At 40.1% G+C, this 141474-nt stretch overlaps 6 protein-coding genes and 1 non-coding gene across 9 annotated transcripts in view; 3 read left to right on the top strand and 4 right to left on the bottom strand.

Moving 5' to 3' along the window:
• Positions 1-7343, bottom strand: part of PGK1 (phosphoglycerate kinase 1) — an 11528-nt gene extending 4185 nt beyond the window's left edge. Inside the window, exons 1-6 of the mRNA XM_088527526.1 lie at positions 7200-7343; positions 5596-5646; positions 4554-4709; positions 4300-4444; positions 1951-2054; positions 1398-1517 (exon numbers count right to left, since the gene is read on the bottom strand). Of these exons, the coding sequence (XP_088383652.1) occupies positions 1398-1517; positions 1951-2054; positions 4300-4444; positions 4554-4709; positions 5596-5646; positions 7200-7264 (641 nt within the window). The 5' untranslated portion in view covers positions 7265-7343. The remainder of the gene's footprint in view (positions 1-1397; positions 1518-1950; positions 2055-4299; positions 4445-4553; positions 4710-5595; positions 5647-7199) is intronic.
• Positions 7344-14110: 6767 nt separating this feature from the next.
• On the bottom strand, positions 14111-37353 carry ATP7A (ATPase copper transporting alpha). The gene is made up of 23 exons (XM_010222745.2): positions 37334-37353; positions 31270-31406; positions 28948-29425; positions 27749-28465; positions 26354-26560; positions 25102-25265; positions 24740-24901; positions 24248-24324; positions 23842-24067; positions 23221-23454; positions 22683-22774; positions 22153-22280; positions 21805-21959; positions 21355-21489; positions 20342-20536; positions 19967-20149; positions 19428-19641; positions 18628-18774; positions 18049-18191; positions 17505-17708; positions 16752-16869; positions 16139-16241; positions 14111-15300 (listed from the first exon to the last, which is right to left on the bottom strand). The coding sequence occupies exons 2-23, from the start codon at positions 31375-31377 to the stop codon at positions 15024-15026; spliced, it is 4467 nt and encodes a 1488-aa protein (XP_010221047.2). The 5' UTR covers positions 31378-31406; positions 37334-37353; the 3' UTR covers positions 14111-15023.
• An 831-nt stretch (positions 37354-38184) lies between these two features.
• Positions 38185-39822, bottom strand: COX7B (cytochrome c oxidase subunit 7B). Its single transcript, XM_088527537.1, has 3 exons — positions 39713-39822; positions 38771-38895; positions 38185-38392 (listed from the first exon to the last, which is right to left on the bottom strand). The coding sequence occupies exons 1-3, from the start codon at positions 39747-39749 to the stop codon at positions 38318-38320; spliced, it is 237 nt and encodes a 78-aa protein (XP_088383663.1). The 5' UTR covers positions 39750-39822; the 3' UTR covers positions 38185-38317.
• Positions 39823-40038: 216 nt separating this feature from the next.
• On the top strand, positions 40039-40154 carry TRNAL-CAA (transfer RNA leucine (anticodon CAA)). The gene is made up of 2 exons: positions 40039-40076; positions 40109-40154. It is a non-coding gene; the product is annotated as a tRNA-Leu (tRNA).
• Positions 40155-40831: 677 nt separating this feature from the next.
• MAGT1 (magnesium transporter 1) lies at positions 40832-50834 on the top strand. Its single transcript, XM_010222738.2, has 10 exons — positions 40832-40915; positions 41944-42113; positions 42885-43002; positions 44281-44421; positions 44886-45026; positions 45867-45956; positions 47295-47358; positions 48625-48699; positions 49932-50022; positions 50627-50834. The coding sequence occupies exons 1-10, from the start codon at positions 40835-40837 to the stop codon at positions 50640-50642; spliced, it is 987 nt and encodes a 328-aa protein (XP_010221040.2). The 5' UTR covers positions 40832-40834; the 3' UTR covers positions 50643-50834.
• Positions 50835-55274: 4440 nt separating this feature from the next.
• ATRX (ATRX chromatin remodeler) lies at positions 55275-123879 on the top strand. 3 transcript variants are annotated; one of them, XM_088527506.1, is made up of 35 exons: positions 55275-55433; positions 64625-64737; positions 67714-67769; positions 68942-68994; positions 69321-69445; positions 70662-70781; positions 71512-71621; positions 73515-73582; positions 73913-76833; positions 79438-79516; positions 85792-85922; positions 86518-86703; positions 88088-88181; positions 88313-88421; positions 88934-89113; positions 89462-89603; positions 90228-90337; positions 94886-95032; positions 95243-95420; positions 97867-98004; positions 98383-98558; positions 99624-99741; positions 102508-102638; positions 102938-103026; positions 103194-103366; positions 105673-105826; positions 106106-106209; positions 107593-107701; positions 111062-111239; positions 112275-112469; positions 118790-118939; positions 120532-120657; positions 121604-121699; positions 121970-122098; positions 122888-123879. In XM_088527506.1, exons 1-35 carry the CDS (start codon positions 55414-55416, stop codon positions 123164-123166), a joined length of 7287 nt encoding a protein of 2428 aa, XP_088383632.1. In that variant the 5' UTR covers positions 55275-55413; the 3' UTR covers positions 123167-123879. The 3 variants fall into 3 exon arrangements, with proteins under 3 accessions (XP_088383632.1, XP_088383631.1, XP_088383633.1); XM_088527505.1 differs by having other exon boundaries at positions 86515-86703; XM_088527507.1 differs by lacking the exon at positions 70662-70781 and having other exon boundaries at positions 86515-86703.
• A 4537-nt stretch (positions 123880-128416) lies between these two features.
• On the bottom strand, positions 128417-133241 carry FGF16 (fibroblast growth factor 16). Its single transcript, XM_088527649.1, has 3 exons — positions 132965-133241; positions 129350-129453; positions 128417-128703 (listed from the first exon to the last, which is right to left on the bottom strand). The coding sequence occupies exons 1-3, from the start codon at positions 133239-133241 to the stop codon at positions 128458-128460; spliced, it is 627 nt and encodes a 208-aa protein (XP_088383775.1). The 3' UTR covers positions 128417-128457.
• Positions 133242-141474: the final 8233 nt, after the last annotated feature.

Below are 141474 nucleotides of genomic sequence, written 5' to 3'. Positions count from 1 at the left end.
GGAAGGCGAGTGGGACTTCTGCCTCCTTCACTTGCACATACTCTGCTCCTAACACTGAATTGCTTTCTTGCACATAGTTTTCCTTTGCCAGTACATTTATTTGCATTTCACTTGTTAAAACAATTCTTCCCACTTAAACTTCTGAGTCCAGTTTTGCTATACAGCCAACCTGCAGCTTTCAAGTTGAGACTTCCTCCTGGGCTACTGTAGGAGGAGACCATGGAGCAAAACTTGCTAAGATGCTATCATCTCACCTGGGAGCAGCTGCAGCACCACTAGAACGGTGCTGTTTTCAAACAGTTATTCTGTGGCGCTCAACTGCTCTCAGATCTCCTACCGTGTTTCACTATATTGCACAGTTGGTATTAATCAGTCCTTGGCCCCACAGCAAGTTTTATATCCAGCCCCAGGCTTTGAAATGCTGCCCATCTCTTCGCACCCCTCTAATATAAGGTTATTTTGTTCCCATGGGATTTACAACACTTCCAGACTTTACTAATAGGCCTGATATTTTAATAACGCCATTGAAGTGCAACCTGAACTCTAATATCTGATGGGGTGATAAAGTAACTAACTTTCCCTTGATTCTACCAAGGTCAATGAGGAATACATAGCGATGGCTACCCACTTTATGATGCGTAGCCTGCAAACTCTAAAATTTGGAAGATGTTCATGTGTGAAAACAGCAGGAATAAGCCAGATACTTTAACTGAGAACATGGGAATGTTAGGGTGTTGAAGCTTTGCATTAATTAGCAAACTCTGTGATAAAACTCCTGTTATTAAACTGAGCATGCATATACTACAAGAATCAGCAGCGGTGGGAAATTATTTCTAGACCCAAGTAGTCTTCCAGTTTCGCACCTTCAAGACTTCTCGTATATGAGCTGTTGCTAAAGAGCAGGGGCTCACCCAGCTACAGTAGGTCACCATTGCATAATGACAGCCTGTGTCAACTTAGAAGGTGCTGAGCTTGCAGGATGCTTGTACCCTGAACCGCAGAGGAAAGGTCACTGACAATGTTTCAGGGCCATCATGTGTATCCAATAGCTCTCCTGGTTTGCCTGTTCAACAAGCTGCCATGGACTAACTCAAGGTGGTGGGGAAAGATGGTTCAAGCTGCCATGGACTAACTGAAGCTGGGGAGAATAAGATGGTTAAGAGATATATGAGGGATGTTATCAGGGATAACATTATTACAGGAGTGGATAGGGTCAGTTAGCTCCTCTATAATCCATATCCTACAGATATCTCAGCATGTATCTACAAGTCTGAATGGCAAGTATAGTTCCAAGAAAAGCACTTGTTTGAAACAAACCAAGAAAACTTCTCATTTCTTACAGTGAGAAAACTGGGTTTTAAAGAGAAATAAAAAATGGGTTCATTCTTTCGTCTTACCCTCCGAGAATTGCTAAGAAGGGTCTCTCTGGACTCTCTAGGGCCTTAGCAAAATAATCCAGTTCTTTCTTCATCAGGAAGCCAGCAGCCTTCTGAGGCAGATGCACACCTACCATGGAGCTATAGGAAGAAAAAAAAAAAAAAAAAGTGAAGAAAGGAAAAACATTTGCATCAGTACAGGTCCAAACAACCTCGTGTCTCACAGCATTACCAAGGCAATCCTTTAGTCAGCTGCAGCAGTGAGAATATCGACTATCTGTATGAAGACAAACATAAGATTTTTCTTTTCCTGGTTTCCCAAGCCAGCTGCATTTGTTTACTGCTCTGAGGTTGTTTTTTCATGAACTATTTTGATTTGGAAGACATTAGATCCAAAATGCTGAGAAGCAAATAGTGATAGTAAAAGAAGAGATTCCTTCCTCCAGGAACACTGGATTATAAAATAAAGATGCATACATATTTGACCACACACTCCATGAGAATAATTAGTATTGTGTTTTCACAGTAGACAACATTTTGCAGTTGGGCCTGTGGCAGAAAGATGAATTCATACCTGTGAGCTCGGTGGGCAGTTCCAAAAGCATCATTGACATAAACATCTCCCAGTTTAGAAAGAGAAGCTCTGAAAGCCTCCACCTTGGCTGGGTCAGCCTTGATCTAAAAAGATAGAAGAATGACAAGTTTGTGCTATTCAGTTACAAACACAGAGCTGGTTTTGACATTAGAATAAAATTCTACCATTTGGCTGGTAAACCCAAAGAAAAGGCCGCTGTGGAAACTCACGAGCTTATCTTGTAGCTCACCGCATTTCAAGCTTCAAGCTTACCTCAAGCATCAAATTCTTAAGGAAATAGTAAGGCAGGAATAAATTGCAGCTTTATCAATCTTTGGGCCTCTCTCGAACAAATTTTTCAATTATGTGCAGTGAATCCTATCAAAGAAAGGGTGCACTGTGCCAAGACAGTGCTAAGACGAGAGCAAATACATTCATGCTCAGCTGCTATGCAGGCAAGTTTGGTTCCTGTCACCACAGGTAAAGGATGAGTTCTGGAAGAATTCACTTGGCAACCACATTAAGGTGAGGACTAATTTATAAATATCCTGTGCACTAACACAGACCATGGTGACACCAACAAATTCAGGAATACTGGAAATAAGCTAAGTGTGTAGCAGGTGTGAACAGACACATTCCTGTTAACAGGCTTTTTCTCCATCCTCCGGCATCCTACCAGATCCTTCAAGTTGTTCAGTTTTCTTTCCCACCACCAGAAAGACAGCAGAGCTCTCCTGAGAGTAAAGGGACTTTTTGGATCTAGTTTGTAGCCATGTGCTGTTGAAGAGCCCCAAGTAGCAGTCAGGCAAACACCTCTCTAAGGGCCTTCCCACCTATCAGCTCACCATCACAAGTGAGGCTTCTTCTCCGACTGCTTCTGCTCATACTCGGATGCAGTATCACAGAGGTGACAACAGGAAACACTCTAATATACAGCAGGTGTGTTCAGCAAGGCTTTGGATGCCCTGCTTACTCATGCAGCCTTAGCAGAAAAAGACAAGCCAAGGGCCTACAAGATTGTAGAACACTGCTGTCAACTGCTCCTTACTTGCTAAAATGCCTGGCTCTACACAGCAAAGTTAAGTGCTGCTTTGGGGAATCACATTTTCCAATTGCCAGTTCAGTCTGTGTCTTTGAATAGCACCTCTATTTCCACAGCACTGGCTTTCATTTCTATTAGGACAAGAAATTGGTCTGTCAACAGCACCTCTGATTTTGTGCTCAGCTGCACTGCATGCCTCCATATACCTACAGCCAGCTAAATAATGCGCCAATTACACAAGGACACAAAATCAAGGGAATGTTTCCCAAAGCAAATTAAAGTCTTGTCTCATTCTTCTCCCTGCCACATACTGGCTTTCAGTGGCACAAGGTGGTGGGGAGTAACTCCAGACTTGTTCAACTTCTCATTGCTCCCTGCAAAAACTTCCTGGTTCTCTGGCCATTTTTTCAAGCTACAGAGTCCTGTGTCAACCCATAAAGGGCACCACACGATGTCGGCATTCCTCTCCATGCAGTGCAGCTGAAAGGAGCCAAGGCCTCAGGAAAGTTAATGGGGTCACCATCGCTAAGAAAAGCAGCTGTCTGGAGCAAGCATTCTTCCTGACCTTCAGGAAAATGTCAGAGGTGCACCGAGCTGGCTACTCCAGGAGAAAGCAGCTTTACACAGGGGGTTGAAAATCCCTCCACAGCACAACACTTAGACCTTGTATTACAACATTAAGCAGAAAACAATGAAGGAAATGTGTTTTTTATGGTCTCAATGACATAAGGTATCTCTGACAGACTTTGTTTTCTGCTCTGGAGATTCTCAGATAGAAGTGTAAGCGGCAGCAACCAGCAATTGCCTGCACAGCCCTTCTCAGCCTTTCTCTCAGATTATGCCACCTGTGACATAGCCATCTTAAAGACTTTAATTTTGGAAGTCTTCCTGTTGCTCAAAATACTCAGTGCTTACCTATAGCCAGCACATGTTGTGACTTCTCAAGGATGTTTTACAGTCCCCCCAAAAAACTGAGATGTGAAGAAGATACACATAGTGCTTCCCCTTTCTTTTTTAGATCAATGAGCTTAGTTTAGCACTAAACGAGGTTCCACAAAGATAATGTCCACGGAGAGCTCCTAAGGCTCCAAGGCCCTTTTGTATGTCAGATTTGCCATCATATATTCAATGCATTGACTCAACCTCTAGGGAAGAGCACAACAGAGGTGATCGGACACACTACACAGCAGCACCCTGACACCCTTCTGAAAATAGCCAGAACACAAGCTCCTTGTTGGTCTAGAGCAAACGAGGTACAAAGTGCAGGCCAGTGCAGGTACCCACACAGCCTAGACCACGAGCATCACCTTGTTCCCTGAAGCATCCTTCCCCTTCCCTTCTTCTTCTACATGGAACCGGAGGTTCTCCAGGAGGATGATGGAGCCATTTGCAGGATTGGCACAGGCTTTTTCCACCTCAGGACCAACACAGTTCTTCAGAAATAAGACTTCCCTGGAGACACAAGATATACCTTGTCAGCACTCTTCCTTTCAGAGCAGGAAGCATCCGGCTCAACCAAAAGAGAGGGCCTGAGGGATGCTGAACAGCTCTTCTACTTCACCTGCCCATGAGCGCTTTAAGTTCCACGGCCACTGGAGCCAAGGAGAACTTATCAGGCATGGGAACACCATCTGGGCGGCCCAGGTGACTCATCAAAACCACTGACTTTGCTCCATGATCCAAGCAGTGCTTGATGGTAGGAACAGCTGCCTTGATTCTGTAACAGCAGAGAAGAACAAGTGAAATTAAGAGTTACTGACCACTTAGCTGAGAGCCATGGGAGTCACCCCTCAAAAGAGACAGAAGAAAGCCAGCACAAGAGCAGGATTGTTATTTAAGAAGTCCATCCTACCTTGGGTGTTGGCATGATTCAACATACTACATGAAAACAGCATGGGATCACCAGTAGTATTCCCCCAAAAGGAACGCTGGGCTTCTCAGGAACCCTGTGCGTGCTGATACTTAGGTCCACAAGACTAACCGCATGTCACAGAATACAGCTTCCCTAGGGGATCTTATCCAACCTAGTCCTCTCCCAGGGAAGGCAGGCAGGCAGGAAATGTTACAGTTATACATCTCAACACATTTTCAGATGTTTCACTGTAATATTCTGTGAGATGTAGAGCACAAGAGTTAAATGAACTTTGCTGTCCACATTCTGCTCACTGCTTGTAGCTAAGAAATGCCAAGAAACTGGAACATCAGTGTTCCTGGAGCAGTCCCAGTAAAGTTGGGGATGTTGAACAGTGAGCTTACACAACAAAATCTCACATTCAGCCAGAGAGGTGCTTGTGAAACAGCCTTGACACTGCAACCAGTTAAATCAAAATCAAGTTTAAGATCTGTGCTATTAGAGACATCTTCTATATACTTTCCACAGCAGCTATGATGAGAAGCCTTGTTATAAGCATAGTTTGCTAACAGCTGCAGGTTTTGTTTTTGTTTGTTTTTGAATAAGAATTGTCAGATTTTCTCTGGAGATACCTTTAATTGCTTGGCAGCTGCAACTGACAGCTTGACCACAAGCACCTGACAATACTGGGCTGAAACCGGGGAGAAAATGGACTTTGGGGCTTCTATCGGTGATGGGAAATGGGGCTTACCTTTGATTGTTGGTTATTTTGTGATCCTTCATCGGAACATTGAAGTCAACCCTAAAAAACAGTAAGAATTGAATATGCAACAAATGCAACAAACAATATTCTTTTACAAAGAATAATGAAGCCTGCTGGTAAAGGGAGCTGCTAGAAAAGCAGTTACAATTAGAGTAAGATTTTCAGTTCTGCCATGCACAAGTCCTATTATGAAGTTAACATTTTATTAGCCTATATTGTGACAATAAAATTTAAACAGAGAATAAACATTAAAGTTATGCCACTAACATATCCCAACAGTTAGGACCATAGTAGCAGTGATGCTGAAGCAGAAAAAGAAAACTGGGACTGGAAACTGCTATTCCTTTAGAAAACCATGCTCTCAGATCACCTACTTGGGGGTTTCTCAGGGAAAGGAAGTGGATAATATATAGTAATATCGTGTTCTCCTATTTCTGCCTTTTTGTGAGCTTTTCAAAGCAGAGCTCTTATTTGGAGACACGGCTGTTGTACTGGACCATGTGCTTTAATTATTTAACTTTAACTTCTCCGCATCTAACTGCTGCGGCTCAGAACATCCCCGGAGGAGATCTCGCGTGGACGCGGCGCTAACCTCGCCGCGCTCCGCAGCCGGATGCAGCCGGAAGGGAGGAGTCTCACCAGCCATCGCTGACCGCCGCGTGCCCATGGCACAGCAACAGGAAGCCGAGTTGCATAACGGCTCCAAGCTGAACTTACTCATCGGACACCAAAATGACGGATCTTTTCTCCTATCCGACCCATTCACGGAAAACATGGCCAAAATGGGATCACTAAGAAGCAGAATCGCTTTCTTTTGAGGAGGAAGAAAACACCTAACCGCATATCAGAATAAGAAATGCTACATTACACTTTATCAACCGTTCAGTATTAAAGAGCACCAAAATTCAATAGGCTGCTTGGATTTTTTCTGTAGTATGTTCAGCACAAGAAAACATAGAGAGAGCTTCAGGAACTGATGGCTAAAGAGGCATCCGAGCAGAAGGAATTCAGCTGGCAGCCCACAGCACAGTGGGCTAATCCTGGAAAGAAGCTGGGGGGAAGCACCGCTCTTGTGCTGTTGTTCAAAACAAGGAACATAAGAATGGCTTGCACTGCACAGCAGGGCTACCAAAGGCAGGCCCCATCCCGCTGCACGGTGCCCTGAAACCTGAGCTCTCCTTGAATCCTTCCTCCTCCCGCGCCCCCGTTTGGCTGGCAGGAGCAAGCTGCAATTACCATGGATCGGAGGGAGGAAAGGCCCTGGCTTTAGCGGCACGGGGAGCACATGGCGGAGCTTTTCAGGGAAACCAGGCGCCGGCGGGAAGCGCGTAGGCAGCACGTACCCTGCTGCTTCAGTGTGTTCTCGAAGCCAGGCCGAGAATTGCAAGGAGGGAAGTGGCCATTACCTGCTGGGGACTGGCTCTGTGAGCGAGATTGCTCCGCAGCACATGTCTGCTCAGAGGGCCAGAAATGCCACTGCTCAGGCAATAAGTTTTTCCTCGCATCCCTTCAGGGGAGACGCGCAACCCCGAGCGAGCTGCTCCTAAGGGCAAACGCCAAGTGTCCCGCACGTCCACAGGCCCCAGCCTCACCTCATGACGACGCGCTTGCCCTTCACGTCCACCTTGTCCAGGGTGAGCTTGTTGGAGAGCGACATCTTGCCCGCGTGTGCTGCCCGTCCTGCGCCGCCGCGCGCTCTGCCGCAGCGCCCGCCGCCGCCCGCGCCGCGCCGCCGCCGCCCGCCCCCGCGCCGCGCCCATTGGTCCTCCCCGCGCCGCCGCGCGCCGCCATTGGTCAGGCTGCCTGCCCGTCGACGGCTGTCGGCGCCCCGCCCCCGCGGGGCGCTGCGCCGCGCGCCAGGGCCCGTCACGTCGCGCACGGAGCCGCCGCGCCGCGAGCGGCCTCGCTGAGCGGGGCGGCCCCGGCGAGCGGGCGAGGAGCCCCGGGCGGGCCCGGCCGAGCCGCGCTCCCATTCTGCCACACACTAACACACACACCCGGCTGCCCGGCACAAGATGGAGGCTGCAGCGGGCTGGCCCGTGAGGCGCCTGCCTCACCTAAGCAAGGAGTGGGGCAGCGGCCCCGCCACGAATGAAAAATGCACCCACGTGCGAGGGGGTCTATACACGTGCGCCGCGGCCAGCGCGTGGTGTGGAAAAGGAGCGCGGGCGTAGCCCAGAGGTCGCTGGGCCTTCCTGGTTGCGGTGGGGTTTCCTTCAGCCATATTCACTCTTTAGACCGTTCTTTGAGAGAAAATTCCGAGCATGGGCCCAGGGCGGGGGAAGCAGCAGAAAGGAGCACCCGCGGGAGCAGTGCCAGGGCGTGCTCGTGCATCCCCTCCGCACGCCGTGTTAATTAGTGTAATTCTTTGTTGAAACATGGACACACTCGAAAGGTGATGGCTCAGATCAGCAAAGAGGCAGACGTAAGCAAAGCCATCCACGTTTTGTGTTGTGCACAGACCAAACCACCCAATTTGTGCAGCAGCAAACGGGATCCATGCCGGCATACGGGACTTTTTTTAAGCAGCTTTCGTGGCATCTGCTTGCAGTAAAAATGCACAGAGGAGAAATGTCACAGTGCACGGCCTGAGCGCCGCAACTTGAGCAGTCTGGTAACATAAGCTGCGAGGTAACATATGAGCTGCTAAGTGCAGCGAGAAGAGGGGACTCCCCTTAAAGGACAACAGTGGTGGCTTTGGGGAATTTTACTGCCTTTGGGGGGTCCCTTGCTGCAAGCCTTTGTCTGCAGAATCAAACAGTAAAAGAGGAATGATTCCTGACAAAGCAAGGCACAGAAAGCTGCAGGCTACTTCCAGCACAGTAAGGGTTGATGTAATAAAAATACCACATAAAGAGATTTAAAAAAAGCAACCAGAACACTTTTACTAAATACTACTGCACTGCTAACGTATATATACATATATATATATATATACACGTGCTTATATTTACAGAATGTTGTATAGTAAATCCTTATTTATCTGTAACTTAGTGCAGCTATAAAGATCTGGTGCTTTGGGGTAGAACTGCAGCTGCAGTTGATAAGGTTGACCTTGGTTTCAGGCTTGCTTGTTTTGTCTCTGTATTTTAAAAGAATGTGGGAGGAAGGTGCAGGACGGCTGGCAGTAGCAGGACATAATGCCAGCTAAAGCACAGCCTGGTCACCAGATTTCAGTGTGTTATGAAGACATTGTAAAGATAGAAAGCCATCAGAAAAGGGGAAGTATCACAGACACATGCTCAAAGTGATAGCATAGTCCCATGCTTGAGTCACCTTTCTGCCCTTCCCTCCTCTTGTGAAATATTTAGAAAATTCTACAAATATTTAAAGAAAAGTCTATGCCAACAGTTCAAGATTTGTACTCTGAAGTTAACCAGTACAAAGAAGGGCAAAGGACAGGTGCCAAAAAAATAAATAAAAACCAGCCGAGGCGCTGGCCTTGGGACCGTGCCGATGCCAGGAGCCGGGAGCGCAGCCCGTGCTCCGTGCGGCAGAGCTGGCGGCGGCAGCGTGGGCCCAGCTGCTGCTTTCAGGCAGAAGGAGTGAAGTTGTGGCAAGTCCGGGCAGGTCAGATGCTGGAGCTCTGGCCTAGACATTTACATGAGAGCAACTGAACTGCTACAGCTTGGAGACCAGTAACCTGCATTTTCGTCTGTGCCGCATGATCCAGTCTCCCTGCTTTTATAACAACCATGTGCATTTTATGTTTCTACTTAAAACCAGGCTTCAGCATAATTTAATTTTTTTTCCCCCCTCCCACCGGTACTACAATATTCAAGCACATGTATCTACAAGATATGAGGTTATTCTTTCCCTCCTTCAGAGGAAGAACATCAGGCTGGAGGAACCGTTTTTCTTTTCTCTAAACTGAGCCTTGCAAGCTTATATGCCTACATTTCAGGAACGGTGCACTGTGAATTGAGTCTGAAGGAGGTACATTTAAAAGAGGTGGCTTTTATACATTCATTTCATGAGGTAGTTTTAACCTCCTAAACCATGTCCTAGTAACATATATATACTTATATATATAAAATTAAATTTAGGAACTATTGAATTGATTTAAAACACACAAGATTTTCTTGGGCTCTCAAAGCTGATGGTGTCAGGGCCTTTCCCTATTCAGTGTGAACATAACGAGCAGGCTCCTCTCACCCGTTTCAGGGGCAGGTGCTTGTTTTAACATAACTGGCTCCTGTTCTTTGGGCCTGGCCCCAGCCCTGTCCCCACATCCCCGCTGTGCCGGAAGGGGATGTGATTCCTGGACTTCTTAAGATGCAGGGCCCTCTAGGGGAGATGGGTGATAATTCCATGGAAAACGTTGAAGTTCAGCCTCTGGTTGTGCGCAGGGTCGCTGTTTCTGCAAGGAGCCGTGGAAAGGGCTTCCCCAGCCCCCTGCCTTGAGGAAACGCCTCCCTGAAGCAGAACGTGCCTCAAAGCGAGTGCGTTTCACCAAGGAGCTTCCTCCATCTCCGTAGGGCAGCAGCTGGCCGTGCTGCGGGAATGGAAGGCAAGGGAATGAGGGAAAGTGCTGGGATTTGTCACAGGCCGGTTGCACAAGGCTCACCTCCCCATATTTAATCCTTCTAACGAGGCGGAGTTGGTGGTTGGGACACTTCCCTGCCCCTCAGGGCAAGGCTGGGCCAACATCTTCCTAGGACTGGTGAAGCAGTCGCTGCTCGTGGGTGTTACCAGCTGGGACTAGTGGGATTACTAGGCAAAAATAGTATTAGATTTATACCTGCAAGCTGATTACTGCTTTGAAGACTAAGTGTATCGTATATTAATTATATATATACACACACAAAAAAGAGCAAAATTACTAAATAATAATTGCCAAGGAGCTAATGAACGCAAGCCTGTAGACCCTGTCTGCTTTCTGCTGTAGCTGAGCATGCTCGTGCACCACCCCCCAGTTCTGCTTCTAACCTGCTAAAAAGTTTTAGACACACATTGCATAGAATAGAATGAAGTATGTGGGATACAGAAATCTCACCTCTTCGGCAGCTTTTGTTCGTGACCTCCGAGGCAGGTGAAAATTCGAAGCTACCTAAATTATCCAGAAATGTGGAAGGAAATAAATGGCTGTGAGTAGCAAGCTGTGAGAGGGCTTCCTGGGAAGGGGGCAGGAAAGGAGAGCTGCTTTCATCACGCTGTGGCCAAGCAAAGCCTCTCCTTACCAAACATCCCCAACTCCTCACATTACAGGAGAGGAGAAACTTTTCCAAAGGCTACAAGGATCTTAATAATTTCTGCCTTTGATGTCATCTATTAAACTTGTGGCTATTTACATTTATCACAGAAAGTGTATAGTGGCAAGATTATACCCATTTTCAAAGCGCATTTGGCGCAAGATTGAGGGAGTCCCAGCTGGGCAATGTCACATCAGGGTGACTTGTTTCTTGGAGGTATTTCTCTTGCAGAATGCCAGGACAAGGAGGGGCAGTTTAAAGGAAAGGCTCATGTTAGATAAGGGAGCTCCAGGGAAGAAAGGTGCTTAGCACTGTTAGGGACAGCTGGGATAGGGCACGGGGAGGCAGGAGCAGAGCCAGGTTTGTCTGATCCTGCCGCAATGTGGCGGCCAGGCCTGGGAGGCTGGAGCGAGTCTTGTGACAGGCCTGTTCTCTGAGACATTCAAGAGATAAGATTTTCCATTTCCTCCAAGTGCGTTCTTACTGATACAAACCCATTACATTCCAGCTCCGCCTTCGGTCTGCAAAATGGATGAGTGACAAAAGGTGTCAGAAACCCAACGTCCAAGTTTATACCAAGTGAGGCTGAAACAGAGCATCTCATCCACCCCACGTGCTGTAACAGAAGCCTGAGGCTTCAGACCGAGCTGCTTTTCCTCTGCTTCACCGAAGAGGTTGCTGCAAAACCCTGACTGGATACCAACGGAAAGGAAGAGCATTCTAGTGAATTAAAAAAAAAAGTAAGTAAGTAAATACAACCAGATATTCCCAAGCTAACGCAGGGCTGGATTTCAGCACTCGGGTGGTTATACCAGGCCTGGGCGGGAAGCTGGCGCTCCCCAGGACAGGTGGGTTGGTTGACACCTTGTGCCGTGGGTTGCCGCCACCTTCCCCGCTCCGCAGGGATCCCTACCCCGTGCGGGGGGAGCCCGCGTGGCAGCCCCTTCCCTGGCTGCGGATCTCGCCCTCATCTGCCCATCAGCTCGGCAGGCTGGGCAGCAAGAGAAGCACTAAAAAGCCATCAAAGACCACAGCTGCAGAAGGAGGGTTTGGATGCTGCATCTTTATTATAGAGTTTGTAGTGACCATTATAGCTACGGAGGCACCGACTTAGACTAGGAAGTGCGAGACTACGCGGGTCTCTATGCGGAGAAATGTAACAGCACTCAACACTAACTGCCCCTAGTAGCACTCATTTCTCTCCTCCATATCAAATCACAACAAAACAAGACAGACTTACAGCTTTAAAAAATTTGGTCAGAACTTCCATTTTGAGTAGTGAAATGAACACTGTTATTTGCATTGTAAATAAATAAAATTACTTAATGTGTTTCACAGGCTTCACTTTTTTATATAAAATCCCAAGTGCCTATGCTTTTAAATGGCTATTAAAATTCAAAAAGTGATTTTTAAAGCTTTAAGCATATGCACTTTGTTTCATTTTTAAATAAAGGCATTTTTTATAAATAGCTAGTCATAGAAAATAATAAAATAGACACACTAGTAATACATAAATTCATTTGTAACTGCATACTTCCAAGTTTTTAAAGACACTTTAAATTCCTGATTGCAAGTTGCCTCCAACAGGAATAAAATATTTACATATTAGAACATGCACATTTGGGGAAACATTTGCCTCACATTTCACTTGCACTCTACATTCAGACTGAAAAGTGTTTTGGTTCTTTTGACTTAAAGCACCTTATAAAATATTTTCATCTCAGAGTAACATTCGGTAAGTCAGTGTTACGCTCTCACCGAGGGCAGGGGATGACAGGCAGTTTTCAGAGCTCTGCACTCGGGCTGTTCTCTTGCTCTTCCCAAGTTCTCTTGTTCTCTTCCCAAGTTTGCTCCTGTGCCCAGGCCTGGGAGCTCTCCTGTTATCCCTACATTCCCTCTCAGCCACATTGTTCCCTACCACCATCTCTGCACCCAACCAGGGTGCCCAGCGCTGCTTCAAAAGCGGCTCTTATTCTGCTATACCTGGATCAAATGTTGAGTTTCATATTCACACAGAGAAAACCTTTGAAAGAGGCTTTTATATTGGCAAAGCGTTGGAGATAGAACCATCATTCCTACTGTAAGCATCCAACCTACACACAATTAAGGCTTCTAAGTACCATAAAAATAATATACGAAAAGAATTTAACAAGTTCTTCTCACTGCCGCAGGCACCAAGCAGGAATTTAAGACCAGGACATCATTTGCCCGCCACGTTCCCCATAACCAGCACCTGCAACAGGGCCACCTTCCTCCATAAGCAGTTAGTATCTGCTCTGCATCTTCATGATATAATTAAGACAAGAAGTTGTCAGAAGAATCCAGATGGAAACACAGAGTATTTCCTGCTGCACCCGGCCAAGAACAGCACAGGGCATGTGGGGATGAAGAGGAAAGCTAGAGCCTTCTGGAAAGAGCTTGCACGGCCTCAGAGCAATCGCTGCACTATATTCTAGCAGGTAGGTAGGTATCTGCTTTGTAAGAAACAGCTTTTTGCTGAACGTTGACAGCAACACCTTAAGAAATGGCTTGTGTATCTCAGCTTTTCTTATCACCACAAGAGATACATGTAGCAATAATCAGAAGATTTTAAAATGTATATTTGCTTAACACTATTACCAGAAACACATTTCCTAAACTAGTGGCAGCAACATTTACAACTTGTCACCCTCCTCACTGCACTATGACAAGTGCACTGGATTACTAACACCATGTTTCATAGCACAACTCCACTACTTTCAGATACTGCATCCTCCCAAGGAGCTCTCTAACAAAACACAAGAGCTATCTACTTGTAAGTTTTTACATATGTGATCTATGCATTGACATCACTCTCCAAGGTAAAACACAGAACATTACAGAGATCTCTTAATTACATTCAGATTTGGATATTTCTTCTCTAAAATAGGAAACAAATAAGAACTACCTGTTCATACCATAGATGCTATTTCATTATGCAGTTTTTCAACATTACTAAACCTACTAACTGCTATAGGTAACTCTCTCAGCAAAGGACATACAGAACTAGGTTTTCAAAATAGCTACAGGGTGGATGAACCACCTTTATTTCTCATGGAGAACATTTAACATTCATGATTTAATGATAAAAACCTGGGTTTTGAGAAGTCAGTTCTACAACACAAAAGCCTAGACCTGAGCATCCCAAGCTAAGGAGGTTTAGATTTATGGAGTGGATTACGGAGCATTCCTGGTACAGAGGCACAGCACATCTTTACAGGCAACTCATCTCTTGGATACAACACAGACATAGTGGATCCTTTGATGTTGTCAGGTATCTGCAAATACCCAACTGCAGAGGTTTCACAGGTAGCTTGTGTGACCCTGATCCAAACTATTTTGATTCCTTTAAGGAATGCTTTTAGAAACTGGTAGCCAGTGCTAACTACTTTAAGCATTTTTAGTTTTCAAAAAGCCCAACATTTCAGCTAATAGCATATCATATTCTTAGCATACTCAGATGCGGCAGGAATTTTCAGCTTAGGAGAGGTTAGGAAAGAAGAGACCTCCCTGCCCATTCCACCTTCAGCAGCAGGAGTGTACAAGGATGCATGGAGCTAAATGGGAATATGGCGTTACGAGGCAAATCCAGACCAACTCAGCCATTTCTGCCTAGCAGGAATCCCGATGAGAGCTTTGGAAGTGAGGAGTGTGGAAGGCTGGAACCAGATGATTACAGAATGAGAGAGGAGCCATTTCTGGTAAAAGGGTCTGAAAATAACAATGATCCTGGAAGTTTTCAAGTAAGGCACATCTACCTGCAGACACAGAACTTTCAGTATTTTACGAATACAGCAATGTATAAATTTTAAACCTGACTGTGCAAAGAATCCCAGTACAAGCCTGGGAAATGAGTTTCTGGTTCCTTAGTTTCCTTAATTGCATTTTGGTATTTTGCCAAAAAATGCAGTACTACAAGCTCCATGGAGTGGTAACACAGCTTTGCTTGCAAGCATTAGCAGCCATTGCCCCTTTTTCTTTAAGCCTAGTTTAAAAAAAATACTGGAAGGTCACTGCAAATAAACTCATCTTTGACATTAAAAATGAAACATCTGTACAGATGAGAGATTAAACCCCAGAAAGGCAGAAAAAAATCTGTAAATCCAGACCTCCAAAAATGATCAGTGCCCGTGCAGACTTCCAGACAGCTGTTCATTTTTTCCCCCCTGTTTCTTTCCCTTTCCTTTTTTTCCCCTCCCAAGTCTCTCACAACGCTGTGTCATCATCTTCTCCAAAATCTCCCACCAGAAGTGAGTGTTTGTCTGGTTCATTAAGAACGATGCTGTTCACTGAACGCTTGTCTGAGAAGAGAGAATTTATAGAGGCTCTGCTGTAGTTGATGATTCGATCCATTAAGCTCAGTTTAGGAGAGCCTGATCCAGTTTCATCTATTCCAATGTGGACACTAATTTGTGATGGACTCTTGTGTCTTATTTGCCCACGGGCCTGGAACTCAAGTTTCTCAGAACTTGGCTTCTTGTACCTAGGGAAGGAAAAATAAGAACACAATACAGCTCAGGAAGAGTTCCTGAAACATGGGAAGAAACTGTCTTCCAAGCACTATAATTGTGCACAATCAGCAGAGTTATAAATGACCCATGATGGAGTGTTGAAAGTTGCATCTTGCTCAAGACTACTGTATAATCAGAAGCTAATTCTGTGCTTTTTGGCCAGGACACAGAACAAGCAAAGCGAAGCAGACAGGTATCCTTCAGGATTTAACTGCTCCAGCAGTTGCTGCACGTCTCCAGAGCACCCTGGCCAGACACAGCTGCAGAGCAGCCGGCGTGTCGCCAGTTCCACCCAGCGTCCTGCAAAACCTGCAGCGCGTCAGTTCGGCAGCGAAACACCTCGCCCGGCCCCGCACTACCCTGCTCCCCACGGCGGGCTGGGGATCAGCGGCAGGACAAATGCAGCAGCTTCCTTGTTGCAATAATCCTAAGTGCCAGACGGGGGGTGTTTGCCGCTGCCTTGCCTCAGAGGTCAGCAATGCTCTGGACAGACTTCACAGAAATACACCCCAGGCATTAAGGACTTCGGCATTCCGAACACCTTCCCATTTTGTGTATTTCTCTTCATGTTAGAAACTACACTTTTAAAATAGCACTGTCCAAATTGTCTTAGACCATCTCACTACTCCCTCTCATGCAAAACCAAAACCAAAAGCAAGTATCATCCCGTCTTAAAACAAGGACTCACCCAAGCGGCTTTTCCAAAAGCTGCAAAATCTGGTACAGCCCTACCCTCCTTTTCTGCTATTTAAAGGCAGAGATCTGAGCTTCAAAAGCAAACAGCAGCCATACAGAACTGCTCATACTCACGTCTTCAACAGCAGAGAAGAGAGCACAACAGAAACAGAGGAGGCAGCCATCGCTGCAGATCCCATCCAGGGCTGCAAAACCAAACCGATGGGCAGAAAGACCCCTTGAAAGAGAGAAGGGCCCTGGGTTCAGAGCAGGAACACAGCACGCCTCCCAAACAAACCCGGGGGCTTGTGGAGAAACACATGCTATCTAACATTTAGACAATTCATGTGATCTCATTAATATACTTTTAATTTACTATTAAATAAAAAATAATTAATACATAAACCTTTATCTATCTCAGCTAAAACGTGCAGAGGAATACAATATGTAATTTATTATACAGTTATGAGATAGATGTGCCTTGCAAGAAACCATTTATTCACAGCATCTAGGCTATGCGTTTTCTGGCTCATTCAGTAAACAAGCTATCCCCAAGTTATGAGGACATGATAAACACATCCCTCATAACTGCACTGTGGGGAGAAGACAGCTCACAGCTACACCATGGCACTCTGCATGCACTGTCCAACAGAAATACAGAAAATACATATTATTCCATACAATAGTAAACCACTGCAATCTTTTACTCAAGGCATAATCTTGTTATCATGGAGAAATATTCACATACCCGCAGCTATGGGAATTCCAATAAGGTTATAAATTAGAGCAAAGACAAAGTTGATGCGGATCCTTTTGACAGTCTTCCTGGATAAATCTATACTTGCCACAACATCCATCAAATCGTCCTGCAAGTTAGTACATTTATGGGAGAAATCAAACAGAAATAAAGGCATCCATGCATGCAGTGTCATCCTATTCCTGTTTTAAAGCCAACTGCCATACATTGGACTTAACGTAGGAAGTATACTGTAGGCTGCTCTACTTTGCCTGTAATACAGCCCCAAAACAAGCTTCAACTTTACATTACAGATTGCACATGTCACCATAATACCCTAAGAAAATACACAGCTCCACCTGGTACAGCTCTAGAAAATTTACTACGACTTTTTTGTTGGGGTATTCTTGCAATGTATAACTGAGGAAGCAATCCAATATACTGCTGTAAAATAACTTGCATTTGCCAAAGGTCAGGTTGCTTATTCCCCCTCTTCTGCCCATTCTCAAAAATTTATTTCCAAACTATCTGAACAATATAGTTGGAGCTATATTCCAAACAGTCAGAAAGAGGTGGGCAAGGTTGTCTTCATAAAGCAGTGTTTGTCTTCATATTTAGCAGTAGTAACTATGTCTTCCCTGCTCCAGTTTTCCTGGTCCATGGAGGCAGTGGCCATCACTCCAGCACTGGCCTGAATCACTAAGGACACCCTTAGCTGCCTACTGCCCTGCCATTTCCCTTTGACCAAGCATCCTTATTTCTTACCTTAATCAGAACCACATCAGCTGCCTCAATGGCTACATCAGTGCCTTTACCAATAGCAATTCCCACGTTGGCCATAGCAAGAGCTGGGGAGTCATTGATGCCATCTCCAACCATGGCCACTCGTTTTCCTTCATCTTGCAGTTGCTTCACTTTGGCTACTTTGTGGGATGGAAGAACCTCTGCAAACACTTTGGTGATGCCAACCTAGGGATAGAGAAAGCACAAAACAAGCTATCAAAGCTTCTGCGTCTTAATTTGCTTAGAGCAAACACCTTCAAGTGTTATTGGATAATAATATGACTCAAAGTTGAAACCCATGATGTCACTCATGAACCAAAGACTAAACTCAATGGAAAACAAAATAGCTCTCGATTCAAAGTTGATGCTGCTTCCAAACAAAAAGGCTTAGGCTCTTATTCCAAGTTCGTTGCCATTAGCATGCCAGCTTGGCATCAGCCACAAGGCACTTCAACAGGACAGTGTCCGTCTTCTTGAAAATTGACTGCAGCAACATCCAGACCCAAAAACATTCAAAACAGCTTACCTGAGAGGCAATAGATCTTGCTGTTTTGCTGTTATCACCAGTCATTAGGACAACTTCTAATCCCATGTTCTTCAAAGTGTACACAGCCAGCTCAGCTTCTGGTTTCACGGTATCCGCAATAGCTACCAAGCCACAAAGCACTCCTAAAGGAACAAAACACGTGCAAGACCTTTTATCATTCTAAGGGGAAAAACAAACTTTATTTTCAGCAAGACCAATTCCAGAAACAATAACATGGACACAATTTTGTGGGGCAATGAAATACAGAATGGGTACTGTCATCAGGGCATGTTTAGTTCAAGGCAACACCAAGAGTGGATTATCTAACAATAAATCCTCATTTTCCTTTCTTTTTACACTTCTTGAAGTCTTTGCATTAAGTCCAACCCTCCTAACAACTGAGCAAAGCAGGAAGAAGCCTTCCTCATTTGGGAGCGTTACAAAACTTCAACTAATGGTCTCTGTTATTCCACCTCAGGTTTAACTACTAAGGCATCAAATGTCTCATAGCTTTCTGTTTAAAATGGCACAAATTGGCCTCTGATTGGCCTCTGATTGGGAGGACAGCAAAGAACTCACCATCAATAGCTGCCAGGACTGCTGTGCGACCTCTCCGCTCATGCTCGATCATGGCTTTATCTATTTCGCTTTTAACAAGAAGGCCATTTCTGGTCATCCATTCCCGGTTCCCAATGAGAACAGAGTATTTCTGAGCTGTTGAAGTAGCTGCAAGAAAATACAATTCTACCATCATACGGATAACCAGAAAGCTTCCTCCAGCTAATCCTAGTCTGGTTCTCCCAGGGGAATACCCCTATACAAAATCTAAACAATAAAGGTTCACTATCTTTCTGTCCCACCTCTTCAGGCAACAGAAAAGTCATTGATAATTCTTCAATAATAGAGGGTTTCCACTTCAATTAACCAAGAACCACTAGAATAGGGAAAGCACAGGACAAAGCCCCTTTCGCAGTGGCTCAGAAATACCTTTTAAAGGAGTTAAAGAGAGCTAATAAAGAGCTGCTCTTTGACTGAAAACCAGTCAGTTCTGCAAACACACATGGTCATTTTTGTTCCATAAATGGTAACTTGGGCCAAAGCAAATGTAAAGAGAGCAGTGAGAGATGATACCTAGGTGATTTTTATAGCTTGATATTTAATGTGTATGTGCACCAATGGAATGCTTTTGTCCTTACATCCCAAGCAATGTAAGAGCATGAAATAAACTAAAGAGCAACTGTATTTTATGGGGGCCTTGATGTAAGCTCTGTTTCCCAGGAAGGAAAATATCAACCTCATTGTTAAGGGTCCTGAATAAGACACACAAATCAACATTTGTGTTGCTATCCACGTTGTTCTATAAGCCCGGGTTGGCTTACTTGTTAGGTCAGCATCAATGATCAAAGCAGGCTGTGTTGATTCTTTGGGGCTTTCCTCAATTTTCACAAGTATCACATTTTTAATATTATTTTCTTCTATCATTTTTTTCTTCCGGTAGAGTAATGGTTCAATATTGGTGACTTTACAGCTAATGCCACAGCCTGGAACTACCTGGAAATCTGTACATGTCCCAAGAGTTTCTGAGTCCAATTCCTGAAGACAAAGGAAGCCAATTCAGATAATTTTTAAACGTATACAGGCATGCTGGATTTACAAAACACACTCAATAAATGGTTGTCAAAACAAGCCTCTAAGAGTAACAGAAGAAATATCCACTCATCAAAACATAAGTTTAAGCAACCAATGCAGCTAATACGATATCAAATAATCTATATAGTTTCCTACTTTTCAGCTTTCTGAGCAAGTATTTCAATTGCTTTCTAAGTGATCCAGGATTATTCACAAATAATACAAAAGCACAGAAGGAGAGGGTTCTTCCTTAATACAAATTCTTTTTTCTGGTTAAGAAGTACTTTACCTTTTTGCAGTATTTTGTTATTGCCACGCCAAGAGGGTGTTCGCTGCTACTTTCGGCAGTCCCCAAAACTGCCAGCATTTTATTACGTGGTATTCGGTTACTCTCCACCAGGAACTTCACCTGCATGACTTCTGGCGTCCCGTGAGTAATCGTCCCCGTTTTGTCAAATACAACCACCTTGACCTGCAGCACAACAGGAGGACTTCAGTCAGTGACCACAGTTTTAACACATAGTTTTGAAGAAAGCTCCACTTTTAACCAAACTTTCTACCATTCCGCTTGCAAACAGCCAGCGACCTTCTGAGGCAGGAGCTAGCAAGCTGCCCCTGGCAGCAGCCTGCAGAGGTCTTGTGCAGAACCCACCATGTCTCTCACCTTGTGGGCCATCTCCAGCGGCTCCCCGCCTTTGATGAGGATGCCGTTCTGAGCTCCTACTCCAGTGCCCACCATCACCGCCGTGGGGGTGGCCAGCCCCAGCGAGCAGGGACACGCGATGCACAGCACGGTGATGGAGGCCTGGAACGCGAAGCGGATCACCACCTCCGCCGTGGAAATACTCTGGTTGTAGCCCTGGCGGCAGAAACCCCTGCTAGTTAGAGATACCCAGCAACGACAGCAGCCCTGTGACCACGGCTGTATTTCATGTGAAGACTCTCAAACACTCAAGGTAAGTCTTAACATATTGAAAAATAAAGCAAAAGAAAGTTATGCCAAAAACTAATCTCCATGATGAAATAACCAATTCTAGAAATTCTGAACAGCCTATACTCACAGTTTATTTTACTTATAGCATCTTTTCTTAAAGACAACAAGCTATAATTCTTTTAAGTTGTAGCGTAATAAAAGATACTCTAACAACAATATATGCAATAAAAATGACAGGCAATACAAAAACCTTAAAAATAACAGATTGTAGCCAGTAGAGCAGCCCACTAAGAAACCTACAATTTAAACAACCCCAGGACACAAGTCAAGATCTGCCTCTGCTCTTGAGATCTGAAAAGAAGGGGAATTCCATTAATTTTAAAGGTGAATTTAAACAGGGCTCTGTACTCCACTAACAAAACTAGATGCAAAACTGAGGCTTGTAGCACAAGGGACTGCTTTACCCCAAGAGGAAGCAATGAGAATTGGGAAGTTTCAAGGTTGACAATCTAAACTGCATTTCAACTAATTTCAGGAGCTATGATTAATTACTGCAGATTTCTTTACATAAAAAGGTCAAAAGAGCACTATAGCATAAATATAGATAAATACATATATATGATATGCATATATATTCATCAACTGCCTGCAAGAACAATCCAGAAATAGAACTGTTGCAGTCTATTAGACTCCTAGGCTAATTACTTTTGAAATATTTGAGTTGTTTAAGGGGACATACTTACCAGGAAGTATTTTTCTACTATTTCAAAATCAATGAATCCAATAATAATCCAGGCAAAAAGAGTAACCACAGAGACAACCACAATAAAAGGAACAAAATAGCCACTAAGCTTGTCCGCAAATTTCTGGATAGGAGCCTAGGAAGAAGAAACAGATGTCGGCTTTAGCAATATTATACTTATTCCTTTCCAGGCCTTTGGACACAGATACTATCACAGTTTCTGTTTTTCAGGACATTTGGCATACTGTACTTTCTGATTATAATCAGGTATTTCTAGTAAGACAGTGAGATTTGGAGCAGCGAAGCACAACAAAAATCCTCACTGAGCCAGATGCTTTGCTATGTAACTGCAATTCAATCTAAGCAACTGAGAAGCCCTTCCAGGTGTGTTGGTGCACTGAGGTCTACGTGGCAAGACAAACCCCAACTGCTTAAACGGAACCTACTCTACCTTTGATGTTTGGGCCTCCTCCACAAGCTTGACAATTTGGGATAGAGTTGTATCAGCTCCCACGTGGGTTGCCGAGATCAGCAGTGACCCATTCTGATTAATGGAACCTGCAATTACTGTATTGCCAGGCTTCTTAGTCACAGGCATCGCTTCACCTGAAAAAGATCAGCAACAGACACTGAAGAATGTTTCTGGCAACTTCTTTTTTTTCCCCTAATATTTGTCAACTCCAATTCAATCCAACGCAATTCAAAGAGTAGGAGAATATCAAACAATTTCAACTTCTCTTCCTCAAATTCATTTAATTGCAAAAAAACATTTTTCAACTTATAAAAAGTAAATGCTCACCTGTGATGAGGGATTCATCTACCATAGAGTGCCCTTCAATGACACGGCCATCCACAGGGAACTTGCCTCCTGGAGTCACTTTGACAACATCACCCCGCTGAACCAGTTCAACATCAACTTGCTCTTCACTAGAACGATGGAGAATCTTTTTACTAAGACACTATGAACTAAGTTTACCCAGGCAAAAAGCAGTTGTTGATATTACACAAAGCAGAAACATTAGTTCAGGCCGTTAAAGTATTCAAGTATACAGAAATTAATGGGGGAAAAAAAAGTTGTTTTTAGAGCACTAGTTTTTATCTGTTTTACTTTCTGAGAAAATTCATTATTTTTAATCACAGGAAGAGATAGTAAGGTGTCAATAAAATCTGAATAGTTATTTTGTTTTTAACACTGACAATTAGTAAACTTGCAAGCAGCTTTGGAGCAATTTTGAAGTTTACTTCGCAACTCTATAGAATGGTAAAATAAATCTGAACTGAGCATATCAAAAAGAAACAACAGAAGAAACAAATGACGAAGTAAGATACCTTAAGAGAATGTTATCAGGGCCCAAGGTAACAATAGTTGCTTCGGTAGCTTGTAATGAAATAAGTCTTGCGAGTGCCTCTGATGTTTTACCCTAGAATAATAATTTTCATATTTTTCTAATGATCCTATTAAAAATTGTTTGTAAATGCCAGCTGTATATTTTATGATTTACTCTTTTAATAAATGCTTCCTGCAATCAGACTTAGTCATTTCATATTATTTGAGTTTTAATAGATATTTTAACAAAAATGATTAGAAAAAAATGATAAAAGTTCCTCGAATTATTTTAAGGTAAGCAACATTCTGAAGTGATACTCAAAGAGAAACTTGCAACTTGTAGATACGATGTTTTCCATCCAGTAAAGATGTCAAAACAACATGTGTTTCCTGAGAGGATTTGGTTTTACTGCACCTGTTGAACTGCTAAAAAAAAACTTCAGCCCTTCATGATAACTTGGGCGACCTGTCTGAAACACCAATCACCCCACCATGCTCTTCCTCTCCTGCCCAACACACGAGTCCTTTTATTTTCCTTACCTTTGCAACATGCTCTAGCCACCGGCCCAAGGAGATGAACACGAAGAGCATGGGAGGTGTGTCAAAGAAAGTCACAGGGTTTACTTTGGCTTTCTCGGCCATCGCAACTAGAAGGATAACGAACGAGTAGACGAAGGCAATGGAAGTTGCCAAAACAATGAGCACGTCCATGTTTGCAGTTTTGTGCTTCACTGCTTTGTACGCTTGAATATAGAAGTGCCAGCCTCCAAACATCTGCAACAACAGCAGCACCAGTTCCATTTTACACGTGTGCTTGTAACGCATGGAGACGACACTTCCATAAGGTGCCAACACCCGTTCCTGGTGGTTGACATCTCCACCACTTCCTGATGAGAGTCCCAGCTCTCTCCTTGGCTACACTCCCCATCGCTGTGTCCCCCTCCACTCATCCCACCCTGCGCTGCCAGCTCCTTCCAGTGCCCAACCAGGAAAGCTGCCTCTGGCCATGCAGCGCCCACACACTGACTGATCTGCTCCAACAACCTCAAATGCATTTTCTATCAGCATAATTAAAGTTTCGTGTCAAATTCCATTTCCTCATTGCCCTTCACTTTGAATGTCCAACCCCAGCACACCAGAGGTTGTCATATGGCTGCTTACCTGTACAGGGACACAGAGCAAAAACGACAGAAAATTCATAACAGATAATCCTGGTAGGAGCTGACGTTCCAGGAACATGGAGGAATGAAGGGTTTCCATTTCCTCAGCGCTCATGTTGTGATGTGTGTGAGCATCTGCAAGCTGACTGTCCATAATCATCATGTAAATCATCAGCCCCATGACAGGGATACAGAAAAACAGACTCACAAGGAACGACCTCCTCCACCTGGGGATTAAGGGTGAAAAAAAAAAAAAAATTCTTTTTGCAGTCAAATGATGGATAACACTAACTAACAAACTCTACAACAGCTTTGCTGGTTTGCACAAAATTCATCATTGATTAAAAAGAAAAATATCAAGAAGGGGAATGTCTATATAGAATTTAAATATGTTCAGAAATACTTACTGTCTTATTTCCTGTTTGTGGTCTAAATGACTAGCAGATCTATCTTTTTTGACTAAGGATGTAGTGAAACCCAAATCCTAGGGAAAAAAAGCAGAGTAAGAAGAAACAGTCAATTTTCAAAGACACTTTGTACTCTTCTGTAGTTATGCACAGATTACTGGGGGATTATCCATGCATTTGCTTTATTTCATTAACTTTTCTAAGATGATTGCCTTTCTTGCTCTGCAAAAGATGAGCAAAAAGGGAGCTTTTCAATAAGCTTTTCCAGAACAACAAAATGCTATTCTAAAATGTGTTTCTTGAAATGGTTCTTCCAGAGGCACAGAGCTATACAGACTGATGGATAACACCAAGCAACTTATTGAGATGAGAGATGGACTTTTCTTTTGATAGTCTTCCCTTGTATAACTGGCTCAAATTCAGGGCTTTTCAGTTCTGGGATACGTAACTTCTAGAAGCACGATGAGACTTTTGTGTCCTCATGAAACTTACCTTTATCATTTGTATGATATCTCGAGGACCTACAAGTTCAGGATCATATTTAATGTGTGCTTTATTAGTTGCAAGAGCCACCGAGCAGTATAACACTCCATTAGTCTTCATGAGGGTGGATTCTATTTTATGCACACAAGAAGCACAAGTCATTCCTCTCACCTGTAAAATAAAGGTTTTCTCCTGTTATCAAACCCACAAATTACTCAGTGAGTACACTGATTAAGAGGAAAGAATGCTTTTGACTGTCCTGAGTTACTGACTCCCCATGGTAGACATTTTGGGAAGGGCACATTTATACAAGCATGTTCAGTAGATAAGTAGTAAAGAGAGCGGGGGCTGTTTTTAAATCAGCAGCTTACCACAAGTTCCAGAATTCCATCCCCTTCATCACAATTTTCCATAACTGTAGCTCCAAATCCCAGCTCCCGAATAAGCTCCGCAATAGTGGAGGGGTGTATGATAGCAGGATTATACCTCACTTCTGCCTTCCCTGCCATTAGGGCCACAAGTATTGAATGTATTCCTAGAAGACAAAATATGCAAGTATTTCTGCTCAGTCTAAGAAAAACACCATCTCTATGGTAAGAAATAAATTGTGCCATTGCATTGCAATTGAAAAACCTATCATATTGTGCACAGAAAGAGAAACTTAGACTTATTTGGGGAAGAAATACCAAAAACATCATAACAGTGCAGGTGAGAGAGACACCAGACTGAAGAAAAAGCACTTGGCATAACTGGACCAAGAGAATTTAAGTGTTTGTGTGAAGATAACAGAAACCAAAGTATTACTCCACAGAGGCAAAATGAGCTGCATGCTTTTAACTGTCTAATTGCAAACAAAATAGAGATTTTCTTAAAAGGAACTCTAAAGCACATAAACATATTGTTAATCCACATATAGCATTTCTAAAAAGCTTTCCTTCAAGAAAGAACTTGAATGAACATGTATGAGAAAGGGTAACCAAATGTGCAATCCTACCATATACATTAAGCAAAAGAGAAAGAATGAAAAGCTTTTAACAGGAAAGAAACTACCATTTCAGCTTAACTTTAGAATATATCCCTCCTCGTTACAGTAATTAAACACAGTCTATATTAACCACTCTTCATTACATCACAGCCATGCAACAATTTGTTTCTGCAAATATAACCATTATGCCAACAACAGATAGACATAATTGTCCTGACTTGTAGAGCTAATTTAACTTATATGTCTCAAATCCATGCTAACACTGCCCTTCTCTAACTGCTTTCTAACCCAGACAGAGACACTTCTGTCTTTAAGGCAGACCTGGACATGTCACTCATATAATGAAAGTTCACTTCAGTTTCAAGATGACCCGGACTCAGTATCTACCTTCTCTTCAAAAGTGTCCCAATTCCAGCTTTTGCAAGGGCAGTCTCCAGCCAGCAAGTCATCAAAGCAGCAAGAACCATGTTCCCTTTTCATGCTATGACCCAACTAGGAGCAGACTATGTTCAAATCACCCCGCAATGGCACTCCTCCTTTTGGCTAACCTACCATTTTAAAATACTGTACCAAAACTGGATGGCTTCTTTAAAAACAATGCTGAAAACTTTAACAGATCCTGCTGACATATATCTTACCATCTTCCCGTCTCAAATTCCTCTCAATGTTTGCTACGCACGAAGCACATGTCATGCCTGTGACTTGGACATAGCACTTGGACACAGCCTTCGTCTCTCGTTCAGCACCATGGAGCGCAGACACTTTGGAAACAGCCTCTGCTTTGTGAGGTTCCAGCTTCACTTCAGGCAAAGGCCGAGTTCTGACCACGGGGAGTTCTGTCTTTGCTGGAGAAAAGATGACACTATAAGGAGCTGTTGCAATGAGCTACCAACTGGTATTATAAAAGACAGAAGTGCATGTTGGTGTAGCTTTTCAGACCAAAGCATGGTAATTGTACGTGCCCTGTCAAGCAGATTCATCCACATTTGTAGGTCGTCTTTTCTTTTGCTTACTCTTAATAAGGGTTAGGCCACTAATAAACCTTCTACCCAAGTGTACTGTTACTATTTTGAATTCTGCCCCTCCGCCCCACTGTATCTCTGTCATGTTGTACTACCCCTGTCCTGCAAGACATGAGGCTGCAGACTAAACCTTGGCACTGCAAACTTAGTTTCACACACACAGTTTTCTTGACTTTACCTGATGCAAACAGTATCAAATTCATGGCTTGCCAGCAAATTCAATGTTTGCAACTTTAGAAAAGGGCTCTTAAGCCAGACAGCTGCTTCTTACAGCAATTCAGGAGAAGCTATGTTTATGCAGGGGATGCATGAAAGGAATGCAATGAGATTTGACTTTAGTCAAAACAGGTGAGCTCATTCATTCCTTTAGTGATTGACCCAAAATAGCTCTCGTACTCTATTTTTCCAAAATTAATTGGACTCTCAAGGCTGCTTTGGGAAGCTTCACTTACAAGTGAAAATACAGAACAAAAAGATATTTGTTTGTATTTTCTTCCTAAGTCTACTTTTCTTCTGTTTAGTCAGGTATTTCCACTATGTTAATTCCTCATACTGTACCAGTCATCACGGCAAGCATTAGGCTTAAGTGATGCTCACACTCCTCAAATTGCTGCTGCTCTTTGTTCATGCCTGTGTCTGCTTAAACACCACTTTACCATTTACTCCACAAAAACAGTGTCTTTAATAAAAAAGAAGAAATTTTAGCAGAATAATCTGCAGTATTCTCAGCAAAGCTCTACCTATTACCCGTATTCATTCTGTGAATATCAGAAAACGGCAAAATATTTGCCAAGTGGAACACCATTTGAACATCAGTAGAGCAACATATTTATATTGCCAGGCATTTCAACCATCTTTAATGTAATGTATTACATTATGTAAAGTGACCACTGCACTGCTAGTGAAGATAAACTTCTCTTGGCTAGCATGAAGTTCTACACATGAACTTCAAAGTTTCATTAAACTTAAAAGGATGTCACTGTTTGATTTAAAGAGTTTATCAGTCGTTACCTGATAAAGATGCATCAAACCCCATATCCTCTATCGAGGATCGCAAGTCTTCTGGGCTTGTTTGTAGAGGGTCATATTCTATAGTCCCATTACGATTTGAGAGAGACACATGTATCGATTTGACACCTGCCTTTTGGGATATGACTCCTTCAATGGACTGCGCACAGGAGTTACAAGTCATTCCTTCAATGTTGATCACAACAACTTGAGTAAGGGGCTGGCTCGCATCCTTCACAGCACCCGGGAGCGATCTGGCTGGAGACGCCCCCGCGGCCTCATCAGGAAGGCTGACTTTAAAAGTCTCTGGAGACACTGCCTCTATGGCCTTTCGCAGTACACCTACACTAACCAAGTTTGGGTTGTAGTTTATAATAGCAGATTTCTTCTCTAATGAAACAACTATATTTGTTACTGACGGGAGTGCTGATATAGTGCTCTGAATATTGAGGACACATGAATTGCAGTGCATGCCATCGATTCGGAAGACAACGGTCTTTGTATCATTCTCATTTTTGGAGTTTTCTCTCAGTGTTGCTTTGGAGTCTTTGGTTTGAGCGTTCTTCAAACTTTCCACGTTAAGAGCACTGAGCTTGAGAGGTCTGGGCTGCTTTTTGAAAGATGCTGTGAAACCCACTGCTTCAATTTGGTGTTTTATTTCTTCTGCTGTAATGACATGAGGCTGATACACGATAACAGCTTCCTGATTGTCCAGAGACACTAAGGAGGAAACAATAAAAGTAAGTGCACATTATTGCCCAGCACCCTAAGAACAATGCATCTTGTCAAAACTTTCCAAGAATGCTTTAGACGTTCAGAAAATTAACTCCAGCCCTCCAAAAGAAGTTTAAGTAGTTTTACAAATCGCAACAATATAGGGTTTTTTTTTTTTTGTCTAGAGCTACAACAATTTTCAATCCCTTTACCACAATTTTCAATCCCACCACCAAGTCTTTCACTAAATTTATTTTTTTCTTTTTTTCCCAAAGGTCTGTGGCATTATGTTCGTTAAAGTTATTTGTACAGGCAATTTTATCCAGACCTTTTAGACAAAAGGAAATATATGTCAATATTAACAGTTTTTAACTGAACAGAAAATATTAGTATTTAGCACAGTCCAGAGGAAAGACATCTGGTGACACAGAGCTGTCCGGGGACAGCAGAGTCAACTCTAAGTGATGTGACAATAAGCTGAGTCCTACCTTTAATGCGCTGGATTCCTTGCACCTTGCCGACCTTGCCCTCGATGGTGCTGGTGCAGGAGTGGCAGGTCATGCCCTCCACCCTGAGGCGCAGCACCGCGCTGCTCGCGGCAGCGTCGCCCGTGCCAGGAGCCACCTCCGGTGCCGAAATTCCTAAATCTACCCCTGGGACCATTTGGATAATCTGCTTACTATTTATCACGGAGGAAATGAAAGTCACCACAGCAGTTTTTTGGTCAGAGGACACTTTGACATCCACAACACCTTTGTTTGTCAGGAGTGTACTACGGATCTGTTTAGATGTTAGGGGCGACTCAGGAGGAATAGTAAGAAAAATTGTGTCAAGTAAAACAGGTTGAGGGGTTGAATCGGCTAATGTAGCATCAAATCCCATGTCTTTTATTGCCTCCTGGAGAGTTCCTGGAGTTTGTAGTTTGGAGTCATAAATAATGGCTGCGTTCTTTTCCTCTAGAGATACCTTGAAAGATTAAAAAGAAAAAAAATATATCAGAAAGTTTAGTTAGCAAACTCAGCATTAAGAGATGGGAACCTGATAAAAGATCCATTTTTCTGTGCAACAACATGGCTAGACAGAGGAGACTGTAAAGGATTCTGAAACCGTTTCTAAAAACAAGTGGTCCTGCCACTTACTTTCGACATCCTGACAGCAGCTAATGAAATTCATAGCAAATAATGAAACTTCCAAAGCTGAACACTCCTAAATTGGCTTAGTCAGTGTAATTCAATTTCAAAAGGGAAACAACCCACAAGGAAGGAAGAAAATAAAACAAAAAACACGAATCCTTTGTACAGTTTGACCATCATTATTAGCTTTCTTGGGCTACCAGAATGGAGGAAAAAGTTCTCTGAAAAATCCCCCAGGTTGGATCGCTAATGACACAAGTCCAACCGTTCCAGAGACCTCAGGGTCTGGGGAGGTGGGGGAGAAGAGCTCACATGGCAGTAAACCGAGGCGCTCTTGGTGCGGAACGGACAGAGCAGAAGGCTACAGCGTGCTGCAGCAGCAAGGACAATATCACAGGCTGCTGTCCTGCTACGAGGAATAAAGCGCACGAAAACGCACAAAATAAAAAACACTTTTAAAATTAGATACATGACAAACATTAAAAAAGTTATTTCTCTCTGTACATTTTGGTGATCCACAGCATTCCTGATTTGACACTAACCTTTCACATCAGATGGAAAATAAATTGAGGATATTTGTACCAACTGATGATATAATTAAACATAATTATTGCAATTTCCAAAAGGGAGAATCAATGCCTGCCAGAGGGCCAACACATTATCATTCAATTTTATCTTTCCCGTGGGCAAAGATACAATCCAGAGACCACAGTCATGATTCAATTACATCAGCTAAATAATTTTAAGAACCACCTTTCTTCCCTTTAGTGCCAATTAGGTGCCCTTGCAGAATCAGTAACACAGACATTTATTGGTTTCATTGCAGTTGGAGGCAAATAACCTACATGCAGCTCTGTGTCTGCATTAGGCAGCCAAAGCTTGCCTCTGAGTCATCTAATTCAAATAAATAAATAAATAAATAAATCACCAAACAAAAACTTGTTTTAATATCCTCAAAGATGATTCCTGAAAACAAATCGTTTGGTTAAATTGAAGCTCTAATGGTATAATGATGATTACCAAATATGATCTCTTGAAGCTTATTATACTCCTGTTTTACTTAGGCTGTTTTTGTAGTATATTTGCTTGCCAAAAGCAGTTCTACAAATATTATTCAGCTTTGAAATAAAGTACTTACTCTAAAACCTGTATGCAAGATACTTGGCACTTCCCACAGACAAACAAAGAAAACCTCATCCTGTCGCATGAGACTGACACATGTCAGGAACACAAATGCTATTGAGTGTGCAAGTAACATCCGTGCTGTCAGTCTGAAAGAAAAGGCTTGGGGGGCTGTACGAGGCCAAAATTCTGACATTTATTGAGTTTAATTCATGAGGACCAATTGCTTTCTTCATTGGTGTAAATCTTAGGAGTTCTGCTTCTCCCCCCTTCTTTTTTTAACCTTTTCCCCTCTCCCCCCTCATAATTAATTCAGTATTGTGAAATAATAAACCAAAAATAATCCAAGAAGAATAACTACAATAACCTAGCTCCCACTTCAGTAAAAGAAACATTTGTGGGGTTTTTTTCCTGCTTATAAGCATTAGAAAGACACCAACGTACCTCTAACATCAGTGTTCCGGGAAGATACGGAATATATTCCTTCCATTTATTTCCCTCCCTTGGCTTCTCACATATGAGCAATGCTTGGTAAGAAATGGTCATGTCACTTACTTGGATGCTGTGGACACCACTGATTTTCCCGACGTGTTGTTCGATGGTCTCGACGCAGGAATTGCATGTCATTCCCTCCACAATGAGGGCAACCGATCTGGCCTCCATTGTCAAATCCTACTCAGGTCTTCACATCACTGAGGGGCAAAAAAAGAATTCATTAAGACTTTCCCCTTTAGATATAGGCATCAAAAATCTGATCAAGGCCTCACATTGGGCAAAGGTAAGATGGGAGAGGACTTCAGCTACTTACTTCTAGCTATTTTCATAGAAAAATAATATTCAGACATTTATAATTTGTGCTTAACACAAGCAAGATAATTTAATTGCACATAGCAAGCCCACTGGTGACTGGTGAGCGTGACCTCAAGCTACAGGGAGAAAAGAGCAAAGAAGTAAGACAACCCCATTGTGGGACTGCTCATGATACAGGATGACACAAAGTACAGGAACCTAAAAGGTGATCGTGTTTTTTCCACATTTGTATCTCTTATTTATTATCCTTATGTATTAAGGAGCGATAGTGACATTAATCCTAAGAAATATATCAAGCTTCTTCTGTACCCCATTCAGAAAATTCTAACTTCTGTTCTGCTAAAGACTGGCACATTTACTGCTGCTTGTAAAAGCAAACCTAGAAAAAATTGCTGAACCTAAAGTGAAATTAATTTGCAGAAAGAATGGCTAATGCAAAGGTTTGGTGGGGAGAAGGCGGAAAGGGGGGGATACAAAGCTTAAATTGTTAGATAATAGAAGGACTAAAAATGTAAAAGAAGAAACATCCAGGTGTTTTTTCAGTCTTCAAAAATTTGTATTCCTTTTCCAAAGGATGAGAAGTTACTGAACAGGGAAGAAGAAAAAGAAGTCACAGTAACCTATCTAATGTTTGACTGCAGAGAAAGCAGCAAAAAATACAGATGACCAAGTGAGCAACTAAATTTAAGCATGCGCTTAACTGGTTTGTTACCCTGGGGATTTATTTAGAGAAAATTAAATTACAGTAAGCATTAGCAATGTTTAATAATATCAGTTTGCTCTTCTCAGATTTCAGAACTGCTTCCAGTTACAGATGTTCTGAAAGTTTCATTTCTCGGCACTGAAACATGCTAGAAAACCACAGAAGTTTGTGAATACTGGAATTACATTCCATCTTCAGGTTTACCTCACTTATAAAAAAATTATAAAAATTATAAACATTAAACTTATAAGAATTAAACACTGATGCTTAAAAAGAAGTAAGGGCAGTAAAACCCTTTGACTTACAGTGAAAACCTCACCAAAAACCGACGCTAAGTGAGCTGCTGTGTAAAATAACGAGCTGCCCGGGACGCCGGCGGCTGCGGCGGCAGCAGGGCCAGCCCAGCCGCGACCGTGGCACAACCAGAGCCACTAGCTAAAACCAGCGAGGATACAGCTTTGAAACTGCCTTTTCTGCAGGCCACGCACCAAGCCAACAGCAGCACCGTGTGTATTACGGTACATCAGCATCACAACGTTGTAATAGCCAGCAACACGGTTGCTGAATGTCTACCTGCCCATCGAAAAAGCAGACGTGATGATATATGTATAAATAACAGTGTAAACACTCTGTTTCTCCCCCATCTGATGTTATTACAGCTTGATGTCACAGTGAAAAACATTTCCTCCACTATTCAACTTGTTTCTTTGCCTGCTTGCTGCTCATTTTACATATGATCAGTTCCTTCTTTTTTTAAAAAATATCACTTCAAGTTTTCCCACTGAAAAGGAAAGAGAAAAGCACTCAGAGCTATTCCTTTTTAGTGGCCTAACAAAACTACATAAGGTTTGTAAAGTGACTTCAGTTATGATGGATGGTATTTGCAGAAGTGGAAGAAAGAATAATTTAATAGCCATAATTGAGAATCCCTTAAGTCATGTTAAAATCTCATTATTTCATGCTTGATAGCAGATGCTATTTCAAGTGCATCTGACCTTTAAAGAATACACCATCAAGGATTTGTTTGATGTAAATAATAAATCAAAAGCAAGCAAGCATCAATTGTTCCACTGCCAAAACCAAGGGGGTTTTGTTTGTTTAGGTAATTCAAAGACTGTTCTCTCAGGACTGACTGATGAGGATCCTGTGGCTTTGGGCCCTGAGAACACAGTAAAGAAAATCCTTTCCTGGAAGGGCTTGCAAATCAGCAAAACAAAGAGGCATAAGAGAAAAAGAAATTGTGTATGTGTGTGTATATTTTCCCCCGCCTTGCAAAGTCTCAAAGCACCATAACTGACTTCTGAACTTCTGTCTCAGAACTTCTGTGGAAGAAAACTCTCTTCTTTTTGTTCTTGAGCTTTTCATTGGGGAAAAAAAATATTGGACATAGAAGATTTATTCATCATTATCACCCTCTACAGGAAAGAGGCAACCCAGCAAAACAAGGATTTCATTTGCAGTTTCACAAGTTAAAATTTTGTATTACACTTCTAAGTTTTTTTTAAAAGAGGTGCACCATTTGTAAGCAGCACTGACTCTTCAAGGCAGCTACATCATGTTATTGACATTGAACAGTTACATTCATAATCTATTTAAGTTTTCCTGTAAACTTTTGAGCAGGCTTGCTGAGATTTCTGAATGCAAGTTTTCTGCATTTCCTGCGTTCTTGGTACTTTGAGATCTTGTTTTCTGAGAGTACAAGGTTAATGTATAGAGAGAATAATAATAGACGTACCCTTTCCAATCCACTCAATTACCAGAATAGTGATTCAGGTTTAACTTAAAAGCTTATATCTGTAATAGCATTCCACTGTTCTATATTGTGGGTTGTTTATAATATTCTACCTATAATAAAAAAAATACTGTCCTGTAGAAATATCCTGCCTGAAACTACAAGACAAATATTTTTGTTCAAGATATCCCCCAACATCATTAACAACAAAAGAAATCACCAGTGAAGTCTGAGAAAACACTTGTTATACCAATAAATTATCACTAGACACACAAAAGTGATGTACAGTATTGACAATATAACCCCAGTTCTCCTATATGTGTTAATATTTTACCAAGTTTACAAGAAGGAGGCCCAGATGCAGAAGTCAAATGATCCACCTGAGGCTGTGCAGCAGTCTGGGAATGCTGGAGCAATGGTCTGAACTTAGAACTTCCTGTTCCTGTGCTCCTGCCACCCATAACAAATTACATATATACATATACACACACAGATACCTAGTGACAGGCGTTAGCTCTGAAGGTGACCTCGCAGTTAAGGCTCTGGCAGGATACAGCTGAAACAATAAATAAACAAAAGTCTTCTGTAACATCTGAAAAACTCTCCAGAGAAATAGATTTTATATGCAAACTCTGTAGATCCTTATCATCAACAATAAAAAGACTGCTAATAAATAATATACAGTTCAAAGTTATTTAAAATAATTTGCTAACTAAATTATAGATCATGCATTGCTTCAGAGAATAATAATAATTTTCAAAATCAAAATATAGCTCCATATACAAAACCTCACTGCTACTTGTCCATTTCACCATAACCAGAATTTTGAAGACAGAAATGGCTGGATGTTTTGCAGAAGTGGGTAGATCATCAGTACGTAAACAACTTCAGGACTTGTGGAGCTATTCCCCCATCCTGTTTAACAGCTCTGTATTTAGAGCACAAGAAGCCAAAAAGCTTAGGGCTATTACTGTTATCTTGCAGTAACATTAGAGCAGCTTCATGTCAGGGAGAACAGTGACTCTGAGCAAACTCCAGAAGAGCACATTAGCTCCTCTTTGTCTTCTCTAGAAACTCCCATTTCATTTCTTACCCTGCCATTATCCTTTCACCTGTGTTTTGCAGAACACAAACCAGCAATACTTCCTTCTTTGTACATTGACACCATCAATGGAAGCAGCAGAGCCCTCCAAAGGATCAGCCTCTGCAGTAGCAGAGATAGTGTCTGGAGCAGCAGCACTGAGCGAGCAGCGATGACGCATACGAGCGCATTACAAGAGAATCAAAATCCAGAGTTCATTTCTAAATAGACTAAATCTTCATACGGTCTTGCAAGCACAGTTTGAGGCTTAATGCTTGGGCTGTGTACAAGTCAAAATTCAATATGTTACCTGCTTTAGAAAGTCAGGGCTTCTAAACGAATGAGATAGCACAAAGAATTTCTACTTTCAACAATAATTTCTACATGAGGAAAAAGTAAACAGTCATCAAGGACAGCATGACAGAGAAACCCAGATTCACATCTCTAAACCAGTTTTTTGGGTGTGCTAACAACAGTCTCTGCAAGTAAAAACATCTGAAGCAAGATAACTAAGGTTTGATGAAGTCAAAATTAAGTCACTCAATCTCAAACCATGAGAAGAAATGGGTCATGTGAAACGGAAGCTATGGCACTTGTACAACCATCGATTTCTGTGTTATTCCAGAGGGGAAAAAAAAAAAAAAAAAAAGATGTTTTAGTGCTTCTAGTGCCTGCACTAATCCAAGCACCTCTGCATGACAAACATACACCATAAAACTGCCCAGCATCTGTTCGGGGATCACTAAGAATACGTAACAGACACAAACATCGTGTGCTTCTCAAAGCGGGGACTTACCAGTTTTCAATGAAGATTTCTATACATAGCATCTTGAAACTGCAAACTAGCAAGCCTAGCCAAAAACCACACAGATCCAGATTCAACTCCAGTCTTTATATCTGCAGACTTGATTAAATTTCTAAATGGCAGAGTCCTGCTTCATAACTTTATTTACTTAATGGCAGCAGAAAGACAAGTCACTAATTATATTAAGCGGAAAAATGGTACCTGTCCTTAAAAGCATGCAGAGACACATGAAAAAAATCAAAGGGTAGCGTAAAAAGACAAAGGTGGATTATCTCACTGATGGCTTGGAGCACTACTGAAGAAGGGGTTACAGGAGATCTGCCCTGATATAAGAAAACAGGGTTTCATTATCTTCAACTACGAAAAAAAAAAAAAAAAAAAGTATTTGAAAAATATGACCAGACAAAGGAGGCCTAATCTTGGGGGGAAACTGCAGGCCTGTATCAGATGGACAGCGCCGCGAGGCTGGGCCGCAACTCACGTTGCTCAAGAGTTTAAGGAGTCCTGCTTGGTCAGCAGCTTATAGAAACTGCTTGGAGGGATTTCAGTTCTGGTAAAGCTGGATGAGGAGAGAGAGAGGGAAAAAAAAAAAAAAAAGTACAGACTGAAAACATTCTGCTTCGGTCCTAGCAAGTGCCGGATAATACTTGGAAAAAAAATCCTATCAAATCCTCAATCCTATCCTTAGGGCAACTCTTTGGAGAACATGCACCCCGCAAACAATTGCGGCAAGCATTGGGAATGGCGTGTAATTTAGACGCCTCTCTGTCATCCGAGTGCACTGAGGTCCTTGGGGCTCCCCACTCTCCAGCTTAGGCTCAAAACACAGGGCAGGACAACTCCTGGCACATTCTCCATAGGACACGAGAATAAAACCTGTAAACGACACCTTACGCTAACCCAGGCTTCCCCACCTGGCAAGGGGGAAGAAAGGTTCATTTCTTTCCCTACAATTAAACACAATCAGCCGTAATTACTGCCCCCTGACCAAGGCGCGCTTTGCTCACACAGCATCTCCCTCAGACGCCTCCCTGGCTTCTCACGGCCAAACACAGGATCGCCTCCTGGCCCGTTTGCCTTCGCGGCTGCGGCGCGGCGAGTTTCAGCCTAGAAGCGCAGACTGTGGCGACCGCGCGGAAGGATTCCGGGGGCTTCGGTGAAGAAACGCGAGTTACGCACAGTGCCCGCAGCGCGGACGCGCGGCTGCCGCGGGGCAGCAGAGCTTCCCCCGCGCCTCTCCGCGAGGCTTTACCTCAAGGCGGCGGGCACCGAAACTTGCCCCTTTCCGAGAGTTTTGGAGGAAGCCCAGGACAAGCCTGTCCCCCGCCCGCTGCCCCGCCGCACTTTTGGTGGCAGAGTCTCGTTCTCAAGGGCCACTTCGCTCCGTGAGAAGCCGCCAGGAGGGCGGGGGCGCTCCCCCACCTCGCTGCCGCCCCGAGAGCCGCCCGGGCCCTCCCCGCCGCCCCGCACCAGCCGCCTCGTACCCACCGCAGGGCCCGGCGGCCGCATCCGCTGCAGGCGCCATCCCAAGGCCCCGCCCCGCAGCTCCGCCCCGCTCACGTGACGTGGCTGGCGCGCACGTGACCGAGAGCGCCGCGACGGTCATGTGACAGCCCCCCCCGCGCTGTGGTCCGCAGGGGAGCGGTGCTAATTGCTGCTAATGAGCTAACGAGTCTTTGCGATGAGGCGGCGGCAACGCGGCTCTTACCAACACAGCGGCTCCATAGCCAGCTCTTCAAGGACTCTCAGTGACCCACGGCTTTGAAGTCTGCGCAGGAGACACGTCCAGCTCCTACTGCCGTGTACGTCAGCGCTTTAATTAGGGAACGCAGGTTTCTCTGGACTGTGGGGAAGGGCCCTGCTGAGAAACAGCCTCTTTCTTTGAGGCATCTAAGAATTGGGGGGATTCAGATTTTAATCAGCATCTGGTAATGGAAAGATACAGGTCTATGCAATTCTCAAGAGCTCAGAGAGAAATCATGCTAATCATAGCATGACTTAGAAGGAAAAAAATATCATTCTGGAATAAACTGACACCTCAAGCTAAATCATGCACTTTGTAATTTGAAAAGCAGCAGCAACCAGAGGTATTTATAGTGAACTGAACTCTGCAGTGCAGGCATACCTGAAATTATTTATATATATACACACACACACACAAACCGAGTGGACATGTTGAGAACGACACAATATTTTGGACTTGCACCTCACAGTTTGTCCAGTATCTATTAGTAGCCTTAAAAGAAACAACAGGTACTGTGCAAAATACCAGATGATTATTTTGAGCTTTCATACACTTTTGCAGGACACCGAACACAAAGCTTTGGAGAGGCAGGCAGGTTTCCAGATACATTTATTACATCAAGGAATGCCACAATACAAGTGGTTATCAGGAAACAAATGCCACTACATTAATGGCATGAGCACTGTCTTCAGTGAAATCTTAGACCAGTTCATAACATATGTTGACAATTACTCCTTCCATTCTTTTGGGGTGACTCTGCCAACAGGTGACAAGCCCCACTCTATACCAGCTTGTGTTAACACCTGTGAAAGGAGAAAAAAAAAAGATTACTAACTTCAAAGGCCTTATGATAAAAGCTATATTTTATTATTCTCATTTATATTTCTTATACTGGAATGATATCTCATTCACCTTTTCATAAAACAGAAGAAATACTTATACTGAGTAATACTGAAATACTTTGGTTTTCTAGTCCAAAATATCTGCTTTCAAAACAATGCACTTGGGATGTACAAGAATATCAATAGAATTGAGTTCTTTTATATCATCCATAAATATTCATAATCACTTATATTTTTTTTTTGCTTTTTTAATATATATTTAAATATTTAGCAAGATCTAGTACAATTACAGCTACAATTACAGAAGAGTTGTTAAGATGAAAAAAAGGGAAAACTTACATATGCCCAAACAGCAGTAAAGACTACAGCTCCACCGACGAGGACCATGTTGCCATATTTATCATGGAAGTTTGGTTCATATTTGCGATGAGCTTGTCTTACTGCAGTGTGCTGAATGCCACGAGCTTATTAAAGCAGAAGTTTATAAGTTAACTAAAAATACATTCAGAACCCTCCTCTTCCATCACCAGAAAAACAAGCACCAGCAATCAGGACTTACCTTCCTTTTAAGAGCTTAAAATGAAAATCTCTTTTGGATTTACAGCCTTGGAAGGATTCTGAAATATGGGATGATACAGAAAGCCTTGACATTTATATGTCAGCTTTTCCAATTTCTCTCTACAAAGCTATTTCTGAAATCTATTCCACTAATGAAATCCTCTAAATTGCCTTTTTTAGTTGGTATGTTTTCTTTGTTCCCTTGGCATAAAAGTTCAAGCAGTTTGTGTGCTTGTGTGTATTGAAATTAAGTATTTACTGGCATTTATAAGCCTTTTTTTTTTTTACACAATGAAGTCCAGCATCAAATAAATTCGTTGAAGACAGTTGATACTAATAACACTTTTTTCATCTATTCAGGGTATTTTTGAACAGAGGGGAAGGAGGTGGAAAAAGAAGAAAGGAAGTGAAGTAACACAGGGCCTTTGCATGAGGTAAACTATGCACCACAAATACAGGAGGGTATCTGTAGGTCACAGGAGACATGCTGCACATAAATTATATTCGTACACCCCAAGGTATTTAGGAGAAAATACAGACTAAAGAATCAAAGCATGAGGCAGAAGAGGAAGGAAAAGCCGGGGGGGGGGGTCGCAGCCCCTCGCGTCCTCTCAAGCCCCGGGCCCGAGCGGGTCCCGCACAGGGGCAGCCCTGACAGGAACAGGGGGCAGCTCCCGCCCCAGCCCGCAGCGCCCCCGACCTCCAGAGACCCCCCCCGCTCACCGGCAAGCCTGAGGGCGGCCCTGGCCACGGGCACCATGGTCACCGGCGGAGCAGCGCGTACCCTTGGCGAGCCGTGAAAAACAAAATGGCCGCGCCGGAGGCGGCGCGCGCGGGGCACTTCGGGAGGCGCAGTCCGGGCGGCGCGGCGCTGCGGCGGCGGGAGCGGGCGGGAGCGGCCCGCGCCTCGCGGCTGGGGGGCGGCCCGCGGGCCCCGCTCCGGTTCAGCAGCGCGGGGAGCCGCTCGGCGAGCGGCCGGAGTAGATAGGGCAGCTGCACGGCGGTCCTGGAAGCACCAAGGGCTTCCCCGCGGCACTCGCAACCGTGGTGTCAGGATGGCCGAGTGGTCTAAGGCGCCAGACTCAAGGCGTGACGCGCCTTCCCGCGCAGGGCTGGGTATTCTGGTCTCCGTATGGAGGCGTGGGTTCGAATCCCACTTCTGACACATTGTTTTCTTTTTCATTTTTTTCCCTCTTGTCCTAATCTTACTTAAAGAGATGAAAGTTTTTTCTACCTGAGGGAGCCTCGCTGCTCCACAAAGAGTTTACATAGCATACGCATCTTCAAACAACGATCTGCATTAAAAAAAAATCCTGCAAGGTTTTTTTTTTTTTTTTTTTTTTGGTGGAAGGAACTACGCTGAAGATTCCACTATCTATATACTGGCTATTTTCCAAGAACGCAAGTGAATTCAGCTCCTGATTTTGGGTGACTTTAGTGATTTTAATATACGGTTCTCGCAATAGCTGCTGGTGACCGCCGGGAAGGCGGGCACGCATCGCAATAGCGCGGCACTCCGCTGCACATACCGCGCTGCCAGCGCTGCAGGAGAGCGCTTGCCGCAGGCCTGGCTTGGCCTGGCCAGGCCCGCAGACGGGCGCAGGGGCTGCCTCCGCCGCACCTCATCCAGCGCCGCCATAACGCGGCCCACCAACCGCCTCCTTCCCCACAGCTAATCACCCACGTCCAGCTTGCCTCGTTTCTATTGGCTAACGAGAATCAGGGGGCGGGGATTATCCATACGATTAGCGAATAGGAAGGCGCCAGCGGTTTTATTGGGCCAGTGGGTCAGCGGCGCCCTCGGCTCTCAGCCAATAGGCGCGCGGTCGGGGGGAAGGGGCCGTTATGGCGGCGCTGCCGGTGCTGGCGCTGCTGCTGCTGGCGGCGAGCGGCGGCCCGGGCGCCGCGGGGCAGAAGCGCAAGGAGGTGAGAGCAGCGGCCGGGCCGCGGCCGGCGAGGTCTGCGCCTGCACTCCTGCCTGGCCGCGTCTAAGTGTGCGCATATATACATATATATGTGTATATTCTTTTTGTCTGCTTTAAGTTTTTTTTGTTGTTGTTTGTTTGTTTGTTTTTCTGGGGGGCAGAGGGGAGGGAGAGAGATGAGGGTGTTTCGGTTTTTTAATGTTCTTGTCTTCCTGATGGGGTGTGGGTAGGGTGGAAACTTAGCCTGGTTTGGTGTGAATCGCAGCCATGCCTTTTGCCCCCACCTGCTGACTTGTTTGTTTGTTTTTTTTTCCCCTAGGCTTTAAAAAGATTCCTTCTTCATTTTTTTTTTAAACTTTTTTTAAAGGTAGCTGACTGCTTACTGCAAACAGTTTTTTTTTTCCCTCCCCAAAGAGGAGTGTGTTTGCAATGGTAGGATTAGGTAAATGTTATCATACAGTGCACCTTATCTAGTGCTATTTCAAGTAAAGTTGTGGAAGTGATGTATTTCTATCTGCTCTTTTTAAAAGAAAAATTTAGTGTTGCGCACTCCCGAGTTCTCTGAAACGTTTACTGAGGGAAGCTTTTCAGCAATCCTGAAGCTGAGGTTCTGAACTCCTCTCCAGGTGCCCTCTGCTGAGCACTGAGTTCTGGAGCCTTCTGGGACAGAATGTGCTGCCTGGTAGGGTGTAAAAGTTGGGGGGCTGATTGGCTTGGGGTGATGCACCTGAAATGGGACTCCCAATAGCAGCAAGAGGAAGTGCTCATGAACTGATAGTCTTCATCAGGTTATGTAATACTAAGTATTTCTATAATGGCTTAAAACTACTATTTTCAGGATGGCTTTCAAAAGGCTGTGAATGTCTTTAATAATACTAATAGAGTGTCAATGTTCTTATGAAATACTGTGCAGTAGTTTCTTGTGTCATATATAAAGACCTTCAAGATTGTGGTGTTATAGATTTAAAAAAAAAAAAGGCAACAACAAATATACTAATCCTTCTTTGATTCCCTCCCTGCCACTTTCAGATGGTGTTGTCGGAGAAAGTGAGCCAGTTAATGGAGTGGGCCAGTAAGAGATCCGTTATCCGAATGAACGGAGATAAGTTTCGACGCCTTGTGAAGGCACCACCGAGAAACTATTCAGTGATTGTGATGTTTACTGCTCTGCAGCCTCACAGGCAGTGTGTTGTTTGCAAGTATGGACTTAAATTAAACTTTAAAGTCTTCATATGCCTTGTAGGATATTCGTCCAGGAAAAGGATTTTTTTTTTCTATTTTCACATAGAAAAATACTATAGCAAAATTTTAAGCATGTGGGAATAGTGTGTAATACATAAGTGAAAAAATAATGTAATCCTTAATGATTGCTCTTATGAAGTCATTATTACTATTCAGACAGAATATTCCTTCTAAAAGGCTTCTGGAAAAGCATAAGATGAATATTCAGCTTTCCTGGCATAAACTGCTGAGAAATACTTGCAGAGTTACTGTGGGCCTTGCAGTTGGAAAAGTTGCTGTTAATTAGTACTTTCTGTGATTAATATGGATCCTTAAACATATTTTGCTATTTATATATTAGTTCAGGGGAAGCACAGCTCTGTAAAGATGAATTTTGTACCTAGTTAGCTAAAGCTAATTGTTTTTCTGCTGACACAGAGAGGACACACTTGGGTTCACTTTGGTTCTCCGCAGGCTAGCAGGACATGAGCTGCTCTGTTCCACTTCAAGCATCTCTAAACACGCCCTGGAGGTGACCGTTGCTTGTGGTCACAGGTTGCATTGACCTTGCATTTCAAAAATGATGGTACCAAATGCTGAATGTGGTTGTTAAATCTATCCTTAAACTTTTTAAAATCAGAACTTTGGAATATTAACATAGAAAATGTTAGAGGAGGGTTAGGGTGTGTAACTTGCATTTGGACAATCGTGTCATAGCATTTCATTTTTGTGTGTTTTTTTTTTTTCAGACAAGCCGATGAAGAATACCAGATTCTAGCAAACTCGTGGCGGTACTCCAGTGCATTTACCAATAAGATATTTTTTGCTATGGTAGATTTTGATGAAGGCTCAGATGTATTTCAAATGGTAATACCCTTCTCTTTCTCTTCAGACATTATTTTTAACTTGGATTTTGAAGAATGAGAACAAGAAAGTCAAGAGATATGTAAGATGTAGTGTTGCAATAACTATAGAAATTAAAAGTTACCACTCTAATTCAGAAGAAATGAGGAGACTGGATGGCAGTATCATCTTGACATTAATTTTAATAACACTGACAATCCTGGAATAGGTGCTAGGAGTGGCCTGGGTTGTTCGTTTCTGCTAGGTCTGTCATACAGCTTATTTTTTTAAGTGAATTTCTTAACACAGGAAGAGACAAAATGTCCTGAAAAGAAACAGCAATGTCCTAAGGAACAACTATGAAAATTTTAAATTACAAGAAAACAGTGCAACTTTCAGTGTTGGTTAATGTATTGCTTTTCGAAGTACCCAGTGATTTTGCTCTTCCAGCAATATTATGTAACCAGATTTTTTTTAGTGTATAAGAATGTCCCACATAGACATTCCAGAACAAATTAAGAGCTTATTACAGTTTTACAAAAAGATACTCATCTCAACATTTAAAAGCGACATAAATTAAGGAGCAGTATGTTAATAAACAAACTTCTGGACTGGAGAAGTAGAAAGGGATGTCTTTATGGAGAAAAAAAAATGTGTTATATCAAAAGCTCATTTGTTAAGCTATAGTTTGTTTATATTATGCATATTCCTACTGGGGCTTTTCAGATTTCTCTGAGGAATATAACATTTGTAGAACAAACAGATTCCAAAAGACTGAAGTGGTATGGGGGGAAAAATGGTCTTCAATTTTGTAAAGACTATTTTCTTATCTATTATAAATTTCCTACGAACTGGACCAAATATTTTGAATTGCTGGTTAGCTGTAGACATAGTTGTTAAGGAAATCATATCTATTCCATTAAAAAGCGCTCTTTGTTGTGGAAACAAATATATTGAGAAATAGCCTTTTTATTCCTTAAGAGATAGGGTTCAAAATATATCTGATTACTAAAAATAGTATGGAATGTTCAAGGAAAATATGCAGAATTTTTGTCATGTGTATGGATTTCTGCCTTAGACCAGGTGGGCATTTAGGTGGTTTTATAAGATAACAGAAGCTTGAACTTCTGTCTGTCTTTCGTTTCCCTGCCATTGTCTATTTAATTAATAGTTCTTTCTGTGATCAAGTTGACAAGTATACTATGCTGCAAAATGCAAATGAAGCATGTACAGAAACGAGAGCGTGTGTTAAGAGGCTTCTCAGTAGTGTTATTTTTGTTTGTTTGTTTGTTTTTAATACAGCTAAACATGAATTCTGCTCCAACTTTCATTAACTTTCCTGCCAAAGGGAAGCCTAAGCGGGGTGACACATATGAACTTCAGGTGCGAGGCTTTGCAGCAGAGCAGCTGGCTCGCTGGGTGGCTGACAGGACTGATGTCAGTGTAAGTGTAGATAATTTCTCCTTCACAAGCACTTTGTTATTACATGAAATAATTACCTAGGAAATACCCATCAATTTTTACATAAGAAAGTCTACTCTCAACTACTCTTAAGTAGTCCTAACTACAAAATCTAGATTGGGCCCCCAAAATTTTTTTTAAAAAAGTCATTATGTCGTTAAGGATTCTTGGATTATTTTCTGTGCAAAATTTTGTGTTCTCTGATAAGGTGGTAAGACTCATCTCCTTCATAACACTCTGAATTATTTGGTCAAGTGTGCAGAAGGGTTGAATGACTAAATAAAGCGTGAAGAAGCATTAACAACTTCACTAGAATCAGGTTTATTATGTATTAAACATATTTGTTTTTTCATTGTTTTTCCAGTCTGGTATATTGCGTACTTATTAGGAATGAGAATATGATGGATGTTTCTGGGGAAGATAATTTAAATATCTTTTATCCATAGATTCGTGTGATAAGGCCACCAAATTATGCTGGACCGTTGATGTTAGGACTACTGCTAGCTGTCATTGGAGGCCTTGTGTATCTGCGTGGAAGCAATCTGGATTTTCTTTATAACAAAACTGGTTGGGCATTTGCTGCTTTGGTGAGTAACTGTAACTCTTGTCTCCTGTTTTCCTGAGGCTTGTAACAGTTAAATCTTAAAGATCCATTCTTTTAAAGAAGTTCAAATTTGGTAGAGGAAGTTGAGATGCATTTAGATTTTCTTCTTGGTAGTGTAGTAATTTTTAAACTTTTTTCCAGTTTAGTTAATGCTGGATTAGAGGCCTTATGCTAATAAAAGAATAAAAGAAATAAATCTGGAGTACATCTGGAGTACTGTGTCCAGTTCTGGGCTCCACAGTACAAGAGGGATGTGGAGCTGCTGGAGAGAGTCCAGCGCAGGGCTACAAGGATGATCAGGGGCCTGGAACATCTGCCCTATGAGGAGAGGCTGAGGGAGCTGGGCCTGTTCAGCCTGGAGAAGAGAAGGCTGAGAGGGGACCTGAGCAGTGTCTAGAAGTACCTCAAGGGAGGCAGTGAGGAGGATGGTGCTGGCCTCTTTTCACTGGTGGCCTCCAACAGAACTAGAGGTAATGGCCACAAACGGAAACACCAGAAGGAACTTAAGAAAAAATTTCTTAACAGTGAGGGTGCCAGAGCTCTGGAACAGGCTGCCCAGAGAGGTTGTGGAGTCTCCTTCTCTGAAGATCTTCCAAACCCACTTGGACGCAGTCCTGTGCCACGTGCTCTAGGTGTCCCTGCGTGTGCAGGGGGGTTGGACTAGATGATCTCTAGAGGTCCCTTCCAACCTTGAGCGTTCTATGATTCTGTGAAAGGACAGTGCAAAGCCTGAGGATGAATTCCAAGCCAGTATTTGGTATGAAGTGAAAATAAATTGGTGAAACAAGATAATCCTTATCGATTAGTGTTCTTTTCTTTTCAGTGTTTTGTATTAGCAATGACATCAGGCCAGATGTGGAACCACATTAGAGGGCCACCATATGCTCATAAGAATCCCCATACGGGACAAGTGGTAAGCCAACATTTTTGTTTGTTTACTTATTATTGTGTAGAAATACAATAGAAACACGGAATAGGCCAACACTAAAAGAGAAAAGTCAGAGTGCAAATTCTGTTCTTGGCTGCTTAGTAAGTCAGTGAGGCTAACCTATCTTGCAGTCAACAGGACAAATTGTAGCTCTGTCTACAAAAGATGGTAAACACCTTAGTAGGCTTTTTTTTTTTTTTTTTAATAGGTGCATTCCTGTACAGTGTAATAAGCTCCTCTACCTATCTAATAACTCCCATAGAAATATATTCTGATGTTCTTGAGATAAGTCAGAGTTGAGTAGTGATTTTAAACTTGTGAAATCCCACTCCTGGGAAAGCTTAGTTTGAGTGGCTTGAAAGGTGCTGCATTATATTGCATGAGTTTCACAGTAATAGTCTTTATCTACTGGGGATACTGCATCTCTTGAGATACCTATATATACTGGCTGTTCTTATGTAATTTTTCTCAAAGAAATTAATCTTATTGCATCCTTTCATACCCAGTTAGATGGGTTCTGGCCCTCTATATTTTTTATTGAAAAGCTGATTTGTTCATTAAACATGCTTTTCTACTTAGGTATTACATCACGTCATGGGATGTCAAACTTCCCGTAAGGGATTCAGTAACAGTGGGCTTAACTTTTGAATTCAAACTTTTGTTAACCCACTTAAGTTCTTTGTGTGTGTTAGTTCGCAAACATTTACTAATTGAGTCAACTTGTACCAATGTGGAGGTTCTTACTTGGCATGATCTCAGAAACATTTCATTTTACTTCATAATATTTCTTCCATTCGATGTGTTTGGAGGCCCTTTTTGATCTTCACATGGAGATTAAAAAATAAAGCTTCAACTCTGTTAGCAATGACTTTGGTTTTCCTGGTATGCCCTGGGAAGATATCAGATGCTCGTGCATAGGGGCTGCGTGCAGCTGGAAGAGCAGCAGAGCAGTGCATGCAGCATAGCAGTCTAGCATGAGGATGAATCTGATAGCAGAGGGTGTGAGAGGATGTTGCTGTGGTCTTTTGCACAATACAAGGAATTTGGGTCATGAGGGCCATAGCTGAACTTATTGTAGTCTGAACGCTGTTTTGGGCTGATAGCACTCGATGCTAGAGGGGAGAGATTTGATGTTGCTGTTGCACCCTTCCTCTATCACCTGCCCAAATCAGTGGTCAGCGATTGAAATTGTTCTCTCTGGGCTACGACTTCTGTGTGTGCTGTGAGACACAGTGCAAAAACAGTTCCAAGTTTTACAGCTGTTAATTATTTTAAAGTTGACTCCAGTCTTTCTTAACTTCAGTTGCTTTTTGTTTCTTACAGAACTATATCCATGGAAGCAGCCAAGCCCAATTTGTGGCAGAAACGCACATTGTTCTTCTGTTTAGTATCCTCCTTAGATTAATCCAGTTGGTGACAGTTTTTCTGCTAACTTATGCTAATGCCTTTTCTTTGAGTACTTTGTCAAGTCTCTTATCTGTCACCTAATACTGATGCAGAAACTTATAGAGCTTTTCTGTGTTGACAACTATGCTCTTCTTATGCCAAAGATCATTAATTTGAAGAGAACTGTTTACTGATCTTTCCTGTCTCCTGCCTTGACATATTACTGAACCAAATACAATGTTAAAGATGTGGATTCTTGTGGAACTACCAAGTTTATTAGGATTACCCCTGTTCTTCTGTATGTCGTATCTTTTTGATGTCTCTTACTTAATTCTTGCTTCATTTTCTCCTCTTTTTTCTTCTGTTACTTTTTTTCTTCTCTTTGCTTTTAATCTTATCTCTCATTCATGATAGTGATTCAGATTTTTCCATGCAAATATGATGCCATCAAGCAAGGTGAGCATAAACTTGCATGTTGAAACCTCTTGCCTTTCCCATTTGAGTAAAAATGCTGAATACTCTGAAATTCAGTACTCTTTCTCAGCTTATGGGTTTGTGACCCATCATTTATAACTGTAGTTGTGTGACCCAAACTTTTATTTCTTGTCTTCTCACCTGAAACAGCCTTTATTTTGCATTATTTTTCTTCATTCAGGAATTCTTCATGTTTCTTTCTTTCTTTCTTTTTTTTTTCCCCCCATTTTTTTTTCATTTTTGCAATCTCTAGTTGTCAACATTTTCGTAGTATGAAAGTGCACAGACAGATCACACAAGCACATCAGGTTCTCAGTTACCAGTATATCTTCAGTATTTAATTTGGAGCTCCGGTCTCCTCCTATACTGTTTGACCATGATTTATAAGTTATCTTATTTTATTTTATTTTATTTTTATTTTTTTTCCCCTCTTAAATAGTAAAATACCAAGTACTCTTTATTTTTAAGCTGATTAGAATGCACACATATTGTTAAATACCTCTTGAGATTTTTTCCAATGGTATAGAACAGTATTAGGAGCAGATCTGCCTCTCTTTAGGAAGGAGTGCTCTCCTTACAAGCTGAAATAGCAAAGGCAGTTTTTTAAACTTATATAAGAGACTCCTATATGTTTTATTTTTTAAACTAAATTGTATGAGTGGCTTTGTTTTTTTCTATAGTTGCTTGTTGCAGTGAGTTTTGATGCCTCAGATGCTGGGTTAGAGCAGGGTTTATGAATTTAGGAATGAGTGTGTTGTATATTTGTGGATCTGGCCTTAAACAGCATTCACAGATGGTGGTGTTACTTTAGGAATGGTTCTCCTCCATGAAGCAGCTACTTCTGACATGGATGTGGGAAAACGAAAAAGTAAGTATTTCTGTGTCTATCAAGGGAAAATATTCAGTAAAGATTTCTGATACAGAAACTAGTAAAATGTTTCTTCATGTTGGATTTTCTTTTTATTCTGTGTATTTGTTGAATTTTTTTCCCTGTGAGTAGTTTCTGGCAAACAATGGCATTCAGAGTTCCCATGGACTCTGCCCTTCAGGCCTGCAGTTGCTGGGACAGACACGAGTTATAGAGTATTTCACAATTTGATCATCCTTCTTTGTGGAGGAAAAAAATATGAAACAGACTTAAACTTCAGTGTTCTGACAATTGGAAGTAGAGTATTTCACATGGTCTTGCTTAATATCCAGGTAATCTGATGAGAATAGAAATAGGGTTTACTTATTTGCTACAGCAAGAGTCTTAAGATGCCCTAAGAAAAAATCAAGTAAGAAAATACTTTAGAAAGCATCAGGCACTAACTTACCAAGGGTTTCATTATTTTAGCTGGCCCGGAAGAGGGAGGTAAGTTTTCCTTTTCTGGCTTTATTCTCATTTTACAGCCATGTTCATAGTCATGTTTCAGTCCTCCATGTGTTAGGCAATATTTCTATTTTGGAATATGTGGATCTCTGTCATTTTATTTCTGCAGTATTCATGAAGGCTGTTTCATTATAAAAGTGCATGCAGATCCTATACCAGTCTTTTATAAAATGCGTAAGATCTTTTTTGCATATGTGTTAAATTCTCACTATTTGTTCACATATATCAGAAGAGTAGTTATTCCTGCTCAGATTTCCCTAAAACAATTGAGTGTTCGCTGGGAACAAAGTAAAACAGATTTCTGCTTTACTCTGGGAGCACATGCATGTGTACTTACTGATTTCCTTTCTGTACTTATTTTATATTTTGCACCCTTAAACAGAAATGAATCCCTGGGTTTTTCCAGAAGCATTAGGAGTTGCTTAGCAAACTACAATATAAGCTCAAAGACCTTTTGGATGAAAGGAAGATAGACAGCTGCTTTGCAGCCTTTTTTTTTTTTTTTTTTTTTTAAAGGGAGAAGAAATAAAGGACTGCAATTTGTATGAAATGGACTTATAGTGGGAATTGGAAAGAGAACTAATGTTAACCTAATTCTCAGTGACTATAATAAAACTCTTACCTGACCAAATAAATCTGCAGATATTGCAGAATGCTTTTGAAAACCCAGTTACAGGGGTATTTTTCAGAGAGGACTGTCATTTTACCCTAATCTTTTTCTCTTACAGTCATGTGTATTGCTGGTATTGGCTTGGTGGTGTTGTTCTTCAGTTGGTTGCTCTCTGTCTTCAGATCTAAATACCATGGCTACCCATACAGGTTTGTGGTTTTTTTTTTTCTGCTGCTCTAGTTAATATTTTGCTCTATATTACAGTCCAGCTGTACTGCCACCAGCTTTTTTGGAGTGATTCGGAAAATTACAAATCAGGGCTTAAAGACTGAAAGTAATGACCGATGGTAAATTTTGGCTGCCTGCTTATGAATGGATGTGTTTCTACTGACCAATGTTTTCCTCTGTAGTAATGTTAATATAAATCAGGATGGTGAGTTAGACAAAGAGCTTGGTTTCTAAAATTTAGTTTGGCGGGAAATGCTTTTTTTTAACTCATTTCTTGGTGGTTAGTAGTTTTGTCTCATATGATGATATGATAACTGAAAATATCATTATTCTGTGGATAATGCTATTTCCATCTGGCCAAAGCAAAGATTGCAGTCTTCCTTTTCATGTTCTTACATAAAATATTCTTCCATTGGTACCTTGCCCAACATACTATGAAAAACAAGTGCACCTCTCCCATTTTCTACCCTATTTTATGCACTTGGATTATTAATCCCTATTTGTGAGAATATCTGATCCTCTGGAAGAGGATTGCACATCTTTATTTCTTCTAAGATTAATAAAAATGTTCTTTTGTTTCTGCAGCTTCCTAATGAGCTGAAGGATTCCAGAATCTGTAACATCGGAAGGGTGGCAACTCTGAAATTGTGTGTAATGGAATGGAAGAACTAAATGTGTATGGTTCATGCTACCTCTCTTTATGTTGAATGAGATAGTTAAACACTGAACCAAAGACAATGTGTAGTGCCTTAAATATAACATGCAATTTGCTGAAGGACACTGAGTATTAAGATGCAATCTCTTTTTGTAAGCTTTACATCTTCTTCAACAATTTCCTCTTATATCTACTACTCTGTTTCTGTAGACTAACTATAAACTATTTTAAATTCAGTTGGATAATGTTTTCTGTATTTTTCTCTTCAAATATTTATCAAATATTAATGTGTAGCTGATTGTTTCTCTGGATCATGCTTTTACATTCCTGAGGAAAATTCATCTTGTACTTGGAAACCTCTTCCTTCAAATCTGTATATGACCTTTGGAGTATATTCCACAGTGCAGTGGGAAATGGGCATATTTTAGAGCTCTTTTAATTTTGTGTAGGATACTTAACTGCAGTATGATGCAAGAGATTGTACACATAGGAAAAGGAAGTTTTTAACAGGTAGAAATTTCTTATTAAAATAGCTTCACTATTTTTATGTTGTGACCTACTAATTAGTTTTCTACTTGGTATTCAAGATTCAAAAACAGACAGGCACATTTCTTGTCCTTTCTCCAATTTCTCCATAACCAGTAACTCCTATCCTAACTTCAGTTGAAGTTCTCATTTGTTAGAGCAGGTTGCTCAATCATTCATTGAGTACTTTGTTTGCTAAATGTTGAAACTACCATGTAAGTTGTACATGTTTGAGACATTGGCTCAAAGTCAGAAATATTCTTAGCCTGTTCTACACTCCTCTCCTGAAAATTTGAAAACCGGAACTGCAAGGGAACTCTGTGGCATGAGTGGCAAGATGTTAACTGCCTTCTAAATTCCTGCTCAGTGCCCCGACAAACCAGCAGATAACTCTGTGTGTGTGTGTGTAAGTTCTCGTTATGTTTTCTGTTAATTTCTCTAAGCCTTTTTCAACCTTTATTTTGGGGGAGGACAAGGCAGTGGGAAGAGACATCTAAGGATAAATTTTATTGCCCTATGGAAGATTTGTTAGCCTTAAATTGAGTGTGAATGTCCTTTTTCTTCCCTTGCAAAGACAACTTCGCTGTCAGAATTCTTGGGAAGACCTTGTGCCTCAGTCCAAACTTGTGTATCATGGTGTCTGTACCAGAGGAAATCTTCACAGCCTGCTTCAGTAAATGCTCCCTCAGGCGGTGGTAGCCTTGGAGTTTACTAGTCAGAGGCAAATATGAGACTTCTGCCTCTCCCCTGTCTCAAGGGGTTAAAGAATTTGGAAACCTTGAAGCTCAAAAAGGACTATATCATTCAAAGTACAATATTATTCTTATGTAAGCGTGTTGAATTAACATACATTTCAAGTGCCTTAACTCCACTAATTTCGTATTTGGTTTCAACATGCTGGGATGCGTTGCTATGCCATACAGAATGGCAAACCTTAGTGGAATGGTTAAATTGTGTATTTGACTAGATTTTGGACAACAGTTTTATTTTAAATAAATTTTTTTAGTCTTCCATGTTCTTTTGTCTTTCAAACTTTGTTAATAGTTAAAAACACAGAAGAATCTGTTTTCTTCTACTGTTGCCCCAACATGTTAATACAAGTTACTGGATGTGATTATCATTAATGTATGTGCATTTATGGAGAATTTATAGCCCCAAATGTCAATGCTAGCAATCTTTTCATGTAGCCAGTTAAAATCCAAGGATCTCATGTTTTGTTTCCTTTGTCTTTGACAGCTGTCCTGAGGTAAAAATCTTTACTTCCTGGAGTCATAGACAGATCACTATAGTATTTACAGAGGTGGAATACAGTTATGACTATATATTTGCCTGTAAAATTTTGGATTATTGTAGCTGTCACTTCACACCCCTTTGGTACTTCCAAGGTGCTTCCTTTGGGTTGCAGTCAGCTTGTAAGTCGATTCTCCTTAGCAGTGCGGGCCAGAGTGAGTTAAAATGCTGTTCTGAAGTAGTACAGTGTTTTTTCTTAAACTTTTGGTTTTGTTTGCTTTTTGCTGACTTAATGTCTTCTGAAAAGCGTAATTATATATTGATTAACTTGAGGCGTGTATATCATGCTGATGGTTGGAGAGGAAGTACTGTAAAAGCTTACCTTAGAGAACATTTACTGTAATAATAGGAGCAAATAGTGTATAGTGGATTAGGTTACTTTGCTGTAGTTGAAAATAGACTGTGGTTTCCCTAATGTCACTGGCCATGGACTGCTACTCTTTTGCTTATGAGAAGAAGCTGTAGTATGTTTGGATATTGTTTAGAAATAATACCAGGTTAGAAGTAGAGTTCTCCGAGCTAAACCTAGGGCAAGTGAGTAACTCAAGCTGGATTAATCTAGGCAAAGATTTGTGTTAATGTAAAGGGATAAGGTTGCTGAAAGCTTCTCTCTTCACATCATGCTAGTGTGTCAAACCTGGCAGGCAGTGGGATAGCCATCTGTGTCTGGGAATACGATGAGGAGATGTTTCCTTGGGAGCTTTAGACACAAAATGTAAATGCTTTGTAATTACAACTGTAGCACACTTAAAAGTGCATGAAAGCTAATTCTGAGCCTTGTTAAGAATTGTAGCAAACTTGGCAAATCAAATTAGATTTTTTTAAAGTACTGAAGAAAGTTAATTGCTTAATTTTCCATATGCTTGGGAACATCCAGAGAAAAATAGGTGCCAAGGCTACTTCTGTTTTTTTTTTGGATATGCTGCCCACAGTAAAACATTATGCTAGATAGTGGCGTCTTTTATACAAACTTCTGTGGGGTCCATAGTGTCCATTATATTTTGTAGCAGTAATTTCTGATAGTGTATTAAGAGTCATTGAATAATTTGCAGATCACTTACACTCATTTTTTAAAGCAGGTTTGAATTACTGAATGTTTTCATCTGCTATAAGAAGTGAATTTTTTTGTAAAGAACTTGGAAGAGTACTGGCATTTTGTTCCTTTAAGGGTCATCTGGATGCTCACTGCTTTTACTGAAAAGCTGTGATTGAATATAACTAGGTTGATTCCACGGTATCACTTTGAGTGTTTTTAATAACAGCAAAACATGAGGAACAAAGTCTAGCTCCCGAGTAAGCAATCATCTGCTTTCAGTACTTACATTATTCTCCATTCAAAGAATAAATGTATTTTGCATATAATCCATTCTAAAAACTTAAAATGTCACCTTTAAAAGCTTGATCTTGACTATAAAGTAGATATAAAGTAGATTTAAATGTAGTATTGTGTTGTTCTGGGTTAATTATGCTACTTAGACTAAGTGCGATGGAGGTGTAGTCTGTCTCTCTAGGTCTGGAGCATGGACAAGTATTAAAATACTCTTTTGTCAATTGATAATGGCTACACCTGTCCTTCGGCCTTTTTTTATAAAAAGAATTAATTATCATTATGAAAAAAAAAATCAGGCAGTGATGAGACCCAACAGTGACCCTCCCGAGGGTCACGGTAAGCTGAACCCAGCAGTGTGTTGGAATAGCATTGGGAAGAGTGGTCCTGCATGCCAGAGAAACCGAACTGCCCGCAGCTTACACATGCAGAACGCATTTCTGGAGACGCCTTCAATATCCAGACTCCGGTATGTTCTTACCGCCTCTGTTTTTGACAGCCTGACAGTTAATAGCATTTGGTTTTGTCTTTTGGAGGAGTAGTTGGGAGATGGAAACATTTCCATTCTTAAGTTGATCTTGCCTTTCCCTCACTATAGGATTTTAAGTGCATTTTTACATGTAAGTTCTTAAATCTGCTGTTTGGCTTTAAGATTGAGTAATGCCAGATGTGATTCTTGATAAAATTCGAGTTATGAAGCAAGTTATGTTTAGACTGATTTGTAGAATTTTTGTTCTCGTGAGTTCTGACTTCTGACAGGAATATAGAAGCTGCTCATAAAGCAGGGAAAATGATCTTGACATACTTTGGTCTTGCATGACATCAGTGTGCCTCCTTACCTTGTGGAATGTGGTTCAAGGTGAGCCCTGACCTGCTATCTTTGTAGCTTGCTATCTTTCCAATCCCTGTTTTCAAAGTCTTTTCTGTGTTGGTGTCTTAGTCTGTTTGGAGTTCAGGGGCTGATCCTTGTAGAAGACTGGGGTCATTCCAGGCTGTCTTTGGAGGTGGGCAGGGTCATGGTGCCCTTTCCAGGGCTGGGTGTCTGTTTAAAACACTATGGTCAACTTGCTTAAGGCCCCTCACTGTGGCCTCTGCCCTGAGCTGGGCAGGGGCTGAGAAGGCCCCACTATTAGGTGTCTGGCTGTGCATCTGTAACGGGGCTGCCACTGCAATGGCCGAGAGGAACTGGGCACCTCAGGCCTGGAGCCCCCTGCTGGCCAAAACGGCCACTACACTTCTGGTCAGAAGTGATGTCATGGGGTTGGGTGCATGACGTCAGGACCCCGCCGTGATGTAACCCCGCCTCCAGCCAATCAGAGAGGGAGCGGTGGGACGGTGACGTGAGCGACCCTAGTAACAGGCCCCTTTGCAGCGGCCCAATTAAAAAATCGCTGGGGGCGGAAGGCAGCCAATGGGAGGAGGCCGAGGAGGAAGGCGGCAGGAGGCCGGTCTCCTTCATCCTCCCTCCGACAAGATGGCGGCGCTGGCGATGGTTGCACTAACCGCTTTGTCTCCCTTCGGCGCCTAAGCCCCGTCCCGGCCCGACCCGCCGCTCCGAGCAGCGGCAGCGGAGACATGACCGCAGAGCCCATGAGGTAGGGCGCGGGGCCCGCGCCGCCGCGAGCCGAGCGGGGCGGAGCAGGGCGGGCCGAGCGCCGCCGAGGCGAGGAGGCGGCCGGGGCCGCAACCCGCCGCGGCCTGGCGGGGGGGCGGGCAGGGGGAGGCGGCGGCGACGGCAGGGCCGGGCCCGCAGTGCGGAGGCCGGGCCGCTTTGCGCCGGCGGGAAGGCGCGGGGAAGCCCGGCCCGCCGGGGCGGGGCCCGGCCCGTCCGCCGTTGTAAGGGTCGTGGGGCTCCGGCAGCCCCCGCCCCACGTGTCGCTCGGCGGGGGAGCGATTCCTCCCGCGCCGCCCCCCGGGGGCCCGGGCCGGTACCAGCGCCCCCGGCACTTCGGACCGGTGCTCGGCAGCGCTGCGGAAAGTAAACACGGTGCCGGGAGGCAGGTTCGGCGTGCGCCAAGGGAGAGGCGCCATGTTAAACTGTGGATAAACAGTTGGGTTGGGATGTGCCCTGCGCTTAGGGATCTGCAGGGGTCTGGCGGATCAGCGCCGTCCATCCTCGCAAATATTCACGGGGCCCGAGGCGCTGTTAAAACCATGTACTGTCACGCAGCCTGTGCAAAGGCATCTACCTTCAGCGTCAAAACCAAGCGTCAAGAAAAGGAGACATCGCGTCGCCTTAACCCACAAACCTTAGCTAAAAGTTTTTTGGGTGGTCATGTTTGTTCAACTTCACCTTCTAGCTTCAGGCATCTGTCTTTTGAAGAGTTGCTCGTAACTGCAAGTTAGCTGCAACCAAAAGTTAAAGGAAGGGTAATTTTCTTGTATGTATCTTGATTTCAAAGCCTTCATGTTTTTGAAGAAGTAACACATGAATAATTCTAACAAAAAATGATTTGAAAAAGTTTGTTAGCATTATGTTATTAATGTTGATTGGGTGTAGGAAATAAGTTGTGAGTGTTACAAATAACTGTTATTTCGCATATAACTTCTCAGTAGTACTATTTCTTCTGCATGTTTTGTCTCCCTCATTTTGCAAAACAGAGTTTCTCTCACTTGCTCTTTCTCTTTCTTTTTTTTTCTTCCTCTTTCTCTCTCTTCCACTTCCTTCCCCTTTGTGTTCTTGAAGTACTTTGACAGCCCAAACCAATTTTATGTTTGATTGATTTCTATTTTGTGTGTTTCATTGAATACTGATTTAGGAGGCATTCTTTTTCATACCCAACCTTTTAACATCAAAGGTAGAATAGGGTTTTGTATAGCAAAAAGATTTTGGTTACTATAATTTATTGGCTGGTTTATAGTTATGACTGATGTTCCCAACTCTAATAGTGCTCTTTCATTTGGACCATACAGCCTTTTTTTTTTTTTTTTATGCTATCGCTGCTGTGTTTTATGCCTTGTTTTCCTGTTTCCGCTGTTTGTTTTTTTCTTCCCTTGATGGTCTGTTTTACAGGTCTTCTTCTAAACTCTTTTCATCTTCTTAAGTTGTCATTAGTGTACCAGTTAATGTTAAGTGGTTAGGTTAGTTGATGCTTCAAGGGGAATTAATAGAAAATACAGAAATTCGTAAGTTTTCTATCCTCCCCCCCGTTACTTGCGGACAGTAACGTTAAATCAGATTATTTTATGTATATTTCATGAAAAGATATATACAAAATATATTTGAGAGTGTGCAGTTTTTAGGCTGGATCTGGACCACATACTAAGTGTACCAAATAACAAAATATTTCTTTAAAAATATTTGTGGGGATAAGCATATTTTTTTTTGAAAGCTTGAAGCTTTCTGCCATTCATGAACTCAGTTCTTAGTCAGCCTGAATGGTTTAGATAATTCTCATCTCACATAGGGCTCATTTGAACAGTTTGTTTTTACTTTACAAGAACAGTTACACACCAGGAGCTACACGTAAAGTTACAGGGTGCCATGAAAAAAGTTGGGAAGCTACTGAATATATTTCATGGGCTCTTTCTTATTTTCTGTTAGCTCAGGTTCTACATAAAAATTGTATTGACAGGGAATAAGATGGAAAAGAAAATCCTTTTAGAGGAGTTTGATGCAGTGATGTCTTGGTATAGAAGTGAAGGTATCTTTCTCCCTGTGTTCTTCGGAGACTGGCACACTCACTCTGTGTTCTTTGCCCCCGTTTTTCACTAGACCTCCTGCTGCCTGTCAGCTGCCTGCGTTTCTTTGACCCTACAAGTTCCTCTGCAGATCTTCTCCCTATAATATTTCCCCTTAAAGAAATGTACAGGTAAACAGCTAGAAGATAGGAATAGAATTGTTTGGAGTATGTACACACAATACAGTTCTCACAATAATATTTTGCCAGCCCTTTTGGCTGACCTGAAGGCATGTAGTGTTAAAAAAATATATGAATGATCAATATTAGTCTGCTGACTTTAAAGTTTATGACAAATAGGAAGCATTTTTCTTTTGATGTTAAGAATCAGAGCGTTTTCAATGCCCAGGATAAGAAGTTTGGATTGCTGAGAAACATGGTCAATAGTGGAATAACTTCCACTAAGTTCCACTAATAACTAGGTTGGTAAGCTTCATGTATTTTTAAGATGAATACTTCATCCTTTTTCAACTTGCGGTATATAGTTTTGAGGATTTAGGGGTTTTTTTGTTGTCTGCTTTTTGTATCAGGATTTCTTTGTTCTGAATGAGTGATGCTATAGGAGACATATTATTTCCAATTAGGTTATTGTGGAATTAAACAAGCCATCTTCCTTGTTCCCTGAAAACACAGGGTAAGCTCATGTCTTTCACACAATTGTGTGGAATGAACATGAGCAGATTGTTTGACTCTCTTCCCATGAAGAGCAAAACTTTGGGCCGTCTGTCATCTCCTGTGCCAGATGTATTCCAGGGCCAATGTGTTGGCACTATTAAAGTGAAATTCTCTAAGGGGGGAACTTGCCGCAGTGACTACGTTACTTCTGTTTTAGTATAGTGTCTCTGATGGGCTTTTTTTTAAACTTTGTGACAGGGTCTCTAGAGGACTTGCTGAAGGTGTCTTTACCGTCTGTGAAATAATTTAGCGTGACAAAGACACATAATACAAATTCTGCAATGGGATAGCCTTATCATTACTGAAGCTTCAAACTCCTCAACTCGTTACAGATATCTGCAAGGTTTCATGACCACTTGCATCCTCAGCTTGAAGGCAGAAAAAGGCAATGTCTTGTGTATTTTTACTTGGATATACCTCATCGAAAGAAAACCTCAGAACAGAAAATAATGCTAAAACACACCATTTTCGACGTAGAAACAAATGCCTACAGCCTATGACAAAGTATGTTTCTAGACGAGATCACTAAATATGTCCTTTATAATTAGGAAAACCAAAGGATAATGTTGAACCTCATGAAGTCAGATTTTGTATCACTGGAGCTCAGGCTGTGCCTGCAGGTGATTTGCAAACATGAATCAGTTCACGGGTAGGTCAGTGGGAAGTTGCTCCTTGGTGACTCAGGATGGGGAGAATAGAAGTAGCAAAAATTCAGTGGCAAATATAATGGAAGGTTTTTAGGTGGTAGGTAGTGTGCTCTGATTTACTGAATGAAGTGTACTAGGCTTTTTTTTTTTTCTTATTTCAACAACAAGTCACCAAGCTGTTGCTGATCAAGATGAATGATAGACTAATCAGTTAGTTGCTTTTTTAGAAATGGAGTGAAACCTTGAAAGAACAAGACCTTGATTACACAGGATTTTCAACAGTGTCAGATTTAGTGCTATTTACACAGTTTAGTTGTCAAGTCTGAAAGCTGTGCAGTTGTAGAAGTTTCTGTCCTAATATATCTACCTGTTGAACTTAATAGGCCCAACTGTAGAAATCTTTTGGGGCAGATATATTGGACATCTGAGGCAGAGTTTGTATTGAGTGATGCCTCACTGATAGTCTGTAATAAGCTCCAAGAAGGCGGCAAATGAAGGAAAAGAGAAGATAATTTTAGAATTAGAGGCGTGATGCTATTGGGTACAAACCTTGTTTCCCTTTGAACAAAGCATGTTTAAGGTTTTTGTAATACTACTTTCTGTCTTTAAAAATATGCTAGATTGAGCTTTCCTGAATTAACATGTTAAGATGCTCAGTTTGCCATTATTTCTTCTTTCTTTTATCATAGAAGTGAAAAATTAAAATACTTAAATACCTTTCTTTTTTAAGCCAGAAATTTTCAAATGGTTGACTTCAGTCAGTATTTTTTAAGCCTTTTCATTTTGCAGATTAACTGTTTTGCAAATGAAGTTATGGACTTGTGCACAGCATTCAAGCCTACTTGCCTTTTTTTTTTTTTCTCCCCTTAAAGTTCCTGTGAAAGAAGCAGATTAAAAACAAGTATTTTTTTCACCCTTTGGTCAAGCACGTTGTACTCTACCTGAACGTGCTTTACTGTTCTTATGCTCCAAAGACATTTCCTCAATATCAACATGTGACTTAGACCTTACTAGTTATCTCTTGATTAAGCCCCTGTGAATTTAAAGTCAGTTCTAACCAAAATAAATGAGTGAATCTGTCTATGTGAGGCTGTAAGCATTGAGTGAGGTGCTAGGTGCCTGCATCTCTTCTGAAACAGAGCTTCAGTAGTTAGGTATTTTCTAGCTTGTATTTGGTTTTGATAAGTTTAATGTGCTACAATTTATAATGTCACTTACCTCAAAAATAAAACATAGATTTTTTTGCTGTTGTATGAGTAGTTCAAGCTCACACAGACTATTGCTGCCACTGAAGTTACTGCCACATCCCATCCTGCCACAGAACTCAAACCCCATTGTCACCTCTCCATGCTTGCAGAAATGTTCATAGCAAGGAGCAGTGAGGTGGATCGGGGAACTGATCTAGGGTCAGCAGCTACTTTTAATCTGCGTCAGCTTCTACGTATAGTTGAAAACAAACCCTTCTGCAGTGAGTGGAGGAGAAAGGAGAGAACTGTAAACATGGGACCAGCTGTATGTGTGTTTGGAGGTATTGAGGGCCTGCATTCTTTAGCAGTAGAGCTTGTTCTTGCTAACTTAGCTGATTATGTGAGTCCTGATTATTCATATAAGTAAGAATAGGTTACAAAATATTAATCTGATTTAGCCTATAAAATACCATGTTGCTTTGTCTTTTGAGAACTGTTGATGAGTTAAAAACAACTACTAAAAAAGGTAGCAGTGGTCTGTTTTGACACATTTATATAAACTTATTTACTGATAGCATAGGCTGTAGTAGCCTGCTTTCACTTTCTGGTTATGTATTCTTTCTGATAGAAGTAGGCTGCTTACAATATTGCAGACTTGTTCACTCCTTTTCTCATTGGATATCAGAAGGTAAACAACTTTTATTTCAGGTTTTACTATCTTTTATTCTCTCTTCCATAGTCTTCAGCCATTTCTTTTTTGTAAGTTCAGCCACAATATTTGCACAGTTTATAGGAAAAGGACATGTAGTCTGCCATTTTAACAGAAATCTTTGAATTGGGTAAATCGCTAATGCTTTTCCTTTCTTAAGGAAAATCTTGCCTGAGGATTTGCAAATGATGGAATACTGATCGGACTATATCGAGACTTAGGCAGTATGAAATGAATTTCCAAATTTTTGAGAGGAAAAAAAAGTGCTTGCTACTGGTTTTGGAATTGTATTTTTAATGAAATTGCATCAATCTTAGCTTTATTTTACAACAGCATTTTGGAAAACTAATTGAAATAGATAAGCTGACAGAAACTCCTGCATCTCTGACTTTCAGGAGGTATTTGAAATTGAAACGAGGGGTAATTGTTCACTCTAAAAGCTGATGGGAGTCAGTAAAGGAATGGGAAACTCACCTTTTTGGGAACAAAAAAAGTTTAAAAACCATTCTTCCAGTTGCTGACAGTAGGTGAAACATTCCCCACCTTTACATTCAAAGTGTATGGAGAAAGTAGATAGAAACTGAATGCAATAAAGCATTTCTTCCGGGAAATATAATCAAATATGGCCTGTGTTTGCTCCCAGAATGGACAGTCCTCCTCTCTTCCTTGCCCTGGCTATGAATTTCACTTGCCATCAGATCAAAGAGTTATACAAATGTGTGGCGAGTTGATTTAACTCATTACAGAGAGGCCTGCTCATTAGGTTACACAGGTGATGAGCTAGACATGTGAGTTAGGGGAGCTGTGGTCAGCAGTTTGATTGAATTAAGTGTCTTGTGAGCCTGCTCATTTATATACTTACCTTATTCAGGGGCTTTAGCAGTATTTAGAATATGTCTAGATTAGGACAAAAAAGCCCACATGTTTTTCTCTTACTATATTCTCTATGTCTGTAGGGTCATTTAGCCTATGCATATTTTTGGGTTTTAGCCCATATTAGGTTTGCCTAGTACATGTTGTGATTACTCACATGTTAGGCCAGGCCTTTAGTGGTTAATACTATAGGGCTGCTCTGAAATTGTATTCTTATGTGATATGGAGCTAATCATAACAGTAACTAGCTCCCAAGGTCATAAATCGGGTTCATGGCCAAAACAGTAATAATAGGCCACCTCTCTTTGCATTCCTAGTCTAATTAGGCTAAAGAGTGGTAAAAGAGCTGCTGACTGATAGTGAAGCAGGTTGCTCGGAAATAGGCAGGCCTGGAATCACTGGTAAATAATGTAGGGACTCTTGCTAAATGGCAGAGAAAAACAGTGCTTCTGATTTGTCTAAATTTTTAGGCTCTGGTGATTTTGAGAATAGTACATATTTTATATTTTATGATCAATTTAATAGTGGGAGAGACAATATAAAGAATTCGCAGTAGAATCTTTAAAAGGATTACAGACGATATATTCGCAGCTACCAATGCATCATATTAAAAAAAATGCATGTGCAAAAATCAGATAAAGGACTCCTTAAATTAAAATTTCTTTGTGATGAAGTATATTGAATGTAAGACCTTTGCTTACATTTGACCTTGGTATTATTTAGTATGGGATTGTGATATAAAATGCTGAATAAGCAAGAGGAAAAGCAAATTGAGGATACTACTTAGTATTAATTTGTAAATTTGTCCACATGAACATTTTACTCTGAAAATGGTTAAGACCAGAATAGTTAGCATAAGAGGTAGTAAATGGTAGCAGCTGATGTTCTGAATTCTTAGTCACAGTGCGCATGTACATTAGAACGCATGCACACTGTTCTGGATTTCTGTTGTATGCTGAGAACAATAGTGTCATAACTCATTTATAGTTCCCAGTTTCTTTTCTAAAAGTTTATTACCAAGATATGCTGTTTATGTACTAAATCAGCAGAATTTCCACTGCCTTTTTTTCTTTTCTTTTTTTTCTTTTTTTTTAGGGTACTTTTTGTTGCCTTTCTAAATATACATTAGTTCTTTACACTGTCTGGAAAGGAAATAAAAACTCTGTATATTTTTACTGTCAAACAATTTGGAACAGCTATTTATTTTTTTAACTTGATATAAATAAATTGTCATTAAATCTGCCTTTAAAGTAGAGAATGTAGTCTGTTGAAAACTGAAAGGCGTCATTATCATCTTTTGTATCGTTTTCCAGACATGCCCTCCATTCATTAGCAGAAGGGAAGCATAAGTTTAGGAACTGGCAGTTGTGTAGCAGCATGAGTCCAGTTGGAGGCAAAGACTCTTTGATTGAGAGGAACATTCCTAAGATAAAATTGAGAGTAAAACAGGCTTTGTTACTGTGTTTCAGAGCTGCTGTAGCGATTAATGGTATATCTGTAGTCTCCAATAAAACCTCTGATTTTCTCATCTAGAAAATATTTTCATGACAAAATGTTCTTTTGTTTTATTTTTATTTCAGATAACCTCAAAAGATTTTTTTTTTAATATTTAGCACTGTTGCCTATATAGTTGTGTTCACTGTTTTAAGTAGTCATTTGCATTAATGCTGTTCCATGTATGATTCTGGGGTGAGCTCAGCTGCATGTCTTGTGAAACAGGTGATTTTTCCACAGCAGTAATAGTTAAAGTCAGCAGTTAATAAATTAGTTGGTATATTCGGAAAAACAGGAGAGAGAGTAAAGGCAATGAATCATGCTGATAAATATTCAAAAGACCCTTCAATTCTAAAATGAGACCCTGAGAATTTTTTCTTGTTATTAGAAGACTGTTTTGGAAGTAATGGGGAGGTAAAGAGTAAAAAAGAGAAAAGCTTTTATCTTTTAATGGGGTATTGTAAAGTTAACTTGGGAAGAAGATAGTTTATTTCAGTTTGAAAAACTGTGCCTAATAGTAGGGTTAGTATGATGATTTAGATATTTCAGCTGGCAGGTTTTTGAGGATTCCTTGTATCCAGGAGGTAAGCAGTGACAAGCAGCTGAGTGATAACTTATGATACAGGTAGATCAGAAAGAGGATGACTTGTGTTGGCCACAGTCAATATGTTTGTTCTTAAATCATGCATGTTGGCTCAGGAAGCAGTAGAAGCTTTGGGTGAATAAAAAGGGTCTAAAGTAATAAGCATAAAGTGAGAGGGAGTAACAGGTTATGGGGAGGTATATAGTTTTTTAAAAGAAACACAGAAGTGTTGCTTTCTTACAGTAATGAGTATAGATAGAAGACTAATGTTTTAGAGTCTTTAAAATGTCTTACTGAAAACTTGGAGGGTAATACTGTGTATGAAGTGAACGGGAATACTAATGCAAAGAAATGAAGAAGAAATACTCTAATTCTACACTATTTTTTGACAAAATATAGTATATAAAGTATGCGTTTGGCTTATTTATCATAAGCTTTACACAATCATGGAGGTCTGTTGCACTGAGTATATGTTTCTTTTTTTTATGTTGTAGGTGAGCTTTGAGGTGAATTGTTTGTGTTTATATCGACAAGAGTTACGTGTTCTTTTGAGCTTCTGGCAAAGTCTAATCTTAAAAATTTATTTTTCGGTTTGCATGATAAAACTACTACTCAGAATTTTTTTTTTTGGAACACCATGTTAGAGCTAGTTAAGTATAGTAACAAAAAAAATTCTGACTCTCAATTAATACAATATTTATGGTGAAAACTCAATTATTACCTGAACATTTGTTTCCAAATGGGATATGAAATTAAATATAAAATTAACAATTTTATTAAATTCTGATTTAAATATAGGTGCAATTTTTGGGGCAAAATATGGAAGCATTGAGGGTACTGTAAAGTATTTAAAATGAGAGTCAGCATCACCTCTTTCAGGTTTGTTAAATTGGCATGAAATGTGTGGGTAACTTGAAGTTTTACTTGCATTTTAACAGTGAAAGCAAGTTGAGTACATTGGTACAGAAGCTTCATGATTTCTTGGCACACTCGTCGGAAGAATCTGAGGACGCAAACTCTCCTCCTGCATTTGCCAAAAAAAAAACCACAGGTAAAAAAGAAATTTCATATTTTTTTGTTGATGTATGCATTGTTCTTAAGTTGAACGACTTTTTTGTCTTTATTTCACTATGTTGTACTTAAGTAAGTCAATTATGTATATTCTAATGCTATTCTAATTCTAAGAATTCTATTCTAATTAAGTGGTCATATCTAAATAGATATACGGTATTTTTTGCTTTTAGTTATGACTGTTTTCTAAATTTGGAAAAAACAAATCCTACTTGTGATTCACTGTCTGTAAAATATGAGATATGAGATAAGATATGAGCAGCATGCATGCATTTGCTTCAGTAGCAGTTCCTTGGAGAGGTTGTTGTTAATTTTTGAAAGTTACTTTGTGTAAGTGAAGAATCCTTTTTATTTTTTTAAAAGCTTTTCTGGTTATTGTAAAATGGCAGAAATTTTGGAGATTTAGCTTTCTTAGGAATTTGGAAAGAATATATACGTTTGGAAAGATCTGAAAACAAAATGGTGCTTCTGAAAAACTTGAAGTGTTTTGCTAGATTAAATTGATACTAGTAACTTTTACTTACCATTTAGAAACTTGAACTTTAAATATTTTAATTTTGATTAGAGCATTAAAAATGAAATTATTTTAAAATTGTATTAAGTAAAATCTGTTTGCACTTGAGTTTAATTTGGACTGGGTTCAGGCATGCAACTTCTCAGGCTATACTATTTCATAGCAGTGAATTAAAATTATGATGAAATGATAGACTACAGGAGATGGAGAGTTTGTTGGGTGTTATATGGAGTTCATTTGCAACCTCTCATTGTCTTCAGTAATAGACTTGTGTGTATTTTCAAGTGTATGCTTTTTACCTTTTCATGCTTTATCCTGAAGAGAGGATAAAACTGCAGTGGGCTGCTAACTTCCTTGTGTCAGCATCCAGGTCAAGTGTTAACATATGGGAAAGAAATCATGCATGCAGTAGTTCAGCAGAATAATACATTTGATTATTATGTAGATACATATGTCTCAGAGTGAGATTTTTCTGAGAAGCATGCTGTTTTGAAACAAGTCTTTTTCTTTTATCCTGTGTAATTACAAAGTAGAATTAGGCTCTTTGCCCCAAAATACAGATTTACTTTGTAATGGTAGCACAGTGACCAACAACAGAAGTTTTGCAGTATTTTATGTGAGAGCCCAGCTTTTTTTAAGAGCATATTGAAGTTGAAAAGTCAAGAATTAAGCACTTGAATATTAGGAAATGCCAGAATTAACTGTGCAGGTTTGCTGTTTCTCCCAGCTTTTTGTGCTTTCCAATACAGTCTTCATGGTACGTCAATCAATAAACAGAACAGTCGCTTGCTGAGTGCTTCATCTTGTACACTGCTATGCAGGTGAACTGTACCATAATGCTAAGAGTACTAAGTAAAGTAAAATTGTGCTGATAACCTTGATTCTGGCTCTTCTTCATTTTTGAGGCGTTGTTTTTACAGCCTTAATGTTTCTTTGTCCTGTCTGCATTCGATTTGGATGACTCCCTCTTCTGCCTTGCGTGGGTGCCAGCAGGGGAGTCGCAGAGAGCAGAGGAGAAACTCCCTTCCTGCTCTTGTTTTAAGTGACCGGCCCCTTCTTTGGAGCAGCAGTCACAGGGAAAACCCTGTGCTCTGGTAGCCCTGAAGTGGAGGGAGGAGGTGCTGCTTGGTCAGCACTAGGAGCTGGGGGGCTGTGCAGCCTGCTTAGTTATTCTGCAGTCCATGTCACTTGTAGAAGCCGGGGGATGATGGAGCATGTTCAGCATGTTCAGTGGGGGCTTGCACATGTGCAGACTGGGAGGGCAGAATCTGCAGAAATTCTAGCTGCCAGAATCAAAGAAATGTCTACTGAGCGCATACACGTTGATATTCTCTGTAGAGTTATAATTTGGGCAAAATTGGGCAGACAGTCGTAGGCAGGCAGAATCTAGTCTCCAAAGGAGATGGCACCTTTCTGTCAAATTTTGAGTTCTTAGAGGCATTCCCTACTTCTAATATTCCCAAGAAATAATTTCAGCTATTAGAAAGGAGCCCAATCTTTGTTTTGATTTCTCCCTCTTCCCTGCACGTGTTCACATGCAGAAATAGGTGGATAATTTTGTCTAGAATTTTCCCAAACAACTCAGCCTTCGGTGTGTCCAGCATGAAGTTTTGTAGTCAAAATGATATGCATTTTTACAAGCATAGGATTTTTTTATTTTATTTTACGTTTTGGGTAAAGTGTCAGAATGTAGTAAGTTGCAATACTCAGTCTCGTGTTATAATCACAAATGGTAGAGATATTTCATTACTGCTTTACTTGCAAGTTTCCCAGTAGTCTGTTGAAGTAGTAGTTTCTGTCAGTAGTAGTAGTTTCTGTCAGTAGTTTCCCAGTGTCTGTTAAAATACTACTGCTATTATCTTACTATCTTAGACCTTTGAGCAACTACAGTTACTATTAATCACATGGAAACTTGTCCTTCTTCCATCATATGGAGTTGGTAGCCAGAGCAAGTACAACTAGGTTCTTGGTTACTTCTGTGTCTTTAAGGTTATGTATCCCACAGTTCCTAAAATCAAAGTCAAATTGTATTACATGTCAAATGGGACTTTGATATGTGGTTCTATCTTCCTGGATTCGACTTTGTGTTTTTAATGTCAGATATGTAGGAGAAAATATGTAAAGTAACTTCTCAAAAATTGAAAAGAAATATACTGTATACTCTGCATTTACAATTATATTCTTATTTCTGTAATATGATGTCTTCCTCAGTGAGGCTTGTCAACAAGCTACGTAACTGAAAGTAATTTCTAAATGATTTTTTTTTAGAATTTGTCACATGCATTGAACAGTGTTTTGTTGTTGTGCAGCAGGCTTGCTTGTAAAACCTGCAGTCATTCTGTTCCTCATTTATGTTGATAAAACATAAACAGTACTGTGAAATACAATTTAAAGAATTGCTAATAATTCTCACAATTCAATTGGATTGCTTTCTGTCTATAGGGAAGAATAGCGAACCTGAAAATAGTCCGACTACAATGGAGAACAACAGAGAAGAGGTAGGAATACTAACGCTTTTGAATTCTAGCTATACTGCTAGTGCAGAATGGCTAATATATGAAACTAAACTACCTTAGTTGCTTTTACAATAAATGCTTCAAGAATACTCTCAGAACCATATGTAGGAGATGTCACCATCCTATAGGCTGACGATAAACATTGGCTAAGATAGAGAAATGGGAATGTTGTTGAACTTCAGCAAAATTCTTCTGTATACTGTATTAACCAAAGACATTTTTGATGTGGTATGTCTTATTAATATCAAGCGTTCTATCCAATTGGAAACATTGTGTTTGACACTTTATACATCAAGAACATGCAAGTGCCATGTCCTATCTTAAGTTACCTTTATTGCAATAAATTCAGGTATGCGAAATCCTGTTAAAAATAATGTTTTCATGAAAAGCCGGCCCTGTGTGGGCAGACGCCAAGTGTTTGCATTCTGCTGGCAATTCTTCTGCCTTGTGATGTGGATACACGCTGCATCACTTGGGCAGCGATGACCCTCGAAGGACCAGCCTTGTAATACCCTCTATGTGTGTATGTCAGGAAAAATAGTAATTTCCTTTATGTAATGTGGAAAATATTTAGTGAGTTGCTTAAGCTATGCTAGCATGAAGTCCCGGTGACTTGTACAAAAGTCAAATATACAAAAATATGCAGCAATGTGGAGGAAGTGTATATTAAGCATGGCTTTTGCCTTGTGTTGTGGCTTTTGCCATTCTTCCATGTGCTAATCGTGCCAATTAATGTTGCAGTGAAAACAAACACTGGGAGACCTCAGACCCTTTCTGACTAGGGCTGACCATTGCTCTTAGTCTGTGCTCAGTCCACACTCTGGAAAGTTCATAGTTCTTTCAGCAGCAGTGGAAATTGAGAACTGGAAGGAGAGAACTTCCTCAATTTCAGGAAGACTTAATTTGTGTGAGGTGTATGCAGAGGTTTGAAATAATTCACTTCTCAGTTTAATAACACTTTCAAAGTACTTGTGACTTCTTGGAGTCTTACTACTTACCTAAAATGCCATATTTTAACTGATTCTAGTAGTTGAATTCAACTGCCTTGAGGAAATCTGGTGACTTCTGAGTTTTTTGTTTTGTTTTTAAGTTAATGTAAGAATCTATTTCAGTGGAAAAAAAATGGTGACTCTCTAATGTTTTCTTGGTTTTAGGGCAGTAGTTCTTCAGAAAGAAACAAAGCCTTAGGATCATCACGTTCTAAAAGGTTGGTTCAGAAAGCAAAAAGGAAAAAATAACTTCTTTTGTTATGTGATGCTATAGCATAAGTTCATGCATTTAATGCCAGATACTTCTGATGTAGATTGGTATAAATCCTTTGAGTTTCAGGTAGGAGGGTTGAGGGAGATAAACTCCTCCTTACAAAAACATTACCTTACAGTTTATTTGTTGTAATGACTTAGAGGATCCCACTTAATACTCTCTTAAATTCATTAAAAAATTTATTCAAATAGCATGGTGTTTTGCTTGCAAAGCGCCAGGCTAACTCATCTTGCAATATGTATATGTCACGAGATTTTTCTGTCTATGCAGAAAACCTACAGTTGTAACAAAATATGTCGGATCAGATGATGAACAAATCTTAGATGAAACTGTAAATGAAGATATTTCAAACGAAAACTCAGAAAATGATGTTGATATGAAAAGCTTACCTAAAGGTAGTGTATGTCTCTCTCTGTTTCTGAATTCAGCAGATTAGCCAACATTGTGATGCAGCAGAATTAGTTGACTAGAATGTACATGTATTAGTAAAATGCTTATCTTGGATTCTGTTGGTTTTCATATAGAAGCACACACGTGCACACACATTTAAGAGAAAAAAACATATCTTAAAGTATCTTTAAGTTGGACCAAGTATACTTTAACTTCCAGGTCTGCCAGGATATGTGGCTTAGCTTCGTTGGCATCTGTATTTTTTTCAGAAATAATATCTATATGAAAGAGGGAAAATAATTCTAGTGTTGTGTTAAAGCCTCAAAATCCCTATGTTGCTTCTAAATCTTATTTATTTGTGCTTATTTTTACTCTTCTATATTTGGAGGCTGTTAAAAAAAAATCAGATCACCAAAAGGAAAACTAAATCTTGACAGGGAGGAGAGGCAGGAGAAATGTCGTCAGTTAATTTATTTTTAAGCACAGCTTTTAAAAAGTTAACACTATAACCCTGTACCCTGCTGTTTATAAATGTAGCATGAGCTTGGTTAATTTCTTCCATTTTTTACCTTTGAAAAAGTGGCAGGAAGATTCGGAGGAACTGCTGCTGTTCACCTTATGAGTAGCAGTCCTTGTAGCAGTCCCCTTAAGGTTATTTTTTCAGAATGTTTGATTATTTCCAGCATCCTCACAACCAAAGTGTTAAAAGTGACCTCTAATTGTGAAAGATATTCACAATTCACATAATTCCGGTTAGTGCTGTTTTCTGTTTAAGTAGAACTGTGAGTTCTGGAATATTGTAAAAGGAAGGAACAGATGTTATTCTGTTATTTTCCTTTCTTACTGAAATCAATTAAGGTGAAGAAGGTTGGGTAGAAGAGGGAAAAGAGAGAGAAGAGTAGTTACTTAATAAGGTTTTTGAAAGATTGAAGTAACCAAAAGAAAGCCCAACAGTGAGACAGTCCTGTTATGGATGGACTACTTCTCGATACAGAGAGCAAAAATTGCTCCTCATAGCCCAGTCAGTCTTCAGCTCTCCAGCTGTGAGATGGAAATCAGCTTGAAGTGTGTGGTGTTTGCGTTTTGTCCTATGAACACCTTGCTTTTAGTCACAGGTTGCCTTTAAAAAAAAAAATACTGTGTTGGCTTTCATTTAAGCAAGACTCTTGCACTTCATTTGGATGTGTAATGGTTTCCAATTTTTAAATGAAATTATTCTAGGTACAGTGGTTGTACAGCCTGAGCCAGTCCTGAATGAAGACAAAGATGATTTTAAAGGGCCTGAATTTAGAAGCAGAAATACCGTTAAAATGAAACCTGAAGCTCCTAAAAAGCGTGGAGGTAAATACAATTTAAAACATTTGTTGGTGTTGATGCTTGTGTGTGTGTTGTGGTTTGATGTGTTTTTTGTTGTTTATGTAACCTGTGCTGAAGCCCTTACCCTGCCACGTTATTTTTCTTATTGTACTGCACATAAAAGCAAAGCAGGAGTAGTCCCGTGATCTCGTATCAAACCTCTAGCTGCTTGATCCCAAATTTAATTTGAGATGAGCTTCTCAGAATTTTTTCTTTTTTTCTTGGAAGTGTTGCTGCTTATGAAAGGGACACAGTGATATAATATTAAAGAATGAGTTAAACACTGTGGCAGGTGGCAAGCCTTCTAACCCCAAGCTCACCTCCTTCTGGAGTGAGCTGGGGGCCTGGCATCAAAGCAACACTTTCTTGACCAGAGTATTATTGTAGATACAGCATCCGAGAGCACTGCAAAAGCAGGTTCAGATGTGTTTTCAGGAAATGTCTGGTTAGTCCAGGATTATAGATTGCTCAAAGGAATAAAATTTTAGGTTGTCCTCAAGTGGAGTGCAGAAATCAGGGGAAAATTCTTTCAATCTTTAAATGGTGAGTGGTTATAGAAAGTGTTGCTGTTGCTGGGTGGTGAAAAGTAAAGGCATATTGCAAAGCCTTGCAAGCCAAAATGAAATGTAATAAAATGAATTAAATAATATAGATTTCTTTTAAAAAATGGAAATTAAAAAAAATAATAACGTATGGTTTATAATCCTCTCTATAGAGGAAGGACTGCATGGAATTGTAAGCTGTACAGCTTGTGGGCAACAGGTGAACCATTTTCAAAAGGATTCAATCTATAGACATCCTACACTGAAAGTTCTTATTTGTAAGGTATGTGGTAAACAGTTCTACACTTTGTACTGTGTGTGTTTCTATTTTTGTTTGAAATGTCATGGTAGTGGATTCGGGTGACCTTTTTTTGTGGGACTAGTTCTTTAGCCAAAAACTTTTTAGTCATTATTTGTTACAGTTAAGAAAATTAATAGCAGAAAAAAAGAAAAGGCTATTAAAGTAAAAACTTCAGAAGTTTATATACCCACTTTTGTACACCTCAGTTGTCCAATTCATTGCGGTTTCTCTTAAATTATTTTTAGAGTATTAAGAATAATCTTAGTGATTTTTTTTCTGTGAAATGAGCTTCAGTGAAATGGTTCTGCCTACTCAAATTAACAAAATCAAATTTTGGATGTCGTAGTGAAGAATCATGTAAAATGCTGGAATAAGAAGGTGACAGGTGGCTTCAAACCCATCTCAGTTTCACCTGCGTACAGCTGCTGCACTGTTTTAATTGCTGGCAGCCTCTGTCATGATGGCCTCATCCTTGACCCAAATGAACATCTGGGTCTTGGCACCATCCAGTTCACAGTGGCTTCAGCTGGCCCTTTATTTTCTGCAGTGAAGGAGATGTGGAACAGGTAAGGAAGGAAATACCCCTCCCTGCAGCTGTGGCAGCCTCTGTAAATTTCTGAAGAGGCGTATGAATGTGTGCTGCACTAAGCATTTAGCATCCCACTTTTCTTCACGCACTCCTCTCACCTCCCAAAGCCCAGTTAATGATGAATATTTAGGTGACCTGCTGAATCAGACATGCCCGTCTAATGGAATGTTCTGACTTAGTTCTTTTGTTCATTTTGGCTTGGTTCTTTTATAAAACATCCTGTGTAAGCTTTAGAAAAAATAGCTCATGAGAAAATTGTTACAAAACTTTAAAGACCTTAGCATACAACGCTGTATTCTTTTGGTATATGCAGGTATCTGATTTGTTTTTGAAACCAGTTAGACTTCTGGGTTAAGTAGTATGTTTTGGCTGTGAGCTCTGCGAGGTAATTGTAGCATTTGCTGTTTCTTATATTTTTGATTTAATTGAGCATGGTCTTCTGATAATGTGTGAAAGGGGAATAGAAGTTCCTGACCTGCATACTCTTTTTCTTCAATTTTCGTTCTGCAAATTTCTCTTATTTTTCTCCTACTTAGGTAAACAATCCCAGACCTTTCTGTCTCTGCAGAAGCTGCTTTTCCTTGACTGTGAATATTCTGTTGACAGAACATGTTTTTACTGTATTTTAATCCTTCCTCAAAGTAGAACTTCAAGAAATTTCTTTATCAACAGCTGGAAAAGGGAAAAAAAAAGACTTTCAAAATTTGGTTTAAAGAATTCAGCAACTGAAGCCACTGCTATTTTCTGACTAGCATGTGTTGTTTTTCCTACCATGTTACCCATTTTTCAGTGAAACTAGCTCTACACCTGAGAATTGAAGCTTTGTTTATTAAAATCAGGATAGATGCCAAAAGTTTTTAAAATCTTACGAGATCATTTGCTAATATATAAAACATACAGCTAAGAATGTAATTTATGTGATACTGTGTCAGTGAAGATACATAGCTTTCCTTTTTTAACTTGAGTATTGCCTGGGTTTTCCTAGAAAGTAGATGGAAATAAGGGATGTGAAAAGAAAGACTTGGTCTTGGATGTTCTAAAGTGTAAAAATGTCGCCATCAAATTAAAGCCTATTATTTCATTTTCAAGTCAATCTTGAGCAATCTAAGTCATGGCTTACCCTGTATCTATAGAAAATGTTTTTTAGATTCGTCATGAAAAAAGTGGTTAGAATGCCGAAAACTTTTCAGTTGGTGTTTGCAATGGTCCATTTCTAATACATGCGGAAATTATATGAAATATCAGGAAAGATTTTAATGAAAAATTCCTTGTTTCTTTACTTACAGACTTGCTACAAATATTACATGAGTGATGACATTAGTCGTGATTCAGATGGAATGGATGAACAGTGTAGGTAAGTATATAAAGTCTGTATTAACACTTATAGTAGTTCTTTTTTTTTCTCCCTAGCAATTAAAAAATTATTGATGAATAAAGACCAGTATGTAAGAGCGTAATCAGCAATCATTTCTCATGAAGAAATGCTCAACCCAAGGATTATATAAATATTTCATTCCTGGGTGCTTTTCAGTCGTGCTTTTAATGTTTTCACATAATGGATTTCTGCTTACAATCTTAGTTTTTAAAATGCAAATTCTTCGTGGTGAACAATTAAAATATATAAATATCTCATTTTTTCACCTCATTTATATGGAGATAATTTTATATTTTTGTTTCATTTCAGATGGTGTGCTGAAGGTGGAAATTTAATTTGCTGTGACTTCTGCCATAACGCCTTCTGTAAAAAGTGCATTTTACGCAACCTGGGTCGAAAAGAGCTGTCAACCATACTGGATGAAAATAGCCAGTGGCACTGCTATATTTGCCATCCAGAACCTTTGTTGGACTTGGTCACTGCATGTGACAGCGTCTTTGAAAATTTAGAACAGTTGCTGCAACAAAACAAAAAAAAGATCAGAGTTGAAAATGAAAAAAGTAAAATATATGACCATACACTCAAATTCTCTCCAAAGAGAAATAGTTCAAACTGTAATGGTGAAGAAAAAAAAATAGATGAATCATATTCTGGTTCATTAACATACTCTTATAAAGCACTAATGGTGCCAAAAGACATGCTTAAAAAAACAAAAAAGTTGGTTGAGACCACAGCAAATATGAATGCTAGTTTTGTAAGCTTTTTGAAAAAGGCTGCAGAAAATGTAGACGTAAGCCCAACCGTGCAGCTTCGTCAGCTGAAAGCTTTTAAATCTGTGTTGGGTGACATCAAAAAAGCTCACCTGGCACTAGAAGAAGGTCTGAACCTGGAGATTCAAGCTTTGGATGTTAAAATCAAAGAGAAAAGTACCAAAGAGAAAAAAAATGAACTCAAATCTGAAAAAAATGAGGTGAAAAAAGATGAAGGAAAGGAACACGCCGAGTTAAAAGAGGAGGGCATTGTAAAGGCAGATAAAAAAGTTCTGTCAGAACAGCCTGACAATGAGCCCATGGATCAAAGTATTCCAACAAGGGAGCGAACAGATAACAAGCGTGCTACTGGTGAAGATAAAAAGTCAGGCACGAATGAGGAACCTCAGTATGAACCAAGTACAGAGGCTTTAGACATGGACATAGTATCTGTTCCCTCATCAGTTCCTGAAGATATTTTTGAGACTCTAGAATCTGCTATGGAAATTCAGACTGCATCAGATGAGCAAGGCAGTGGAAATACAGAGACAGATCAGGAGACTGTAAATTCAAATGTAAAATTGAACGCTGCTTTGAAAGATACCAAAGGTGGAGCTAAGTTAAAAGCATCAGCTAAAGGAACAAAGGAATTGATTGTAAAATTGACTCCCGTTTCTCTTACGGAGCCTACAGTTAAAGCTGAAGATCAAGTCAGCCATCCAGAAAAAGCAGATAAGGATACTCGTGTAACACGTAGAGCTGAAAACTGTGATCCTGGAAAACAAAATCACAATGCTGCTGCCAATGAAAGTTCCACAGAAAAGGAAACCACCTCAGCTGCCGAGGAATCTGATCTCAGGAGATCCCCACGCGTAAAGACCACCCCTCTGAGGCGCCAGACAGACGTCAATCCCTTAACGTCCAATTCGGAAGAAGACAGCAATGACGCGTGTAATGAAAAACGTAAGAGGAAATCATCAAAACAACCAAGGGGGAAAAAAGATGAGAGAAATTCTTCCGACAGTACTACTGATAGTCCTAGTTCTAATAAACTTTCTAAATCAAAAGAGCCGAATGTATTAGATGAAAGCTCTGATTCCGATGAGGTGCCAGCTGTTCTTAAAGAGGTAGCTATGTTAAGTCACAGTTCTTCAGATATTGATAGCAATAGTGAAGCACAAACGAATGTTCCTAAGACTCTAAATCCAGTAAAGGATGAAAATGGGAAACGAAAAAGAAAAAGTTCCACTTCTGGTTCAGACTTAGATGCTGAAAGAGGCAAATCAACTAAAAGCCCTGCTTCTGCAAAAAAGAAACGACAAAATTATTCAGATTCTTCAAATTACGATTCTGAGTTAGAAAAAGAAATTAAGAGTTTGAGTAATATTGAGTCTGTGAAAAAAGCCAAGAAAAAATACTCAAGAAAAGATGATAGTTATGATTCCTCTGAAGAAGAACAGAGAAAAAGAGTAATTAGTAAGAGAAAGATTAACTTGAAGAAAGAAAGAGGTAAATCTTCTGAAGATGACGATGCTGAGAAGTCGTCTATGGAGAAGGAGGAGACTAGTCATTCTTCTGAAGATAAAAAGTATAGTAAGAGGTCATCTGTTAAGGAAAGGATAAGCAAAGACTTACAAGAAAAAAATGTAAGGGGAAAGCTGGATGAGTCTTCTGATGCTGAGAAGCCTTTACTGGAGGAAGAGGAGAGCCATCCTTCTAAAGGTATGAAAATGACCGAAGCTAAGAAAAACAAGGATTTGAAAAAGAAAAAGGCACAGGAAGATGATACTTCAGAGAGTACAGAGAAATCTGTAAAGAAAGAACACAGTTTGGATTCTTCCAAAGAAAAATTGAAGAATAAAAAAGCTGAAAGCAAAGAAAAGTCTGAAAACTTAAAAAGTTACAAGAAAGATGATGGTGATGCTGATTCTTCTGATGTTGAAAAGTCGTCCCCAGAGAAAGGAAGTTGCAATTCTTCTGAAAATGATAAAACTAAAAATGAAAGTGTGGTTAAAGAAAAGAAAAGGAGGAGTTTGAGAGAGAGAATATCTAAGAGAGTCCATATTGATTTATCCTCTGATGCTGAGAAATCTCCTCTGAAAGAAGAGACTTCTTCTGAAGATGCTGTGCAGAATAAAAAACGGACTGAAACTAAAGAAAAGAAAAGATTAAGTCACAAAAAGAAAATGTCTAAGAAAAAACAAAATGACTCATTGTCTTCTTCTGATGAGGAGTCTTATGAAGACAATAAAAAAAAGATTAAAAGAGGGGCAGCAAAAGAAAGTAAAAGGGATAACTTAAAGGAGAAAAAGAAAGTGTCAAAAAAGCAGAAGGTTGTCACTTCTTCTTCTTCCTCATCTGATAAGGAAGAAAATGATGATCAGAATTCAATGGATGATGGAAGCAGTGATGAGCAGAAAATTATGCCGGTGACTGAGAGCTTAGTGCTGTCTGCTGGTGCGGGATTTTCTCAGTCATCAGGTGTGCAAAAGAATTTTATGTACATTTTAGTTAACATATTATTTGGGGAAACTTGTAAGATTTTCATAACATTTAATAATCTAGAAGTTAAAATGTCCGTAAGGTATTAAATATACTTCAAAAAAAAAATCTGTAGTCTGGTAGTTTGTCTGATAACCATATGGAAGCATGCATTTCAAGTTAATTTGTCAATTATGGTTTCTAGAAAAAAAAGGATGCTGTTATAAATGTTGAGAATTATAGTCTGCAATTCCAGACAGTATAACTTTGCTCCATGGCCTTCCAGAGCTTCGTTACTCTTTTTAACTGTCCAGTTAATATTTAGCAGAAGCTGGTTATAAGTAGTAGGAGGTCTAGGAAATAATAACAATAATTTTAAAAAGCGTAAAACTGCTTGATTATAAAGACTGTTTTTAGAGGACTTGAAAAGAAAGGGTGATTTTCACATTGCGGGCGCTGTGGATACGTTTAAGAAAATAATTTTTAATTAGAAAAAATGAAATCTACTTGCAGTTTTGATTCCTGAGAGGAGGCTATTTCTGTCACTGTTTCACTCTGCTTTCTGTATTTGATTTTACTCTGATTGTTTGCTCCAGTACTTCCACCTAGCTTGATGCTGCATGCAAATAAAAGGTTTGTCTCCATAACAAGTGGTTATGGAGACAGCAGATGGGGCATAGGTACGTTTTTGCATCCCCAAATAACACTTGTAAGCATGTACTTGCAGTCTTTGAATTTAGTGCCCTGTAATAAAGGTAAAATTTATTAAAGATATTTTGCGTCACTGTAGAGTAACTGTTGGAAGATAAGTTCCTTATTCTGCCTCATAATACCTTTGCTTACTGAGGCCCTCTGATGAAATAAGGTTAGCTGAGTATTCGTGCAGGTCATGTTAGGATTTTTAGGATTCCAGAGGATATTTCCCCAAAGATGCTGCTGTGGAGGGAGATGGAAAATAATCAACTCTGCATATTAATGAACTGACATATTTCATGTAGTAAATGCCTCTTCTGATAAAGCGTGTCGTAAAGATAGACAGTTATACTCAGAGGCAGTAACCCGTCTGCAGCTCACTGGATCTTAAAAAGAAATACTCTGGTAATAGAAGGTTTTCCCATACAGTGTTTGTCCATAGACTAGGGAACAAAATGGCCCAGGGGCACACAAGTCGATCCTAAAGTAAGAAGTTAACTGCCAGCAATGGCTCAGGCAAGTTCTATTTGCAATTTGAAGGATTTGTTAATTATTGGAGGGCATGGTAGGGAGCAATGTATTAAGGGGGAAGGAGTAAGATGATGGAGGTGGCGCAACTGACGCTGGAGTTAGGCTGGGCTGCGTTCAGTCAGCGTGGGGAGAGGAGAGTGAAGAGGAGGACTCTTCACTGGTGCCTTACAGCTGCCTGGGGAGTGGGTATAGGGAAGGCAGAGCCAGGTGCCTGAAAATGCCCTGCAAAAGTGTTGAGAGGCCATGGACACCAGTGTGGCCAGGAAAATTCAGGTGGAAGGGGAAGGGTTTTACCTTAGGCATGGTCGATGCCTGCAACAGGTTGTCAGTCTCTATGCTTAGAGATGATCAAAACTTGATAAATCCGTGAGATACCTGGTTTACAAAGTTAGCCCTGCTTTCGGCAGGGATTCGGACTAGGTGATGTCCAGGAGTACTTTCCTATCTGAATTACTATATCACTTTTATGAAAATGAACTGTATTACCTTATTTTAAGAGGAGTCAGTGTTTTTCTTTGTCTTCAGTTTGCTTGAAGGATTTTTGTTTTGCTAAATTAACAGAGTATTTTCTCTGAACAAGCTCTGTATTAGAAACTTCTTTTAACCAACAGGAAACATAATTTATCTAAGCTTAAGAGCAAGGGACTTTGTGTGATCACCTCTTACACAGTTGTCAGACATCTAGTTAGTGTTAATTCCACAAAAAACGTGATAAAACAGCTTGGGGCAAGCCTGTTGCTGCCTAATCTTGGTCTACTCAGTAGAAATAGTAGATTTGGTATGTTTGCTATATGAGACAGTATCCATGTTGTGCAACGGAATTTTAGTGTTTGTTCTAAGGGTGTTCTAAGAGAAGAATTTGTTGTTCTAGAGTACTTGTTACTAGAATCAGAGCAGCTCAGAAGTTGGGTCAGAGTGATACTGTGTTACATTTGCTTGAACTTTCTTTTCAACTTAAGAAATTCAGTGGCAGAATTGCAGACAGGAGTAGCGAGATGGCTGCTGACTTCTTACAGTTTGGAAATGAAGTTTCCTGAATGATATATGCAGTCTTTACGTGTTTCAGTAAAAAAAATGAATTTTATAGTATACAATAAGAAGGGGAAAATACAAATTGCATTCAGTAACAAGAATAATGTGGACAAAACAGCTGCTAGAAAAAGTATGTATTGTTCTTAATAAGAACAATTATTTCTATCTGGTAAGATAGTAACTATCTTTTCTGTTTGTTAGTGAAGAAAGTAGTAGTGCTATTACCAAAGTGTTTTTCTGTGGGGATTTCTCATAGAGACACTAGTTCATGTGCCTTGTATGTTTATTGCTGGTTTTACACATACCAAATGTTCTTTTCTTTTTGTTTTTTTCTCCTTTCTCCCACAGAAGATGAAGGAGAGACTAAGTCAAGGGCTGTTCCAAGGGAGGAGGAGGAAGATGATGATGATGACGATCCCGAGAATAGGTATGATTCCATCTGTAAGGACTTAAAACAGATTATAACACACCCTAGGCGTGGGCGCATACCGGCACAACGGAAGAGCAAGCAGGTTGTAAAAACCAGGACTGCCTGCCTTGTAAAGACTCGCTCACAGGCTTCCCGCAAGGTGGAACAAGGGGCCAGAAAACAGAGGCCAAAATCCAGAAATGCAAAGAAAGTATTTAGAAGTGTTAACTAACACACCTTGCGTAGGGTGTGTTATAAGTGCACTGCAGCACTGTCCATTTTATGTTCCCATTGAACATGTGGGTTTTGTGACAAGTTTTTTACTCAGTCAGGTAAAAACCTACTTTTGCTAGATGTGAATTTCAAGTAGTTATATGAATAGAAGGTAAAAGTTTGCATCTGTGTAATGTGCAGTGCTAAAATCTCTATGGATTGAACTTGGTTATTACTGTTACATAATTTGCTTTTTTTTTTTAATTGAAATACCTTTTTTCAATAAAGAGAAAATACAATGTGGAGAAAACAGTATTAGAGACATTTCAATCTGTTAATTAAACTGAGTTTTAATCCATTAATGAATTCCTGAAGTCGCTAATGTGATAGCAAAGGCTGTGATTCTATAAGCACTGTGCATAGGCTCAACTGATCTCAAGGAGATTAATTATACATTATATTTGAAGTCTTTGCATAGATATTTTCAGAATGGTGGCCTAAATGTATTGCTTGGGTTTCTAGTTCAATAACAATGAATCTATGTAAGATATAGTTAGTTCTTTAAGACATGTCATTAACCGATACCATTGTAGTCATTGAAATTAGCCTGTCTAGAAAATGTAAAAGCTTCATTTCTTAACTAGTGAATGCACAACATAAATAAAGTATTGCTCAATTACGAGCTGGAGTTTCTTTTTGGAAATTACTGTAGTTAGACTAAACATTTGTTCAACAAAATTTTATACAGTATTTCAGAAACTGATTTTTTTGCCACATAGTGTATATGGGACCAGCTTCCTAGGTTTGCACAATTGCTGATGGAGTCTTTTTCTGCTTCTGAGCCTTACTAGTTTAGAATATGGTATCCTTGTTTCACAGAGTTGTATGTTTTGATATGTGACTGAAGTAAATTTTAAAAACGCTATTTTATATCCTTTACAGACCTCAGTTTGGCATAAAAATGTTGCTGCTGATATAGTTCTTGCCTGCTTTCAGTCATAAAATTTAATGAAGTAATTCAGCTTTTAAAGAAAGATGCTTTTTAGGGACCTTACAGCACAGGGTCATAAGCAGAACATGTAAACATTGGTGATACCAGATTTTTTTAAATGATGCTTTAATTTTAATCCAGTTTTGATTTTTTTTTTCTTTTTACTTTCTGTTTTTATTTGCTTCTTAAGCGCTTATGGTAGATAATTTAACCAATGCAATTTTGTCAAAGTTCAGTGCTCACCGTACAAATGCTAACTGACAGATCTTCGTTATTAGTTTAAGAGCTGTATTGGGAAATGAATGAACCCAAATGGTAAAGAACAAATTGGTAATATCAATTTAGGTTTTAAAAATCAGTTTCTGTAATTTGTGTTTAAGCTGAACCTTTGTTGACGTTTTATTTAGATAATACTTTGAATATATATTCTGAGTTGGGGGGGTGTTTGTTAATAAATAGATTTGTCTACCTTCAGACATGTTAACTGGTAACTGCAGTCTGATTTTGCATTCAGCATGCATTATACTTGGCCCCAAAATCAGAGAAAAGTGTAAAAAGATGGAACAAATTCTGAGAAGCTAAAAGCTTGTTGTCTGTTTACTCAACACAAAGTGTTTAAATAGTTTACCTACTTTCCAGATAAGTTGCCTATTTCCTTCCAGGCCAAAGAGGGTACGCAGTATCTACTGGGTATTTGTAGTGTGTGAGCTCTCATGTTTGCAAGTCTCTAGTTAGATGTTTTTATTTGCATACCTTTGGATGTGCATGATATGAACATTAATAGTCTTGAAATCCTCTTTGCCAAAATGCAATATCCAAGTGGGTCATAATATGACAGACAGTGCTGTATGCTTTCATTTTATGTTGTGTAATTATCTATTATTGGTCCTTCTAATCTCTTAAATGGTACTGTTTAATGTTTGCAGCAGTTTTGTTCATTAAGTACATAGTGTATTTAATGCAGAATGCCTTTAAGTATTTGATGGATGCAATAAATTCTTGTAAAACATTTTTCTTGTCCAAGCATTTAATTTAATACAACTGTGACAGCTTTAAGATCGGACTGTTTCCACAAAGACAGTGCAGTATTTAGAACAAGGTATTTGGCAGTTTTGACTAATTATTTTTGTAACATGTATGACATTTCTTTGAAGTGTTCATCTCTTAAAATGTGTTTTAAATGGATCTAAATTTTAAAAACTGTATCAAAGGCCCTGATTAATTCAGTAGTGCTGTAGCTGAAAAAAATGGTGCCTCTTATTAACCACATACAGATGTCTGGTTTTGTTTTTGTTTTTCCATATAAAGGCTTGTTTTGGGCAACTTTATTTCTACATATAATGAGTAGGTATTTATGAACACTACGTGTGAGTTGATAACTAAGTGGTAATAATATTGTACTAATTAATATCTTATATTCTGACTATCTTTATGAATAGCTGTTTTATAGTCAGCATTGTCTCATCAAGATTTTTGACAAGCTGTAAATGAGTCCATCACATTGGCTCCCTAAAATTCATGAACAGGAATGGTGCAAATTATTGTGTGGACTTGATTCCACATCACGAGAGGCTGCACCTACTATTCCATTTTTATTGAAATGTCTGAAGGATAATAAAAGGTAATTCTATACTGTGACTTCCAGTTTGCTTACCTCTTTTTTTAACGTTTTTCTTTAGCATAAATTAGACCATATATTGTAACCAGTTCATTTTAAAATGTTTTCAGTGACATTCTTTCAAGAATGAAGTATATTTAAATCCTAATTATGCATATATACTATGATTTTATTCTAGAATTGCTTTTATATGTCCTGATTGAGATTATGTCCCTATTCTGCAAGGCAGTGTATGAATACATCCTGGAAAAATGTCATTTTAAGCTTGCTATCTGTTTAAATAACTGGGAATGGAGTAGGCTCAAGGTCACAGTAAGCCAATGGGGCAGATATGAGAATGAAATGCAGGTTTCTTTACTGCCTGAAGTCCTGTGCAGGCGATAATGCAGCTTCTGGTGTTTTCTTTTATAGCTTTTTATAGTATTTAATTGTTAAATCTGAGTGGCCAAGAATATACTTTATTTCCATGACCCCAGGAAATATTACAGTATGTTTAATTTTCATGGGTTTCTTTGGGAAAATGGGAGAGTGTGTTTTCACACTACTACGACTTGTTTTGCTTGGTACTTGCAGTTTGATATTAAAACAAACATTAAAATGTTAAAGCAAAAGTATGAAGTTTCTTAGCTTAAAAACCTGTTTGCTTTTAATGGGTTTATATCTTAAAATAGGAATATGCTATGCTATTTGAACCACCTATAATTGTAATGTAAACCAATTTCAGGAGCACAGTACTCTATATAAGCTGTTTGTTTGTTACACCAGTCATTTGTCAGATGCATTTACAATGTTTAATATGTTTAGTTCTAAAATCATTTATATTTAATTCTGTTCAGTTATGTGGTTACGTTAAAAGCAGAAATCTTTTAGATTCTGGACATGTGTGAACAATGTCTTACACTTTTAGTCTGACATTATTACAGTTGAACAGACTGAAGAGAATGTAGCCATATCCATTAAATAAATTCCTCCATCTCCTTTTGATTTAAAGTGGTTGAGTCTTCATCCTAGCCATAAAGGTGTTTTTTTTTTTTTTTTTTTTCCCACAGAGTATATAAGCTATCAGTTACCAATCCACATCATTATAAATAAATAATTAGAACCTAATGAGTTTCCCTAGAATGGAGGTTGAGCTGGCTGTTGGGTTGAAGGACAGCTGTCATTCATAGGGAAATAGCAGCATGTTTTCTTTATGAATAGTAGATTGTGGCGTTTTGTTTCAAAGTGAATGATATATTCATTAGATTTTTTTTTTCCATAAAAACATTAAGAAAGTAAAGAACAAATAAAAAACCCTGTCTTCTCTTGCTATACCTCAATGTACTTTTGTTTAAAAAAATATTAGTGCCTTGTGTGAAAGGTGAGTATCACTGTCCAAATTCAAGTTTTTGTTGACTTTGCTAACGTTATTGGGGGTGATATGGAATAAGTCAGATGCAATATTGCTGGACAGATCTTTGAGGATTGAATTTTAAAATTTTGCAGTTCCTTTTAGCATTGCTTCTTTAGTGTCCAAAGCAATGGGATGATGGTGATGATGATATTGTCGTTTTTTAAATATGAAGGGTGATGAAAAATTGCCAAACTGGTTCTGTCTGCATTTCTTCAAGGTTAATAATTGGCATTAAAAGCTTTCAAAAAGACCAACTTTTAACATTCCAAAGAGTTTTATTCTGAATAAAATGTTCTTCAAAGCAGATGGGTGATATACAATCTTAACTCCTAATAAAAGGAGCATTTCTTCTTGTTATCTTTTTTGTTATTATTATTTTTACCTTGTCTAATTCCCTTTCCTAAATCCTCTGAAAGGGATAATGCAAAAACCCACTGAAGAGGATGTTAGCCTTTAAGTTTTCATTTGGTTTACAGTGTGATACATTGATGTATATGGAATTAAAAGCTCGCGAGGGCTATTACAGTTTAATTGGGACTGCATTTCTTTAGAAATCATTTTTCAAAACAAATGTGATTTTTTGGTTTGTTTTGGATGTTGACTGTTTGTGATTCACTGAGCAATCTAAAATAGCTTCATGTTGTTGTCAAACACATTTTGGTTCCATCTTTTAGTAATAGCACGTGTTAGCTTTAAAACGTTTATGGAAGATATAGTAATGTATTGAAAGAAAGAAAAAGACAGTATGAAGTGTAATGAAAGATACCTTGGAAAAAATTCTTCTGAAAAGTTCCTTTCTTTTGGGGTCACATGTTGTATGGCGGAAAGTGAAATACAAATTTGTTAAAATGTACTTTGTAGTTCAGGTACATAAGAAGCTGTACTGCAAAGTTGGTTGTTCCTCCTAAGCCTGTTCCAAGTGCAGTCTAGATTGTGGTTCTCTTTCATGGGCTTTAAACTGCTGTTTTGACTGGTATATTTACCATCCCATTCTGAACTATATACTTAAAATAAATACAAATGAAAAAAAAAGCTGGGCAGACCAGATCTGACCTAGAAGTAAGTTTCTCATTTAATATTGAAGACTATGAAAAGGAAAGTATAATCTTTCTGATACTTGTATGAGGATGGCCTGGTTGCATTTTTCAGGATTTTTTGCCCCTGGAAGAAGGGGGAAAGTTCTCAGATAAGTCCACTGTTTTCTTGTGCATTTGACACATCATTTCATACCTTCCCTTGGATATATTTCCATATTAGATTTTATTTTCTTTTTTTTTGTGTGTGTGTGTGTGTTGCAAGAGCATGCAAAGAAATAATTTTTGTATGTTAGCTGAAAATATTCTTGTCTTGAGATGAAACCACAAACCTGAGCGAACAGTTTGCAGGGCAGGAATTAAGACAGTAATTCCTCTGTAAAGTTCAGGTTCCGTATTGTTTGATACATTTTTTATTTTGTGTGCGTGTGTGCGTGCACGTATACATATGTATATGTGTGTTTTGCTATAGTTGCCATAAGGCAAGTGGCTTGCAGATATTTGTGGGATTCGGTGTGATTTGTTTTTCACAAGCGCTATTAGCAGCTCATGCTGAGACACCATGAGTTACCCCAGTTACTATACATCTCTACTATAGCATCTCTTTTGCAGCAGAGTGGGTGCAGGCAATCATTAGAATGGTAACATAATTGAAGGCAACTGTGTAGATGTAGGGAAATGATCTTTTTTATTGTTTCTGTTTTAGCAGGGAAGAATTGAGCCACTAGCGGAAGAAAAAAAAATGGGTTTATTCTGTTGAAATGTTTATATATGTATAGTTCATAGCTTTCTGCAGCCTTGTGAAGTGTGAAACTGCTGTTTTAAGAAGCATTATAAACATCAGGTTTCTAAAAGCAAGTAAACACGTTAGAATTAATGTGATGATATATGCTGTCTTTATAACCACGATTTTTTTCATCACACTTCTTTTGTTCAGCTTTCAGCCTGATATTTGACGTTCTGAATGGTGTATAAGATTACATTTATTGTTCATAGATTTGCTTGAGCAATGGAATACATAGTTTTTTCTGTTTTACTTCAAAGAATTGCCAAGAAAATGCTTTTAGAAGAAATCAAAGCCAATCTTTCCTCTGATGAGGATCCATCTTCAGATGAAGAGTCGGATGAAGGAAAAAAGAAACCTGGAAAGCCAAATGAACACCCAGCAGATGATGGTGAGCACCAAAAAATAGCTGGAAAGAAGTGGTGCTGTAATATCTGTCATAATTTCAGAGATCCTATAGAGTAAATTGTAATTAGTAAAATTTCTTCAATTTCAGCAAAAAAAATCAATCAACTAGTGTTGATAGCTGGTTGCCAAGTATATATTACCATCCGTCAGTGTGTATTACCATGAGGATTATTACCCAAACTCCAGTGGGAGTGTGGGGTTTTTTGTTGTTGTTGTAGTTTGGGGCTTTTAAAATTTTATTTATTTATTTATTTATTTATTTATGGCTGGTGTTTAGATTTTGTAACCAATTCAGAAGTCCCAGGGATGTGTGAAGGGTAGTGCATAAAGAACAGTAGGACATGCAAAAGCTCAGGCATGACAGAGCTAGCAAATGTACTTGTTGCTACAGGTAATTCAGATGATCAGAAGGCTTAAAATATGTATACTTGGAAGGCAAGTATGTTTTGTTATTTGTAATTCTCTGAAAAAGCACAGAAAATAGTGAAAATTTGTTCTCATTTTATTTTTTACTAAACATTAAATAAGAAAATAATTACCAGCGTGCATGTTGCACTGATTCTTATCTCTGACAGAAGATAATGAAAAAGAAGAAAATTCCGAGTCAGATTCTGAGGAAGAAGAGTCCAAGAAGCCCCTCTACAGGCACAGGCTGCTGCGCCACAAGCTCACCATGAGTGACGGAGAGTCTGGCGAGGAGAAGAAGGCGAAACCCAAAGAGAAAGGAAGCCCAAAGGAAGGGAAGCGCAGAAATAGAAGGAAAGGTATCGAGTCTTAACTTTTGTGTCACGGGAAGCACTTGCTTCTCTGAAACAGGTCCAAAACACACCAAAATGGATATCTGTAGTAAAAGTCTGTGATTTTAAAGCATCTATATAGACTTTTACATATATGAAATATGCAATTCCCATATCTGTGTTTCATAACTACTTTTGTTTAAAATGTGAAAGATGGCTGCAATTCGTAACAGCTGTCTGGGCTTACTTCATCCTTTGAATTGGATTTATCTTGTTAAATCTTGAATATTCATCTGGAATAAACCCAGTATGACTAAGTCATGAATCTTAATTTCTCTCTTAATGCAAATTTTCTTTTCCTTGGACTGTTAATAGGCCACTGTGTCACTGGAAAATTCCTCTTATGGTGGTTTAAATCCTGCAAGCTTTAGTTGAGCACCAGATGGCGGTGTGAAATGCTGCTCGATTTTTCTCATTTTCCTTATGGAATTTTTGCTTTACCAGTCATATTTATTTTTTAAAAAATTCTCAACATGGTGTCAATGTTCACATAAGGGGTGGCCAGAATAATTCTCAGAACACTTCAGCAATAACTGTGTAAATTGCATTGTTCCCAAGTAGAGCAGTACAAGTTTTTTCAGCTCAGTGTTTTAACCCCTCCATTAACATTGCTTCCCCAAGTATGTAAACCAATCTGTTTGAAATCTGCTACTCATAAAACATTTCAACTTTCCAGTATGTTCAAAGTCCAATTATTTAGCAAGTGCTAAATAGCATGCGGCTTTTAATTACCTGTAAATGCCAGTGATGGCTCCTAAAGGTCATCACGGAAATATTACCTAGCTAATGCTGTTCTTTTAAATGTGCTTTTGATTGACCTTTTACTCAGTTTTAAACTTTCATTGCCTGAAGCAATCTCAAGGCATAAATACAGTATTTTAATTGCCTGTGTTGTTAGTATATTAGTGTTGTTTTCATGAATCATGAAGAGTAAATCATGATTTTAAAAAATATTTGCCACAAAAGCTTATTTAAGTAAAAAACATCTAATGTTTACTGGAGAGTTCTGTATTCTTCCTCCATGTGTTCTTTGAAATGTGAAGCTTTCTAATACAATGCTTTCTGTCATTCACTTTTGAATTATACTTAGCTGTATACATATACAAAAAGGTCTTAAGTCTCGGAGCATAAGAGGCTACTTGAAGGGACTCAGCTAGTGCTCATATCTTCTCTTTTCTACTCTGGACACCTGTTGCTGTTGCTCCCTCTTGATACATTTAATGGCTGCCATTCTGCTGGAAATTGCTGTGATGATTTTTTTATTTTTAAACAATGTATTGTGTGATTACAAAGTAGGCGATGCTGCTTAGTTCACCATAATATTTAATATGAAATCATTTTATTTTCCAAGTGAGCAGTGATGATTCAAATGACTCAGAGTTTCATGAATCTGCAGTTAGCGAAGAAGTTAGTGAATCTGAAGATGACCAACGTCCAAGAACAAGGTACTGCTACTTGCACAAAAGGGTTATATATTCTATTATTTAGCGATATATTTTGTGTACTTTTTTAGCGTTGTTCATCAGTGAAGCAATAAATTACCTTAGTTTAACAAACAATACTTTTCTCTTAATAGATCTGCCAAGAAAGCTGAGGCAGAAGAAAATCAGCGCAGCTACAAGCAGAAAAAGAAACGAAGGCGTATAAAGGTTCAAGAGGATTCTTCAAGTGAAAATAACAACAAGGTACTATATTGTGTTGTTAATTAAATGGGAAAAGGAGTTTGTTTCTTATGCCCTCTGGTTGGGGACTTGGCCATCTGGAGCAGCTCTGTACAAAGTAACAAGCAAGTCGTAGCTGAATGAATGCAATCTGAATAAATCAGATCAGAAAACAGTCTTAATATATATTATATTTAATGTATTAATATTTAATATGTTACTTACATAGTCTGTAGTATCATATGATAACAGTATGTTTAGAACTGCTTTGCAAAGATGGTTACCCTTAATATCTCAGAATATGGTATAATTAAGGTGATACTTCTGTTATCATGCTGACTACTGTGTTTTAAAGAAAAAAAGCTTTTTTTCTGTGAGCTAATCTAGCTATGTATAAAAAATTGCATATGAATATTGCATACATATTAAAACAATTAAAATTGTATTTTAATTATTAAAACAAAATGTAAAAACCAAGGTTTTGGTGATCTTGTCTTTTTTTTTTGTAAATGAATAATTTATTTAATTTCTAATAGAGTAATTCTGAGGATGAGGAAAATGATGACTCAAAATCGCCTGGAAAAGGCAGGAAGAAAATAAGGAAAATTATTAAAGATGATAAGCTCAGAACAGAAACACAAAATGCACTTAAAGAAGAAGAAGAAAGAAGAAAACGCATTGCAGAAAGAGAACGAGAAAGAGAGAAATTGAGAGAGGTATGTTCTGTTTTCCTTGCAAAACATTGCTAGGAAGATAAATTGCTGAAGATGTTTAAAATACCCTCTTTTTGTCTCAGTTTAATTTGGTAAGTAACTGCTAAAGCTGCTTGCTTGTAACCATGTAAACCATGATTTGAGTTGTAATTTCCTGTACATTAGGATTTGTAAGTTTTATTTAAGATTACTGATAAGTTATTTATTGCCTATTACAATTGTCTGATATTTTACGTTTCATGGGGTGGGGGGAGGCTCCTTGAAACAGGCCTGCAGTGCAAAGAGTTGAAGGTTTGCAAAATGCTTAGTGAAGTGTGAAGTGTTCCTACTATGCACTGTTTCTGCTTCCAGGTGATAGAGATAGAAGATGCTTCACCTCTGAAATGTCCAATTACAACTAAGCTGGTTTTAGATGAAGATGAAGAAACCAAAGAACCATTAGTGCAGGTTCACAGGAGTATAGTTACCAAACTGAAACCACATCAAGTAGATGGTAAGGAAAAAAAAGAAGTGTGTGTGTGTTTGTTTTCACCACGACAATATGGCTAATACAACCCAAATTAGAGTAAAACTCCTTGGCAGGCAAAAGGCAAAACGCAGGATTTGATATTTGTTTTTTAGAAGATCGAAATAAAAATAAATGAGATTAGCCATACATTATTCTGTTGTTGAGACGAATCTTAGGAATGTAAAGTTGGAAGGGGCCTCAGAATCATGCAGTTTCTTGCACACAAGCAAAATGAAATGCATGTTTGCCCTTCTGGAGAAAAAAAGGTCTGATTGGTTTTTACAGCTTTCAGTGAAGATTCCACAGTCTTCCAATGCTTTTTTATCTTTTGAGGACTTTTTGTCAGGAATATTTTTTCTAATACCTGAGGTTACTTCATTACAAGTTTCTCCATTGCTTATTCTTCTGGATTTTCCTCAAAAGGTTATCATCTACAACTTTTCCATTTTATTAGTAAATCTGTGGGCATAGTACAGTTCTTAAAGGAAGGTATCCTGAACCAAGTACAGCAGTGGAAGCCTCATTGGTGCTGAGTGTAGCAGAGTAGCATACCTCTTATCAGCTGAATTTTAGAGATTTAATGATTTTTTTTTCAAAAATGTTCCTCAGGTGTTCAGTTCATGTGGGATTGCTGTTGTGAATCTGTAAAAAAAACCAAGACATCTCCAGGTTCTGGGTGCATTCTTGCTCACTGTATGGGTCTGGGAAAGACATTACAGGTAAGGAACAAAAGTCTCCTTGCTTTCTGGTCTGTAGCTTGCTGTAGCATGCTGATCCAGCAAAATGCAATTTTAATAACATTCAAAACAGTAAAAATTTGCTGTTTCCTAGGTGATGTCCTAGGTAGTGACTTGATACGGGTTGATGAAAAATAGGTTTGTAAAAGGTATTCTGAAAGAGAGTTGATCACTGTCATTGTGCAAGTTCTGCTATTGGCCTATCTAAAAATTAAATCAGGAAATAATTTAGATTTATGAAAAGTTTATATTTAATGTGAAGTAATGTGAAGCTCCCTTGCAACTTGGAATAACAGAATTTAGATAGTAGTAGATCAAGGACCTCTGCTTCTAAGCTAGTTTAGTAATTAATCTTGAGCAGGTTGTAATGTTTTACAGTGCTTGTGATTTCGTTTGTTACTCTTCAAATTGTTCCTTTTCCTCAGTGTTTTTGGATTGATTTGCTACACTGCTAAAGTAGAGGTTTCTAGTGAATTTTTTGTCATTTAGTTTCTCATGTCAAGTAGGTTGTGGTTTAAGATAAACAGTGCTTTCTTACAGTTTAGACTGTCCTAGGTGGTTTGTTTCATTTTTCAGCAGTCATTCATCTGTACATTCATATTTTGGAGTCATTGTGCATTGAAAGCATTTAAGACAAGAAATCTTTATTGCCTTGAAAGTAACCATAGGAGTTTCAACCACTTTCAATTATTTTTTTGATTCTTTGTTTCTTTCTTTACAATTTACAGCAATGTAAAGCAAAAAGACTTTACAATTCTTTGCTTCCTGAGATCTTCAAGTTTAAGCCTCCTTTGTCACATCAGTGCATGTAGACTCTTCCTTCTACTCTACACTACTGAAGACCATTTCTTAAAATAGCATTACAGGATATTATAGCATTGATCAATATTATTTCCATATACCTGTGTCTGCTACAAGCCCCCTTTCTTCCATGGGTAAAAATGGCACAGTGAATCACTCTCCAGGTCTGTAAGTCTTTTAAGTCTGAACCTCACTTCCTATTTTCAAGATTTTATTCCAAAACTGGTCACGGCTCATACCTCTCTTTCTTGGGCCTTCTACAGTCATTGCAGGCCTCAGGAAAATACTTATGCTCTGCCAAGTCACCTTGGACTTAAAAGAACTCAAAAGATCTAAATTCAATAATTTCTTGAATTCCCTGCATTTTGATATTTAGGCCTGTATGTTCTGAGGATTCTATTTGCTTTTTTCAAAAAAAAAATCTCTCTATGTAAGTTTTGGGTTTGAATTTAGCCAAATTTAGCATCACTGCAAACGCTCTCTAAATTGTTTTCTCTAAAGCAATGGGGTGAGTTGCCTGTTTTGCTGATGTGCTGCCTCATTTGTTCCCAGGAGTTCCTTTGACAGAAGAACCCTTCCCTTTGCTTCTAAGAAAGGAGGAGGAATGTTTTTTTGAGATCTCTAAAGAAAGGAGAATAGTAGTCTCATCTATGCTGAAAAGGGCTGAACATTTACATTCATAGGTAGAAAGGATAGTGCCCTTAACTGATGTTATCCTGAGCCTTCAGCAAGGAATCTGTTTCATGCCCCTTGACCTGCAGGAATGTGACTGTCAGTGCATCTTTCCAGAAAAATCTGCTACTTACCATTAGAGAAGATTACTGCTGAGAAGAGCAGGGCTGTTTTGGTTTCCCTCTCGTAAGCCTTCATATGGAGGTGGAACTTCCTGTGTTTCAACTTAAACCCGTTACCCCTAGTCCTGTCACCGGTCACCACGGAGAAGAGCCTGGCCCCATCCTCCCTACAATCACCCCTCGGGTACTTGAACATGTCAATCAAGTCTCCTCTCAGCCTTCTTTTCTCCAGACTAAACAGGCCAAGCCAGCTTAGTCTTTCCTCATACGACAAATGCTCCAGTCCCTTAATCATCTTTGTGACTCTCCGCTGGACACTCTTCAGAAGCTCAATGTCCTTCTTGTACTGTGGAGCCTAGAGCTGCACCCAGTGCTCCAGGTGTGGCCTCACCAGAGCTGAGTAGAGGGGGAGGATCCCCTCCTTGGACTTGCTGGCAAAGCTCCTCCTGATGCAGCCAGGATCCCATTGGCCTTCTTGGATACGAGGGCACATTGCTGACTCATGGTCAACCTGTTGTCAACGAGGACTGCCGAATCGCTCTCTGCGGAGCTGCTTTCCAGCAGGCCAAGCCCTAATCTGTACTGCTGCCTGGGGTTATTCCTCCCCAGCTGCAGGACCCTGCACTTGTCCTTGTTGAACCTCATGAGGTTCCTCTCTGCCCAACTCTCCATCCTGTCTAGGTCTGTCTGAGTGGCAGCACAGCCTTTGGGAGTGTCAGCCACTCCTGCCAGTTTGGCGTCATCTGCAAACTTGCTGAGGGTAGTATTGCAGGGGACAGGAGATATCCTCATGTCTTTATCGGATCAATTGCCTCATGAAATGACTGTTAAAGGAAGGAATTTTCAAGTTACTGTGGACCTACTTGATTCTCTGGCAGAAGGTGAAAACTAGAAGTCAGATCTGCAGCTTCCACAGATTCTGGTATCTGTTATAATTGATTTGAAGTCTGTATTATTTCAGTCAGAGCCTTCTTCCTCCAGGATCAGTTCTTAACTATGCAATCACTTTTCATAACACTTCTATGTGAGGTTGTGGCTGTCCATTCTAGATCACATAGCAGCCTACCACCCTTCATTCTAGGTTTCTTCTTCAAATGGGCGCACTGCAGTCATTCCTTGGAGCTCAGTCTCTTTACCACAGTGATGGTGGTTCTCAAAGAGGTTATTTTCTTCCTACAGTGAGGATGGGATCCTCAAAGCATCCATGAGGAAATGCCATCTCACCATCCTCTTCCATCTTGCTCAGTTGTGGTGAATGCTTCCCCATTGGATTGGGAAGCCCTATCACAACACCTGAAGGCTCCAGATCTTTTCGTTCATAGCGAGGTCAGTGTATCGGCATACTGGAATTCCAAGCTGTATAAAAGATATCTCAACTTTTCTGTGCCATAGTGAGATTCGTAACCTGAAAGTGACAACACAAGTGTTGCAACGTTGTCAGTAAATGCAGCAAACAAAATGCTTTACGATTCTGTTGACAGTCAGTTAGGCTTTGAGACTTCTCTGCTTGCTATGAGAATTGTCAGAAGTGTTTGCTTTCTTTAGTGCTCATCTGCCTTGCTGGTTGGCATTAAACATGTTCATCACATCTGAAAGCTACTAGACAGCAGACTAGACAGCTGCTAGATGGGCTTGGCTTGATATCTTCAGTATTACTTTTAGATATTTCGTGTACTCCAGAGAGAATCGAGCAGGAGCCGCTTATTCTTAGCTAGAATTACCTAAGCCTTACTGGATCAGATGCCTTCCCGTTTCGTATGTTTTCATCTCTAAGGATCTTCAAAAAGCAAGGTAATATAGCAAATATATGTTCCTGCTCTTCTCTGACCTAGCTGAGGCAAATTCTGTTTAAGACTTGGTGATCTTGCTAGATTTGGAGAATCTTCTTTCTTGACCTGGGAATTGCAAGATGCAGGAGCTGTTGTGGAGCACTTCAGGTTGGAATAACACCTTTATTTACATGCCTCTGAAGAAAAAAAAAAGTCATGGAGCTACAGAGGAGCAGGGGGGCTGCAGTCATTCTGTATATGTGTTATTCAGGTAAAACAAGCTTCAATCTTAAATGCTTGTGTTGCCCAATCTATGGACAGTATGATTCTGTTAAGTCCAATTGCTGATATTTAGCTTTGTTTATTAATGTTGAGACGACAGACACAAGATTTTGTCCACCCACAGTCCTATAGAAATGGATTTTTGCACATGCGTCAAAATTCACCTTTGAACAGTGTTTTACATATCTCATTCTGACTTAGGAATTATGGTTCTTCAGGACTTAAATTACACCTTATGCTGGAAATTTGCAAGGCACTGCAGAATATTAGAAATGAAATGAAGTCTGTGTTACTTTATATACTATATACTTAAGTAAATTTATAGTATTTCATAGCAGAAGATATTTGTCTGTGTGATCCACGTGTGTTTGTAAGGTTTGACAGTATTTTTGATCGTAACTTCTTGATGAAAAAAAGCCACAATGAAAAGTATGTATTAGTTATTTTGACTGTTACAGCTGAGGTAACTGTCCTTTTTTATGTGGTTCTTTGCCAGTGCTTCTGCCGTACTCTCTTAGGGTGTTTGCCATTTAGCTCTTACAAAAGCTAAAATCAAAGATGAGTTTTTAGAAGACTCTTCTAAGTTATGGAGAAGAATATCAGTAAAGGGTCAGGGAAATAAAGCAGTTAGGGACTTGCTGGCTCTCAAGGATATAGGACTTGTGTCATCAGTCTTTCAGGTACATTCTTTCTGCATCTGAACATAAGATGCTTTCATCTTAGTAAAATCACTAGTATTTCTTTCATTATTATAGCATCTAAAAGCTTGTTTGAAGAAGACTTGGTGAGTTTTCTATGTGAATATATATGTGCTTGTATATCTCTGTTCTGGATATTACTACTCAGTGCTTTATTTTGGATTTGTTTGTGTTTTCCTCTTGTAGGTAGTAAGTTTTCTTCATACAGTCTTACTCTGCGACAAGCTGGATTTCCGGACAGCTCTGGTAGTATGTCCACTGAATACTGCCTTGAACTGGTTGAATGAATTTGAAAAATGGCAAGAAGGTTTAGAAGATGATGAGAAACTAGAGGTATATGGCTTAAAAAGAGTTGTTAAAAATGAGCAACTTTTACATAATTGGCTTGCATAGTTGGCAAGGTCCATCACTCAAAACATAGGTTAAGGAATGCACTTTCTTTGAAAAATGTACTTAAAATAATATGCTTTTGGAATTTAAACGCTATGCCACTATTTGGTGTTTTCAAGAGCAGATTTAAGCATACTCTTCTCCCTTTGAAAGGTCTGTGAATTAGCAACTGTGAAACGCCCTCAAGAGAGAAGCTATATGCTCCAGCGTTGGCAAGATGAAGGAGGTGTGATGATAATAGGCTACGAGATGTATCGCAATCTTGCACAAGGCAGAAATGTGAAGAGTAGAAAACTTAAAGAAATATTTAATAAAGCTTTAGTTGATCCAGGTGGGTGAAAGTTAATGCATGTATGTGCTGTATATGTTATGGTTCCTGGTTTGATTATGTGAGCTAAGTAATCAGGCATGTGGGAATCTGTTTGGAAAGTTATTTTAAAAATAATGTTGGTGAGGGATTTTGAGGGGAGATTGTTGCCTTTGCTGAGGTACAGGAATAGTTGTTCAGAAACCACCCCTTGCGCTTTTGTAAGTAGACTGTCCATGATTTTGTATATTAGGTCAACTAGAAAAACGAACATAGGGGTAAGGTTGCCTGTGACTATTACAGATGAGGCAGTATCTCATGTGACCTGCCCCCTTGTGAATCTTCTTTTTTTTGTTGTTCTGTTCTTTTTCCAAATCTATGTAGACATTCTGGTAGCACTGCTAGGTTACTAACTTGTGTAGATGTAATTAAGTTAAAAAATGGCAGCACCCTGAGCATTGACAGCTTTGGATAATTTCACAAGAAAAAGGAAAAGAAAGATAAGAACAACTGATCTTTCTGTTAGCTTGGTTGGTTGGTAAAAAGGAATCATGCTGTTGGGCAAACTAATGATGAAATAACTGAGTAATTATTTTTATATTCCTGCAAGTTTTTCTCTATTGAAACTAATGACAAAAAGGCAAAAAATGTGGTTTTGTTGGTATCCAGTGTTTTCTGGATGCATTTTGTTTGGCTAAACTAGTGGGGAGTATCTTGCAAGACTCACTAGTTGTTCCTCCCTGTCCCTGTGAATTGCAGCATTGGCCACGTATCTGGAAAGGGGAGTTACGAAGCCCTGGGTTGGCTTATTGCTGAGGCTATAAAAGAGAAAACCTTTGCCCTGGGAGCAATTTTCATTTTAAAAAGTGGCAAATCTGGTATTTGAGTGAAAATTTAATGACATGTGACTGGTTCAGCTGATTGCTGTTAGGGTAGATATATTCTCTAGTAGTAGCTTACATTGCCCTCTATACGACAGAAGAGGGGACCAGAAAGGGCAGGTTTAGGGAAGGTTTATAGGGGTGGAAATAGTGTGAGAAGTGATTTCGTTAATTAACTAGCTCTGCTTCGTGAAATAACAGTGGGATTGCACACTCGTGCGAGGCAAGGAATGACTTCCCACAATGCTCCGTGCTCTGCTAAATTGCTCTTCGGTTTATTGAGAGCTGTTGTGTTGTGCTTGCAGCATATCCATAATTTTATTTCTGTATGTGTTAATACTAGTAAAAATTCCATTACTGTTTAACTTGGCAAGAGCTCTGTAACTGACATTTGTACAAAACGGACTTAAGTTCTTGTAGACATCAGATAACAGAAGAATCCATACCATGCACTGAGCTTATACCAGTCGTTGGTATAAGATCCCCTTGCTCTGCAGGAGACTCGAGCCTCGAGGTGGTTCACAATGGGGTTCATAGAAAGAATGGGTCACTAATAAGAGACGTTTGCCTGAAATTAAGGGAAAGGAAGACTTTGCAGTGGCGTGAGTGCTCTTCACACTGCGGAAGGCACAGAGGTCTTGAAACAGTTTAGGGAAACGTTTCTGGGACACGTTTGAAAACTCACAAACAAGTAAAATCAGACTAGTGTAAATGTGTTTGGAATTCTTTTAGCTAGTGGATTTTCGTAGTTGTCTTCTACACCCGCTTAAAAAGATAACTTTTTTTCTGCTTATCCTAGAATGTCTTTTATTCTTCCCAACTTCCAAAAATTGCTCCAGATCTTAAAACCATCAGATTGTTTAAATCTGTTCTGCTGAGTTTTGTATTCTTTATCTGAAACACCAGTTTCTAACATTTACTAATTCCATGGTTGCTCTGTGTGCTGTGTGTGCCTGTCATGCTGTGTTTGGCACTCCTTGTGCTCCTTGTCTAGGATTTCAGTCTAGCATCCTTGGCTTTATCTTTTAGAAAAAGCTTGTGGACATTTCACCATGACCTTCAGCTACACAGTGGCAATTTATTTCTGTGTAATTCAGATCAGATTTGATTGTGTGTCTGTATCTTAGATAATATTTTGAATTACTCTGTTTAGCCATATCAGTACTCATCTGCTCTCTTACTAAAGCAAAAAAGAACATATGGCTACCTGAATTTCAGTTTTGTTGCAATTTACTGGTGACCAGTAGATGGCAGCAGAAGCTGAATTTAAGAAATAGTTTTATGAAATTTTAGCAAGGTGAAATAACATATGTATGTATGCACACTTGGTGCACAGAGAGTTTTTATAGGAATATATCACCAGGCTTCATTTAATCACTCACAAAGATTTTAATAAGCGTCACCCTTGTTTACCACGCTAGCTACTGTGAATACCTGTGTAAGGGTTAAACAAGAACTTTAATATTGCTAAAGCAAGGCTATTGTGTAAACATAATAAACTTCAGCAAGACCAAATTGGGTATCCTTAGGCCGACAGCTCCTTTGTGATCTTAAAAGACCTGAGATCTAACGTTGTTATTTCTTTCTAGGCCCTGACTTTGTTGTTTGTGACGAAGGGCACATACTAAAAAATGAAGCATCTGCAGTTTCTAAGGCAATGAATTCTATTCGATCTAGGAGACGAATAATTCTTACAGGAACACCACTGCAAAATAATCTTATAGAATGTGAGTATTTTTCTCTGGTTTAAGAAATGCTTCTTTTCCTGAATATAGCTTTGGCCTCAGCAATATATAATTTGAATCAGTTGCAAAAATTTTCATGAATATGATTTTGTCATATGATTATGCTGGTGTGTATCAGCCCTCCTCAATTTCTGTGTAGTATCTAAGATGAGATTGTTTTAAATCCGACATTAAATTTTGAAGTTACCTCTGTTTAAAGTATGTATTGGTTTGAGATGTCTTTTACTGAAAATATTGTTTGTAATTTTTTTTTTGTTCATCAGAAGATATTTCTTAGATAAGACATTCATTTTCTGTTAGAACTAACACTTCCATTAGTACTGTACTTTTGAACAAAAAAGCCTGATATTTCTGTTCTAGATCACTGCATGGTTAACTTCATTAAGGAGAATTTGCTTGGCTCAATTAAAGAATTCCGGAATCGATTTATAAACCCAATTCAGAATGGTCAGTGTGCAGATTCTACTCTGGTAGACGTCAGAGTAATGAAGAAGCGTGCACATATTCTGTATGAGATGTTAGCTGGATGTGTTCAGGTAAGAGCTGTTTAATTATGTAGATTAGCTGGTTGGGAGAGGAATTATTTAATTTTGTTCTAATATAACATTTAATGGACAAATACTCTGTAAATCTGCTATTAAAGTGGTCTCTTAAATGCAGCCGTCACTTTTGACGGTGACCAAAAATACGTAATTTTTATCAAACGTCAGTGTTTCTTGACCAGGACATACACATATATTAGGGAATACAGCTTTTTTTCTGTTAGAAAGTTGTATGGTAGAGAAGGACGAAAGATATTTTGAAATATCCTAATTTCATGTTAAATAATTTTAAACAATACACATCTAAAAACTGCCTGGAATGTTGGTGGTCCATAGTTAGTCACTTGGTTCTGGACTCCTGTCTTTTTAATTTGTGATAATTAGGACAATTGGGAAGAGGAAGGAAGGATGATTAATGATGTCTAAAAGGGTGGAGAAATAATTGGCTCAAAAACCTTAAATTTGAAAGAAAGCCAGAAAAAGAACCTCCTGGATTTCCTAAGTGCAGGCTGGCTCCTTACTCTTCAGTTACCTTGGTGGGATATTGCACCTTACATAGAAGTGCAGTAGGCACTAAGTATAGAGAAATTGCATACCCTAAAACAGACAGCTATTACCTTCAGTGGGATAGTCGGTTAATTTCTGATATAAACATTAGTATTAAATAGCTTCACCTACTTAAACTTTCACGAAAAAAGCTTTAGCATTAAAAAAAAAGTGCAATTGTGCTGTTATCAGAGCAGCTGTTGAAGCTGCAGTCACCTTTGCAAGGATGTGGAACTGAGACATGGGGTTCACTAATCCTGACCAGGTTTGTCTAGATGCTACTGTGCTTCGGTAGTTTGGACTAGTCAACCATGAATACAGAGGTAGGAAGGGTTCTTTGTGAACAGTGCTTGTATTTAGTGTGTTTTTGTTTTGTTTTTCACTTTGTGATTGGAAAACATCTGAATTATTGTAATATATGCAAGGTAATTTGTCATTTAAGATGCCAGAAGTTTTTAAGCTCAGCATAGTAATTTTGTGTTTACGACTAACGTTGTGTTTGTAAAATTACAGAGGAAAGATTACACAGCGCTAACAAAGTTCCTACCACCAAAATATGAGTACGTGCTAGAAGTTAGAATGACACCTATTCAGTGCAAGCTGTACCAATACTATCTGGATCACTTGACAGGTATGTAACAAATACTCAGGTTGTGGTTCATCTTTTTTTTTTTTTTTTCCTTCTTCTAAACATAAAACATCATTCATTCAATGTCTTTCTCTTCAAAGAAACAAATTATCAATGGTAAGATTGGAAGGCTAGTGCTAAAGCTAGAGATATAGCGTTGTAAGTGCACTGCAGAGCCATCCAGTTTCCTTTTATCATCATGCTAGTTGAGGCTGTTATTTGCCAAATATTTATGCTTTTGGGGAACTGTCTCCTCTCTCATTCTCAAAACGCACAAGTCTCTTTCCCAGTGATCATACTTTTCATCAGCTTTCATTTCAGTCTTGACTGGTCTGTCTTTGAGGACTTCTTCCAAATTAAGAATAAACTTGTTTAATGAAAAGGATATGTAAGGGGAATAAAATATATGTGCTGTGAGCTGCTTTGCTGTTCACATCGTATTGGAGAGACAACCACTCAGGCTTGTAACTTAGTATATGAAGATACCTAAATCCTAGCAGCACTTCTGAAGTCTGTCATGAGGGAAATCTTGAGGAGCTCTTGCTGAGGTTGTGTTTATGGTCAGTCCTCAAGCAACCACATTTCACAGCAGCATCTTTTGGGATCTTGATAAAATACTGTTTATAATAGAGTTAATGATCGGGGTTGAATTCCATAGTCAGGAAGGCATTGATGATAGGCAGGCTTGTGTCTAAACCTTTAAAGCATGTCTTTGGTTTTTGCAGTGGCTACAAAATGTATTACAGAGTCTGTTAGGCCAGTTTACTACTTTTGCTTTTTTGTGCTTGGTAAGGCACATGTAAAGCTGGTGTATTTTATTTTTTATAAATAGTTTACATTAACAGTGCTTCAAAACAGTATATTACCAAACCTAAACATTTATGTAGTGCTTGTTCCTAGCGAGTCCTGTACTGCAGTTGGTGCTGCCTGGGATTCTTTTTATAAAAAAGTTCTGAGAAGAAGCTGTTTCGTATTCTGTTCATTTCTTCTTTCCAAACAGCTCCCAAAAGTTCATAGCTTAAAAATAAAAAGCATTAGCTATTTACTTTACAGGCACACGTGTGGGTGATTCAGCTTAAATTCCTGTTGTTCTTAGCAATCTTGCAGGGCTGTTTTTGTAATTTCAGGCTGTACAACACAGGGTTTGTTGCTCTCCTGTGCTTTGAAATGGCAAAGTAGATCTCCTGCAGATCATTGATTAGCTCAAGAGCTAGAGCTGTGTGGTTGCAAGTGCTTTTTTTCTTCCTCTATGCAGAAGCCTTTATTATACTTACTTTATTTTTTGATAAGCAGTCAGCAGATAAGAGGAAGTAGCCCCTAATCCAGTGTCTGTCAAAGTCAAGGGCTGGTCCTGTTTAACACCCTAGTCCTTAGCAGGTTGATTCACTGCCCTGAACTGGTAGAAAGCTTTTTTTTTTTTTTCTTTTTTTTTTTCCTTTTTTTTTTCTTTCTCTCTATTAGTTTGGAGTTAGTTTCCTGCCAGTGTGGCCTTTTGAATCAGACCATCCAGGGATCAGTACCAGAGACAATCAGGAAGAGGAGGGAAGTGAGATGGGGGGAAGGAAGAAGGGACTGCCTCTTTTAGAGGAAGCAAGCTGTCTTCTCCAGCTGTGACCTCTGGGATTTCTATTAAATACAAACCGAATCTTCATGTTGAAGACAAAAGTAGTAGGGGAAGTTTTCCATCTCACCTGTATTTTTAATGATGTTTTCCTTTCCCATAGGCTATTACAAAGACATAGAACTAAATTATACATACTTCAGGTGCAATTTTACTAAGTCAGTTTTCCTTTGTATCACAAGAAGAATACATGTTTTATTTGAGTGGTTCTTTCACAAAGAAAATAACGGTGTAGACTCTGTTAGGGCATACTAGCTCTGAGTTCAGCGCAGAAAGTTCTCTGATGTTAGTTCAGGATGAGGGAAGATAAACCTGTTTTTCTTGCAGTCAGGTTTACCAGAGACGGAAACAAAAACGGGAAGAAACCTGCTATAAATCTACAAAAAAATTGCTTTATTAAAATGCTTATATTCTGTGTTTTACTGGGATTGCCTTGCCTGTCTGACAAATGTGCAAGATAACCTTTGTGTCTCTTTTGTTACGGTTACCTGATAATTTTGTTTTCTTGTAGTTAGATATGCCTTAAATGATGTACCTATAACAAATATGAAATAATAATTATTAGCAATAACCATGAAATATGATCAGATTCGAGAGCTTTAAGTTAATATGTTGCTTAATGAGTAACTGAGGCTGCGAAGAATAAATATAGCTCTGTGAACACTTCTCTGCACATTTGGGCTTGAACAACGAAAATAGGCTTAGATACTTTACTAGCAGATGAAGGCAGACAAACAAAGCTAGCTGAAAACAATAAGACAAATTCACTGAAGGCTAAATGCAAATTTTACTTTGCTTTCTCTAGCCTGGGCTGCTTTTTAAGACCTACTTCTGCAAAACTGAAGCAGACATGACTATCCTATTAACAGGATTTGGATTCATTCCTATATTGGGGAGAAATGCACTTCTATGTAAAAATGTAATCATGTTTCTCATTATCAAGAAAAGGGGGAAATCTAATTTTGACAACTTTAACTAGGAAAGAAATGCCTGGGACTGAGTAATTCAACCTCTTTTACAAGAGACGTTACAATATGATGTGCATCTGGAAAGAACGCTCAGTACTGAGCTAATGGGTTGTTCAAAGGGGAACAGTATGTGGCAAACTTGCTTCAAGGTTCGCCCTAAAATCTGAACTTTATTGTCAGGTGTAGGTGGTGGCAATGAAGGTGGAAGAGGCAAAGCTGGAGCTAAGCTATTCCAGGATTTCCAGATGTTGAGCAGAATCTGGACTCACCCTTGGTGTTTGCAGCTGGATTACATTAGCAAAGAAAATAAGGTAAATTAGATATATCAAAATACTCTCTACTGAGAACTTTCCAAATAAGCTATGCCAAATGTTAGGTAAAGTTTCATCAAATTAATGGAAATCTTTGTTGCTGTGGGGTAGAGTGATTTTGCTGCTGTTTTTGTCATATTGTTATTTCTGGATATGCTGTCATTCTTAAAACATTTTGCAAGGCCAGTCCTTTGTGGAACTTACCGTTGTTTAAATGAAGAATGAGCAGGTGGCTAAAGGTTTAATAAAAGCTTCTGCATGAGAGTATTTAATAAAATTTCTGTTTTTTCTCTTTTGAGGGCTATTTTGATGAAGACAGTCTGGATGAGTTCATAGCTTCAGATTCCGATGAAACTTCAATGAGCTTAAGCTCTGATGATTATGCAAAGTAATTGAGCTTTTATTTGTTGTTTGTTGTTGGATTTATTTCCCTAATAGAACTTAAGTGATTTGGTTTTGTTTTTTTTAAAGTAAATGTTTGTTTTATTTATATAACCTTCTATTGCAGTAGAATACTTTTGAATTATAAGGGAGTATATAATTTTATCTTTCTAGGAAAAAAAAATCCAAGGGGAAGAAAGTGAAGAAGGAGTGTAGCTCAGGTGGAAGTGGCAGTGATAATGATGTCGAAGTCATTAAAGTCTGGAATTCAAGATCTCGTGGAGGTGGGGAAGGAAATGCAGAGGAACTTGTGAACAACCCTCCGTCTGTTGCAAAGTCAGATGAAGGTGAGTGCAAAGTACCAGTAAACCGCATAAAATGCAGGGTAATTTTGCAAAGGTTGTTTCAAGGGAGCTGTCACAAATTCTGCTTTATTGCACAAAGTGGCAAATTCCCTTATTCAGCAAACCAATTCTATGCTTACAGCCCCTGCTATTTGTAGTGATACGTGCCTATTGGAAAAATTGTTTTAGATCTGAGTGGTTTTGTGGCAGGGACACTGAACAGTTAATTCTGGATTTCAAAGTACAAAGTGATATAAGGTTAGTACAGATCTGTGCTGTTTTTCATCTCTGCTTAACCATATTGATGAATTGATGGAAAGATTAAGAGATAAGTGTGATGGAAAGATTAAGAGATAAGTGTGTCGTGCATTGTTGCACCTGGAATTTCAAATGGTTATTGAGCCAGCGGGTGGTTACAGTGCAGCAGGAATAGAAGATCTCTTTTTTTTTTTTTTTTTCTCTCCTGTGTGTCTGTATATTTCATTTTGAAATTTTTCTTTAATAATCAATCAAAGTTCTGATTTTCTGTATCACAAAGCTAGTCTTTTGACTGGATCATTTCTTATGTGTCTAATAGGTGTATTAATGTCTAGTGCCTTCCATAAGTACATGATTTTTTTTTTATGAAAATGAGAAATATTTTTTCTTTGTTCCTGACTCTGGCAGTCATATATTGTTAGCGTGCAGTGGGAATTGTGTGTGCGTGAGAAATATGTACACATATAGATTTTAATTAAATGTGTTAATTACTTGCATTATTGGAGGATGAGTTTTTCAATACTGATCATTTAAATGTTTAGATCTGTCTCTTGCAGCTTTGTCCGATTTAATAGGAGTGTAGAATTTCTAAACAAACATTTGCTGCTGTACCAGACAGGTCTGAGGGCAGCCTGGCAATCTCATTTCAAATGACGAGGGCCCTTTTGCAAAGTTTAGGGGTGAAAATGGGAATAGATGGTGTAGGTAGCATTTTCCTGCTGCACATACAGGTCACTTCTTTGGTTAACATGTTCGTTGTTCACTCTGGAATTGAAAAATATATTCTTTAGAAGACTGTAGGAAGGAAGGCTTGAATGTGAGTTTTGTCAAGATCAGTTCTTTCTTGCCCCCAAGATGTTACTGCTATGTCGTGATTGAGTCCCTAAGTGTAGTCCTAAATTTAAATGCTTTGAATTGCTCATGAGATGGAACACTTTTCTCCTACAATGTAACTAAATACTTCAGTCAGATCAAAGTTTTTAAGTGCAAAAAGTTCAGGTTATATTTCTAATTAATCAATCCATATCACTCTAATGCAAAAGAAGTTAAACCAAAGGCCATACAATACCAGAAAATAAATTAAGTAATATAAACAAAGATAATTTCTGGTTCCTGACTGCCTTTCTGGTTCAGATTATAAAGCTGAATATAAGCTTTCTCCTGGTTGAATTCAGCAGGGTTTCAGAATAGAGATAATGTATCGTATCGTTAAAGGTGGACGTGCTTTGCTTTGGATGCTTTGGAGTGGCTGATTTAGACCCAGAAAGACTTAACATGTTTTACTTGGTGTGCTGTTATTTTGGTGTAGTTATACAGTGAGAAACTGAATTTTTACAATTCTTTCTCATACTTTTGTAATTCAGTTCAGTCAAATTACCAAAGCTAGTTTCCATCATCCACTAACTTGTTAAAAACAGGGTTGTTCCCAAGTATGTGTTGTAGGTTTTATTAGTGTAGCAGTGTTTCAGCCGTCCTGCAGACAGTAAGATTTTATTAAAGAACTTCACAAAAAGTCAGAATATGATAGTGATTTTTTTTCTGCTAGTGTGAATTACAAAAAGGTGAAGTTTTAATACGAAAGGGAGAAGTTTTCTTCCCAGCATGCAGCATGAGCTAGGTAACTCAAAGACTTTTCTGTTTCCAAGAGTTGGAGGTGTTTGAATTAAAAAATTTGCTTTAACTGTTGTAACACTTATGGATTAGTTTCAAAGATACATACTTGTAGAAAACAAAGCTGTACATAAATACTCTGGGGAAAAGATCCAGGTGACAGCTATTTCTCTGAATATTCCATACATAAAAATGAGATTTGTGCTTGCCGTTGGTAACTGGAGGAATTAAACTGCTAATCTAGAAGTCTTTTTTTTGACTGTGTATTCTACTCAGTTCATAGCAGCTAATAATGAGGAATTAGTTTTGCAATCTTGAAGGTTTTTTTTTTTAAAGTATTTACACAGTCTCATGCTTTCAATTTTAGTTTTAATTTTATTTTATTTTATTTTATTTTATTTTATTTTATTTTATTTTATTTTATTTTATTTTTTGTACAGGTAAAGCCACATCCTCTTCCAATCCTGGTAGCCCGGCTCCAGATTGGTACAAGGATTTTGTCACGGACGCAGATGCTGAAGTGTTGGAGCATTCTGGGAAAATGGTGCTTCTCTTTGAAATTCTTCGGATGGCAGAGGAGCTTGGAGACAAAGTGTAAGTCAATTTTAGAAGCAAATATTTTTAAGGACTATATAAATACAGAAGTCTGTTTTCTTCATTCAGTCTTTGTAATACTGTAGCTCAGTTTTCTGAAATAAGTATGAGAGAGTTTTCGTGTACGTGCTCATACTCCGTGGAAGCCATTAACTCTGTCTAGAAAACCTGTTTGATTCAAGGTAATATCAGGGTAAGGAAGGAAGAAAAAGAAATCAATGCAGTGATTAAAATAACTTCTGAGTTTAATTTTGCATATTTCCTTGTTTCTGATTTCAGCCTCGTATTTAGCCAGTCTCTAATATCACTGGATTTGATAGAAGATTTCCTGGAGCTGGCCAACAGGGATAAAACTGACAAAGAAAAAACTTGTGTTTATAAAGGTGAGTGCCAACAAGACCTGCTACAAAGCTAATGACTCTTTTACAACTCTGTTCAGCCCTAAAGGGATGGGGTTTGAATAAATAGTTTTTTCTTAGAAATATTGTATACTTTCTACCATGTCTGAAATCAGCAAGGCCTCTGGTCTGCTGTGTACCTTGCCTGTGCTATATGGACTCTTGCTTCTGAAATCATGCTCTATAATTTGTGTTTAATACACCCTAAACAAATTAAATGCTGATCATCTAAAAGGAGAGAAGGCATTTTGTTAAATATACACAAAAGTGATCTTGTGTGCTGATCTGTGGTGAATTCCAAAACTTCCTGCTGAGAGAGATGGTGAAGGAGAACCATACTGCTTTATAGCAACATGTGTTTTGAGACTGAATACAAAATGGCAACTTAGGCTAGGTATTACAATAGATTGTTTTATGGATTCCATGAGGGAGCAATGGATTGAATTAATCGTTTTCCTGGCGGTGCTTGAATGGTGAAGAATTTCTCACTAACGGTACGCATCCTGCATATGGGAAATTTCTCCCCACTGCTCTTGAGGATTTCAGTTCATTTTTATATGGAAGTTTAAGTTCACAGTATATGTGGATTGAAGAGCTTCTCTGAATCTGTCATTCTTTTCAGATATCTCTAAGTATAAACATGTTGCACAGCTGTATAACAGAAATTTGGCTTAGCAATATCAGCGACGTAGTTGGAGGAAGATCCTGCAGTATCTTTCACACAGATTTATTGTTCCTGGCTGCTGCTACTTCCTTAGCTTCTGAATATTTTTCATCTTCAGGTTTTGAGTTGCTGGTATTTTTAGAGTCTGCAATTAGACTATGTATTATAATAAGAGTCACCACTTATAGACCTTCTGGGTATGACTCAACAAAATGTTTCTTACAGTTAGTTGTCCTGAGCAGTGCTTCTTCTTAAAATAAAATAGAGCTATTAGCTATTTTAATTTTAATTGATGACACGGTGGAGTTTGTTTTGTTTGCTTATATACTGCCAAAGAAAAGGGAAAGTTAATTCTGAATTGCAGGGGAAAGAAAATCTGCTTCTGTCAGCTGTAGTTTCTGTATATTTTTTGTCTGGTAAGAACTAACCATAACTCACAAGATAATTAAAATTAAACAGCTGATTTGAACTTCAATTCCAAAATGATTTGAGCTGGACTTTTGAAATGTCTTTATAAGCATTTGCTTATAGATGATGTATATCGGAGACTTTTTAAATGCTATTGACATTATTTATATTATTCTACTCTTGAATTATTTTAGACAAAATGAGTTTATGGGTGGTGGGAATTACTGTAGTAAGGGCTTGTGGGTGATCACTGTCCTCACAAATGCAATTGCTGTTATTTTCTCTTACCTTTATAGGGGAAGGGAAATGGTTCAGAAACATTGATTACTATCGCTTAGATGGTTCTACTACAGCTCAGTCAAGAAAGAAATGGGCGGAAGAATTCAATGATGAAACTAACGTGAGGTGAGATCTAATGTATATGATAAATGTTTTACCCCTTTCTTTTATTTGTTCTGTATTTCTTTGTTACTTGTTACTTTGCAACTTAATAACATGCAGATAAAAAAAATTACAAGGGTGCCAGGTGCAAAACTTAATATTTTTGTTTTAAATGTGCAACTGTTCTTCCCCAATCCTTAGTGTGCATATTTGTTTTCTTCAATACCTGTGGCCAAATTTTATATTGCTTTGGGGGAGAATTCTGTATTCACCTTCTCTATTTGCTGAAATCACCTGCAGGCCTTTTCTCTGCTCACAATTCACTTCCTTTTAATTTCAACTGAAATGGTTCAATCATGTTAAAGAAGAAACTAAGGAAATATATAGGTTTTTATCTGTCTTTGCATTTGAAATCTTCCAGCTGTTTCTTTGAGCCAGTCTGCTGTTTCTGTGTTTTGAATCAGTTTCTCTAGCAGCTCAGCAATCTCTGGCTTGAGTTCCTTGGCCTCTTGGATTCTCCTGAGTTCCAGTGGCTTGTTAACATCTAACTGATCTGTTTGGTCTAATGCTTATGATGTATTAACTTCTAATTGATCTACTTCCTATGACCTTCCTGCTTCAAAGAATGCATGAGGTATAGGAATCTCGCCACCATTTTCATCAGTAAAGACCAATGCAGGGAAATTACTGAGCTTCTTTGCTATGGCCTTAACCACCCCAAAGCCTCCTTTCCCACCTCTGTCATCAGGTGGTTCCTCTGATTTCCTAACTAGCTTTTACTGCTTTTGACACATTTAAAACATCTTTCTCAAGTCAGTTTTCAAACTCCTTTTAACGCTCTTAATTTCCTGTTTATATTTGACATGTTGTGTTTTATGGGCTTTTCTATTCCCATTTGGACTAATTGTCATTTTTATAATTTTATATATGACAGCCTTTTCTCTGTGGAATATAGCCTCTCTTTTCCTGTCATACACAGTTTACCTCAGCCTTTATGGAAGTGTTTGGAACAACCTTTAGGCTGCCGACAGGCATGATTTTTTTTTGGCCTCCTCCTTTTAAGGGCTTGGAAAGGCAGAGGTCATTTTTTTACTAATCTCTTCATTTGTATATAGTCCTCTTTCTAGAAATTGAGTATTGTGCTGATTTTATTTGACTTGCTTCTTGTTACAGTGTTAAACCAAAATACACTGTGATTATTATAACACGGTGTTCTGTCTCTAATACCTCTTGAGCAATGTCCTGTGCAGCATTTAAGATCACAGCTCGAATAGTTTCCTTTCTTGAGGGAAAACTGTTTCCTTTCCAGAAAACAGTTTCATTTACTCTGTCGAAAGACATTATCTCGCATTTGACCTGATTGATCCAATCTATACCTCGTTATCTTTTACAAGGTCTTTAAAATGGGACACATTTTTCTTCTTGGAATATTACACTTTTTTTTTCAAGAAAATAGTTTTAAGTGAATAACTAGTATTTATTGGATGTAAAAATCTCTGTTTCTATGTGCTACTAATTTAAATGGTAACCACGTTGATATTTTAACTTGCATCTGTGTTTGCTTAAGTTAACTGTTTTAAAATACAGTTATTTATATTAATCGTGGAGAATACCAAGGTGCAAAAGATGACTGAGGGAATGCAAAATGTGCTCTTCAATAGTAAGTTATTTAGCTTGGTATAAGAACTGTTCTTAAACTGAGCTAAATAATATCACAAAATATTCAGGAAGAAAACTGGTGTACGTAGTTGTGGGTATAATGTGGTTTTGCTATTACTGAGGAGAAATATGCTTGAAGTTGAGAGGTTGCCCTTGCTCGCACAGGTTGTGAGCACTTAGCCAGCTGCAAAGGATGCTCAGAGTGGTTTGTTAGCGGGTGTAGCTCACTTGTCTTCTCACATCAGCTAAACATAAAGATGAAGAATGATAAATGGCGATTTTAGTTTGGCAGGTACCTTTTATAAAAATACAATGCCCATATTTTGTACTATTTTTTAATACTATTTCTTTAGCACAACTGTAACAGATAATTGCACATTGATGGGAAAAGGCATTTCGATAGGAACAAGATTTTCAGCAACTTTCATCTTTCCCATTTTTCTGATGCCATTAGAAGGATTTTTAGAATTAGATTTTTGCAGAAAAATTAATGCTCACAATATCTGAAAGATTTCAAACTGTTCCAAAGTAAATAACATCTTTAAACTTCATCTCAGCTTAATGTGGTTGTCTCTTGTTCTGCTGAGGTGTTTTTTTTCAGCTGCTTGGTTAAAAAACTGTTAAAAGTCTATCTGTGGCCACTGGCAGAGCTGTGCCACAAACGAAAAGGAAAGAGGTGATGCAGAGCAGACAGCGCGGGATTCTTCCCGCATCATGAACTGAAGCACTCCGTTTTGCTTTGGTGTTCAAGTGACCTGTAGGAAATGCTTCCTATGAGTATGGTGACGCAGTTCCCGGTCCTTTTTTAATTTTTTTTTCCCTAATAAACTTAAGTTTGTCTGTGTAATGGCCTGTGATGCAAATATGACACAATTCTATTTAAAATGCTAGAAGTTTTTTAAGGTAACACGTTTACTTTTCTTTTTGATTACCACTGGTAAGGTGTACAGGCGTTGTGGGGAAAGATGATCACACTTCTAGAAAAGACAGGGTTTTGTTTCTGAGAAAATACTGTGTATGTGAAGGATGGAGAAGCTCAGTATCCATGGGAAAAAAAAAAACAAAAACCCACAAGTTGGGATTTCCTGGGCTAATTAATTTAGATTATTTTTTTCCTTAAATTCTTTTAAGAAAAAATAAAATAGTTAGTTGCAGTCTTTTTAAATGTACAAAGAAAAAAGAAAATAACTTAAATGGATCAAAGCTAACTTATTCAACGTTAATTCAACTCTAATACTATAGTTTATTTTGGTAGGTGTATGTAAAGAGCTCGTTATAAGTTAAACCTGAGTGCTACTGGTGGTGAGGAAAAAACAGACATATCACAGACACAGTATCATATTAGAGTTATCCTTTGAGTTTGTTAACCAGAAAACAGTTTGAAAAATGCAGGGTGTACTTGTTTAAAATTATGCTTTAATTTGATATAACTTTTGGACTTTTATTATATTTTGAAAAAGCTGAAAATAAAGTGTTTTCTTACCCAGCATTTCTTGGTGAAAATTGACTTGCGAAAGTCTCTGGTTTGTATTCCTAAGCATGTATATTTGATTAGCTCTGAGTTTTGTCTGTGTAAAATCGCTATCTATTCTATATTTATTATGGTATTTTATTGAAATTTTTGAGTTATTTCAATGTATGAACAATTCCACAGAAGCAGAGCAACACAGGAACTGTAATTCATTCCCTAAAATATTAAAATTTCATAATTTTTCTTAATTTCAGGGGCCGCTTGTTTATTATCTCCACTAAAGCAGGTTCCCTTGGAATTAATCTTGTGGCTGCTAATAGAGTAATCATCTTTGATGCCTCTTGGAACCCATCATATGACATCCAGAGTATTTTCAGGGTTTATCGCTTTGGGCAAAACAAACCTGTGTTTGTATACAGGTTTTTGGCTCAGGTATGTTTCTGTTTGATATTCTAGTGATATTCTGATCCTACAAGAAAATCTGTAACAAGTAATAGTTTGGACTTGAAGTCAGTAGTGCTTCTCACTGATTCAAAAGGCAATCTGGATTTGAAAATTTGTATCTCCACCTGTCAACCTTATAGGATAATAATTCTGATGGTCGCTGATCTGTGCCCCTTTTAAGTATATTGGCATATTTCTGTTAAATACCTTCCAGGTGTTTTATGATAGACTGAAAACCTTTTGCCAGTAATAGTACTTAACTCTTGATCAAGTCACTTTTTCATTGCCAACCTAAATAGATTGCTTTTTGAAACACATTACTGAGACATGTTTTTTCTTTTTTCAGTCGTCAGTCTATTTTTGTAGGTCTTCATGTGCACTTTTGAACTGCTAGTATCCTTTTTAAATTGCAGTGTTCAGAACAGGCTGTGCTGTTCTCATACTTCACATAGCCCTCATCTTTTTTTTTTTTTTTTTAAAAAAAAAAGGGAAAAAGGAAAAAAAATCTCCTTTTTTTTTTACCCCAAAGATCTAGTTTGTTCTTACACAGCTGTGATGAATTAGCCTTGACTGGCACTCTTCCCCCCTGCCATGCCAGCACTGTGTGGTATCTGTTTTCCTTTTTACAGGCTGATCAAGGTAGCAAAGTAAGGCACATGCTGTGGAAATTGCCTTTTTTGTTGTTGTAATCACACCTGGGGGAGTTGAGGTAAAAGCTGATCTCTTCAAAACACTACTGAAAAAATATATTTCTTACTCTAGTCAGTAGACTGGCTGATGCCTGGCGCATAAACTGTCCACATTACTCCTCATTCAGTCCCAGGAGTATGTATTTTCTTCTGAGCAACTGAAGAAAATTTGGGGGTTTATTCAAATAACTTTGTAGATCCTTGGTCCAAGAAATTGTGAAAATAGAGCACTGATGCACAGTTGTTACTCTTTTATGTTTCTTGATACATTGTTTTTTTCTTCTGTGACAGAAAGTGCAGTGCTTGTATGAAAGTGAGTGTCTGTGTTTTCCAGGGAACAATGGAAGATAAGATCTATGACCGGCAGGTGACCAAGCAGTCCTTGTCTTTCCGAGTTGTTGACCAACAGCAGGTTGAGCGTCATTTCACTATGAATGAGCTTACAGAGCTGTACACCTTTGAGCCAGATTTGCTGGATGATCCTAATTCAGAAAAGAAGAAGAAGAGAGATACACCCATGTTGCCAAAAGTAAGTTGATTCACATTGCAAAGTATTATTAAAACGGTAGGAAAAAAACTTAGGTCTGTTTAAGAGCGTGGAGCTCTTGATCTTCGGAGAAAGAGTGCTGTGAAGGGTGGTTCACTTTGAGGTAGATAGCAGGGAACATAGTGAAACATATAATTAATATAATGGATGATATAATGAAACTGGAAAAGAGAAGCTACATGCAAAAGATGTTTATTTAAAAGACTATATATATATATATATATATATATTTCACACAATGTGAGTGAATAGAAGCTTTGCTGCAGGAGACCGGAAGCCAAGATTCAGAAGAGCAAACACTTCAGTGAGTGCTGGTGATATCCTCAATTACGGTAACAAATCTGCAAAGGGTTATTGTACTTCAGGGTCTGGATTTTATATACTTAGGTAAGACTTTGTAGTGGACAAATTAATACATGCTCTTGTTTTACCAAACACTTCTCTCTTTTTTTAGTTTCTTGTTTAACTCTTCTTGTAGAGAGCATTAATAGAGATAGTGCAGTAACACAGATAAAGTTATTTACTGCTTAAGTGACACGCAGTGGATGTGGCACCCTTACTTGTGGGTCAGCATCACTGTTCCACTGAGTAACAGTTCAGCATCCTGTGGGATACTTGGGGAAACCTCCAAAAGCTATTAATCAAATTCAAAAATAAACTATAGTTGTTACAATCAGGCAAAAATAAGCTTCTGGTGAAAGAATGACTGGGTCATTTATCCATTGTTTGGCATGTTAGTTTGCATTTAAGGTTGAACTGATATTTTGGTCCTTTGTGTAATTATATTCTTTATGTTAGGTGTTGTCCACACGCACTAGTGTCATGTGGTCTGCAAAAGACAAACTCATTGATAAGCTGTTGTGAGGTGGTTTTTCCTTTTTGGGTGAACAGCTGGTGTTTACTAACACTTAAATATATGACCTGTGGTTAGATGATTGCATCTGTTGTTAAATGATTGCATATCTGCATTACTACTGTTGTGAATTTTATCAACTGACTGCGTGGAAGAAGGGTGAAGACCTTTCTAGTCTGTAAATACATTTATTTTCAATGAAAATGTTTTTGATCCTGGACTGTCTGTAGAAGAGTATAGTACATTAAATTGTGCCTAAGCATCACAGAGCTGTTCTCTGAAACAGAGTCCGCTCGACCACCCTCAGCGTCCCTGCAGCTGCCGGGGCATTTGAGGAGTGTTAACGGCACAAAGAGTCACTGTGACACGTCCATTGTAACAGCCCTGCAAACAAACTTCATGGTGAAATACAAACTCTTATGATGATGGTGATTCCTTAGTTTATGCAGTAAAATTAGATAGATGGATTTTTTTCTTCTTCTCTTTTACTATAACTTTTCATATTAGTGAATTCTTTTTTTAATCTCTAAAATATTTTCCTTTAGTCTATAAGTAAAATATTTTTAATTATTTTCCTTTTAAATTTTCAATTATTTTGTCATATATATTTATACTTCCATAAGCTAACAGTTAATGCATCGTGTATTGCCAAAAAAAACAAGTGGTGCAATTGAATATCCTTAATGCTTTGAGTAAAAAATTATTGCACCCGTTGCATCTTGAAAGTTACTTATTTTCTTTTATAATAATATATCAATTTGTGAATAAAGTACAGTGTAAGGGAGAAGGTTTACAAACTCCAAACTTTCTTTAGCATCCAGCTGTAAATATTAAGTTCCATATTAATTCCCTTCCAACCAGACACATGAGGTTCGTGTAAGGGAAGTTGAGCACAAGCTTTTAACCAAATCCCTGGCCATAAAGAAAGCAAATCCTGTATTGGAATTCTCTTTGTTTTTTTCCTGGACTCAGCAGATGGTCTTGAACGGCAGATTGGTCTTGCTAAGATGTACGTATGCTGTGAGCACATTTCCGAGCATTTCTTGGGTTTGATGTCTGAAAGGACTAAAAACTATCAGGTAGCTTGCGCTTGCTTTTAGCTGTATGTGTGTCGAAAGCAAGGTTTTGTCCTAATGTCCCCACAGGATTTTTTTTTCCCAAGTTTTGTGTTTTATTTCACATTCTCCCTGTTTTCTTCTGACCCATTCCCTAGAAATCTTATGCAGATGATCAAAACGACATCTCCAAACAGAGCTTCAGGAATTATTGCGGTGGATGTTGTACTTCTCTAATGTGTACACTTACTTATTTAGAAAGTTCACTCTTCCTTGTTCCAGTGTAATTCTAGGGGATGCATGCTTTAGTTTTGTAATTGTAAAGCAATAAAATTAATCTACATGCTACTTAAGTTACTCTTGTAGCATGTTTGGATTAAAAAGACTGTTGATGTGCTTACAAAACCATGTTATTGCAACATGCATTAGGTGCATACCGGCTGGAGGTTAAAACACGGTTAAGATCATTGCCCTGATACCCGGACATGGTGGTTGTGATAAATTTGGCATCCCCAGGCTGACCCTGCTGCAGCCTGTCCTTGGAAACAAAGGCCAGGAAAACTTGGTGCCAACACCTGCATTTCCAACATTTAGCTATCCACCCCCGCCTGAACTGCTCCTTTATAATTATCAGCAAAACAAAATAGGCCATTAGGCTAAAAGGCTTTGGTTTGGCTCTTGACAAGGATTTGCGTGTAATTTTCCCTCTTTGTCTTCCAGCCTTTTCATCTTTTTCAGCCTGGTTTGCACAGGGCAGCTTTACTGCTGTGCAGGCAGTCGGGTGAGGGGCTTTACCTCTGTAATCCATTGGGAACTGGGTAATAAATACTCATAAAAATTTGATAAATATGAAGCAGAGCTACACTTAGAAACATGAAGATGATATGTGCAAAAATGTTTGAAGAGATTGCTTCTAAAAAGCATACTGTCACAGTCTGGTTTTGGTGGGAATTATGGATAGCAATGAAGTGAAATACCTTCTCTTCTATCTTTTCTCCAGCCACTTGATCTGAAATTCAGTTATTTTCAGAGCATTGCTTTCAAAGTCAGAAATCAAGCCTTTGTGTGAGTAAAGAAACAAATACTACTGGCTTTAAAAATATTTCCTTGAGAATTACGTGTTCTCAGTAAATCCCAGGTTCAATCAAGGAACAGTTTTCTTAGAAAGCATTGTTAACGGGGAAGATGTCGAAAGTTGCTGTTTTATGTAAAACGTCACATGGCAAATGGGGAGTGTGTAAGTTTTCCTGGAAGCTTATCAAAGTTTCATGTCAAGTTTTAATTTTAGCAGCACTTTTCTGCACTTTGCAGCCTGAACAAGGCCGTCAGGTTGCCTGGGAGTACTGAAGAGCCAAGGTACGCAGGTCTCGAGGGGAAAACCCATATTACATTCCACCAGAAACTTAATAGAGCCTTTTCTCTGCTCTTATCTCTCAGAAACAATTTCTGCCTCTTGAAGAATGTAGAGTAAATACTTGCTTTTAGCAGAATATTTTTATCGTGAGTGTTGTCTCCATGTAAAAGTTTATCTGAATTGTTAGATTTGTCTTAATTTCCACTGATTGAAAGCAGATTTCATTTACCTACGGTCCCTGCAGTATTGACTGCATTAGAAATTCTTGCAGTCCAAGAGAGGCATAACAGGTTTCCTAGAACAGGGTAAGCACTGACCTGAATTTACTGATACAAGTATAGGACTAATTCCTATATGCACACCGTGAGCTTTATGTAAATCCAAATCAATTATCTAATATAAACAGTAAGCAATTTTTTTGTTATTTCTGTAGAATGGTAGTTTAAACAGGAACAAATGCTGTGAAGGGAGAAGATTCTGTTTAAAGTATTATGATCCTATTTCAGATGTACTTGCCCTGAGTTCAATGATGGATCTGGAGCCTTTCTTTTTTTTAATAAAACTGACTTATGCCTGGACTACCATGTTTTTAAGTAGGTTCCCACAGACTCTTAACACTCCTCTCCCCAAGGGTTGTGTGCTGAAGTAGGGACTTGGCTGATACTTAGGTCAACGGTAGAAAGATTTTTCCACTGCAAATACTGGCTGCTGGACCCGGGGGTTGAGTGCTCGCTGTTTGGTGGCCCACCTTGGTTTGGAGCGGGAGCTGGGAGGGAAGAGCTGCACGAAGGCCTGGGGGGCCGGAGGGGCGCGCGGGGAGCCGGCACGGCCGCCCCGGCTGCCTCCTCCCCAGACCGCAGGGTGCGGGGCCTGGAGTCGCCATCGCATTTTTACGTTAAATGAAGCCTTGGCTCCGCCGCAGCCGTGTAATGCAGATTGCAAAAGCAGATTAAAGCCCTAGTTCAGATTCAGTTGGACGTAGTACATCATTAGTTTGTACTGCTTCAGGACAGGGCCAGGGCATGTTTTTTTAGTATAGTTTCATACTGTGAAACAGTGTTCTGAGTTTCGGGAAGACTGTTAATCTCAGAATCAGGAAGATTTGCTCCTTTTTTTCTTTTCATCTTTATTTTCCATCCTAGTATTGGATTTTGAATAGCTTGGAAAAAAAAACACAAACATTTCTTTATGAACAACAATGTGACTTGTGTTCCTTTATGGGATGACTTCCTATCTGATACAGTTATCTCCATGTAGCATTTAGTTTTCATAAGGGTTTAAAAAGGACTACTGAAGCTTTCTTTTTTATTATTATTATTCAAAAACTTTTTCTGTATTTTTTCATTTTTTCATCCATCACCAGGATTTCATTATAAAACTTATAAATCAAATCCATAATCATTTTCCTAACAACAAGCTGAAGAGATGAAAAGGAGTGTGTTTTCTGTTGGGTTTTGAATGCAAGGTGATTTTTTTTTTTTGCATTGTAAAATTAATTAAATTAAATGGCAGTACCTTCTGTATCTTGGTTTTAAAGCTCCATTATTTTAGTTAATGCAGAATAAAGTTTAGACAAAGAAAAGCAAGTGCACAGTTGGATGTAATTTAAACCACATTTTGAAGACTGTGTTGGCTAAGTGAGTATGGATTATATTCCAGTATTGTTTTCAATAATAGTGTTACCATGGAAATTAATGCATATGCATGTCCAAGAACCCGCCATGCACTGATGTACAGCTACAATATGCCGAGAGGGTATTTATTATGTTAAATTTTTAATCTCTTCCGAACTTTTTCAGGCACTTTCCTTTAGATGTTTGCCTGCATATCCCATTATCACATCCCCATCTCACAACCCCAGAAATCCCATTATATGTTTCTTGGGTCTATTAGTCATGTAAATATCACGTGGAATATTTTCTGGAGGGGCTGGAGAAGGTGACATTAATTCAAATTTAAGGAGACCAGCTGATAACAGAAGGGTGAAACCAAGGCTGGCTTATGTAGAGCTGGTTAAAATAGACAAGCACAGAAACAACTGACTTCCTGCAGCAGAATAACCAGCTTTCCTGTTCATTTTCCTTAGCTGTTTTTATTTCTCTAATTGAGATAATGATCTATCATTATGTGGCATCTGTAGCCCAAACAAGGCCAGTAGCAGCTAAATATTTTGGTTAGCAGCTAGTTTGTTTTTACTTTATTTAGGAAATATTTAATAGGCTCGTAACTGCCTTTTGGGTAACACTACTAGAATTGTGGATTGTTTTTTTTCCCTTTATATTTATATATGTATATATAAATTTTAGTATATCTATGAATGAAATAATTCACAGTAGTTTGCAATAATAAAAGACAGTGTTAATTCCAAAGTCTTGCTTTTTACTAAGACATTAATTGTAATTTGGTAGCTAACAAAATACTTCTGTTTAAAATAAATAAAGGTTCAGCATATTGTGGAATACAGAGGTCTAAATTGTGGCATGTTGGTCCAATCCAGTTCATGGCAGTGGCTTGACTTTTTTTTGTTGTTGTTTTTAAGCCAGGTAGATGAGGGGTTATTTCAACATATATCTTGTCAGTTTTAAGAAAGCAGCCCTTTTAATGACTGCTGGTGGACAGTTGATGGACCAAAGTACTAGTTAAGGTTTTATATCCAGAAAAGGTGCTCTTTATAGATTAAGGATGAGGATTATTAATAGGTCTTCTCAGATATCCAGCTCAAGCAAAGGAAAAAAAATCAGCACATTCCATTTTATCTAGGTTCTTCGACTACATTTATTGTTGGGGAATCTGAGTGCATTCCTGTGGTTCATTAAGTGATTTGACTGTCATCTCTGTAACAGATTGTTAATCCATTACCAACCCTCTGAGGAAAATTGTACTGTTTAATTATTCTTAAATTTTGCTTCTCTGTGAAGTGCTCTGAGCTGCTGCTTGTGAAAATTGTCGAAACAGAAACTTAGGCATGGACAAAGTATAAGAGCAAAGCTACAGAGTAACTTCTCCATTTATAATTTCTCTTTCTTTTCCTGTTAAACAGGATACAATTCTGGCAGAATTGCTTCAAATCAATAAAGAATATATAGTTGGATATCACGAGCATGATTCACTCCTGGACCATAAGGAGGAGGAGGAATTGACTGAAGAAGAAAGGAAGGCAGCGTGGGCAGAGTATGAAGCAGAAAAGAAGGTAAAGCTGTCTGTGCTAGTTCTAAGTGTATGAAAGGTTTAAGTACAATCTACCTTTTAAGTAAGTTCTGTGAAAATTAGTGTTCTTATAGGCTCAAGTACTAGATATATGAAATAAACTTCGAGATATGAAAAGCTGGGACATTATGTGGTATTAGCTGTTTTCATGATGGTCCTCTCTGTGTTTTCTTTGTTACTTTCGTTTGATTTAAAAGTTGCATTTTTCTTTTATGTAGTTTTTCTGCTTCGTGATAAAGCTGGACTGCTGTCTTGCTTAATACCTCATTTTTACAAGTTGAGGGAAGTTTCTGACTCCACTGGAGATGTATGCATTTTTTCAGAACTTTCTGCCACAGTCCAGCAAACAGAAGCATCTGCCAGGAAAGGCCAACAAATTTGCTTGTTTTTGTTATTCCCCATGTCCTATTTTCTTAGAAGAGATTTATGATTACTGCTACCAAAAGTCAGAATTAACTACATTTTAAAAAGTGGTGGGAACAGAAATTGGATGTTTAGCGAAGTTTTTTATAACCTTTCCAAGAAGATAGCAGCTGATGGTAATGCAATTACTTTGATTTGAATTATGGTAAGAGAGGCAAAAAGTCAGAGGGAGCAGTCACTTCAGGAACTCTGTTCCTTCAGAGAATAAAATCTGTTTGGTTTTAATGACTGGTAACTCAGATTTAAAAAATGAAAATAGCATAGGTAAGCAGGCGAAAGAATCAAGAAGATCTTATGTTATATCTTATATCTTAATGTCAAAGGAGAATAATAACTCGTCATAACTGGTACGATCAAGCTTTTCTGTGGAGAATTTAATAGCAGAAAAATTCTTGAAAATGCCAAGTTTGGTGTTCAGATCTAATCAGTAATCTCCAGGGACAGAAAGCAGGTTAGATGAAACACTGCTGAACTTGATTGAACAGACTTGTGTGAGGGAAAAGAAATAGGAAGGTCCTGAAATAATATGGAATTTATTGGAAATTAGTTTTGAAATAATAAAGAACAGAGCACTGAAATTGATTTGTGAGGAATCCATACAGGATATAAGCTCTATATACCTCCTAACAAATGCAGTAGATGCAGTAGTGTATATGAAAGGAATAGTGCAGGATTTCTGTACTGTATGTATACATTGAAACATGATTGTTCTCTGTTCTGAAAGCATTCAGGGTCAGAAAAAATCACTTTTTTAATGTAAATGCAAAGCTTTGGTAGATATCTTTCTTTTTAGAGTTTTTATTTTTTTCTTTCCTGTTATGCTCATTCAGCTGGTATTGGTTGCCTTTTTTATTATTATTATTTTAATAAACATTATTTTTAATGTACCCTGTAGTCTGTATACTGGTTTTGATTCTAGTTTTTCTTAATCAGACCAGAGCTTAGGTTCCTCAAGGTTCAAAATGTCCTTTTGAGCTCAGGTTTGGAAACATGATTCACTGTGCTGAGAGAGGGCAGCCTTCACGTGCAGTGCATAGTCCTGCTCGTCTTCTCTAAGGTCCAGTTTGTTTCTGTGCACTGGTTTATGGGTTGTTACAGAAGCATGGGAATTTTAGCAGACGTTCAAACACAAGTGCGTTCTGTGTTTTTAAGGGCCTGACTATGCGTTTCAACATGCCAACTGGGACCACTATGCTTCCTACAAATTTCAACTCCCAAACACCATATATTCCTTTCAACTTGGGAGCTCTGTCAGCAATGAGTAATCAGCAGCTGGAGGTGAGTAGCGGAGCTCGGGTAGCATCACATGTCTACGTCACTGTGAGCACGTGCTTATCGTTCTGTCACAGATCAATAGGTAATGTCATTGTTAAATAGCCTGATATTCATGAAAATGCCTCCTGTTTTTAACAGCTAGTTTTTATGGTTTAGCTATAGGTCTCTGCAACTGAAATTTAATGAATATGCATATGTTGTAAGAGCTATGCTTATGTAGTGTCTCAAGAGTCAAGATTAACTGCCTCCTTTACAGTCATTGCTGCATCTAGCTTTCTGCCTCCATCTGCCTTCTCCCCAGGAAGGAATGGGAGAGGGGAAAGCATCCTCGGTTATCCCAGGTCAGGGTTTGCTGTCTTGGCTGGAGCAGCTGCTGACCTTCCTTTCTAATAAGTTGCAAGGCTGTAAGGGGCAATAGCTGAAGAATGGTTGTCTTGGACCACCTACTAGTGTCTGGAGAGCAGTCTGTGTTACAGAAATGAAACGCTGTAACAAAGCAGGCAAATTCAGGGATCTTTTTGTGTCATATATAGCTCTTGAATAATAGACCGTATGTTGTACATATGCCAGCACTATGTTAAAATAGATTGTAGTAGTTTGAGCACACAGGAGGAGTTGAGGATGTAATGTCATCAAAATCAACACCACAGAGAAGTTTTCTGGCTATAAAAGTGTAGCACACTTGCACTGATCTGAAAACCCCTGGGTTAACATACTTTTTATAAACACCATCTACTGTAGAATTTGGGAGATTTATGTTCGGTTACTTTATTCTCAAATTAAAATGTGTGAAGTTAAATTCCATCTTATTACCCACATTTGCTGATTTATGTGAACTAGGAGAAAAAGGTAATTAAGGTATAGGCACATAAGCTGAAGAAGGCTTGTAGGAAGCTGGCAAACAGATGTAAATCTGTGCTTTATAATTAATTTCCTGGTGTTTTCTCAGGACCTCATTAATCAAGGAAGAGAGAAAGTTGTGGAAGCAACCAACAATGTAACTGCAGCAAGAATTCAGCCCCTTGAAGACATCATTTCAACTATAGTGAGTAAAGTAGATATTTGTAGGTGTAGACCAGAATATGGGGAACTGTTAGCATTATGAAGTGAAAGAATGACTGCTGCGTGTGCTCATTCAGCAAACTATTTGTATTATTAACAAATAAAATTTGCAGTTTGTGTTGACCTTTGTCATTGCAGCTTACTGCGGAAGTTAATGGCATCTACATGTTGTAGAGCCTTGGTTGTAGCTTATCTCTTGATGCAATTCTGAACAAAATGGGAGACTTCAATTATCATTATTTTGCCTTTTCAGTGGAAAGAAAACGTGACACTTACAGAGAGCCAAGTGCAGGCCCTGGCCCTAAGCAGACAGGCAAGCCAGGAGCTTGAAGTTAAGCGCCGAGAAGCCATCTATAACGATGTCCTTACTAAGCAACAGATGGTAAAGTATCTAAAATTTTTGCACCTACTATCTGTTTGAACTATGTTGTTGAATTGTTTATAAAATTAGGTGTATGTTTAGATGCGTAAGTATGTACTTACAGAATCCATGTTTCTTTGGGTCAAGTCCTTGCCAGCACTGTCGTATATGGTGTAAGATCAAGCCCTGTGCTGGATTCGATTGCTCAGTCTCATTGAGGAAAACTTGGTTGGAAGTTCATTGCGAATAGTAGTCTCAAAATTTTCTGTTCAGCTACTCTGCTTGAAGGTCATGTCCCTTGAAGAGAAATCTACTTCTGAGAACCAAGCAAGCAGCTCACAGAACATACCTCTTGGATGGTATCGTTAATGGGTTTTCTAGTTTAGATTAATTTTGCAAAAGTTGCCCAGATTGTGCTGATTGGAATTGGTTTTCTTCTCGAAGATGAAAATGTGCTTTTAGTGACAATCAACAGCCAGAACTTCCAAAGTGATGATAAATGGTACCTAAAAAGAAACACTTAAACTTGGGCATAGGTTCACTATATAGTGCATGCTACAAAAGCAGCTTGCTTAAATACTGTATGCAGTACAGTAGGCAGGTCACTAAGAGAACATAGCCCTAGATGGTGTTACTAAATATTTTCTACAGCGTTCAGCTCGTGAATGCCATCACATTAGTGACGGTGATAACAATAGTGCTTTCTCCTGCAGACATGGTATCCCTAACAAATTGATTTTAACCCTGAACTTGATACTGGCAGTGCTGAGACGTTCATGCGCTTTTAACAGCTCTGCTTTCCCTTCACAGTTAATCAGTTGTGTTCAGAGGATACTCATGAACAGAAGACTCCAGCAGCAGTACAATCAGCAGCAACAGCAGCAAATGTCTTACCAGCAAGCAGCAATGAGTCATCTCATGATGCCAAAGCCTCCCAATTTAATCATGAATCCTTCCAACTACCAACAGATAGATATGAGAGGAATGTATCAGGCAGTTTCTGGTGGCATGCAGCCACCACCATTACAACGAGCACCACCCCCAATGAGAGGCAAAAATCCAGGGCCTTCCCAAGGGAAATCAATGTGATTTTGCACTAAAGCTTACAGGATTGTTAAAATCAGAGAAAGAAGTTTTATTTTTTTAGGAATCAATGGCTTAACAGAACTCAACTGTAAAAAAAAGAAAAAGAAAAAAAGAAAAAAGAAAAAGTAATAATAGTTTGGTTTGTCCCCTTAAATGCCATGTTCCATGTTAGTGTTTCAGCTTTGTTTAAGTAGGACATGATGTTTTCCCTGTTGTCAGTGATGTTGCCTAGAATCTTCTTACATATGTTGAGTACAGGAGATAACAAGTTGTTTTCAGTGAAAACAAGTCCTCCCGTAACAGTAGCAACTCCACAGGTTTCCTGTCTAAACTCCTATGCTTGCTTTTAGTAGCCATGAAGCTATCATCTGATTTGAGAAGCTTAGGAAGGACTACAGATCTGTATGTTTCAGTAGACCATATGTGAATTGTACACAGCTGAGTTCTTGATTAGAGTTGATTCCTCAAATTATGGAATACTTTTCTGCTTACCCATTTCTTGAATTTAATGAGAATAGTATAACAGAAATAGTCTGGTCTCCTTTTGACTGAGGTCTGGACTCTTGCTATATCATCTATGCTGAATAAAGCATAGGAACTGAAGATTCTTTCTGAAGCAGAATTGAGTGCAATATTCTTAAATACTACTGCTTTGAAACTTCTGAGTCATGCAGTTATATGGGAACTGTGTATACAGCCTTAAATCATGACTTGGAGAAGATGATTGTTCTTCTCTGGTCATCTGCCATTTTTTATTTTCAGTTTTATGTGACGGAATAACAACTGGTAATCTTAGAATTGGAGATGTTTTTCCTTCACACACTAATTTACTCTATGCGGAGTTCAATACAAAGCACATTTCTGTTAACTCCTTAATGCTGGTGCTAGTGTCTTTTCCCATTGCCGGCAATGGGAGATGGGCCGCGAAATTTAAATTCCCGGTATTTGGGGGGTTAAAATAGTGATGGTGAGGGTCAAACCCTGTTTATAAACAACTTTAAAATGGCAGAACCATTGCTGATTTAAAATCAATACAAAGAAAGTGCTGTGTAGCAACTTCCAGAGCTGCCAGATTTGTGAAATAACTTTTCCTCTATTAGATATGAGTTTTGATTATCATGCACTCTTCCCTGTTCCCTCTCCTTTGTATGAGTACATGATTTAGTACAAAAAGAGTTTGGTTTTTTGTTTCTTTACGTAGACTGGAGAGAAACTTCTGGTTTATTACGTATCATTAGCACTCTCTTTACCCACCTATTTTTGTGCTTGTGAAGATCTAATTAAACACAAATAGGGCTTTTCTTTGAATAGTTTGGTTGATTCTTTAAAAAAAAAATGGATCTGGGGGTGAAATAAATGACAGGAACATTTGATGCAATGGTGTCTTGAATATAGAAGACAGCTAGAGAATTCTTCCCAAGTCCAGCCCACTTGGCTGGAGGGATTTTGCTGGACTCTTCTGGCTTGTTGACATGGACAAAACTTGCTTGGGTTTCTGGAACTTTTCTTGCAGGAGTTTGAGTTCTTGCCCTGGATGGACAAGTGTTTTGTTGCATCTAATGCAGATCTTCTGCAATATTTCATTTTGTGATTGAAACTTGGTTTGTGATCTAAGCAGACTTCATTTGATCTGTTGTAAAATCAGCTAACAAAGTTGCTGCCTTGGAGTCTTGTTACAAGGTACCATAAAAGACCCTCAGTGTGTTCTAGTGCTTTGCCAGCTCTGCAGTTAAATTTGTTAATTTTAGGGGAGGGGATCAAAAAGAGATGTGTTCACACTATAGAAGAAATGAAAATAAGAGACTTTGAGACAAACATGTGAAGGCAAATGTACTTTGGGCAACTGTCACTGATATTCCTACGTGTCATGAATAAGAGAAATACCTTCTACCAAACCTGGGAAAGTTCAATGGAGTTTTACAATAACTCAAAGACTTAAATGTGGAAGTTTTAGGCAACATTTAAAGGCACATTTTTTTCATTCTGGACAAACCTATGGATAACAGAAGACTAATACATAAGAAGAAATTGGAGATAAGCATTGAAATAAAACTTGGACCACTTTGCATATATGTTTCTCACTTGACATTTTAGCTGCATAACAATGTGCTTTGAGTATAACATCAAGCTTTAACAAATATTTAAAGACAGAACGTACATCAGTAAGATAATAAAAGGCTCATTTTTATATTTGTTTTAGATGTTTTAACTAGTTGAAATGGCTTAAGATGATGAATAAAAAATGTTGCTTGTAATACAATTTTGCCTGCTAAATTCTCCACATTTTGTAACCTGTTTATTCCTTTGGATGTAAAGCGTTTTTGCTTAGTATTGTGATATTGTATATGTTTTGTCCCAGTTGTATAGTAATGTTTCAGTCCATCAACCAGCTTTGGCTGCTGAAATCATACAGCTGTGAAGACTTGCCTTTGTTTCTATTAGATGGCTTTTCAGTTCTGTATTAAATATCTTAAGTACTATAGAAAAGGTGTCACCTCTTCCTATAAGGCTGTTTTGTAATATATATAAGGACTGGAAATGTGTTTTTAAAGAAAAAAAAAAAAGCATTCAAGTACGATGATATACTATCTGTGTTTTCACCATTCAAAGTGCTGTTTAGTAGTTGAAACTTAAACTATTTAATATCTCATTTAATAAAGTGACCAAAATACATGAGTGTGCCTTGTGCTACATTTGCAGTGCAGTATTGGCTCTTTGCAAGTTGCCAACTTAGGGCTGGTGGTTAAGCTCTTATTTTGTCCACAGTTGACATTCAGGTTTCTGAATTTAGTCCTTAGTTTAACTTAGTGAAAACAGTTGTGGGCCAGGTTTTTAAATTGTATAAGTTATCTTCTGCAGCCAACTCATCTGTCAGAAATGATGAACAAAGAGGTGTGATTTGTTACCCAAGGATAGATCATCAAGTGAGGTGAAGTTGGTCTACTTGGTCAAACTCAACTACTCCACTCCATATTTTAAACTTTGTGTGTTTGTGTGTGTACTTTTTCCTTTCTTAGATTTATTGGACAAAAAAAATCACCAAAAAAGGATGTAGGTTGACTTCCAGTGTTACCCTATGCTTGTCCCTGGTATTTACCCTTTCTGGCAGGTGTGGGACAGCACTGTGGCCGCATCGCTGTACAAAATGGGTCTGCTCTGTGAGATTCAGCTGGTCTCAAAATGAGTTGCCTCCATGCCCATGCCATAGAAATCTTGTGTACTGTGGAAGTATTTGGAGCTCGTAAATGCCCAAGTTGACTTAATTGTATTGCAAGGGGGAGGGAGAGCCTCTTTTATTTTTTTATTTTTTTTTCCTTTTCTTTAGAAGATTGGTAGTGTGGTCCTTAGAACCAGAACTCCTCTGTCTCGGGTAAATACATTTATCAGTTCAGGTGAGTGTGTTTTGGAATTGGACAAGTTTTCCATGCTCATGGAAGACATGCCCTAAGCAAGGGTCAGAGCAGTGCTGGTGCTGCAGCAGGGGCTGGGTAAGCCGAGACCGGTCAGTGTTGTTGGAGACAGCCCTGGCGTCTCCACCTACAGGCAACCCAAGACTGGCCTGCACCCCAGCCCCTTGGCCGTCTCCCAGCAAGGCCGCAGTTTCCTCCCTGAGGAGGAGACATTTCCCTGTGTGGGGCTTGCTGGTCGACTCCTGGTGCTGTGGGACACCAACGTCCTGTCAGCCCTGGCTGCGCCTCAGCACCCTGGGCTTCTCCCACCCCCTCAGTACCTCTGCCCACCTGCGGCTCTGGGAAGCAGCCTAGATGGAACAGAAGCTGGATGGGGCCCTGTCGACCTGGCACTTGAAGCCCTGCGCTGGAGGACAACCCTTTGGGCCAGACCGGGCGGCTCTGTGGTGTGTCCTCCAAGGCTTCTGCAGCATCTATGCGCACTCCGTCCCCCCGCCAGCACTGATGCATCTTTGCCTCAGCAGTGGTTCCTGGCAGCATCTGAGACTGGTCACCCTGTGCTGAGGGTGAGGAGACGCGTGTCAAGTGCCATCCCCTGTGTCCTGCCGCACGCGTGGTGCTGACTCTGGCTCCCCAGTGCTGCAAAAGGCCTTGTGGGGACTCGGTCAACTCAGGCCCGTAGACAGACATCACCCCTCTCCAGACGCTGCCCCTGGAGTCACCACCTTCATCTGGTGCCACTGGGGAGATGCAGGTTTCTCACAGTAAAGATTCTCTTTTCCAGCAGATCCATGGGCAGCTTTTCCTTGGAGCAGTGGTGGCTACTGCAGCAGCGATCACACAGGATGGCAATGATCACCTCCACACCACAGCTGGTCCTGGTGCCTCTACCAGCCACATCCCTGTACAGGACCACTCATCGCAACTAGTCAGAGACATTCTCCTGCTGCAGACCCAGAGCTGCTCTGTTCCTTGCACTGGCCAGTCTGGCTGTGAGGTGTGAGTGGCGCAGCTCCGACTCGCCAGGACTTTCAGCAGCTCCATCAAGGACTTTGGCACTTGGAAGGACCATGTTCGCATGCCCACGGTGGAGAGCGCTTCGTGCCCATCCCTGGGAGCGCAGGGGTCCTGCAGCAGCAGCTCCTGGGGGCCGGGCGAAGGCAGCCCTTGTGCTGCAGCCACTCACCAACTAACTACAGCATTTTACAACAGGCAAAAAGGCAGCTTGTGGCAGCAGGACATGTCTCAGGAAGGAGGAGGCTGCTGAGGACTCAGGGGAAAAAAGGTAAACTTCTTTTTTTAATTATTCCTAATGCAGGTTTACAATGTAGAAAAGCCTCCCTCTCTCTCCTACAGAACAAGCCTGTATTTCTACGTATTTTGTGCATGCTGTTTGGAATCTTTAGTAGAGATTTTAACCATCCCGTGAGCAGGGAAACTGTGTTAATGGCTGTAAGACACCAAAAAACAGGGCTAGCAAGAGATCTACAATATAAAGACAATTTTATTGCCAATAAGCTCTTAAAACTCTTCTCTCTCCTATTTCAGTAGGACCTTATAATCCCCGGTGAAAATCTGCTCATAGCATCTCTCATTAAAAATAAAATTATTTTGAAATAAATAAATATATAAAATAAATACCATATACATTTTATAAATAGCTTTGTCCTTATGCACAGTATCCATGCTTCCAGACGTCCTCAAACCATTCCAACCCTGGCAGCAGGAAGGGACAAGGCACAACTCACACGTCCCAGGCACCCATCCACATCCCAGGACCGGGGCCATCTCCTTAGGGACCAGGAGATCTGCATCTCAGGTGGCCAGCAGGGTCTGCATCCAGCCATGGGGATCCTCAGGCCACTCCATGCAGCCATCCAGCCATCACCTGTAGTGGAAGAGGTCTCTGTAGGCGGCAGGGGTTTTTGCAGGGTCCACGGGCCTGGGCAAAAAGTGGGTGAACTTCTGGTGCCGCTTAGTCCGGTAGCCCTCGCGGGGCGAGCCGTCCTTGTTGAGGGCCACGTAGTAGTGGCGCTCCGAGTCGGCGTGCTTGTAGAGCGTCGAGGCGTACGTGTTGTACCAGTTCTCCTCAAACTGCTCCCGGAAGACGCACTCCCGCGTGAGCTTCTTCTGCAGCCGGCACCAGCGGAGGCAAAACACGCAGGCGTCAAAGGAGGGCGGGAGAGAGAACGTCCTCCCCACGTGCAAGGTCTCCCCCCTTGCTTTGCTCTGCCAGGCTTGCAAAAGCCTCTCTATGCACCTGCTCGCCTCCCTCCCCAGGGCCCATGGAGGCTTTTTCTTTTGCTATTAATAATTATCCAGAATGCTACCTATTCAGAGTGCGTTGGAAACTACCCGGCTGCAGCCTCCTGCTTCTCCCGGGGCTGTGGGGAGGAGACGGGGTTGCATACAGCGTTTTGGGAGTCCTCACAGCCCCATGGATCCCCCCATTTACCCTAATGACTGGTCTGGGGGCTGCCTGATGTAGCCGGCACCCAGACTGTGCAGAACTGTCATGGGTAGAAATAACTGTCTTACTGACAGCTAGAGCCTCTGAGGCTAACAGGAAACGTGGAGAACATTTTAGGCTCAAACCCTATGCAAAGGGCAGCTTAAGATCTGTATTTTTTGTTTTATGGAATCCTGACAGTCTTCTTATTTTAGCCATGGTGCATATTTGTAATGCAGGCATTCTCCCCACATATATGTATATAGCAGATGTATCCAACTATCTGTCTTATCCAATGCTGCACTCATCGCAGAAGCTGGGACTTACCGACCCGTAGAGCTCGCCTCGCTCGTTCATGCCGAGGTAGAGCCCCGAGTCGACCCCGCGGATGCTCACAAGCCCCACGGCCAGGCTGATGAACTCCAGGATCCCTGAAAGGCAAAAGGGATGCGGTCACTGAGGGGACAACATGGGCAGCGCTTGCTCAGACAACTTCCCCATGAGGAATCAGCTTTCCTGATGGGAAAAATTAACTATCACCAAAAAGGACAGCTGTAGAAATCTGCCTGGTCCCCTCCTAAATGTTTTACTTTTCCCAGCTTACCCTAGGTTTTGGGGGTTCTTTTGCCTGCCACATCTCTGCCTTATCTGCTAAGGCAGCTCAGCATCCATCAGCAGATGGAGCAGCAGATCCATCTCCTTACAGGTGCAAATACGGTCCTCAGCAGCACTGCTCTAAAGGCACATGCTCCTTTTCCCCCTCAGAAAGCACAGGGTGCTGGAAGCTGTTCCCCAATGGCTGCAGGGTCTCGGTGCCCAAGTGGCCAGGGGGCAGTGAGGCAGGGGCAGCCCAGCCCAGCGTCCCCTGCTCCCGCTGAGCCCCCTCACTTGGTTTTGCAAACCGCCTTTTGCCACGGTGAACTCACGGCCATCTCTTCTGATGATGGCCCTAGTGACGTTCTCCTTGCCTGGTCTGAGAGGCACTTTGGAGACGTGCACCCCCAAGGACTGTGTTGAAATAGGGTGAAGAGGCAACTGAACCCCCAGAACCAGGGGTCAGGGTGAAGGCTGGTGAGACGCTGGTGGACATCCATCCTGTCCTTAAATCTCTTCAGCTGCTGGAGACTTGCACTTTGTACATCCACTCCTCTGACACACAGAGTGGCTACTGGGGCAAGCAGGCAGATTTTCTACCCCTTTGCAGCAGTGTTTTTTGGTTGTAGAATACCTTTATTGATTGTTTTCCCCTCCAGGACTTGCCTCTCTTTGTGGTTGGATTATCCATTGTATTTGCTTTTTGAGCCTTTCTAGACAATGCTTGGAGAGATTTAATTAAGACTCCAACAAGACTCCTCTAATAGCCGACCTTGGAGCAACGCTCGGAGCAGCACGCGCGCCTTCCCGTGCGGGCGCCGAGTGCACCTGTCTCCCAAACCACAGGCGCGAGACAAGGTCCAGAAGCAACGTCAGATGTTGTTGTATTAATGTCTGCAAACCTAAAGCTTCAGCTAAAAACCTCAGCAACTGTTTAGTAACAGGTGCAGTGGAGCCCGAATGTCAAAGTCTGCAGGAAACCTTTCTCTGGAGGTTTCATTAGTTTCTCTAGGAGGCTCAGTTACACATCTGTTAGCAGATTTGTACCCAAGAAGAGCTTTAGTTGCTCCCTTTATTAGTCCCCAGGTCTTTTTTCCCCCCTCTTCACTCACATTTAAGAGCAGCACTGCTGGGATTACTTGTTTCATGCTGGTGTAAGACAGACACATGGCAGAAAAGAAGCAATTCCTCCCATCAGGGATTCTTCTGGTGACTTTATCTCAGTGTCTCTCTCAGGAGGATCCTTCTGGTCAAGGTGCTAGTGCCAGTCCAACCCTCCTTGTATTTCTCTGATACACCAGATAGTGTATTGATTCCTGCTCTTCAGAAAACACTTCCTCTCCCCTTCATGGTTGCTTAGCTAGAGCCGCTGGTATGAGAACAAGCCACCTCCCCAGGTCTTGGAGGGCTTCACAAAGCTTGACCTCAGTCTTCTCTAGGAAAAATAAGACAGTATGCCCTTCTTGTGTGAATTTGTATTTTTCTAAGTATTGAGCGTCACGTTCCAGAAAGCAGGTGCAATTTGGGAAAGCTCCAGTCCAGACATTGCCATGACCACGCAGATCTTCAGGGGCAGCGCTATAGTTGCCTCCTCATCCCCCATGTGCAGCTGCCTCAAGAGGTCCCTCGCAGGAGACCTCACGCCTCGCTGTTGGGACCTTGTTGCTCTGCATCACCACAGCTCCGTCTTGTTATTTTCCTCCCTGGAAGGCTCAGATGTCTCATGCATCCTGTAGCTTTTGGGATGGCCGTGCACGGCACGGTGCTTTGAACAGGGACCCTGAGGAACCTCCCGTCCGTCTCCCTCACCGTGACTTCGTGCCTCCTTCGAGCAGCGCAGCCTGCTTATTCCTGAAACAAGGGACTCCTCTCCGCCTGCTGCACGCGAAGGCTGGGAATGCATCGATACGCGACACCCTAACACAAACCATACCCGCAGCATTGCTCTTTGAGTACTCCTGGCTACTGGACGCAGATGGGGAGCGCTCCATGCCAGCGGTTATTGCTCTGCGCCTCCGTCGCGGCGAGCCACGCTCCAACTCCATCTGCACGTGAGGATTCCAGTCCGAGGCCCCGGGGCTTTGTCCCGCAATTACAACAAATAACTATTTATTTTACGCTACCTCTGGGAAAGCCCCGGAGCAGAAAACTATAATATTTTATATCTGAAGTCTGGTCTAGTTTACGTAGCTGGATGCTGACTGCTAAAACACTTACGGAATGCTAATGTTTCCATTTATTGAACACGCCATGAGACTTAACGCTTAACCAGGCAAAATTCATGAAAAGCCTCAGTCCATCTAGTGCACGTTTCCAAAGATTTAGTCTGTTTAATGCATATTTCCAAAGTTTGCTTGTAAATACATCCATTTTACTTCATCTTTAAAAAGAAAAACACAACTGAGATACATGCTGCCATTTGAAAACCCTTGCTTGCCCAAAGATACAGAGATAGAACTGACAGAAAGACTACGTGGCAGATTAAACTGAAAAAAGACGTGGATACCACGGCTTGGCTTTCGGTTTTCTGCACTGGAGGAACCCACCGTGTGGTGCAGCGCCAAAGAGAGAAGACCTGGGTCTTTTTGGAGGGTCCTTGGTGCTTATGCTGACTGCAGGATTAGGGTTTCTGGTTGCTTACGGTAGGGACATGTTACACATGCATACACACACGGTGTTTGCAGAAAGCACGCGACACGGGTAGGGATTATTTCCCCCAGTCTCTCCCAAACCTACGCCTTAAAATTACAGCAGCAAAGTCCCTGAGGCGCCGGCAAGCGCCACTTGCGACCAGCGAGAGGCGGCAGAGCCGCCCTCCGCCCGGAGCCGGCGCACGGCAAGGCCGAGCTCCCCGCTGCGGGACGCGCATCGCTCGTGGCACCTGCACCGGGGCAGCGCCAGCGGCCCGGCCACCGCTCAGCCCCGCTGCGCCCGGCGCCGGAGCGGCGTCCTGGGAGGCTGCGCTGCCTCGGGACGCATCCCCCCTCCGGGTCCCCCCTCCGGTAAATGCACAGGGTGAATCCCGGCTGTCGCGCCGGCTCCCGGTCCTGCCCGCGCTGCCCCCGGCTCCCGCAGCCCCCAGCCCGGCCGCGCCGCCGCGAGGGCGCCGCGCAAGGGGCGCCGATCGGGGGAGCCCCGACAAGAAGGCAAGAAAATCACGGGTTGTTTTTTTTCCCCCCTTCTGGCGCCCTCTTTTCCTCTGCAGGGAGTCGCTCCGCGCTGCGTCCCGGTGCACCTGCCGGCGGCCGGGCAGGAAAGTGGAGGGAGAAAAGGAGGAAAAGATTAAAAAAAAGAAGAAGAAGAAGAAAGAGGTAGAAAAGATAAAGAGGCGAGCGCGGCGGCGCTTACCGAAGCGGCTGTGGTCATGCCGGGTGCCGTGCACGGTGCCGTTGGGGAAGATCTCGAGGTGGAAGCCGGTGCGGCAGTAGAGCTGCCGGCGGCGCAGGATGCCCTTGAGGTGCGCGAAGTCGGTGGGCGAGCCGCGCTGCAGGCGGCCCTCGATCTGCCCCAGGCGCTCGGCCAGGAAGCCGGGCGAGTCGGCGGGCAGCGGCAGGGCGGGCAGCGGCGGCGCCGCGCCGTGCGCCTCGGCCTCGAGCGCCGCCAACAAGCCGCCCGCCTCGGCCATGGGCCCTCAGAGCCGCCGCCGCCAGGCGCGCATGGCTGCGTGCGGCCCGCCCGCCCGCGCCCGCTATATACGTGCGCGCCCAGCCCCTCACCGCCGCGGAGCGGGCATTTAAATGCAGGCCACACCTCGCTGGCATCCCCGCGGCTGCTCTCACTGCGTCGTTCTTTTTTTTTTTTCCCCTCCCTTCTTCATATATATATATTTGAAAAGCTTCGCTCCTTTTTTATTATAAAAAGGAGGAGAGGAGAAAAAAAAAAAAAAAAAAAAGGCTGCGCGTCGTGGCGAGGCGCCCGCACGCCCCGCTTCGCGCCCGCGCAGCCACGAGGGGCCAGGAACCATCCCCCCACACGCATATACACACACATAGAGCCTCAGTGCCCCGCTGCAACAGCGCAGTGCCAAGAACGGGGCGCTCAGAGAGCATTTATTTGATTTTTTTTAATTATTTATTTAGTGTTTATAAAAATACAGATCCCGGCGCCGCGGGTTTCGCCACGCGGTTCCCGGCCGCGTGAGGGGGTCGCGGCGGCCGCCCCGCACCTTTCCCCGCTGCCAACAGGTGCTTCCGCGCCCCGTCTGGCGGGCAGCGGCTGCCGCGCACGGACGGAGGGACGGCGGGACGGAGGCTGGCACGGGTGAACGGCAGGGATAGGAGGCGGGTGGGGGGAAATGCTAAGGGAAAAAAGCGGAATATCGGTGAAAAAGGCGCGCGCGGCCCTGCCCGGCAGGCGGCGCTGCCGCTCGCGCCGCGCGGCCCGCCGCGCCTCCCCTCCCCCCGCGGGGCGCGTGTGCCCCCTGTCACCCCCCATGGCGGGTCTCCTTCCCCCCCACAGGGGTGCCGCCTCAGCGAGGGCTCCCTCGTGGTGTCCCTCCCTCATGGAGAGCCCTCCGCAGGTCGCCCCTCGTGGTGTCCTTCCCCAGTGCAGCTCCCCTGGGCAGGTCTCCCTCATGGTGTCTGTCCTCGGTGGATGCCTCCCAGCAGTCACTCTGTCCCCACAGGAGCTCTGGCCTGGAAGAGGGGCGAGAAGGCCCTGGCAAAGCCCCTACCAGCTGGTGGGGCACGGACAAGAGTCTGCAGCCCTGTCTGGTGCTCCAGGGCAGGGGACGGTGATGACAGTGGTGACAGTGGTCGTCATGGTGGTCATCGTGGTGGTCCTTATCAGCATCTCAGCTGTGAGTGGGGAGTGTTCATCTTGGAGCCAAGGACTGGAGTTTTAACACACACACTGCTCCCTCCAGGCCGTAAAATCAGCACAAGTGTTTCAGGCGGCTGTTGATGGTATCAGGTGCTGCTGGTTGAGGAGCTCAACCCCCAAATGAGATTTTTATTTCTCTAGTAGCTACAGGGAGAGCTGGGGATTGTGGGGGTGTTTTAGCTGTGCTCAAGATGAGTGGGTATGTCTTCTGGTATTTCCCTTTCCCCAAAAAAGTGTTATCTTCATCACAGGGCTAACTTGGCTCTGAGGTGGCTTCTGCTTGTACCCTTATCAGGCTCTGGTTCCACGATGATCTTCGCAAGCCTGCGTCCAAGTAAGCGCTTGGAGCACCTCTGAGGAAGCGCAGCAAGAGGTAATGAGGTTCAACCGCATTATGGCAAAATCTGAGATAAAGCAAAGAACATAAACCCTTGCGTTTGACTAATGTACAATAAAAGCAGATAAATTCCATGTCCAAGCCGACGTTCCTTGTGATTACAGTCAGTGTTTGAAGTGTGTCTGTTGCCATGCGTTGTCCTGAGGAGCAAGACTCACACTTGCATGATGCGTCCTGCCCAGGCAGGATGCAGAAAAGGTAGCTTTTTCTCTCTCTCTCCTTTTTATTTTATTTTTTTTACTTCTGACTTTAATTTCCTGGCTTATTTATGTTTTTACTAATCTGAGCAGAAAAGTAGAGAGCTGTTTCTTTTAATGTTTGAGGGAAAAAAAAAGAGAAAAAAAGAGGTATGCATTTTAGATAATATTAAAACTAAATAAGGTAAGTCCTTCAAAAGAAGAAACACATTTAGCTACTTCCCTGTGTGTTACAGAGAATACAACTTCATAGTCACTAATTTCTTAAAAGAGGGGAGAAAATTGTGCGTAATTTGTGTCATTGCCATATGCTGTAGGAGTGTGTGTGTGTGCTTAGCAAGATAGTAAAAATCTAATGGCATTTATTTGCAATGCAGTTACTGTTCATCAGCCATGTTTGTTATCTTGCCTACTGGCCATAAAATCAAAGGAAGAGCAGGACTGGGGTCAAATCAATAAATTAATTAGAAAAGAGTAAAATGGACAAATGCAATGAGCACCTGTAGATACTGCACATCCTCTGCCCAAGGCAATTCCATTTGATAAAGGAAAGATCAAGGCAGTTAAAAACAAATTTGAATGAGCAATGACCAAAAGTTAATTAACAGATACATGAGGAATATCTAAGGATAAAGAAACAACAGAGCTTTGAATTTTATTAAATAACACTTCTGCTTGGCTGATATCTTGCATCCCGGGATCTCAAAACAATTTCTGTGCATTAATGAATTACGACTCACAAACAAGGTCCCTTGGCATCTATGTTTTCCCAGACTGTCTTTTTTTCCACTTGGAGATGGAGTTCAGAGAGTGTTGACAGCTGTGTATGTTTGTTTGGGTTTTTGGATGCAGAGCAGTAGCTCTGACAAGCTTCATGGATCCAAAAATGTCCATTGCCTTTTGCTGTGTGCAACCATCTGTGCCGCATGTGCGTGCAGTGCCTGAGCAATCCCGGAAGATACTCAGGGCAGTCCCCTCTGCAAGGGGGTAAAGAAACAAGTTCTCCCGGAGAGGCAGGGGCAGAGGACAGGTTATTAATTTTATTTTTGATTGTTATTTAATCTGTTGTTAAATCTCTTGTGTAGCCCTGCTTTCCCTGCTCTAGACCTAGCCCTGTTTGAGCTGGGAACCCTGTTTGTGACCCAAGGAACCATGCGGATCCTCCTGGCTGTGGAAGGAGACGTGGATGGAGACAACAGGATTTGAGTCAAGATAGAGGTACATGTGCATTTTGTATTAAGCTTCTAAGTGGTGGCAGAATCAAGGTTAGGCTCTGAGGATCAAGCTCCACACTTGCATCTCTAAATCTTTGCATCAGATCCATAAACATATTACATGATTTTCAGTAGGGAAGCCCACCTGCCTCAGGCACTATATGTTTCAATGTGAAACATGGATCTGCTAGCTTTTGTAATGCCAATATGGATTAAGAATCCTCCTGGCTCGTGACACCCTAGCAGGAGGGATTTCTCCAAACTAAGATATCTCTGCAGTCCTTAAGGGGACAGGTTATGTATGTGCTTGTACAAATGCTTGTCAGAGTTTTGTTGACTGTCAGGTACTCAATCCTGCTTCAATTCTGTCCCATTTCTTCCTAGCTGTTGGGCCCGAGGAGGGAGAGAAGTGAGAATATCCTGGTAAAATCCCTTCCTCTTCTGTGATTTTTTTTTCTTTCTTTCTTTTTAAACCATGCTTTGGAAAACAATTAAGAGAGTGCTAAGTAAACTGTTAGAGCAGACTTCTCACCTGATTCCTGGGCTCAGAGCTGCTAAAGGGCGTTTAGCAGTTAGTCACTTCCTTCTCTGTTTTCGCTGCCGAAGAGGAGGATCAGGAGGCCGTTAGATTTTCAAGTTTGCACTTGGGATGCCAGAGCCTGCAAGGAGCAAAATCTTCAAGGACTCTTTCACTCTCTTGCTTTCAAGGTTAACCATGATTCCAAGTTTCATCTTAGACCTTAAGCAAGACTGGAAGTTTTAATCTGTGCTTTAAAGCACCTGTGCTGTCTGTGATATTCAACAGACTTGTTATACAGTTAGTTTAGTTTTGGTGTGGGTTTTTTTTTTTAAGCAAGAAGCCCTCACTCACCTGGATGTGGGTTTGCGTGTAGCTCACAGCTAGTAAGAGCGAGTTCTTTTTAACTGGCTTTGTCTCTAGTGCTGTAATGCAGTTAGGTAATAAAAAAGGATGCTAAAATCATAACTCATCTGTAGAAAGGAAAGACTCAGACCATACCCTGGGGAAACGCAAAAGTCAATTCTAGTCTACTCAAAGGAAAAATGTCATCCTTTATTATGTTATTCTTATAAGCATGTGCCTTTTAATTATTTCAGTCTTTTATAGAATTATCCCATATATGCTTATGTCTGTGTCAGTTAGTATGGGTCATAATATAAAAATGAATCAGAGCAAAGGCCTGTCTAGCTCCATATCCTGCTTCTGATAATGGGTAATAGCTTGTGTATGGGAAGGGTATGGCAAACAGGACAAGTATAGAGTGATACTTCCTTTGATAAACCCTCCCGGCTTCCAGTGGTTTTTGGTTTAGGGGCCTTCCTGAGCTGGAGGCTGCAGCTGTATCATTGTTTTTGATACTCCTTGATGGACCCTTTTTTTCCATAAAATCATCTAATCATTTTTTGAAACCCACTTGTGTTCTTGGCTGCCACAACATCCCGTGGCAATGAGTTTGACAACATCGTTAGGTATTGTGTGAAAACGAACTTCCTCTTGTTTGCTTTTAAATCTGCTTGCTGCCTGCCAGTTGGAGCTGGTGCCCTGTTTTTTTTCTGTTAAGGCTACTACTGAATAATCATTACTGTTTACTTTTCCATGCTGTAACAGCTCGTCTAGATCTTCATTGTTACTCTTGTTTGTCAGTCTGAATAGCTCTGCTTTGCTTATGTTTTCCCTATGCTTATTTGTCCAGCGTCTCTCACGCAGCTCGGTACTGCCCTTGTTCTTGCCCTTTTTATAACTTTCTCTTTCCCCATTTTTTGGAACCATGCTAAGTATTGAGGAGACCTGCATATAGTGGATTTACACAGAGGGATAACAACATTTCCTGCCTTACTCTTACTTCACTCTACAACCTATCCACAGCATTTTCAGGTTGTCTGTGGGGTATGGAACAGCAGTGGTCACATCACAAACCCTATTTAGAGTTCATCAGGGTGCTCCCTGCATCACTTATGTTGAACAGCTATTTCTCTTGGTTATTAACTTTTCAGGGATTATGAGGTCAGCTTTTTTTCTTACATTCTTTTACAGCAAGGTTCATTTATAAGCCAGGTTTCCTACAATAGGTAATAGTTTGGCAGTTTCCCATGAGATACCTGTGGGGATTATCAGTTAATCCTCATGCCAGTTTGTTATTTTCATCCATGGTGCTGTCTCAGATTCATTCTCCCCACAAAAGGCTCTACTTTCCTATATTAAACATAGATACAAAGATTTGTTGAGGGTTCCTGCTATCACCTGGTCACCTGAGAGCATTCTATTTAAATACTTCAGTCAGTTCTTGATCCTGTGAACTGCTGAGGCTGAGACACAAATTTACACATTGGAACAGAGAGTTATGCATTTTTCTGTGGTCAGATGGCTTTGGGATTTTTTTGGCCCAATAGGTGAACTCTTCTGTCTGTATCCTTGAGGATAAGGATACTTGTGCTCTCCCTGGAGAACTAAAACTAATATGTGTTGGTGTGTGGGTAGAGTTAGAAAGTTCGAACTGGAAGTTATTCTGGAAATGGATGGATGGATAGTATTATTATTGTATAACATAAAATAAAGAATAGGGGAACAAAAAATGGGGCAAAAAAAGACTATTCCTTATTATGCTAAAGAATCACAATTGTGGCACTTCTGATTATCCTGAAGCTTTTTGGCTTAACTCTGCCTACAAATAATATTATTCAAGTTCATTTGTGTAGTGCTGGGCTATACATTCTTTAGAAAACGTGCACTAAAGAAGATGTTTAAAATATCCTTATTTGATAATTATTCATAATTACTGCTTTTCTGTATATAATCTATTTTTTCTATATTCTGTGTAAAATACAATGTTATGCTCGTATTTTCAAAAAAAAAAAGGCAGCCAAGTGCAAACTTGGGTAAATAATATTTAATTATACCAGACTTGTGTAATCAGCTACCCCACAAATCATGCTGACTCGTGATTTCATTTCTGCAAAATAACTAGTTTTGTAAACCATGTTTTAGACGAGTTCTGCAAGGAGCTTAATAGGGAGCCCAATCCTGTTTGCATCGGATTGACTCACACTGAAATGTGCATTAACCTTCAAGTTGAGGTAGGTTTATTTTCTGGATGATTACTTGAGGTTTTTTTTGTAATAGAATTTAGTTAAGATTTGTCATAAGAAATTAGGAGTTAGTAGAATCCAGTTTCTGTAGCACTGATCTCACATAAATTCAGCATATAGTAATTACAGTTCTCATAGATTGTTATGTGAGACCTCAACATGTTTATTTTACCACATCCTTTGCTATGTTTGGTATTGCATTGCTGTGGCCTTTCTGCAGATGGGAACACGTAGGAATGCAAGGTAGGTGATTTGTTCAAGGACGTGAGAATGTCTGCAGTTCACTGACATCTTCCTAGCACTCGTGTTAGCTTTGCCTTGGTCGGAGGAGTTACCTGGATTGCGCTGCTCTCCTTTTCTGAGCTCCTAGCAATCCTAGAGGCCATGTCCTGCAAGGAAGTTGTCCTAAGGATGTGCAGGGAGGTTGTGCTAAGGATGTGACTAGCTGAGGCTAGACCTCAGAAGTCGAGGTTCTCAGACCTCTGCTCAATAGCACAGGGTATTTATGACCTTGAAAGAATTAGGGAAGAAGAGAGAGGATCATCTTCTCATACAGTATTCCAGAAATGTTGGGAAATCATTTTGCAGAGGCTTTCCAAGAGTTTAGAAACTTCTTACACATCTTCCTCAGCAATAAATGTGTCAAAATGTAAAAATTAAAAGATCCTTCTTGGAAACTGGGAAGTAACAATGCTTTAAATGCTATCAAGCTCTTGCTGATGATGGGGCTATTCTTTTAGTCTGAATTTGTCTCTTTCATCAGAGAAAAGACAATCAAAAAGCAAAAAAAAAAAAAAAAAAAAAAGAAAATAATACCTTTTCTACCTCTTTCTTTGCAAATAAATAAAAACCTTAGAGCCAGACTGACTAAGAACGCAGTGGCTACCAACTGGAATAGCTCGGCTTAGGCTTGGTAGAAGGAGGTGATGGGCCTTGAGTATATGCTACCTCACAGGAAGATTGTAATGAAATCCAGCCAGCTTCAAGAGAAAAACAAAAGCTATTGATTTTATTCCAAGGGAAGAAAGAGAGAAAGAACAGATGCGTGGGGTCCTCTGTCCGCTTGCTGCAATCTGCAGTGCTGACTTAGACACAGAAAATGGCTCAGCTTGCTTTCCTTCTTGTGCTTCCTTCTGTAGAAATGCTCTGGCTTGCACACCAACAAGATTCAGTCTGGGATGGTAGAGAGAAGGGAGAGCAAGGACCTCACACAAGAACTGACCTAAATGCTGAGGGGGTTTGTATAATCTAATTTACAATAAAATGATATTTACCATGTTATCAGACAAAGCTTAGCAGTGTTAAGTTAAACAGCATATAATGTGATTAGTGGGGGAGTCACGCCCATGATGTCACACGTATTCTCTGAACTCTTGCAGTGGGGGAATAATGTCTCGGGCATTTATTCTCTTGGGACATGTTAAAAAAAGAAAGAAGGAGAATCCTCTGAAGGTTTGTGGGATGATTTGCACGCTCTGGACAAGGTGCGTGTGCTGCGAGCCACAATGGAGCTGACGGCTCCAGAGCAGAGCTCAATCTGTGAAGCGGTTCAACAGGCCTTAGGGAACCACCGCGGAGTTGCAAGTCCTGTTTTTGACTTGGGCTTTGACCGCTAAATCTTTCCTTGCCTCTGGTTACTCCATTCCTAAGGGTAAGAAGGAGGAAATGCAGCCAGGCGCGTCTGCAGTGCCCTGCGAGGAGCTGTGTACAGATGGAAACCACTGGCATTCTGCTCATTATGCAGAACAAATACAGCTAGACCACAAAGCGCTTTGCTGTAGATAAGAGCAAGCAATTTCACAGTTAGTAATGGCCCATTCATAGAAAATTGTCTTTATCTTTCTTTCTCTTTGAGGCATGCAAAATGGTATTAACAACTTTGACTAGACTAATTAATCAGGTAAGCGATACAAATCACAGTTACAGGCTGACATCAAAGACAAATCTAGCCCGTATTCATTTTAAAACACATCTTACTTTAAGAGAGCTCTTAGTGAAGGGCCTGAATCAGGCAAAGCTCCCCTTCTACTTTAGAATTACCTAGTGTGTGTGAAAGGGCAGATTCTGAAGTAATCCCATTAAAGGAAAGCGTTTTACTCCCCATTTCCAAGCTCAGGATCCAGC

The sequence above is a fragment of the Tinamus guttatus genome, unplaced genomic scaffold (genome assembly GCF_059628265.1).
Source record: "Tinamus guttatus ecotype Peru unplaced genomic scaffold, ASM5962826v1 Tinamus_guttatus_pri_ptg000287l, whole genome shotgun sequence".
NCBI lineage: Eukaryota > Metazoa > Chordata > Aves > Tinamiformes > Tinamidae > Tinamus > Tinamus guttatus.
This window is presented reverse-complemented; position numbering and strand designations above follow the sequence as displayed.

What these genes read in the sequence shown, in the direction of transcription:
- MAGT1 (XM_010222738.2), top strand. Translation starts at nt 40,835, where the DNA reads ATGGCGGCGCTGCCGGTGCTGGCGCTGCTGCTGCTGGCGGCGAGCGGC. An exon ending in GTTGGGCATTTGCTGCTTTG is followed by an intron (nt 45,027 to 45,866) that starts GTGAGTAACTGT and finishes TTTTCTTTTCAG; the next exon opens with TGTTTTGTATTAGCAATGAC. An exon ending in GCACATTGTTCTTCTGTTTA is followed by an intron (nt 47,359 to 48,624) that starts GTATCCTCCTTA and finishes CAGCATTCACAG; the next exon opens with ATGGTGGTGTTACTTTAGGA.
- FGF16 (XM_088527649.1), bottom strand. Translation starts at nt 133,241, where the DNA reads ATGGCCGAGGCGGGCGGCTTGTTGGCGGCGCTCGAGGCCGAGGCGCAC. An exon ending in GCATGACCACAGCCGCTTCG is followed by an intron (nt 129,454 to 132,964) that starts GTAAGCGCCGCC and finishes TTTGCCTTTCAG; the next exon opens with GGATCCTGGAGTTCATCAGC. An exon ending in GAGGCGAGCTCTACGGGTCG is followed by an intron (nt 128,704 to 129,349) that starts GTAAGTCCCAGC and finishes TGCCGGCTGCAG; the next exon opens with AAGAAGCTCACGCGGGAGTG.
- COX7B (XM_088527537.1), bottom strand. Translation starts at nt 39,749, where the DNA reads ATGGTGCCCGTGGCCAGGGCCGCCCTCAGGCTTGCCG. An exon ending in GGCCGCCCTCAGGCTTGCCG is followed by an intron (nt 38,896 to 39,712) that starts GTGAGCGGGGGG and finishes TGCTTTAATAAG; the next exon opens with CTCGTGGCATTCAGCACACT. An exon ending in TTACTGCTGTTTGGGCATAT is followed by an intron (nt 38,393 to 38,770) that starts GTAAGTTTTCCC and finishes CTCCTTTCACAG; the next exon opens with GTGTTAACACAAGCTGGTAT.
- ATRX (XM_088527505.1), top strand. Translation starts at nt 55,414, where the DNA reads ATGACCGCAGAGCCCATGAG. An exon ending in GGATCATCACGTTCTAAAAG is followed by an intron (nt 68,995 to 69,320) that starts GTTGGTTCAGAA and finishes CTGTCTATGCAG; the next exon opens with AAAACCTACAGTTGTAACAA. An exon ending in CAAGTGAAAATAACAACAAG is followed by an intron (nt 88,422 to 88,933) that starts GTACTATATTGT and finishes AATTTCTAATAG; the next exon opens with AGTAATTCTGAGGATGAGGA.
- ATP7A (XM_010222745.2), bottom strand. Translation starts at nt 31,377, where the DNA reads ATGGAGGCCAGATCGGTTGCCCTCATTGTGGAGGGAATGACATGCAAT. An exon ending in GTGGTGTCCACAGCATCCAA is followed by an intron (nt 29,426 to 31,269) that starts GTAAGTGACATG and finishes TAATCTTTCAAG; the next exon opens with GTATCTCTAGAGGAAAAGAA. An exon ending in CGCTGGAGATGGCCCACAAG is followed by an intron (nt 20,150 to 20,341) that starts GTGAGAGACATG and finishes GTTGTGCTGCAG; the next exon opens with GTCAAGGTGGTTGTATTTGA.